At 39.7% G+C, this 127,692-nt stretch overlaps 1 protein-coding gene across 3 annotated transcripts; it reads left to right on the plus strand.

Annotated features, from left to right (window-relative positions):
* The first annotated feature begins 15,835 nt into the window (after positions 1-15,835).
* SLC25A12 (solute carrier family 25 member 12) lies at positions 15,836-111,540 on the plus strand. Of its 3 annotated transcripts, XM_079782674.1 has the most exons (18): positions 15,836-15,931; positions 16,895-16,948; positions 38,618-38,760; positions 51,926-52,041; positions 60,154-60,293; positions 71,378-71,524; positions 73,491-73,629; positions 75,055-75,148; positions 77,182-77,266; positions 82,728-82,809; positions 84,498-84,656; positions 87,731-87,783; positions 88,035-88,115; positions 99,441-99,581; positions 102,065-102,203; positions 105,533-105,691; positions 106,347-106,437; positions 107,728-111,539. In XM_079782674.1, exons 1-18 carry the CDS (start codon positions 15,920-15,922, stop codon positions 107,924-107,926), a joined length of 2,034 nt encoding a protein of 677 aa, XP_079638800.1. In that variant the 5' UTR covers positions 15,836-15,919; the 3' UTR covers positions 107,927-111,539. The 3 variants fall into 3 exon arrangements, with proteins under 3 accessions (XP_079638800.1, XP_079638802.1, XP_079638801.1); XM_079782676.1 differs by lacking the exons at positions 15,836-15,931; positions 16,895-16,948; positions 38,618-38,760 and adding an exon at positions 56,463-56,566 and having other exon boundaries at positions 52,009-52,041; positions 107,728-111,540; XM_079782675.1 differs by lacking the exons at positions 15,836-15,931; positions 16,895-16,948; positions 38,618-38,760; positions 51,926-52,041 and adding an exon at positions 52,057-56,566 and having other exon boundaries at positions 107,728-111,540.
* Positions 111,541-127,692: the final 16,152 nt, after the last annotated feature.

Genomic DNA, 127,692 nt, shown 5'->3' on the forward strand with positions numbered 1-127,692 from the left:
ATACTGGCAAATTGGAAATAACTAAACATTCATTGAAAGTGGCTGGCTTTTTTTATTTTACATGATTATAAGAAAGGAAACATTTACAATTTGACTGATTATAACAGTGCTCTATAGTCCTCTTTGAAACATCCCTGTGGTTTGTTGAATATACCTTACTAGAGGCCCGGTGCATGAAAATTAATGCACTGGATGGGGGGTCCCTCAGCCCGGCCTGCCCGCTCTCACAGTCCAGGAGCCCTCAGGGGCGGCAGGCAGCCCATCGATCAGAGGAAGGGGACGCCCCATCACACCTCTGCTGCTGCCACTGCTGGTAGCGCAAGCCTCGGCCGGCCCTGGTTACCTGAGCCTCGGGCGGCCCTGGGCGGCTGGGCAGCCGCCATCCAAGGCTTGCCTGCGCCTCGGACAGCTCTGGGTGGCTGTGGGGCTGAGGAGACTGGAAGCCGCCATCTTGTGGCCGTGGGTGCCGCCATCTTTGAGGGCATGGCAGTCAATTAGCATATTCCCTCCTTATTGGCTGTGGGTGCCGCCATCTTTGAGGGTAGGGCAGTCAAGTAGCAAATTCTCTCCTTATTGGCTGTGGGCACTGCCATCTTTGTGATGGTGTGAGGGTCAATTAGCATATTCCCTCTTTATTAGATAGTACTAAAGGCCCAGTGCATGATTGAAATCGCGTGAAGAGGCACCCCGCAGGGGGCCGGGACCCATGCCTGACTTGCGCAGCGCCGGCCGCAGTGGGAGTCAGGCTGGACTGGCGCCGCGGAGGGCCGGGACCCACGCCTGACTCACAGTGTCCTCCGGCCCCCCTGCCTGTGTCCGCTCCGGTGCTGCCCAAGCTGCCACGCCAACTCAGGCAGGCCCCCCTGCCTCTCTCTCCGTCTCTGCTCCCAGCCTCACCTGCGCACGCAACCTCCTCCTGTCTAGTCATGACCCGTTATGGAGTCCCGGCCTAATTTGCATATTACCTCTTTTTATACACACACACACACACATCTATATCTATATCTATATCTATATCTATATCTATATTTTGTTTACAAAATGATCATCCAGTGGTGCCTTTTTTTACTCTTTGAAACTCTAATTCATAAGAATGGCATTAGTTATGTATGTCTACTTAGGGTGGGTTATACAATAATGCTATGATATTTCAAATTTCACAGTTAAAATGCTATTTCAAATATTCTTTATTCAGTTTTAGTCAACAAAAAAATGACGATTATGTCTATTTTTAAACTTTTTTTGCTGTTGTTTTACATTGTTTCTTAATATGAAAGTTTCCAGGTAGGGGAGGGTGAAGAAAACTTTATTAATGTTACTTAGATATTAAGGAAAAAAGACTAAAAAGTGGTGAAAATTATGACCAGAAATATTCATTTTAAACTGATGATACTGTTTCAGTCATTTTACCCATTTTACGTTTTGATTGTGGTGAAAAACACATCACATAAAATTGACCATCTTAATCATTTTTAAGCATACAGTTCAGTAGTGTTAAGTATATTCACAATGTTGTGAAAGCTGTCATTTTAATGAATTGGTTTTCATTTAACGACTTTGTAACTCATTTACTCATGTCACTATGCACAGCAAGACTCTTAACTTCAGGTGATCTGGACACACAAAGTGAAGAGCTTCTATACCAGTTATACACTGAGTGGCCAGATTATTATGATCTCTGAAGTGGCATAATAATCTGGCCACTCAGTGTATATCCTATATAATAAAAGGCTAATATGCAAATTGTCCCCTCCACCAGGAGTTTGACCAGCAGGCAGGCCGGCCAACCGCCCACATCCCCTCCCCCTGACCCTGACCAGACTGGCCAGACCCCACCCATGCACAAATTCATGCACTGGGCCTCTAATATATATATACACACACACACACACACACACACATATATACATATATATACACATACATATATACATACATATACATATATATACATACATACATATGTACATATATATACATATATATGTGTATATATGTGTGTGTGTGTATATATATATATATATATACACACACATACACACACACACACACACACACACACACACACACACTGAGTGGCCAGATTATTATGCGTTCAGAGATCATAATAATCTGGCCACTCAGTGTATAATGCTGTCAATTAAGTGTTTAGTTCAAGAATTATAAAAGAATTATAGAATTATAAGGTATTAAAAGAACTATAAAATAAAATTTAGCTTTATTGTAGTGTTTCTTATAATTTATTATTACAACTCAATTTTAAGGCATATATATATATATATATATATATAAATATATATATATATATATATATAAATATATATATATATATATATATATATATATATATATATATATATATATAGTTTTCAACAAGCAAAACCAACTAATTACTGTGCAAATTTGTAAAATTAAAAGAATTCTTTCTGAAAAATTTGCTAGAGGGATTCTAGACTTTAAGTTTGTCATTAATCTCATCAACACAGGGCTGTCAGAGAATCCCTTTGCCTGTCTCTTGAATGAGCTAAGAGGAAGAAAGGGTCATGCCAACTGGCACCATATAATAACAAAGAGAACCTGCTTCATCAGGTAAGATGGGTGTATTGGTAGGGTTAGGATGCATTTAAAGAATAAAAAAATAAAAAAATAACATTTTTTATATCTTTGTAAAATTACATTTTGTTGTATGTGAAGAAGTTTATTTTACTTCAGATATGGTGTTATTTATTTTTATACAGTTTTTAAGAATATATATTTCTTTATTGATTTCAGAGAGGAAGGGAGAGGGAGAGAGAGATAGAAACATCAATGATGAGAGAGAATCATTGATAGGCTGTCTCCTGCAAGCCCCCTACTGGGATTCAAGCCCGCAACCCAGGCATGTGCCTTTGGCTGGAATCGGACCTGGGACCCTTCAGTCCGCAGGCCGATGCTCTATCCACTAAGCCAAACCAGCTAGGGCTATTTTTACACAGTTTTAAGGGAAACTAAGGTATATTAAATAAATATAGAATCTGGAATTTTAGAACAGTGATTTTAGAAACCAAGTAATCTAGTCCTTGTCATATTTATTTATTTGGTGTACAAAATGCATAAAACTTTTGTTTACATCTCTTATAAATGTGTCTAATGCATTTTTAAAATATATATATTTTATTGATTTTTTACAGAGAGGAAGGGAGAGGGATAGAGAGCTAGAAACATCGATGAGAGAGAAACATCGATCAGCTGCCTCCTGCACACTCCCCCCGGGTATGTGCCCACAATCAAGGTACATGCCCTTGACCGGAACTGAACCTGCAACCCTTGAGTCCACAGGCCGACGCTCTATCCACTGAGCCAAACCAGTTAGGGCTCTAATGCATTTTTAATACTGCTAATTCCTATGTTAAATATTAATATTGTTAACTTTTAATTTTTTTAGACACCTGTGCAACCCTGAAGATCCCTGATTTAATCCCACACTCTTGCTTGAGGTTTCTCATTAAGTTACTGATAGAACCAGTACTATGGCCCAAGTTTCTCAATTTGGTCCTATGTTTTTCCACTTTTTTCTTCCCTTTCTTGCTGTAGAAAGGACTAATTTCCTTCATGAAATAGTTTACTTTAGAGAGAAAGTAACTGTATCTGGCACATTGATTCAATGTTTGTTGAATGACTTTGTAGTAATATCATCAAAAATACAAAGCACCCTTACCCCTCTCCCTCCCCCACCCCCAAACAACTTTTGTTCAAGCACTGAGTGGTTCTTGGGTCTAGAAACTGCTAAGTTTCTTTGCTTTAAAACATCCTTGAGCATGTGATTGAATCAAACAGCCTATAAAACACCCCATTTACATTTAACCCATTACTACCAACATGTGTGTGACACAGGCCTTATTAACTTGTTCTTTGGATGTCACCAGGAAGTAGCTTTGGCCTAGAGTGAATCATCAACATAATTGACAGGAGATGCTCTTTTGCCAGAGTAAATTTATCCCTGAACAGTGGCTCCATAAATAAGATTCTTTGGGACACAGGGGTATTCTTGTAGACAGGCTCAGATCATCAGTAGCCCTGTCTTTCCCCAGAGACTTTTAACTCAGATTAAATTTTAGCTTTCTTATAGCGCTCTAAGAAAGCCTAGCTAGTCCTCATCAGGAGCTTACCCTCCTCCTCTATACTTCCTTCTCTATCCTTTAATGAGTTAAACACCCAAACATTCAGACACTAAATGTTAGCTGCTATCTCCCCAAACACAGGTCCTATTTGGAATATACTTAGAGTTCAACACAGGTAAGTGGTACAGTCTATATAACATCTTTCCTCCAGATGTTATATCCACTGTAATATCAACAAACAGAGCAAGCCCATGATGTACCCTGCAGCAGCCCACATTTCATCCAGAGTGAGGCTTTTTTACTCTTCTCTCACTTCTCTCTAGTAGGCTTCATTGAGGCCTGCTGCATCTGGGGCCTGCTGTGTTCACTCATCAAGGTAGGCTTGCTTATCACAGAAGGATTACCTTACTTTTCTATCTGTCCTAGGGAATAATCAGGAATCATCACCTTCTCCACTCTTACTAGTAAGCTTATTTACCTGTGTTAACTTCTCCAAACCTGGAACTATGTTATCTTCATCCTCGAGTTCTTACTTGAAGTGAGAATAAATTCTTTTACTAATATTTACTAAAGATTTTTATTCAGATTAGCTTTTGTTTAAATACATTTACATTTGAGACTGCACATATCCTCTCTTAGGCCCACTCTGAGGTTTGATAATCTCCCTCCCCTCTCTGCTTGGCCCTTAAAATCAGTTCCTCTAAAAATGGAATTTTTTGTTTACTACAATACTGGGTTATTTTCTCATTTTTTTTTAAGTCTTACTAAAAATTTGAATGTTAATGTTAAGAATACATGTAGCAGTCTCATTTAAGGACAAATACTTGGAGAAATGAAAACTTCCACTTAAAAAAGGTTGTAAGGCCCGGCCAATGTGGCTCAGTGGTTGAGCATCGACCTATGAACCAGGAGGTCACAGTTTGATTCTCTGTTCAAGGCACATGCCTGGGTTGTGGGCTCAATCCCCAGTGGGAGACGTGTAGGAGGCAGCCAATCAATGATTTTTTTCTCATCATTGATGTTTTTATCTCTCTCTCCCTCTCCCTTCCTGTCTAATATTAAAAAACAAACAAAAAAATATAAGAATAATTTTAAGGGCTTTCTAAAATTTTAAAATATTAACAAATAATTATAACATCTTGTTTTATATAAGTTTTGTTAAGCTAGAATCACAAGAACGTCCTGGAAGAAATTTGATTTTTCAAAAAATTATGGTTGCACATCTACATTGTCTGTGGGTATGTAGAAGCCCTGCTGAGGTAAATTGTATGTTTGCTATTTTTTTCCTTTTCAAGTGCACTTTCAAGTTCTTTTATTCTTAGATTTTGAACTTCACATGGTTCTTTTGAGTAAAATGCACAGGGAGACAACAAATGTCCAGTTTATTCAAATAGTATCTGTATGATTTAATCATCTAGGTTTTGCTTTGCTTCCTGTTAAAAAAAATAAATTAGATAATATATTTAAATGCCAAATGACAATTTTATTTACTATTAGGAGATTTAATTGTATATGAGCCCATATGTACGCACAAATGAAAAGAGCATAGTTATATGTGTAGTACATTATGACACCTTATTAGTTTATTAAAGGTAGATAAATACATATGTAAATCATTATTGGGACTGATAAGAACAATAGCTGTAATTTGAAATGTCATTTTTTGGTGAGCCTTATTTTATTTTATTTTTTTGTTAATCCTCACCCAAGGATTTTTTTTTTTTTCCATTGATTTTTAAAGAGAGTGGAAGGGAGAGAGGAAGGGGGAGAAAGACAGAAGAGAGAAATATCAATGTGAGAGAGACACATCTATTGGTTACCTTCCTCATGAATTTGCCACCAGGTACGTGCCCTTGACTGGGAATTGCCTTTGGTTTGTGGTTGATGCTCTAACCATTGAACACACTTGCCGGGGCAAGCCTTACATTATTTTTATGCTTTCTAGTTCATGTATTTTTTTCCATTGGAGTTATACAGAGTAGCGATTAAAAAAAAACAAACACAAAAAGAGTAGCCATAAACTTTTAATCTCTTACCAAGCTTGAGTTAAGAAACAGGGTATTCCTAGGTATGAGAACAATACACTACAAATAATAGCAGGACATTCTTAACTTGCTCCAGTATCCTAAAATATTCCAATGTGGGAAGAATACTTTATAAATTAGAGTCCTCGTACAAATATTACCAATGATGCTATAGAAATTGCAGTTAGAGATAAAATAGGTTAGAGTAGATGATTTCACATCAGGTGGGCCTAAAGGAATCTTCACTAGGTTCAAAGACATGTTCTCTGAAATATCTGTGCTCTTAACCATGGTAAGTATGGACTCCCTGCAAACTGGAATGATTGAAGATAATGGGAAAAGTCAAGCATATACTCAGTTTTTAGGGAGGAACCAATGGATCACATTCTCTTTAGTCTTCATCTTTCAAATGGCCTGCGGGGATCTGGCTGAAACCAGCAGTCTGACATCCCCTAAGGGATGTAGTAGTGTGTGAAGTGGCAGGCAGCTGGGGAGGAGCCCATGCCCCAGCTGGGTGCAGCTCCAGCTCATCCCGGCCTGCTGTGCCTGCCGCCGCCCCCTCCCCCCACAACGTAGTGCTGCCACAGAGGTGAGAGAGGCTTGCGCTGCAGCTGTGCTCACCAGCCATGAGCCTGGCATTTGGAGCTCGTTGGTCAGCTGAGCAGTGTTCCCACTGCGGGAGCGCACTGACCACCAGGGGGCAGCTCCTGAATTGAGCGCCTGCCCCCTGGTGGTCAGTGCGCGTCATAGCAACCAATCAAACGGTCGTCTGGTCATTCAGTCGATGGGTCACTTAAGGTTTTATATATATAGATGGTGTTAATATTTGAAAAACAATAACAATCAAGAAAACACTCCAAAAACAAAAAATATATATAATTTACAAATCTACAGAGGGTGGCCAAGTATTCATTGTACAACATGGATTCATGAAAAGCAATCTTACTAAATAAACTTCTTTTCTTAAAACAAAAAATGGCAAAAAGAAGTGTAATAGTAGATTTAGTTAGGTATACCATATTGCTGACCCTATGTAAAATTGTAATTTAGAGAAAATTCAGTTGTTTGCTCCAGGCTTGTTTAATATACTCAGGTTACTTATACAATTATACTTGCTATGTGTGTACAATGTCAAGTTCTGACTTATTCACTTAACCCTTTGCACTTGCTTGCTTTTTTCTCGATTCCTGCTACCGATGCTAACCGTGTCGAGTCACACTCGACATCCGAGTGCAAACGGTTAATATTATATCACAAACTGCACACTACTCTTACTTTTCTGTGACCAAGTTACTGAGGAATTGGAATTTGGTGGGGGTATAAACATAAAATGTCAAAATTTTTCTCTAGTCACATCTCCTACTGTACTGTTGACTACCCTCTCCTCCTGGGCAGATTTCCGTTTTCTTGTTGTGTTTTTTTCTTTTTTCAACTTACTCAAAGTCTAGTCTGGCCTACTTTAAAAGTTTGGTGTTCTAAAACTTCCTTCATTGCTGGATAGACTTGTAGCCACAGGGATCTGAAATGAGGGAGTATAGTCATGTTTTCACTCATTCTCCCTCTTGAAGCTCCTAAAGATTGGGCCAGCTGGGTTACAGGCTTGATCCCCAGTAGGGGGCATAAAGGAGGTAGCCAATAGATGTTCCACTCTCACAAGGATGTTTCTCATTCCCCTTCTCCCTTCTCTCTCTGAAAATCAATTAAAAAAATATAAATTTTTAAAAAAGATTGGGCCAGGGAGAGTGTTTCATTCTAGGATACTTTTTCCTCTTTTTCAAGGCTCACTCTTCTGGTGTTTTGGGCTAGAAGTAGGAATAGAAGAGAAATGAATGTTGATATTTAACTACTCTGTTTTGTCATCTCTGCTTCTTCAGCTGACATTGACTGACGGATGCTCTTACTGCCTCTCACATAGCATGCATTCTTAATTTCTTAGCTGAAAGGGTCCTCTACATTGTACTAATTCCCTGACAGGGAAATTATGGATCCTTGCTACTGTTGTCTCCTTTGTCAGTAGGCCTCCCTTCTGGGTAGGACATTGCAAAGCAAGTTCAAGCCCCAATATCTTCCTGTTGTTACTTGACCTATCAAAAATTCACGTGTGTGTACTGGGGTTGTTATAAAAATATACTTTTTACTATAAGGATCTGGATCAATAAAGTTTGAAAGCCACCAGTGGAAGAGAAAATAAACAAAGAGATAATTACAATACAGTGTGATAAATCCTATGCACCGAGTTGGGAGGCTACCCCAGATGGGGTAAGGGGATTAAGGATGAGATTCTTTTTAAAAAATATATATATTTTATTGATTTTTACAGAGAGGAAAGAAGAGGGATAGAGAGTTAGAAACATTGATGAGAAACATTGATCAGCTGCCTCCTGCACAACCCCCACTGGGGATTGAGCCTGCAACCAAGGTACATGCCCTTGACCAGAATCAAACCCAGGACCCTTCAGTCCGAAGGCCGACACTCTATCCCCTGAGCCAAACCAGCTAGGGCAGGATGAGATTCTTGAGCTGTATCTTAAAGAGTAGGCAAATTGATATAAATGTGGAGTAAAATATTCCCAGCAAAGGAAATAGTGTAAAGGTTCAAATATTCTTGTGACTCAAGGGATAAGTATAGTAGTAGTAAGAGGAAGGGGCCCGATGAGGAAGCTTCCTCTCTTCACCATACTGAGGAGTTTGGATTTTATATTGAAGTCAGTAGAGAGCCATTGAAGGATGAGGAAGTGACAAAATTTAATTCCTATTTCAGATAGAACACTTGACAGCGCTGTGGAGAACGGATTTGAGGCCAGTGATAGGAGGCAGAAAGTGGAGAACTGGAGGCTTGGAGAGCAATTAAGAGGCATAATGAAGGCTATTATAATAAAGAGAAGAGATTTTAAAAAGCACTGAAGGGGACGGGAAACACAAGTCTGAGTGGCTATTTAGATGTGAGGGGTAAGGAAGAGTCTGTCTGATACCTACCTTTCTGGTTTAAGCAACAAAGACAATGGTATTGGTCATCACTTAGGAAATTCTAGTAAGAGGACTAATGGTGGTAGAGTGAGCAGCTAGGAATAATTATTAAACATTTCATTAGCACCTACATAGCTAATGTCAGACATTGAGATAAATGTTAGGACTGAGAGTGTGGATGAAGGAGAAAGGATAGGGTAAAAAGACATACTCTGGGGAAAAAACACAGAGAAGGTGATGAATTATGGTTTCTGTAAAACCTGCTGTATGTTGTCCAGCTTGAATGGATGTTTTATCTTTCTAAACCTGTATTGCATAAATTTATCACACAGTTGAGCATATGCATTGTTAATTAATGGTTTTGTTTATGTTTTGTCTTTCCAATACATTGTAATACATCTATAGAGAGGGATAATAATGTTCTCTTCATATTACCTGCTTATAGATATCAATATAAGGTAGTACTATGTCTAAGAGATGGATTGGAACTTTATAACCATGTAGAGTTCTATATAATGAAATGCCCTACCATCCCTTCAAGTTTCTCTGTATGTTTAAGGGGAATTTGTCTCATCTGCTACTGAGTTGTTTCTCTGTGATCCATGCCCCTCCTTACCACTCAGTTATGCCTTGGGTTACACTCAGTTGCTGTTGCCACCTAAAATTCTGAGTTTACTGTCTTTGATAAAGTGATGTTGCTGCTGCTGCCAGGTGGATCTCAGAGAAGAGGTGACATGAGGAAGGCTACACTTCCCCTTACTGCACTTTAATTTTCTTCCACATCATCAACACAAAACTTATTCATATATAGTGCTTTACTAAAGGGTGGGGAGTGATTAAAGGAAGTATAATTGCTGACTCCCTGTTTTATTCCCCATCCCTATCCTGAACTATCCAGGTAAACCCATCCATTTAGGGTGATGGAAGAGCAGTGTGAGTAAACAATGACTGTTTCTGAGCTTCTTTCCAAGCAGTGATAGTGAAGGACAATATAGGCAAGATCATGTATATCTATTATTACATAATTTCTTTTCCCATGCTGGCTTGACCAAAACCAGGGAAGAAGCAGCAGGTAAGCATTATCCAGAAGCTTCCTTAAAAGTGCAAACTACAGCCCAGCTGGTGAGCTCAGTGGTTGAGCGTTGACCTATGAACCAGGTCACGGTTCGATTCTTGGTCAGGGCATATGCCCAGGCTTCATAAATCAATTTTTATTTATTTCAGAGAAGAAGGGAGATGGAGAGAGAGAGATAGAAACATAAATGGCGAGAGAGAATCAATGATTGGCTGCCTCCTGCACACCTCACACTGGGGATCAAGCCTGCAACCCAGGCATGTGTTCTAACAGGAATCAAATTGAACTGTGACCTCCTGGATAAACAAAAGTTTATTCTTATCCTTGTGGCATCTTTTGCAGTACAAAGTCCTTATCCTATAGAGGGCACTTCTTATAACTCAACTTAATTTCTGTTCATTTCATTTTTATATAATTTCCCTTTAAAGTAGTATCCTATTGTCATTGGGAATGGAATATGCAGAATACAACATTGACTGAGACCTTTCAGGTTCTTGGTCAAGATGTGCAAAATAATGTTATTTGAGGACATGCCGTATTGATTTATTTAGCTTTATAGTAAATCTTGAAGCCAGGTAGTGTAAATTATCCAACTTTATTTTCTTTCAGAAAAGTAAAGAAATTTTTTCCCTTACTTTGGATTAAATTCAAAGTGTCCTTTCTTATTGACCTCTAAGTAGAAAAGAGGCAAAACCCAAATTCAAATAAATCATCATGGGTTGGATATTTATGGGCATCTGAGGGACTCAGCAGGGTATTTGTTCTTCTAGTTATATACTTTTGATGGGACTGGGAATATGTGACAAACAACAAAGTTATTTTATCCCATTATTACCTAATGATACTTTGGCCTTTGGCATATGCAAAAGATTTTGGTATCACCCTTTCAACTTTATTCATTTAAAAAAATGAATTGTAGCAGTTGCTGCAGTAAAATATTTTCCATACTCTGGGACTCATGCTACTTATTTTCTTATATTTTCTATAGCTAAACAGTGAGTTTAGTACACATATAACTCAATAAATATTAATTAAATAAAATTTGGCTCATTCCAAATCATGAAATTAGAATGTTAAAAGAAGCATTAAAGCTCATATAGCTCAATCCTCCATTTGATCATAAGGTTTCCCACTAAACACTTGACTAGTATAGTGATAGGGCACTCACAGCCTCAAACATTTAGAGCAGCTCATTCCATGCATTTCCCCCCAAATCCATTGAAAAGTAAACTGGCTGGTATTGCACAAGGAATAATGAAGACTGTGGTCCAAAAATAAGATCACTGTCATCCTCTGTTTGTTTGTGTGGTTTTTTTTTTAATCTTCACCCAAGAATATTTTCCATTGATTTTTAGAGAGAGTGGGAGGGAGAGGAAAAGACAGAGAGAGAGAAACATCGATGTGAGAGAGACACATTGATTGGTTGCCTCTCGCATGCACCCTCACCAGGGCCATCGGCCAATGCTCTATTCACGGAGCCAAACCAGCCAGGGCCTCATTTTATAATTTATATGACTTAGAGTCAGATGGTGAGGAAGAGCAGGTTAGGAAAATATAATTGCAGGAGTACAACTATTTCACCAGATTTTTGATACCTCACCCTCTCTCTCCACCAAAATGAGAATTTATTTCAATGACAGCAAATGTCATACAGGCAGTATAATACTTTTACAGCATAGAGAAGCTTTAAAAATGTGTTGTTTTTCTATTATCTAACTATAAGTTGCCTGTGTTAAAATAATACTTTCTCATTTATTAATTTCCAGGTGAGTCTACCACCTAGAACATAATTTGCTCAAACTTGGACACTTAGCCCTTCATATTTTCCCCAGCCTAATGCCTTCCATTTCCTCATATAGACTCTTAGCAAGGGAGGTTTTCAAAGCACAACTTATATCCCTAGCTGGTTTGACTCAGTAGATATAGGGTCAGCCTGCAGACCAAAGAGTCTCAGGTCCTATTCCGGTCAAGGTCCTGTACCTTGGTTGCAGGCTCTCCCCAGCCCGGGTCCTAGTCGGGGCGTGTGCAGGAGGCAAACCATCGATTTGTTTCTCTCACATTGATGTTTCTCTCTTTCCCTCTCTCTTCCACTCTCCCTAAGAATCAATCCTATCTAATAAAGAGGGAATATGCTAATTGACCATCACGCCATAACGGTCAAAATGGCTGCACCCACAGTGGAGGCAGGGATTCTGTAACACAAGATGGCTGCGCTCACAGCGGGGGCTGAGTTCCCATAACGAGCCTTAACGAGCAATCAGCAAGGACCTCAGGCTGCTCCCCCCGCCCTGGCACCAGGCCAGAGGACTGGAGGCCGAGCCCCCTGCCATGCGGGGCTTGATAGGGGACCTCAAGGCGTGCCTCCTGCCCTGGCCCGGGCCAGGGGACCTCAGGCCGTGCCCCCCGCCCCGGCCTTGGACTGGGGACCTGAGGCTGCACCCTCCGCCTGGTGGGGCTTCACGGGGGACCTCAGGCCGCGCCTCCTGCCTTGGCGGGGCTTGACGGGGGTGGGGCCAGCTGGGTCTGGATCTAGCCCAATGGGGGTGGGACTGGCTGGGTCTGGGTCTCGAGAGATTTCCAGGTGCACATGTCTAGGCAGGGACTTGACTCTGGTTCCTGTGGCACGCTCCAGACTCTGACAGGAGGAAGATTTTCATACACATTTTACTAATTTTCTTTCATCTCTGACACTTCTATTATAGAGAAAGGGCAAATAGCAATATTAAAATATTTCCTCTAATTCCCTTTTAATGTGCACAAATTTTGTGCACCGGGTCACTAGTAGAAAAATATCCTCAGGTGAAGATTAACAAATAAAATAAAAATAAAGGCACAACTTATAAAATTTGTAAGTTTTGCAATATTTTAGTAAAAGTACCATTTTATAATTCTAGGTATAGGTCAAAACCAATATACACTTGAAAGGTACAGATGTTCAAATATGCAGTGTGTGTGTGTGTGTGTGTGTGTGTACCAAAGTCAGATCATGCTATTTATTTCAAATATTTTGTGAGCTCTATCTTGATGGGGGCATAATATCTGGCTTCTCATCATAGTGATGACGTGTATCTTTAACCTAGGAAGAGCTCCATTCCTAGTTTAATTAGTGATAGCCTAAAGCTCTATTAAATGTTGGTACACCACCTTGATTTACTTCTTGCAAGATGACATCCATAGTAGCTGTGCAGGATATAGAAATAGGTATAAAAATGTACTCATGTTTGTAAAATAATCAAAGGAAGCTAGAAGATAAACAGAAATAGTATGTTATTAAGGATGGAAGGAGGTCCAGGAGTTGTGGCAGAACATGCTCGTTGGAATTTGCCTCTTGTTTTAATAATTACATTTCAGTTTATTAGGGCTCTAGGCATTAGTATAATTCTAACTTTCACCCACAAAGTGCCTGGCTGGTTTCAAATTAATATAATGTAAGCTGCCTGGGAGCTGGAGACATGTTTCTATGGGCTTGTCTAGTAGGCTCACATTTCAGTTTTGCATCTGGGGGTAATATATTATTTTCATGGGCAACAACTTCATGAACAGATTTAAATCTCCAGTTCAGTGAAGCTATGTATTGAGTCTTTTATGAAACCAATTATAAAAAGTGACTATTTATGACAATATATTTGCAATTAGTCTCTCAGCCTTTAATTTCCACTTTTGCTTTCTAAAATGTCATTCTTTATAGATTGTATTAATTATCAAGTTTTCAACTTGTTCCAAGTTTTAAAATTATTTCTTGTTTACAGATATCATTTGAAACTTAAAGAGTTATAAAATACTATATATTGGTATGTAACTTGAAAAAAAATAACAGTGTGTTCCGATAGAAAATAATCCATTCACTATAAATAAATGCTTTTTTTTTTCTTTTTCCTTTTAGAGAGAGAGGGATGGAGAGGGAGAGAGAGAGAAACAAACATCATACCCAAACTGGGGACTAAGCCCCAACGGGGAATCAGACTGGTGACCACCCCCCCCCCCCACTCCTGCTTCCCCGAGCAAACATGAGTTAATGCTCAATCAACAGAACCCCACTAAACACTTGAGGGCTCACTTAAGTACTTTTATTCAAACTGAGGGATTCTGGGCTATTAGACATCTGTCCCTTGTAAAGTAACAAAATAAACATCTCAAGATTCTTACTAAGAGAAATTTCATAAAATAAGAGAGTATCAGGGTCATAAGATGCTAGCAGAACAAAATGTGAATTTGTACATCCTATGCCCAATTACATTGTTAAAGATCTTTGAACAGACTGAAGAAAGATGTAATGGTGTAGGCAATTAAATAAACTACAGCAGAAAAGCTCATTTTAGGAGTACTAGTAATGTAGCATTCCTTATCAACAATCGCCATTTGTTACCCTTTTCTCATTTCTATTAACTTGGATACTTAACACAATTATGATTAGTGAGACTGGAGAAAAAAGAGATGCCTCCTATGAGGATAAATCTTGGAGTTGTTAGACCTTTTTTTTTAAACAGGCAGCATGCTTGGTTTAAAGACACAAACAAAAAAATACACTTAGGGTTGGGATTGTGTGGAAGCATTTACCATCAATAAACTCCTAGAGCAGTGGTCGGCAAACTGCGGCTCGAGAGCCACATGCGGCTCTTTGGCTTCTTGAGTGTGGCTCTTCCACATAATACCACGTTCGGGCGGGCACGTACAGTGTGATTGAAACTTCGTGGCCCATGCGCAGAAGTCGGTTTTCGGCTCTCAAAAGAAATTTCAATCGTTGTACTGTTGATATTTGGCTCTGTTGACTAATGAGTTTGCCGACCACTATCCTAGAGGGTAGGGACTATATGTTGTCCTTACAAGCAAAACTGGGTCTAGCATATAATAGCTGCCCAGTAAATGTTTGTTGAATGAATCAGTATTTGGCTCAATATAGTCATAATAGCAGGACTCCGTTTTAGAGACATTATTTTGGTTCAAGGGCTAGCTACTACTTATAGAGAGGGCTGGACATGTTTATGTAGGGGCAAATTGGGCCAGGATTCAGTGCCAGCCCAGTTCAAGACAAATGGATTTCCCCCCCCATTCGCATTTGTGCGGTACCGCATTGCACAAAAGATTTGGGTGATTGGGAATGTGAAGTGAGCCTAATAAGGCTTTATAATAGTACATGAAGCACAAATATGTTAAGCCTATTCATCCCATGCCAGTTTAGGGGCATATTTCTCAAGTTATGTTTACTTAGGTTTCCCCCAGAGTGAGTCGTTCCCAATCTTTTTTATTGTTAGTATTTGCCATTAGTTGTCATTAATTCATTTATTATTATTATTAATGGAACATGTTCTTTGGTCCTTCGAAATCTTGCTCAATCTAGGCCCCAAGTATTCCTTTGAGTCTCAGGATAAAACGACTTTGGCAGAAGTCATTGCCCAAAGCCACACCCACTAGGCCCCTTAGGAAACCCGGGGCTTTCTGGCGGCGACTCAGCTGTCAGCAACCACGCGGCGCGTCGGAATCCCGCGGCTGGCACTCCAGTCTTCCCCAAAGGAGGCGCGTCCCCTGCCTCCGCGTAGCGGTTGGGCTGACCCCCTCAGGCCCCCAGGTCGGCTCCCTTTTCGGAACCCGGCGTGGGGCCCTCTCCCGGCCCCGCCCGCCCCGACTCATTTGCATAGGGACGCGCGCGGCGCCGGCGAGCGGGAGGGCGGGCGCGGCCGGGGAGGCGGCGCGCGCGCGCCCTGACAGCTGGGCCCTGCTCGCTCCCCCGCTCGTCCCCGGCTTCCGAGCACAGCATGGCGGTCAAGGTGACTCCAACTCTCTACTGCTGCCTTTATTGCATAAGAGACATTCTGGGGACCCTGCCTGTAGCCCTTCACCTCTTCCCATTTCCTTCTTCGCCTGGTTCTTAGATAGCGTGTCCTGGGGCTCCAGCCCGCGGGTGGTAGAGCTGTGTGGGGCTTGGACCGGAGGGAGAGGATGCCTGGTTGGGGGAGGGGAAGGAGGAGGGATTGTGTGTTAGAGGGGCTTGTGAGGACCCCGGGTCGGTGAAGGAAGAGTAGTGTGCTGCTCTAAGTGCATGGGTTTGTGAGTCCGGAGTTGGAGGCCATCGAAAAGGGAGTGGGAGGAAGTGGCATGTAAAGTCGGGGTACCTAAGGCATCTGTATATTGCGTGGGGGGATGGCGTAATTGAGTAATTTGGGGCTTCAATGTGACTGGAGGCATTGGTTGGCATTTGCGCTGCAGGTGGCAGAATGTCGGAAGTATTTGGAAACGTAGCAGCTTTCATATTTTAAGTTGGGTGGAGAAAGAGGGAAGCGGAGAATAATTGTATTCTGGATTGCTTTCCATGGGTAAGAAAAGCTGCTAGGCCACGCGATTAATTTGGGTGTTTCAACTTTCCTGTTGATCTACTTTTGCTGGCCTCTTGAATTGAAGGTGGGTGGTTGCTAACCGTGTTGTTAGTGGATGTGGAGTAAAGTAATGGATTGATTCTCACTGCCTCCCCTTTGCAATCCAGATGAAATCTACCTGGTAGATTTTCTCTATTTTAGGCTCTTCACACTTGTCTTTCCACCCTGTAGTCACAGATCTCCAATTTGACAGTTCTTATCGGTATTAGTGCTTTTGGTTTGTTTTAAACTAAATGCCCTTATAAAAGATAAGAGCATTGATTGTCAGCACGTGTGAACTCTAATCTGAAGAGATTATGTGGCCTCTAGTGAAGCATTAACCGGCTTTTTTTTTTTTTTTTCTTTCTCCCCTTACAGGTGCAGACAACCAAGCGAGGTGATGCTCATGAGTTAAGAAACATATTCCTACAGGTAAATTGGCTTATGTAGTCTGCTTTTTTTACTGGAGGAAAAAGGTGTAAATCTAGTACTTGTCAGGCCTTAACTTTTAGGAATGGTCTATCGTCATATATTCTTTTTTTTTTTTTTTTTTAAAGCTTGGAGTCCTATGAGAAGGTGATGTTCTTTTTTTTAAAAAAATATATTTTATTGATTTTTTTACAGAGAGGAAGGGAGAGGGATAGTTAGAAACATTGATGAAAGAGAAACATCAATCAGCTGCCTCCTGCACACTCCCCACTGGGTGTGTGCCCGCAACTAAGGTACATGCTCTTGACCGGAATCGAACCCGGGACCCTTGAGTCCGCAGGCTGACGCTCTATCCACTGAGCCAAACCGGTTAGAGCCGTCATATATTCTTAACATGGCTAGATAATATAGCTTATAATTCTTATTTTATTAAGGTTTGGACAAAGGTTTTTATTCTTTTAAAATTTGATAAAAGATTTTCCTCAATTATTGTTTTTGTAACATGACTCAAGACACGTAAAAGAACGCTAAAAGAATTTCCAGCTTCTCTTAAGCACTGACCAAAATAAAATTTATGAATGTACTGACATTAAAATTCATTCATGAAAGTTGCATGTTTTTAAAGTTTTCATACTTACAAACAATTCTCTATGTAATTTTTTACAGAGATAAACAATTATAGCTAGTTAATTTATGTGTGTCTTTTCTCCCTTTACTTTTAAACTATTATATCTGTACACTTTTGGGGTTTTATTACAAAATATTACTGTCTGAGATTTTGCCAGGATCTACCTTAACTTGTGATAAGTTTTTAGGATCAGTGACTTGGCTATAAACTTAAAAAAAAGTTGGCTTAGTTTTTTGTTTTGCTTTCTTTTCTTAAATTCCAAAAGTTCATCATGTAGGAAGTTGTACTTAAGTAGATGTAAAGAGAGATAAACTAAGGTGTTCCACTAAATATTGTGCTTTTTCTCTGAAACCTTTTGAGAACTTTCTATTCAGGACTTGGGTCCTTGTACAGAAATTCTGACCTTAGGCAGGTCCCTGTTGGGTATTAGTTTTCTCTGTAAAATGAGAGGTGATCTTCAAGGTTCCTTCCAACTCCAAAAGTTTATGATTCTATATTAGGAACAGATCCTAACATATGCTGATGAGCCTGGAATAGATGACATTTTTATCTGAGACATGGATTGCTTAACCTATTTTGGGGGATGAGGCTGCATAGATGATTTTAGGGGAAGCATAATTTCCAGAATAAATGTAATTGTAATAGAAATGCTCTGTTTATGGTTTGAAATCCTTATTCCTTACACAAGTTCTTGAAAATAGCCAACAATATGTTAATATTCACATTATATGATTATATCCAATTGTCTTGTGAGTTCATGTGATATAGTTAATTTTGTTTTCTAGATTAAGTAGGCATGGAAGAAGTCAGTTGAAATGATGCATGATGTAGCGAAAAGAGCATTGACCGAAGTGTCAGGAGCACTGGGTTCAATTTCCAGTCCTGACACTACCTGGTTGTACCGGTGGGCTACTTATCTGGCCTTCCTGGGTTTCATCTTCTCATGTGGGACTCAGTAGGACTTAAGGGAATGGGCATTGTAGACGGTGGGAAGGCACCAGGTGTTAGACTGGCAGGGTCGTACTGGATCTGGGTTCAGCAACCTCAGTACTTGAGTTCTGGCTAGGAAAGAATTCAGAGCCAAAACTCAAACTATAAGAGAACATTTATTTGGAAAATCACAGAGGTAGAAGAGGTAATTTGTAGAAGAAATGGGCTTAGGAAATAAGGTGTAGAGGTAAAAGAAGGGCCCTGGGAGTGAGGAAGGTAAATGGTAATGTTCCTGGGGGGAGGGGAAGGAAGAGGAGGAGCCCCCGCTTAAGGGTTTAAGGGTGGAGATTTTAGGGGAGGTTTCAAGGGAATATCTCTGTAGAATATTCAGCAGCTTTCTAGGTGTGTCCTTTCAGGGTCAGGGTTTTCACTGATTGGTTGATTGGTGTCTGGGCAGGGGGTCATTATTCAGTGCAGCTCGTTCTGAGTTTCGATAGGGTGTTACTTGTTTGGTTTTGCTGTTTTTCTGGGCCTGGAGCTGAAATACAACTGAGGCCTAGGTGTTAATCTAGGGAGAAAAGATCAGGGGGTCCAAACCTTACGACCCCTGATATGCTAGGGGAGGAAAGGTCACCCTGGGGATGAGGTCCCACCCTACAATTTTCTTTTGCTAGGCACCAGGGCTTTGTGCCCTGGTGACCTTCTGTATCTGGTCCATTGTCCTTGCTCTGCTCACGTCTCTCCACCTACCTACCACGTTCGAACTGAGGCCCTTCCAATTTTAAAAATCCCATGGGAAAAATCTACAGTTCTATATGGATTTGTTTTTGGGAGGAGGAGAGATGGAAGTACAAAGAAAGAGCTAGGACTATGCCTAGTTTTTTGACAACTTTAAAATCTTACTATATTTTTACACATTTTTTTGATGGTGCTCTTATTATTTTGAAAATTTGTGGAATTCATAACTGCACATTTAGCACTAACTTTTAAGCATTGACCCAAGAATTACTAATAGATAAGAGAGAGAACATAGATACATACCTTCAGGAAGGCTTAAAGTACCTAGACAGATACAGTCTAGTTAGTTGAATCAATTTGAGGACAACTAACAAGTAACATGGTCGATTTTTTTTTATTCCTGTCTTGAGTACTTCAAACTGTACTTAGTTGAAGCTGTAGGGCTTTGTTTAAGAAGCAGTTTTATTTTAGATGCATATGATTTGTTAATATTTTAGAGATAATAGGAGACAAAAGTACGGTACATATTAACTACACATTTCTTTAGGATTTAACACATTTACCCAACAAGTATTTACTAAGGACTATTTTCTGTGTGCCCTGTGTGCACTTGTTTTAATTTAGTACTAGACACCAAATTGAATAATCAAAGGGGAGGATTGTGTCAAGGCTTGAATCCTCTCTGCGACCTATTCCATTTCTAATTGTTTGTGGTTGAAGGAGTCAAGAATAGTGAAGGCATGCCTGGCCAGTGTGGCTCAGTAGTTGAGCATCAACCTATGAACCAGGTCACGGTTCGATTCCTGGTCAGGGCACATTCCTGGGGGTTGTGTATTTGTGGGCTCGATCCTCTTTGGGGGGTGTGCAGGAGGTAACACCTCTCATCATTGATATTTCTATCTCTCCCTCTCCCTTCCTCTCTGAAATCAATGAAAATATCCTATCTAATAAAAGAGTAATATACAGATTGATCATCACTGCAACACACAATATAGCTGCCCCCGTGTGGTCAAAGATCCTGCCCCCATGTGGACACAAGATGGCCACCACAAGATGGCCAGCAGGAGAGGGCAGTTGGGAGGCACCCAGCCTGCAAGGGAGGGCAGTTGAGAGGGACCAGGCTTGCAAGGGAGGGCAGTTGGAGGTGATCAACCCTGCAGGAGAGGGCAGTTAGGGGTGACCAGGCTGGGAGAGGAGCGAAGTTGGGGGCAAACAGGCTGGCAGGGGAGCAGTTAAGCATCAATCAGGCTGGCAGCGGAGTGGTTAGGGGGTGATCAGGCTGGCAGGCAGAAGCAGTTAGGGGCAATCAGGAAGGCAGGCAGGCAAGCAGTTGGGAGCCAGCAGTCCTGGATTGTGAGAGGGATGTCCGACTGCCCGTTTAGGCCCGATCCCGGGATCGGGCCTAAACGGGCAGTCGGACATCCCTCCTGGAGTCCCAGATTGGAGAGGGTACAGGCTGGGCTGAGGGACAACCACCCACCGTGCACGAATTTTGTGCACCGGGCTTCTAGTATTTAAAATAAAATAAAAAAGAATAGTGAAAGCAAATGTATAGCCTCTGGTAGAGCAATCAAATTGGCTTGCCTAGATCAGAGTGGCCATGTAAAAATAATGACAATGGCTAACATGTATTGATCATTCTACAATTCTACAGTGTACTGTGCATTGGCCTGGTGCTTTAAAGGGTATTTTTAAATTTTCAGAACCCCTTGGGAGGTACGATTAGTGTCCCCGTGAAATAGATTACGTTAAAGGACTTTATTTATGTGACTTAGTTCGTAAGTGGTCGAGGCTGGATTCAAATGAAACTACAGAACCCATACTCTTAACCCTTACATTATACCATTTGTGGGATCTTAAAACAGGATGATTTTTGAAATCTAGAAGTATGTGAGGGCTAATGGCAGCTATGTTTGTTAAGTTAAAGAAAAAAAAATCTGTAGGTGATTTTTAAAAAGGGCCTCTATACTGTAACTACCTAGAACATTTGGCCAAAGAGTTTGGAATTGAAACAGTGGGGAGGCACTGTGGGTTTCTGAGTGGGCAAATTGAAGTGGTGAATTCTGGCAGCTCTTTGTATTTGTTGGACAAAGTGTGGAGAGGTTGGAAGTAGGTAGGACGATCAGCTAAGAGGCTATTGAAATAATATATGTGAATGATAATGACCTGGAGAGGCTGGTGGCTGGGAAAGGGAAAGGACAATACCAGGGACTTTGAAAAGGAAGGAGTAGTGAATCTGGCATTTTTAGAATAAATGCTAATTGATGAAGCATCTATTTGGGGAATTTTGGGGGAGAGGAGTTTAAGTATGATTGATAAGTAAATGTGCCCCAATAAGTTAAAGTCAGATTTAAACAGATACAAATTCATATAGGTGGTGCATGAATCCTTGTGTTTAGGGGAATTAAATATAAAATAAGACAAGGAATAAGGGGCTGATTTATAAGTGATATCCACAATTGAAATGAGAAGGAGGAGGAAGAGAACTAGGGAGAATGGTTCTATGGGAGTTTAAAGTAGAGTTTTACAAAAAGGATACAGTAAAAAACTAAAATATAGCCCGGCCCATGTGGCTCAGTGGTTGAGCGTGGACCTATGAACCAGGAGGTCACAGTTTGATTGCCGGTCAGAGCACATACCAGGGTTGCAGGCTCAATCCCCAGTAGGGGGTGTGCAGGAGGCAGCTGATCAATGCTCTCATGATTGATGTTTCTATCTCTCCCTATCCCTCTCTGAAATCACTAAAAATACATGTTTAAAAAAATTAAAAAAACACACACTAAAATATAGATTACGCTGTTATTAGTTGAATTTGGTTTTGGTAGGATTTGAGGGTCACTGGAGTTCAGGATCATTTGAACTTTTATTTATTTATTTATTTTAAAATATGGAATGCTTCACGAATTTGCATGTCATCCTTGTGCAGGGGCCTTGCTAATCTTCTCTGTAGTGTTCCAATTTTAGTATATGTGCTGCTGAAGCGAGCACTCATTTGAACTTTTAAAGAGAAGATTTAATTTTGAATTTTAGAACACAGTTAAAAGCTCTTTTTAAAAAAATAAAATTTAGAATTGTGTCATTAACTGTCTAAATTCACAAATAGCCAGTATGGCTCAAAAGTCTTTGTTTTGAAAACAGCAAAATATTCCTATTTGAAAGTGCTGTTATTTATGTTTAGTGAAATTATGTGTGCAAGTTCATGAGAAGGGCTTTATAAGAATAAAGAATTATTATTTTGAGTATAGGAAAATAGGTGCTTTTTTTCGGTATTCATTGCTTCTCAAATTTTGATGAGCTGTATTTCCTATTAATTAAAAAAGAACAGATAATATTCAGTGGGAATCTGTTTTTTTCCTTCTCCTCACATTCATAAAATTGGAGCACAACAAATGAATTCAATGTGTTAGTCTGTGCTATAATTTTTCAACCAGTTGCCAAGCTAAGGTTTTACTATTACTACCCTTTCAACTGTCATTTCTTGATTTATCTTTCTTCTTTTACCTCTCTCACCCACTCACTATCATCGACCCAATTTTGCTATATCAGAAGTATACAGTACAAAAAGGAGAAAATAGAAGCAATGAAGAAGGTGAGGTGAAGACAAAAATGTCACAGGCTATTTGCTATAAGGCTGATAACTTTCAAAATAAAAACTTTATCTGGTCTGTGCTTTGTGGCAAAGTAGGTTTAAAAAAACTGTTTTAAGTGTATGATTTTTCAAGAACTCTTTTTTTTTTTAGTTGGTAGCCCTTCTGTTCATTTATCAAAGTATTGTATGGTAAAAGCAACACTTGTTGAGACTGCACCTTTCATTACATATGCTAGACCAAAAATTATTTTGAGTCTATTCTTTTTCTCATTATCACCAATGTAACAATGAAGATAATATCCCATATAAAATTATGAAAATGCTTTCTTTTTCTATCTTGTTTATTTATAATTAAAGAAAAAGTGGACAAAGATGCTGCTAATGTAAAGCAAAGAGTGATTCTTTCTTAGTTTTATGGTAACACATTTTTATTTGAAAGAAATGTCCTTTTATTTAATAAAATTTGTTTACATATTTTGTACTTACTTACTTTTGGCAGTAACCTGGGGCTGAGAATGAAATTAAGCAGAGATTTTAGCAGGAGACCCTTCTACTTTGTTGGGATATGCATTAGGGCTATGTTTTCAAAAGTGTGGGATACTTACCATAATATTATAGTTATAATATAAGTAGTAGTAACAAATGTTAGCATCAACTCAGGCCAAATGTGGAGGGGAAAAATTGCTCTCTTACAGTGTTTGTGGTAACAGAGTCTTTGGAAAGCAATATGGCAGTGGTTTCAAATAAAAAGAAGATACCATTTGAACAAACAGTCCTACTTTTGGGATATTTATTCCAGAGAAATAAAAATACTCATAAGAATATATGTGTTCAAGATTGTTAGTTGCAGCACTCAGTTCTTCCTCAAAAAGGGGAGAGAGAGAACAAAATAAATGCTATCAAAAGGGGAGTGATAGCAATTTACAATAGCTAAGATCTGGAAACAGCCTAGGTCAGTGATGGCGAACCTATGACACGCGTGTCAGCACTGACACGCGTAGCCATTTCTGATGACACGCGGCCGCTGAGGTGGCCGCATGCTGAGGATGAAACATTTGCTGCTCCTGAGGATGAAACATTTGCGAAATAATGTCTTTTCCTCAAAGTGACACACTACCCGAGTTATGCTCAGTTTTTTGGCGAAGTTTGACACACCAAGCTCAAAAGGTTGCCCATCACTGGCCTAGGTGCCCATCAGCTGATGACTGGATCAGAAAACTATGGTACATCTACACAATGGAATACTATGCTGCCATAAAAAAGAAGGAATTCTTACCATTTGCAGCAACCTGGATGGAATTGGAGAACATTATGCTGAGTGAAATAAGCCAGTCAATGAAAGAAAAATACCACATGATCTCACTCATTTATGGATAATAAAGAACATTATAAACTGATGAACAAAAAGATAGATACAGAGCCAGTAAAGCATCAAAGAAATCTGTCAAATTACAGCAGGAAGGTTAGGGAGAGGTGGGGAAGATAAGAGATCAACCGAAGGACTTGTATGCATGCATATAAGCATAACCAATGGACGCAAAACTCTGGGGGGTGAGGGCATATATGGGAGTGGGGTGGGGGGGGCAATGGTAAGATATGTACACACATAATACCTTAATAAAAATAATAATTAAAAGAAAGGGGAGTGATAGAAAAATTAAGCTATGCAGATACTAAAAATAATGTATTAGACCTATTGCAGCTGATTTAGAGGGATTTCCAATGTACTATTAAGTGAGAAAAGAAAAATATAAAGAAGTGTATATAGCATAATATTAATTTTCTATAAGTCACTTCTTATATGTTATATGCATATTTACACATATTTTTGTGTGATTTAATGGGCATTGAGAAAAATATGGAAGGATAGAAACTAAGTTGTTAACTTGGTTGGGGAAGAATTAGGGGGAAATAAAAGAAAGTATCAATGTGTATATCAAATTTTGAGCAAGTGAATAATTTAAAAAGTAAGAATTTATCAATTCAAAACCTGAAGTTAAAAGAGGACTTCCCAACATAAATTGGATTGTATAAACCCAGTCAGTGTCAGATGCACAGAAGGGTTCTGTAGTTTCTTAACCACACTGATTGTTTTCCCAAGTTCTTTAGAATATAGGAATTGAAGATAATAAATAACCTTTATCTTAAGTTTATAAAGTATTTGCCATTAACTATATAGAGTTCTCATTTTTTTAAAAAGTGTTAGGCATTAAGGGCAAACTGGCACCATAGTGAGACTTTATCCTTGAATCAACTAAAATGATTGAAAAATAACTGAAAAGGTGAGAAAATTAGTGTTATTAGATGCCATGTTATGTTCTATTTTCAATACATTTTTCATTGCCTACTACGTGGCAGGCTAGGCATTGTGCTAGGTTATAACCTTATAGAGCTAAGATAGAGGAGTTTAGTAAAGGTAGGACCTCACAGTCTAGGTAGGGGTGAGACAGACAATAACAAGCGCGCGCGCACACACACACACACACACACACACACACACACAAACTACAGATTGTGACAAGTCTAATAAGGAAATAAATAGAATGATGAAAAAGGCTATCATTTTTCAAGAGGGTGGTCAGTGAAGGTCCCTGAGGAGGTGATACTAGAGCTAAGAACTGAAAGGTGGGTCAAGAGAATTCCAAAAAGAGGACTCACATGTACAAAGGCCTAGATATAGATAAGGGTTTTATATGTTCAAAAAACAGAAAGGAGGCCAGTGTGCCTGAAGCATCAGTGCGTGAGGGGGGTGAATGGCTAGTAAGAGATCAGGCTGAAGGAGTCATATAGGTCACGGAGAAGAATTTGGATTTTTTTTTAAGGGCATCGTGGAAACCAAGGAAGGTCTAGCACTTTGGAAGTACTTATAGGATGATTCAATTTGTATTTAAATAGATCATGTTTAAAAAGGTAAAGTTGAAATGTAAATTCTCTTACACATTTCTGTGCTTTGTCATGAATGACTGCTTTGAGTAGACTGGTTCTTCCAATTTAATTACCTCTTGTCCGTAGGGTTCTTAGAATATCTTGAGTTGTGCCTCAGGTAACTTGTCTTCCAAGGAGGCAACAGATTATAGCTGGAGCCTACATGGGCTTTGTAGTTTAACTTGGATTTGAACCCTTATTTGATCCCTTTTTGCTATGTGACCTTAGGTGTTCACATTACTTTTGGAGCCTGTTTCATCTGTCTTTCTGAGAAGGATAATTACACCTAGCATCCCTATGTGAGGTAATGAGGTAATAATGTGTAAATGGTGCCTGATACACGGAGAACTGAAAAAAGTTTGGTTCTTTGTTCTCTTTCTTTACTTCTAAGATGAGATGAGAACTTTTCTTTCCTGAATAGGATTTGAGTCTCTTATTTTCCCCCAGGAAACTGCTGGGCCTATAAAGTGACTTAAGATATTAATTTGTGTTTATGACTGTGTACATGTAATCAGTTAGTTACTTATATTCTTGAGACCTACATCCGAAGATGTTTACAAATTCCTACATTCTGAAATACAATTGTAAGAGGTAATGGCTTCTCTTAAGTCTCTAGGCTCTGAGATGGGGTATAGCATGGTCTTAGTTCTAGAGCTAAGAACTGAAAGGTGGGTCAAGAGAATTCCAAAAAGAGGACTCACATGTACAAAGGCCTAGATATAGATAAGGGTTTTGTATGTTGAGACCTGTGAGGCTGTGGAAGATATGCAGTTTTCTCTTGAACTTTCAGTTGCCTGGTCTAGATCAGAGAAGGAATAATAGTTTAATAATAGACTCTGAAATATCAAAACAAATCTGAAAGAGCAACTTTTAATTCACTTTTTAGGTGTAACTTAAAAAAATAAATCAGCATCTCCTGGTCCTGTCCAGCTCTTTTTTACTTTGTACCGCAGGTCCTCGAATAATGTCATTGTGCTCAACTGTTTCATTATAATGTTGGTGATCTGCTATAAGACCTTAAGACTTTTTACATCAAGTAGGCCGTGGTTTCTTTATACATCATTTTGCTGCAGTTCCAAGAACCTATTGATGCTAAGTGAGGACTTACTGTACTGCTGAAATTTCTGAAGCATCATTCACTGAAGCCAGTGCCATGGCCATTTTTGGATTTTTAAAACTGTGTAATTGATTATTTACTGAGTCACTGTTTTGTCTCAGGTACTAGTCTAAGTGTTTTATACAAATTATATTTAATCCTCAGAACAAATCTATAAGGTAGGTCTCATTAGTATTCCCATTTTATAGATGAGGAAACTGAGACCCAGAAAGGTTAAGTAACTTGCTCAAGGTTGTACAGTAAATGGTTTATGTATTTTAAATAAATTTTTTACATAATGTTGTTAGTACATATAAAATCATCTCATTGTTTTATAGCCTTTTAAAAACGTTATTATTGAAATTTTAAACATATACACATTTAGAGAAAAATAGCATAATGAATTGCCATATACCCATTACTCAGCTTCACCATCTATCATGGCTAATCTTGCTTATCTATATTGCAGCTGCATTGGATTATTTTGAAGCAATTCCCAGACAACATAACACTGTACCCATAAATACTAAAGAATGTATCTCTAAAAGGTGATGACTGAAAAACCAGCCAAACAAACCACAATATGATGATCACACCTAAAAATATTCCTTAATAACCTGGATTTCCATTCAGTGTTGAAATTTTCCTGATTCTTTCATCTTTTTTTTTTTTTAAGTTGCTTTATTCCACGTCTCACTTCCCTTTTCCTCTCACTCTTGCTTCTCTGGGATTCTATCTTCCAATAATACGTTAGCCCAGTGGTTGGCAAACCGCGGCTCGCGAGTCACATGCGGCTCTTAGGCCCCTTGAGTGTTCTAACGCCACTTCTTCAAAATAGACTCCCCCAGGCCGAAAACCAGCTTCTGCGCATGGGCCACGAAGTTTCAATCGCACTGTACGTGCGTGCCCGCACGTGGTATTTTGTGGAAGAGCCACACTCAAGGGGCCAAAGAGCCGCATGTGGCTCGCAAGCCGCGGTTTGCCCACTACTGCGTTAGCCCATAAGCCTTGCTCAGCTGTAAGTGTTCAAGGGAACCTGAGCTAAGTACCTGTCAACTACATTGACCAGGCTCTCTAGCCAACTGCTTTCTGGATAGGGTTGGCAAAATGGAAGGAACTAATGGGACACTGAAGAGGAGGAAGGAGAAGCTGAGGTATCCTCTCCCTCCCCACTTCAGAGACATCTCAGTTAGTAGCCCAGTCTTCTCCCTGTGTCCCTCTGGCCCTGAGGCAGGAATGATTCTTGCTGTTACTCATCTCTGAGTTGCCTAAGTATCCCCTCTTATTTTTATGACCAATTTTTATATTAAATTCCCTCTAACAAGCAAACAAAAAAAATTAGGGTCTAAGTCAGGTTCATACATTGTATTGGTTAATTTGTCTCTGAAATCTCTTAATATTTTCTGCTTCCTACAAGGATAAAGGTCCTTCTTTCTCAGTGGTAAAAATCTTGGTATTTAATCAAGGCTTATCAACATTAAAGCATTCTGTCTCCCTAGGAGTTGTACCTTGATTGTCAAAGGCATGATTTGCCCAGGCTTATAAATATATATGTTCCTTGTATGTTCCCATGGTTACTTCCACCAAGATATTGAAATATTTATTTTAAGAACAATGCAAATTAATTATTCAACTTAATCTGCCCCGAGAAACCTTCTAGTTCCAGTTACTGGGTTCTCTGGGGTCGTTATTTTATTTCCAAGGCTTTTGGCTATTTTAAGGAGAAAAAATGTTTTGGTCAACCTAGTTTATTATGGTAGCTTCAGTTGATTTCAGTGACTAACAAGGGTTTTGTACCTCCCTACTGTGTTAGGAATTGCATTGTTTAGTAGTTAACAGTATGACTTGCAGTAATGGATAGTAAAAATACATATGTTAAAACAAAAAGAAAAATAAGCCCATAGTATTTCACGGAAGCAATCTGAGTTAGAAAGGCAGACATCTGAGGGATTTTTTTTTTTTTTTTTTTTTGCAAAATCAAATCAAATATTTTGTTTGTGAAATATGCAACTGAAAGTGCTAATTAAATTTAGATGAATAAAACTACCTTTTCCCAAAGCATGTGTACTTGATTTTGATAAATATCAGAAAAACTTTGCATCACTAAAATCTGTTTTTAAAAAATTAATGTGGCTCAATAAAGTTGTTAAAATTAATGTGGCCAAATGTGTTTAAACTTATTTTTACTCATTAAAATATTATTTAGGAAAGAAGGTGAATTCCACATTGTACTATTGTAACAGGGTTTGTGCGTCAGATCCGTTGTGGTCTTTGCTCATTATGCAGAGTGCTTTTGTAGTGAAAGGGCATGCATTCCTTACTAAATTGGGCTCCTATTAGGAGTAGGAGCAGTAATAGGGAAGAACAGCAAAAGGGTTAGCTTCATATGCTCAGCTCTTACCTTGGTACATGTCTTTTTCTCCCATTGTTCATGTAATTCATTTTTCTATATGGGAAGTGCTCTATTTAATATTTGAAATTACTGAACTTTGTGACATTGTCATTTGATTTACTGAAATTGAAAGTATATTAAGATCTGAAAATGTCATTTCATCTCCGTTGGAACAAAGTCATAGAGGAACAGTTTGTTTTGACTCATATTACAGCCACATGATGGATAAGCAGAGATGAAGCTGCCTAGACTAGTCAGGACTGATCTCCTGATAAACCCAAGAATTGTGGAAAGAAACCTTGGTTTGGAGAAAAATTAAGAATTAGAACAATAACTCTTTCAGGTTTGAACAAAAGCAGAAAAATTCAGTAAAGCAAGGAGGGAAACTTTTCTGTGTTTCTAAGCATTTTAGAATAATTTCATTAGGCATATATGCTTTATAATTAACAAGAACTTTGGTGTTCAAGATTTCATTTTTCCCCCTCACAACAACACAGCTGTTTCTGTTAAAGAGGTTCAGAGTATTTTGCTCAAGAAATCTCAACTAGTGAACAGTATATGGGATTAGAACCTGTTTTCTGACCCTGGTTTAGGTGTCCATCATGCCACTGTCTCTGAGCTATTTGAGGACAGGAACAATGTTTTATTGATCTCTGCATCTAGTATCAGGCATAGTGCCTAGCATAGTTGGTGCTTCATAAATGCTTTTAATTGCACAATAGCCCGAAAGATTTGATTTTAGCAGATTTTTAGTTTAAAAAGTAGTGCTTCTATATACACTACCTTGATTTTGGTATACATAAAAAGGAAATCCTTGATCTTCATACACTGTATAATTTTTAAAAATAACCAGCTTTATAGTCACAGCAGATCAGAATTTTCCTTTATAATCTCTGAAAAATCTTTTAGACAGAAAACATCAAAGGATCTTTTAAAAAATTTACACCATTTAAGCAGGTAATTTGTATCATTTAGATTATTTGGTTTTTTTGTACTTATTCATGTCATTGAATTTTAAGTTAACCTCTTTTTCCCCCTTACTCAATGGAAATTTAGGGTAATGTGTAAATTCTTTGTGAAGTTTGTTTTATAGTTAACCTGTGATGTAGGTAGCACACTCTAAAGGTCACTTAAGGTTAAATTTGATAAATGGCAAATGAGTTACTACTATTTCGTTTACTCCAGGCAAATGTGGTTTTGACATGTTGATCTGTTGGCTTGATAGGCAGAACATTTCTAGATAACATGATCTTTTCATTTACAGCTAGAGGTAGTTCAGTGTGAGTATGAAACCCTGCCATCTCTTATAGGCAATAATTTGGATTAAATGTGTAAAGATTGTAATCTACAAGATCCATCTTATTTCTCAGGCTTCAGAATGTCTAGGCTTTTTCAAGCACATGTGAACTATATTCAATGTAAATTTAAATATTTCTGAAAATGTCAAGCTATATGCACTTTTACATTCAAATACTTGAGTTGGGTTTGGATAAAGTTTAAGAAAATAGACCACCTGTGGTGTTTTTTGTTTTTGTTTTGTTTTGTTGTTTTTTAGATCCTCTCAGCCACTTCTTGTCTTTGTCTTTCATGTGTCCTTGATTTCTTGCCCAAGAGGGATTTACTAGTGCTTAAGAGACATCTTTGAAATGGCAGATGATTAACTCTAAAGTTATTTGGAGTACAGATATATTTTTTGGTTAATTTAAAGTCATTTTAGTTCACCCTTTAAAATAACATGAACAAAATGGAGATGATATTATGAAACTAGTAAGTTGTTTGATATATTAAATTTTTAACATTGCGAGTCTCAAATTTTGTTTTAAGTTGCTTTTTACTGTTTTAGTATAAACGCTCAAGTCATTTTGAGTAGCAGAAAGAGGTCTTGATAAGGCCACTTAATGTTTTCTTATTTCTAGCCTTATTTGTTACTCTAGGGCATGTTTGCTTTTCTTTTTTTTTTTTATAAACACTATTTAAAAAAAAGTTTTTATTGATTTTAGAATGAGAGGAAGAGAGAGATAGAAACATCTATGAGAGAAAAAAAAATCATGATCAGCAGCTCCTGCACACCTCCCACTGGGGATCAAGCCTGCAATCCAGGCACAAGCCTGCATTCCAATCAAATTAGAATGGAACTGGTGATCTGTTGGTGCATGGGTCGATACTCAACCACTAAGCCACACCAGCTGGATGGCCATGTTTACTTTTTAAAAATCTGTTTAAAACATTATTACCCTGTCAGTTAAAATAAGAAGCATTAAAACTAATGAAGTCGTTTAAAATAAATGGGTCATTTTTATTTTAAAAGCATTAAAAATACGTTTGGTTTAAATATATTACCCATTTTATAGTACCTGCTTTTTTTTTTTTTTTTTTTTTAACATAATACCTGAAATGTTTTAGCATCTTGACTGACTGTGGGTAGATTCTAGTTTCAGTTCTAAACTCCCTCTTCTGTCTGTTCAGGCAACAGGCTCACTGACATTGCCAAGTAATTGTCTCTAATGTAATGAGTTAATTAACTATCTCCTGCAGCAGTCAAGTAGTGAGTGACTCCTTGTGGATGAGAAGACTTTTTTTCCTCTGAGCTGTTCACTTTATCTTTTAGTCAAAATCAAGTTAAAATAGACTGGGAGAGTTGGGGAAAACACTAGCAAAATACCTCAGGGTAAGTGATTCTCTGGCATCATTTATAATCCCAGATACTGGCTGAGCCTGTTCCAGTACATGTCAACAAAAGCATTTGTTTTCCTTGTTGGCTGCTGTGTCCTTGGTAGCGTGTGCTAAGGCTGCTCTATTTCCTGGTAGTTTTAAAGTCAAGAATATTGTGAAATTCTGGTGATTCAGTAAGTACAATATACTTCCAATGTATGCAAGTATGTGTACATGTATGTGTTCTGTGTGTGTAGTGGTGATAGTCCTGGCAATCAAACTCAGGTATTACTAAAAGACATCTCTGTGCCCCCCAAAAGGACAATTGGATGCCAAATTTTGTTAATACTAACACAAATATTTTCATATATCCTCTCTTTTGAAAATTTATATCTGCTAATTAAAGAAAGAAAGCAACACTCAAACAATTGTGAAGAGAGAGAACAAAGATCACTATAACCCATCTATTGTATTTTTCTTATTTTGAGTTTAGTTCTTCCTTTTTTAATTTTTTTCATAGGAGTCATGCCCAGGATTCTTTGTTAAAGGATGTGAGCATTTTTATAGCTCTTTATACATGATGTATAGGTATATTTGTATGTATGTACATATAGTGCTAAATCACTTTTTAAAAGGACTGAGCTTGAAAAAAGATGTACAGAACAGTGTAAATAGTTATTATTTGTGTAAAAAAAGAGAACTGGATAAGAATATTCATACACACATATTTGCATGTATATATATACTAACATGTATATATAATATATATACTAACATGGATATATAATATATACATATATATCATGTATATGTAATTTACTTGTTCATGTGTAAAAGAAATCTGGAAGGATATACAAGAAATTGACTGCCTCTGGAGTGGGGAATTGAGTGACTAGAGACAGAGGTGGGAGGAAGACTTTTCACTGTATAATATCCTTTTGTACCATTTTAATTTTGAATGGTATGAATGTAACACTATTAAAATCATATCCATTAGCAATGGGTGAATGTACCCATTGGTTTCTCCCCCCCGCCTTGTTTTATTAATTTGCACTTCCCACTGCCTTGGTTAAGCCTCAGCTTCTTTCACCTGGATCTTTGTGATAGTCACTGCTTAAGTCCGTGCCCTTAATCAGTTTATTTATTCTCCAATCCATCTTTCACATTGCTACCTGGGAGAGCAAAGATCAGACAATACCTCTCCTCCCTTAAAATTTTTAGTGCTATCCCATGGCCCACAGAATAAAACTCAGAGTTATTCAGTTTAGTATTCAATCTTCCACCATCTGGTCTCAAACTATCTTTTCATTTTCATCTTCTACATATCTTTATATGTATACCTCCTCTTTGTTACCATTTCTCTCTCCAGATAACTTCTCCCCAAAGAAGAAAAAATTATTTCTATATTTGTTCACATTGATTTTTATATTTTAGTCTAAAATATCCTTTCTCTCCATTTGCAGTTGAAATTAAATTTTACTTTTAAGGCCTGTTTTTGAACAGGCCTTCTCTTTCCTCCTCCCAACCCCATCCTATCAATCCTTAGAATGAACCACTCCTTTTTGGTTCCCATAGTTCATTTTTCATATTGTGGTTTGGCACTCATATTCTTAGTGGTTGACTTGTCAGTCTCTCTAAATTCTACTTTTAGACTTCCTTGTGTTGTTCCCTCTTTCCAACTGCAGTAGTCTCCCTGACATTGTGCCTTTCCCCACTCCTGCTGGTTCTAAATGCTTGTAGTTTTGTGATCTTGGTAAACGTATCAGATTATGTCATACATTAAAGAAGGAGAGGAGGAAGCAATTGATAGGAACTGGTAGAATCCATTCACTATTAGTAGCAATATTATGTAGTTTATTTTTTAATCCTATGTTTGCATACCTATTGTTTTAAAACATCAAATATTGTTTAGTCTTCATTTTATAGTTGTGTGATTTATCTAGGGGGCCTGAAGAATGGAGTTGTTGAAGACTCACAGTGAGTTAGTGGTAGGGCCAGGATTTAAACCCAGAACCGTTTTAGGAATGACTTTTAATAGCATGTAGAGAGAACATGATTTTATTTTGGGGTGATATTTGCTAGGTGCTATTGTTAGCACTAGCTAGTAAAAATATGTCCACTTTGGGTTACTTCTTAGGTAGGTTGATTCAGAATTTGCTGTCATAGCCTCTGTGGTGGTGTGTTTCAGAATACATCAAAGGAAACATTTTTTATTTAATGCTGTCCTTGTTGAAAGTTAGATCACAAATAAGGATATTTGAAATGCTTAACCAAAAGTTCTTTGCTCTGGTCCTTTTCATTCTGTCTTTTTTGTCAGAAGCAACCACTTATAATTCTTTTAGCTATTTATTTTGGTATTTTCTTTTATATTTCTACTAGAGGCCCAGTGCATGAAATTCATGCACAGGTAGGGTCCCTAGGCCTGGCCGGTGATCAGGGCCTATCTGTGGGGCGACTGGCAGGGAAATCGCCCCCCCTCTCCCCCGCTGGCACCCACCTTGGCTGGCCTGGGGCCTGCAGGCTGGGGGCAGCTCCTGTGTTGAGCATCTGCTCCCTGGTGGTCAGTGCGCATTATAGCGAACGGTCGTGCCACCAGTTGTTCTACTGGTCATTCCGCCATTCGGTCGATTTGCATATTAGGCTTTTATTATATAGGATACTTCTATTTCTAGTCATTATTAACTTTTTTATTACAGTAGTTGAGGAATACCTTACACTACATTCTCACACATTCTTTTTCCTCCATTCCTCACTGCATATTTGTAATCATAATTTTATTTTTATTAATCCTCACCCTAGGGTAATTTTACATTGAGTCTTAGAATGGAAAGGAGCAGGAGAGACAGAGAGAGAGACACATTGATTGGTTGCCTTTCCCCATGTGCTTCCTGACTGGAGTCAGGGATTGAGCCTGCAACTGGGGTACATGCCCTTGACTAGAATTGAACCCGAGAACCTTCAGTCTGCAGGCTGACGCTCTGTCCACTGAACCAACTGGCTAGGGCTATAATCATTATTAAGTTAATATTTGGTATCTACATTATTACTATTAATTTTTAGTTAAGTCATGTATTATGATATTTTCTATTTTTGTACAACAAAAATACTTTTTCATAAAATACAAAATTACCTAACTTTAAACTTACTTAGTCATCTTTTTTAAAAAAAAACATATTTTTATTGATTTCAGAGAGAGGAAGGGAGAGGGAGAGAGAAATAGAAACACCAATGATGAGAGACTCTTTGATTGGCTGCCTCCTGCACCCCCCCACTGGGGATCGATCCCGCAACCCGGGCATGTGCCCTTGACCAGAATTGAACCCGGGACCCTTCAGTCCACAGGCCGACGCTCTATCCACTGAGCCAAACTGGCTAGGGCTTACTTAGTAATCTTTGTACCTATTGCCAATTCATTATTTTAATAAATATTCACACAGTGCCTACTATGTGTGAAGCATTATTTTTGGTGCTTGGGATACATCTGTGAACAAACTAGACAATTTTTTTTTTCTTTGTGACACATTCTAATTGGGAGTTAGACAATCCTATCTAATAATAGACAAATATGCAAATTGACCATACCTCCAACACACCATCCAATCAGAGCGAGTATGCAAATTAACCCAACCCAAGATGGCTACAGGCACAGAGAGCAAGATTTCCTAGGTAACAGAGGAAGCCAAGCTTTCCGCCTGCCCTTGCCAGGCCTAAGCCTCCATTCAAGCTACAAAGTTTCAATTATAGAAGGTAAACAAATTCAAACAAATGGCGGCAGAATGGAGCTTGAGAGAGCAGGCCAGGGTTGCCGCTGGCAACAGGGGAAGCAAAGCTTTCCGCACACCCTGGCGGGGACCACCCGCTTAAGGCAACAAAGTTTCAATTATAACCTCAACACAAATGGCTGCGGGCCTCGGAGGGAGCCCCAGGCTTGGCTCCGCTCCAGGCTACAAAGTTTCAATTGTAGAAGGAAAATAAATTCCAGATACCAGGGCCTCCGCTTGGGTTGCCAGAGGGCGTGGCCAGCCTGCAAACCACCACAGGCCCCTCGCTCAGGCCGCCCCACACCCCAAGGGAACCCCCACCTGATCCGGGACACCCTTCAGGGCAAACCAGCTGGCCCCCACCCCTGTACCAGGCCTCTATCCTATCTAATAAAAGAGTAATATGTAGATTGATCATCACTGCAACACACAATATAGCTGCCCCCATGTGGTCAAAGATCCTGCCCCCATGTGGACACAAGATGGCCAGCAGGAGAGGGCAGTTGGGAGGCACCCGGCCTGCAAGGGAGGGCAGTTGAGAAGGATCAGGCCTGCAAGGGAGGGCAGTTGAGAGGTGATCAACCCTGAAGGAGAGGGCAGTTAGGAATGACCAGGCTGGCAGAGGAGGGAAGTTGGGGGCAAACAGGCTGGCAGCAGAGTGGTTAGGGGGTGATCAGGTTGGCAGGCAGAAGCAATTAGGGGCAATCAGGAAGGCAGGCAGGCAGGCAAGCAGTTGGGAGCCAGCAGTCCTGGATTGTGATCGGGCCTAAACGGGCAGTCCGACATCCCTCGAGCGGTTCCAGATTGGAGAGGGTACAGGCTGGGCTGAGGGACAACCCCCCTCCGTGCACGAATTTTGTGCACTGGGCCTCTAGTAAACATAATAAAAAGTAAAATATATAGTATGTTAGAAGGTGATAGGTACCAAGTGGAAAACAGAGCAACATATGGGGAAGTGGAAATACAGATACAGGCATGGGTTGTAAGACTAAATAGGGTGATAAGCGTGGTTGTCATTGAGAAGGTGACATTTGAGCAAAGATTTAAATTTCTCCCAATGTTATTTTTGACATAGCCAAATAAATGCCCTGGATAAGCTGACATTTCATTTTCCCTAGTGGCTTCCTTCTTGGAACCCTCTGTCTGCCCCAGCCAGGATTAGGTACTCTTGAGGCCTGCAGTGCAATTCTGGGATTTCCCTTGGCCATTTTCCTGAGTTGGATTGTCTGTTTCCTAATTCCCACATCTTCCTCTTATTTGGTTCATGTTCTCTTTTTGATGGAGCTAATTATCCTATAGCTTCCTGAGAAAGGATACATGAAGGGAGAAAAAAATTTTGAGAACGTGGCTATCTCAAAGTGCTTTCACCCTACCTTTACAATTGATTGAAAGTTTGGCTCAGTTTAGAATTCTAGGTTGGAAATAATTTCTCTTAGAATTTTCAGGGCAGGGCAGATGTGGGGGACCCAGGCCTGCAGTGGAGAGCAGGTGGGGGGGACCAGGCCTGCAGGGGAGGGCAGTTAGGGGTCACCAGGCCAGCAGAGGAGGGAAGTTGGGGGTGGCTGGGCCTGCAGAGAAGGGCAGTTGGGGGAGACCCAGGCCTGCAGGGGAGAGCAGTTGGGGCGGGGGGACCAGGCCTGCAGGGGACGGCAGTTAGGGGCAAACAGGCTGGCAGGGGAGCAGTTAGGCATCAATCAGGCTGGCAGGGGAGTGGTTAAGGGGTGATCAGGCTGGCAGGCAGAAGCGGTTAGGGGCAATCAGGAAGGCAGGCAGGCGAGCAGTTGGGAGCCAGCAGTTCTGGATTGTGAGAGGGATCCCAGATTGGAGAGGGTGCAGGCTGGGCTGAGGGACACCCCCTCGCCCCGTGCACGAATTTCGTGCACCAGGCCTCTAGTGTCTCTTAGAATTTTCAGGGCCTTACTACATTGTCTTCAAGCTTCCAATGTTTCTGTTGAGAGGAAAATGATGTCTGTGATTCATAATTCTTTATATGTGACCTGCATTTTTTTTCCCCCCTCTGTAAACTTTTAGGATTTTCTCTTTATTCTGATGTTCTGTAATTTTATGATGGTGGGCCAAGTCCTGTTGTTTTGTTTGTTTTTTTAAATTTATTATGTGTTTCTTCAATTCTGGGAAATTTTCTGATATTACTACTTTGATAGTTGAGTAAAGTAGCTAAATTGATCAGCTGCAACTTCATTTTTCTAGATCAGTGATTTTCAATTGATGTGCCACAAGAATTTTTAAAACATGCAATACCTGCGCTAGCCAGTTTGGCTGGCTGGTGGGAGGATTGGCCTGCAGACTGAAAGATCTTGGGTTGATTCCAGTCAAGGTCACATACCTGGATTACAGGCTTGATCTCCGCCCCTGGTTGGGGCACATGCGATAGGCAACCAATCAATATGTCTCTCTTGCATCAATATTTCTCTCTCTCTGTCTCTCCTTCCCCCCTTCCACTTTCTCTAAAAATCAATGGGGAAAAAATATCCTCAGATGAGGATTAACAGAAAATAGACAAACAGAACCATGCAATACCTGACTATTTACTCAAAAGCAAGACCTCTTTCCCCTTAGATTGTCAAAAAAAAAAAAAAATGACAACAGCCCACACAACAATAGCCAACCAGTGTGAATGAATCAAAATTATACCTATTTTATTTAGTCAGATTGGCAAAAAGTATATTTTTTTGGTGTGTAGCAGAATTTTAGTAATTAGTTCATGTGTACCATGAGATGAAAAAGGTTGAAAATCGCTGACATAGTATATATCAGTACTTTACCAATGTTCTTAAGTCATGCTCTTGGTATTTGTTTTTTCACTATCCAGACAAAAAGTCTGCATTATCCATATTTTGATTTTGATACTTGTCTTTAATTTACATTTTCATAAGATATTTGTTGGCTATAAAAGGATATTGAATAATTTTAATATTTAAGTATACATTATTTACTTTTTAGTATGCCAGTACTGAAGTCGATGGAGAACATTACATGACCCCGGAAGACTTTGTCCAGCGCTATCTTGGACTGTATAATGACCCAGATAGCAATCCGAAGATTGTTCAGCTCTTGGCAGGAGTAGCTGATCAAACCAAGGATGGGTAAGACCTTTATGCATTTTTAAAATGTTTTCAAAACATTTTTAGAGATAGAGGAAGGGAGGATAGAGAGAGAGAAAATCATCAGTGAGAGAAAAACATCTATTGGCTACCTCCTGCAGGTCCCCTACCTGGGGATCGAGCCTGCAAGTGGGTCATGTGCCCTGATGGGGTTCTGACCTCCTGGTTCATAGGTCAGCGTTCAACCATTGAGCCACACTGACCGGGCTCTATGCATTTTTTGAAGGTTAATGCCCTGAAGTGTCTGATTAAAAAATGGAAAAACCATAAGTTTACCTATGACAATCGGGAATTTTAATATCAATAAATCATATTTTTTCTGAGGTGATCATAAAAACTGTTATTTGCTACCATTATCAAGGATACTGGCATTTCTTTTTCTTTTGAAAAACTTACATGTGAAAAGTCATCTTACCTTATAATAGACAAATATGCAAATTGACCGCACCTTCACTACGACCAAGCCACGCCCACCAACCACGCCCACCAGGAAACCGTTGCAGGGACGTTGGGGTGTGGCGGAGCCCAAGGCCGGGAAAGCCTCGGGCGGAGGCTTTCCCGGCCTTGGGCACCAGCGGGGAGCCTGCAAGAATCGCAGGAAACCACTGGGGGTCGGCTCCTGCGATCCCTAGCAGGGACGCTGGGTGCCACCGAGCCCAAGGCCACCGCCCGGGGCCAAGCCCCAACCCTGAAAGAAGGCAGAAGGCGGTGGCCACAGCCAAGGCCTGGGTCCCCGGTGCCGGCAGAAAACTGGTGCAGGCAGCCAGGTGAATGAAGGTCTATTGCATGAATCTTCGTGCAAACGGGTTACTAGTATTTTATATATAATCTGAGCAGAATGGTTTTCAGATAACTATATTCCTTTCATTCATTCATTCATTCATTCATTCAATAAATATTGAATACTACTATTTACTATGCTTTAGGCACTGTATTACGTTCTAAAATTACATCAGTGAATAAACTATGCAAAAATGAACAAAATCAAAAGTAAATTAGAATGTGTTAGATTATATGTGCTATAAAGAAAAATTAGGGAAGAATTTAGAGAGTTTTATTTATTAATTTCTCTGTCTACTCTTTATTTGACAAACATTTATTGAACAAACACCATTTTCCAGGCTCTGTTGGGCCTTAGAAATCTGAACATAAAATAGAATTCCTGTTCTTAAGAAGAAACTCATGGCCTAGTGAGATAAAGAATGGGTAAACAGCCGAAACCGGTTTGGCTCAGTGGATGGAGCGTCAGCCTGCGGACTCAAGGGTCCCAGGTTCGATTCCGGTCAAGGGCATGTACCTTGGTTGCGGGCACATCCCCAGTAGTGGGTGTGCAAGAGGCAGTTGATCGATGTTTCTCTCTCATCGATGTTTCTGACTCTCTATCCCTCTCTCTTCCTCTCTGTGAAAAATCAATAAAATATATTAAAAAAAAAAAAAAGAATGGGTAAACAACACAGAAAAGTAATACTTTGGGAATAAGATGCTACAGTAGAAGTATGTAAAAGGTACAAAGGACACTCAAGAAAGCATAATTAAGTCTGTTTTGGGTCGCAGGACAGCATCACAGAAGAGGTGAAACCTGACAAGATGAAAGGAGCTTGCTTGCTGGTGGTTGGACAAGTAGGAAGGAGAATTCCACAAAAGGGGGAGCAGTAGTGATTTGAAGCACCAAGGGGCATTTGTGTGTGTGTGTGTGTGTGTGTGTGTGTTTTGGGGAGTGAAAGTGGGGAGATTGTGTTACAAGTACTTTGGTGTGGTTGTGGTACTGCTTTGTCACTGGCTTTGTGTGCTAGGCTTTGACTGTATAGTGTCAAAGAGAGGCTCATGACTCTCAGTCGTGGAGATATTTTTAGCCTGGCAGTATATTGTGCAGTCACAGAAATCACAAGGTTCATCTTACTAGAGTCTCAGTTTATTCAATTCAAGGGGGAAAAACACTGTTTTCATATTAAAATCACATATGACTGTATTATGGAGCAAATGGAATATTTGTATGAATTATAAAGAAAGTTTGCCTTGTTTTGTGAGTTCCCAGTTACATCCCCAGACCTCCAGGGACCCAGGTGTTTTTCTCTTCCCTGTAGAGGTGCTTGTGTGAAAAACTAAAAATAACAAAAACTGGGCAGTAAGGAATCTTTAAACATTATTTCCATTACCATCCTATCTAATAAAAGAGTAATATGCAAATTAACTATCACTCCGCTACACCCACAAGCCACACCCACCAGCCAATCAGGAGCGAGTATGCAAATTAACCCAACCAAGATGGCTGCAGCTACGGAGCTAGCAGAAGGCTTGGGTTTCCCTGACAATGGAGGAAGCCAAGCTTTCCGCACACCCTGGCAGGCCCAGGCCTCCACTCAAGACTACAAAGTTTCAATTATAGAAGATAAATAAATCCCAACAAAAATGGTGGCAGCCACAGAGCTGGAGAGAGCAGGAGGCTTGAGTTGCCCCCAGCGATGGAGGAAGCCAAGCTCCTGCAGCCCTTGCCTGCCTTGGCCTCCGCTCCAGGCTACAAAGTTTCAATTGTAGAAGATAAATAAATCCCAGATATCAGGGCCTCCACGTGGGTCACCGGGGGGCATGGCCAGCCTGCAAACCACCACAGGCCCCTCGCCCAGGCCACCCCACGCCCCAAGGGAACCCCCACCCTGATACGGGACACCCTTCAGGGCAAACCAGCTGGCCCCCACCCATGCAGCAGGCCTCTATCCTATCTAATAAGAGTAATATACAAATTGACCATCACTCCAACACACAAGATGGCTACTCCCATGTGGTCAAAGATGGCTGCCCCCATGTGGACATAATATGGCCGCCACAAGATGGCCAGTACGGGAGGGCAGTTGGGAGGGACCAGGCCTGCAAGGGAGGGCAGTTGGGAGCAATCAAGCCTGCAGAGAAGGGCAGTTGGGGGGAACTCAGGCCTGCAGGGGAGAGCAGTTGGGGGGGACCAGGCCTGCAGGGGAAGGCAGTTTGGGGGGACCAGGCCTGCAGGGGAGGGCAGTTAGGGGCAATCAGGCTGGCTGGGGAGCAGTTAGGCATCAATCAGGCTGGCAGGGGAGTGGTTAGGGGGTGATCAGGCTGGCAGGCAGAAGCGGTTAGGGGCAATCAGGAAGGCAGGTAGGCAAGCAGTTGGGAGCCAGCAGTCCTGGATTGTGAGAGGGATGTCCGACTGCCCATTTAGGCCCGATCCCAGTAGGATCAACCCCTACTGGGATTGGGCCCAAATGGGCAGTCAGACATCCCTCGAGGGGTCCCAGATTGGAGAGGGTGCAGGCTGGGCTGAGGGACACCCCCCGCCCCCGTGCACGAATTTCGTGCACCAGGCCTCTAGTCCTATATAATAAAAGGCTAATATGCAAATTGTTCCTTGAATGGGAGTTTGGGAGTTGGACCGGGGTTGGGTTGGGCTGGCCAACCTCCTGCATCTCCTCGCCCCTGCTGGCCCGGCCTGATCAGCCCCAATTGGGATGGGCTGGCTGTACCTAACCTGTGCATGAATTCATGCATCAGGCCTCTAGTAAATGATCCAATTTTAGAAAAATCGTAGGTTGGAGTAGGATAAGATTTGAATGCAGTGATATCTATCTAGGAGACTATTGTAATTGTTTAAGTAGAAATGTTGGTATCTATCTTCTTTGAGTCCAGGTTTAATATTGTATTCATTTGTATTTTTCTGAAATGAAATTTACTATAAGTATTATGTCTTAGAAAGATTTTATATAATTTATCAATGGCAGATATTGGGAAACTTGTATATACTTTGTGTCTAACTTTAAAAAAGTCAAATCAGCTGAAACCGGTTTGGCTCAGTGGATAGAGCGTCGGCCTGCGAACTCAAGGGTCCCAGGTTCGATTCCGGTCAAGGGCATGTACCTTGGTTGCGGGCACATCCCCTGTAGGGGGTGTGCAAGAGGCAGCTGATCGATGTTTCTCTCTCATCGATGTTTCTAACTCTCTATCCCTCTCTCTTTATGTGATTCTCCCAGACTCAGTTGGGTTGTTAAAAGTGTGGTCAAGGGTTTAAGTTGCCAGAGAAGAATAGGTCAAAAATGGGTTTTGGCTTGTAAAGAATCTAATAATGTTGAATGGTGTTTACTTAAAACAACAATACCACCTGCTTCTCTTTTCAAAAGGTAAATATGTTCTATTTCAAATGGTAAAAACTTTTTGAACTTCATTTTTTTTCTCTGTCTTTGGAATGAGTCAAATTGGGATTGGTAAGGAAATCTGATTCATAGTTATGTCATAAAAATTATAAGTAAGTTTATGAAACAGATACTTTCTAAAAGCAGAGAAAGGTGGAATTTTCTAGAAATATAGGGATTCTTAACCTTCTCTTGTTCATGAATAATCTTCAGAGGTTCCTGAACTTGCTGAAATCCATAATAATAAAAGCGTAATATGCTAATTAGACTGGACAGCCGAACGACCTTCTGGACATCCTTCTGGGCGAAGCCACAGTGGCAGAGGCAGTTAGGGGCAATCAGGCAGGTAGGCAAGTGGTTAGGGGCGATCAGGCAGGCAGAATGGTTAGGGGTGATCAGGCAGGCAGGGGAGTGGTTGGGGCGATCAGGCAGGCAGGCGAATGGTTAGGGGCGATCAGGCAGGCAGGCGAATGGTTAGGGGCGATCAGGCAGGCAGGCGAGCGATTAGGAGTCAGCAGTCCCAGATTGCGAGAGGGATGTCCGACTGATGGTTTAGGCCCAATTCCACAGGGATTTTTGTGGGATCGGGCCTAAACCGGCAGTCGGACACCCTCCAAGGGTCCTGGATTGCGAGAGGGTGCAGGCTTGGCTAAGGGACCCCCCACCCCATGCACAAATTTCGTGCACTGGGCCTCTAGTATAATATAAAATGAGTGCATTTGTATGTGCATTTCTCTGTGTAGAAATCACAGGTTTTCAAAAGGTCCTATGACTTCAGAAAGGTAAAGAGTCATTGTTAGAATTTCTATAATACTTTTGTTTTATTATTTTATTATTTTAATCCTCACCCAAGTATATATACATTTACTAGAGGTCTGATGCATGAAATTTGTGCAAGGGCCTTGGCCCCAGCCCCTGTCCACTGCTGTCATGGCCCCTGCCCGCCGTGGCCGGGGGTCTCTGCCGCCTCTGCCTCAGCCCTCGCCTACTGTGGCTTTGTCTGGAAGGAAGGACGTCTGGAAGGATGTCCAGTCTAATTAGCATATTACTGGGGCCGGGGATCATATTATAGATATCCTATATAATAAAAGCCTAATATGCTAAGTGTCCAACCATTGTTTGACCGTTTGACCAGTCGCTATGACACACACCACCAGGAGACAGACGCTCCAACCGGTAGGTTAGCTTGCTGCTGGGGTCCGACCGATCAGACTGGGCGAGACGGGCCAGGCACTCCCTGGAGCCCTCCTGTGGTACCCTCCCCAGCCCCAATCCTGTACCGGTGGGGTCCCTCGGCCTGGCCTGTGCCCTCTCGCAATCAGGGACCCCTCAAGGGATGTCTGAGAGCCGGTTTTGGCCCAATCCTCGCATGCCAGGCCAAGGGACCCCACCGGTGCATGAATCTGTGCACTGGGTCTCTAGTATATATAGATAATTTTAAATTGATGAGAGAGAGAGAGAGAGAGAGAGAGAGAGAGAGAGAATATATATATATAAAATTTTAAATTGATGCTAGAGAGAAAGAGAACTGATTGGTTACCTCCTGTACCAGGGATCAAACCCACAACCTAAATCTGTGCCCTGACTGAGAATCAAATCTGCAACCTTTTGGTGTATGGGACAACACTCCAACTAACTGAGCCATCCAGCCAGGACTATTATTTTTTTAAATTAATTACATTTTATTGCATGTATATAGAAGAACCTTTTATGCAGAAATCTTGGTTGTTTTAAAAAATTAGAAATTAATACATTAATATTTTGAAATTTTATAATTTCCATTCAGTACATTAAAAGGAGCTCTGTAGAAAAATTTAGAAACACATCAAATTTATAAAATATATTGTTTCAAAGTAATAAAATGCTAAGTGTTCTTTATAGTATATCAAGCAGCAAATAAATATGTTATCCTTATTAAAAGAAAACCAACTATTATGGTATGAGCTAAGTAATGATTTTTTTCAACTCTATAGTTAGTGGCTTGCACTTTTCCTGCCAAAGTCTCAATCAGGTCCTTCTATCGATAGGGGACTCCATGGCAGACAGGATAAAGGAAAAAGAGCTTTAAAAATTATTCTGGAACATGTTTGCTTTATGTTAGCAGATAAGCAGATTATTTCTTGCTTTTTGAAGAGTATTGTTACATTATTATGTACTAGAGGCCCGGTGCATGAAAATTCATGCACTGGAGTGGGAGTCCCTCATCCTGGCCTGCCCCCTCTCCATTCCGGGAGCCCTCAGGGGCGTGAGGCGACCTGGCAATCAGGGGAAGGCAATGCCCCCATCACTCCTCTGCTGCTGCCACTGCCAGAAGCACAAGCCTTGGCTGGCCCTGGTTACCTGAGCCTCGGGCGGCCCTGGGCAGCTGGGCAGCCGCCATCCGAGTCTTGCTGGGGGGCTGAAGGGAGTGGGGGACTCCAGAGGCAGGCATGGGGCAGCAGGCTAGGGGCGGGCCCAGCCATGCCACACGCCTGCTGCCCCAGCAGGGCTGAGGGGACTGCGTGCCACCATCTTGTAGCTATGGGTGCCACTATCTTTGAGGGCATGGCAGTCAATTAGCATATTCCCTCCTTATTGGCTGTGGGCACCACCATATTTGTGAGGGTGTGACAGTCAATTAGCATATTCCCTCTTTATTAGATAGGATTTTTAGCTAAAAACAAGTAAGGAGCATATCAGAGACTAAGTGGCCTATCTACCCCGTTTCCTCCCAATATTTTATTATGAAAAATTTCAAACATTCTAGAAAGTTGAAAGAATTTTACAGTAAATACCCATATACCCACCACATACAGTATATTCTACCATTAACATCTTTCTAAACATCGGTTTCCATGTATCTATCCCCCTATCTTTCCATTAACCCACTTCATTTTTTTACTCATTTCAAAGTAAATTGCAGACATTGATGCACTTCTTCTTAAATACTTCAGCATGGATATTATCAACTGGATTTTAGCATTTGTTTTTTCCAGTTTGGTCCTGGGAATATGTCAGTGTGTATCCACTTACTCTGCTGCCATTTTGGAATCTCCCATAAATCTTTTTTTTTTTTTAACTGAATTTATTGGGATGACATTGGTTAATAACACCACAGGTGTCAAGTATATAACTCAGTAACACATCATCTGCCAACCACATTGTATGCTCACTACCTAAAGTCAAATCTCTTTCCGCCACCACTTATCCCCTCATTTGCCCTCTTCTACCTCCCCCACCTTCCTTTCCTCCTGGCAATCACCATACTGTTGTCTGAGTCTTTTTTTTTTAATCCTTCACTTTTTTACCCAGCCCCAAAACCCCATTTCCTCTGACAGCTGTCAGTCTGTTTTCTGTATCAATGAGTCTATTTCTATTTTGTTTGTTAGTTTAAAACATTTGCTGAGTTTTGACAAATGCATACACCTGAATAACTTCAGGTAACTTATTTTTTTATTATTTATTGTATTAAAAATATATAACATAATATTACCATTTTAATCATTTTTAGGTGCACATTTCAATGGCATTACACACGTTCACATTGTATTGCCATCGCCACCATCCATCTCCAGCACTTTTTAACCTTCTTATACAAAACTCCATACCCATTAAGCAATGAGTCCCTTTTCTCTCCCAACACCCAGTCCCTGGTAACCACTTTTCTACATTTTTTTTTGTTTGTTTGTTAATCCTTAACCGAGGATATTTTTCTCATTTGTTATTATTTTTCTTTTTCATTTAAAAAAATATATTTTATTGATTTTTTTACAGAGAGGGAGAGGAATAGAGAGTTAGAAACATCGATGAGAGAGAAACATCGATCAGCTGCCTCCTGCACACCCCCTAACTGGGGATGTGCCCGCAACCAAGGTACATGCCCTTGACTGGAATCGAACCTGGGACCCTTCAGTCCGCAGGCTGACGCTCTATCCACTAATAAACCAGTCAGGGCTTATTTTTCTTTTTTATATATTTTTATTTCAGAGAGGAAAAGAAAGAGGGAGAGAGACAGAAACGTCAAAGATGAGAGAGAATCATTATTAGGCTGCCTCTTGCATGCCCCCCACTGGGGATCAAGGCCGCAATCTGGGCCTGTGCCCTGACTGGGAATTGAACTGTGACCTCCTGGTTCATAGGTCAATGCTCAATCTATAAGCATCTGAGCCACACCGCGCTGGGCTCCATTGATTTTTAGAGAGAGTGAAAGGAAGGGAGGGAGGGAGAGAGAAACATTGACATGAGAGAGACACATCCATTGGTTGCCTCCCGCATACTCCTTGACTGGGGCCAGGGATCAGTTCAGTGCCCTTGACTGGGAATCAAACCTCAGCTCTTTGGTGTGCAGGTTGGCACTCTAACCACTGATCAGCACTATCCAGGGCTACTGTTCTACTTTCTGTCTCAATAATTTGACTATTCTAGGTATGTCATATAAATAGAGTAATACAATATTTGTCCTTTTGTGTATGACTTATTTCACTTAGCATAATTTTGAAGATTCATTCATGTAGCATGCACCAGAACTTCATTTCTTTTTAAGGCTGAATAATATGAAGTGACTTATTTTTAAACCAGTGGCCCAGTGCACAGATTTGTGCACATTATAAGGAAATTAATTAGAAGAAGTATTTTAATATCGCTATTCGCCCTTTCTCTATAATAGAAGTGTCAGAGATGAAAGAAAATTAGTAAAATGTATATGAAAATAACAAATTGATTAATAAATAAACAACAACATGATATAACAACAAAGACATATAAAAACATGAAAACAATAAAAACATGATATAAAGATAACATTGATAAAAACAGTGACTGATAAATTGATTAAACTTATTCTGATATCTCCCTGTATACCACATTAAGAGTAAAAACACTTTCAGAGTGCTTGGCTAATTTCCCTTGTGATAAAGTATTTACAACTTGAATGCCACATGCTCTTCAAACTCGAGAGAAAGCAACATATAACTGACCATGTCTGAAAACGGGTTCAGGTAGGAATATTCCTACTCTGTCTAGAGTTTGTCCTTGTGACTTATTAATAGTCATTGCAAATGCTGGCATTACTGGAAACTGTCTTTGAATTAATTTAAATGGGAGGCCAGTGTCAGATGGGGACAAATCAACTCTTGAAATCAGAACAACATCTCCTTCTGCAGATCCTGTTAATACTTCAGCTTTGATTATGTTAGGTCGCAATCTTGTGATAATAAATCTGGTACCATTACAAAGACCCCATTTACTGTTAAGATTTCTCAGTAGCATGATGATTGCACCTACTTTCAATTTTAATTTATGACATGGCATTCCTGAAGGAATAATACTATTAAGAAATTTGATGGGAGCTTTATATGTATCACTCATGCATGAGTCAATGTTTATTTTTAAATGCCAGTGCACGTCATATGTACCGGCCTGTCAGTCAGACAGACAGATGGACGGACAGTCAGTCACTTAACCTTTTATAAATATACTAGAGGCCCGGTGCATGAAATTCATGCATGGAGGGGGGGTCCCCTCAGCCCAGCCTGCACCCCTCTAATCTGGGACCCCTCAGGGGATGTCCGACTGCCGGTTTAGGCCCGATCCCTGGGATCGGGCCTAAACCGGCAGTCGGACATCCCTCTCACAATCGGGACCACTGGCTCCTAACTGCTCACCTGCCTGCCTGCCTGATTGCCCCTAACTGCCCCACCCCCCCTGCCAGCCTGATCATCCCTAACCGCCTCTGCCTGCCGGCCTGATCATTCCTAACTGCTCCCCCCCTGCTGGCCTGGTCACCCCCAACGGCCTGGTTGCTCCCAACTGCCCCCCTTGGTCGCCCCATGCAGCCTGTTGCTCAGTCATTTGGTCGTTCCTCACTAACCCCTCTGCCAACCTGGTCACCCCAGGCAGCCTGCTGTCAGTCGTTTGATCGTCCCTCACTAACCCCCTGCCAGGCTGGTCGCCCCAGGCAGCCTGCTGTTCAGTTGTTTGGTTGTCCCTCATTAACCCCCCTGCTGGCCTGGTTGCCCCACGCAGCCTGCTGTTCAGTCATTGGTCATCCCTAATTGTCCCCCCCTGCCAGCCTGATCACCCCTAACCACCTCTGCCTGCCAACCTGATCGCCCCTAACTGCCTTTCCCCCCGTCGGCCTGGTCACCCTTTACTGCCCCCTCTGCTGGCCTCATCGTCCCCAACTGCCCTCCTCTGCTGGCCTGGTTGCCCCTAACTGCTCCCCCCCCTGCCGGCCTGGTCGCCCCTCACTGCTCTCCCTGCCAGCCTGGTCACCCCCAACTGCCCTGCTGCCGGCCTTGTTGCCCCCAACTGCCCGCCCCCTGCTGGCCTGGTCGCCCCATGCAGCCTGTGTTCAGTTGTCCAGTTGTTTCAGTCGTGATGGCCCCTGGCTTTTTATATATTAGGACTAAAGACCTAGTGCACAAATTTGTGCATGGCTGGGGTCTGGCCAGCCTGCCCCGATCCGAGCGGGCAGGGCCAGCCAGGGGGAGGGGACGCAGGAGGTTGGCCACCGGCCCCGCCCCCTGGTTGAACTTCAAGTCGAACTCCCCATGGAGGGGGACAATTTGCACATTAGCCTTTTATTATATAGGATAGATTGTTGATGGCTTTTGTGTTTCTTAATTGACTTTTCTTTCTTTAAATAAATCACTATATAACAAAGGTAACTGAGTATTTCTTCAGTACTTTCTTGTAATGGTTTATTATTTTACCTTTCTGTTTCTCAACTGTAACTTTAAATTTGGGGACTGGGGTACGGAGGTGTACACTGAATTGAAGGCAGGAGTTCAGAATCTCACTGGGCCTACTGAGTTGCCGAATGTTTTAGAGCAGATTGTTTGACTTCTTTAGACTTTCTAAGAGTCTCTCTAGCTCTAAAGTTGCATGAATATATGATTTGTCTTTATGAATATACTGGTAGACAAAATGTAGGCGTTCAATACAGTTCATAGATTTTATATTTTAAACAAAGGGCTACTTAGTTAGAAACCTGCCCAACTAGTCTCAAATCTGCAGGAGCAGGACGTAGATAACTGCTGAGCCCTGGTCTCTCAGAAAGAGGCAGTTATTGCTTGATTCCAGGGGCTGGTGCTATTTGGCACCAGAAACCTATTGCCCAAGCTTGCAATTTATCAAGAGAAACCAGAAAACTGGATATTAATATGAAATCTTACGATTTCCAAATTTTGGCAACTAATGCAACTAAAAAAATAATACTTTGCATGCCAAAGAAAATACATGTATGAGCCAAATTCACTCTGCCAGCTGACTGTTTATGACCGTTAAGGAAAAGTTCTTGGCCCTCTTATAAATGTAGAAAGTTCTACTACTGACCAGGAAATGTGTTTTAAAGCTACATAGTCTGCATTTCATGGTAATTTTATTTTTAGTATTTAATTCCTAAGACTTATTTTAGAAAAACCAAGATGATACGTATATTTTTAAATTTATAATCAGCCTAGTTACTTTTTTTTTAACTTTTTAAAAAATATATAGTTTATTGATTTTTTTTTACATAGAGGAAAGGGAGAGGAATAGAGTTAGAAACATCGATGAGAGGGAAACATCGATCAGCTGCCTCCTGCACACTTCCTACTGGGGATGTGCCCGCAACCAAGGTACATGCCCTTGACTGGAATTGAACCCGGGACCCTTCAGTCTGCAGGCCGACGCTCTATCCACTGAGCCAAACCGGTCAGGGCATCCTAGTTACTTTTTATTTTTATTTTAAAAATTTACTCTTACAATCAGAAGACATAATTCTAATTCTTCATTATAAAAATTGCAAACACTTCAGAAAAATACAATGTAGAAAATGAAGGTCTTCTCTAACTCCTCCCCTAGATCACTACTGGTTTTGTGTTACACATTCTTGTACTGTCCAACCATATCATACCATACCATTGCTCTTTAGTTTTTTTCAGAGCTTAAAAACCACATATTATTCATTGCTTTTAGGAGTGTGTGGATTGTCATGATGTTACCTGATATGTTATAACTTCATTTGTTTTTGTTACCCTAAAATTTGTGTAATGATAACCACACTTTCGAGTTTTACTATATGTTTTAGTAGTACACCAATGCATAAGGTGTTTTATGACATGTGGCCTGATAAAACAGTTTTGATTATTAGGTCATTCCCTCCAGGATTTATTAGGCACCCAAGCTCCTAATGTCACCAAGGATGCTTTAGCACGATAGTGAGGGCATAATTCCTGAATAACATCACCACAAAGCCTTTCCCTCAATAGAGGGCAAAGGCATGTATACATCATTGCTTTGGATATAATATAATTTATGTAATTTAAACATATTTCAAAGTGTTTTAAGAAATACAAAATGTAACATTGAATGTAAAATGTGTTTTAGATGAATGGGAGCATAAAATGGAATGTAAAATGTAGGCATGTTCTTAATCGGGAAAATAGGAAGCATGTTTCTCTAAAAGGTCATGTTCACTCTGTAGTTCCCTACAGTCTGCACTTTTGCTGATTGTGTTCCCGTGATAATGTTCAACATGTTCCTTTGTCCTTTGTATTTTTCATAAATTGTTGATTACATCTAGAATAGTGATTCTTAACATGGGGGCTGCTATTGGCATTTAGTGGGTAGAGGCCAGGTATGCTGCCAAACCAGATACAGTGCACAGGAGGCCTCCACAACAAGCATTATCCAGCCTAGAATGGTACTGTTGAGTGCCAAGGTTGAGGAACTCTGATCTACAGACTTGTTCAGATTCAAGTTTAATTATTTTTGGTCTAGTTCTCTCTCTTTTTGTGATGTTAGTGGCTAATGATTATTGCCCAGGTCCATTAATTTGTTAGAGCTTTTCAAAAGGCTGATATTTTAATTTTATTCCTTTTTTTTTATTATCTGGAATACCTCTATGACAAGAAACTTTTTTCATCAATTATTTGGTTACCCTCAGTTATAGTTCATACAGTAAAGGCAGTTTAAATGCTTGATGTTTTTTCTTTTTGTACCAACCAGTAACATTTTATACTTTATTCTAGGTTGATCTCCTATCAAGAGTTTTTGGCATTTGAATCTGTTTTATGTGCTCCAGATTCCATGTTCATAGTGGCTTTCCAATTGTTTGACAAGAGTGGAAATGGAGAGGTGACATTTGGTAAGGAAAAGAAAAGATTGTAAGTGATAAGTGAAGTTAGTGAGGCTGGTCCAGTCTTAATTTCTAAATCTAGTAACTGCATATAGATTGCTGGTTATTTAGGAGTTAGTCAATAATTTTTACTTTCCTAAAAGGATTTACACAGGTAAATGGTTTTATTTTCTTGTAAGCATTAGACTATTGCAAAAAATTAAGGAACCTAGGAATGTCATTACTTCAGCTCATTGAGTCATGGACACTTTCACACTCCTAAAATAGGTGGTGTAAAATTTTCTTGTTCTCATCCAGCCTGGGCAAAAGTCTTTATGAAACAGACTGTGAACAACAACATTCTTTAAAGGACTTCTGGGCAGAGCGTTCAGAGCTTCTCTGTAGTGTCTTTGGAAAATTGCTGCTAGTCATTTTAACACCAAGAATGGCACTAAAGGAGGAGGTTAAGGCAAGAATAGTTAGCCTTCTCTGAACCCCCTTTTAGAATTCTGGTTTTAGGAAACAAGGCGAAGGTATTAAAATTGCCATCTGAGTTGGGAGTAGATTCTTTGATAGGCAAATAAATTAGCACATTGTTGATGTCTCACAAACTATAAACTTGGATTTCTGTTTGTCGTTATGTATTAATTTTTAATGACACTTATTTGCAGAAATTAGTTCTTGTTTAGGAAAAGTATCAGCTAGTTTTTCCTGCAATAGTCTTTTTAATAAAAGTAATGTAGTGTTTTTAAGGACTTTGAGTGCTCCATCCGTTCTTTTTTTTAAATTTGGAGTTTTTAAATTTGATAACACAACACATAACACTTGCCATCTTAACCATTTTTAAGTGTATAGTTCAGTAATGTTGAGTATATTCACATTGTTGTTAAATAGATCTCCAGAGCTTTTTCATCTTGTAAAACTGAGCTAGATCCCCATTTATGGTGTGAATTGGCATCAGTATGTAGTAACTCTTGAAAGTTGGGCTTTTCCTGAGCCACAGCACTAAATCTTTATTCACTGTAGAGTTTGTTCTAAAACAAATACTTTTAATTAAACCCAAAGGAAGGAGTATCACTGCATGGTAAGACTGGTGAGAATGCACAGGTGTTCAGAAGGACCAGTGGTGCCATTGCTGTGATCTTAGTGGACACATTTTCTAGCTTGGCATTGATTGTTTCCTTCTGCCCATTAGCCCAGTTGTCTTCTTAATACGATTTTCCCAAATAAAAACCTGTGCAGAACGTTTTAGGTTCCTGTGCATATCTTGGCATTCTCCCTGCTTTGGAGCAATCTCTGGCCATTATGCCTCCTAAGGAATGTTGACTTTCCTCAAAAATACCTAGATTCTGTAGTTTAAAGCATAAAACCTTTGTATCTCATCCTTCAGCATTAACCCAGTACTACTGATAATGCTGCATTTTCTATTTTCAGTAGGTATCACACACGCTCATCTGTCTCACTTCCAAATGTGCAGAAATGCTTGGGAAATACCTTGATACAAATATCTGCATTAATGACAGTATATCTGTGCTTCTATCACGTGTCCATTATGTAAGATTTATATTTCCCAAAAACAAATTGTGATTTATCTTGTACCTCCTATCTTGATATCATGGTTTTTTGTGTAGCCTCCATTTGATTGATTTTCCCAATTTCTATTTTGAAAAATTAGTCACTCAAGTCAGTACATCTAACAGACTAACAATAGAGACTCATGCCATTGTTGATTAGTATGTTAAAATGAGTGTAGGAAGTAGCTGGTTTATACCACCTTAAAATTTCATTTTATAGAGCGTTAGCATTTTATAGATCTTTTGTTTTTCCCTCAGACTATGATTTATGATTTTAAGAACATATAATTAGGATTAAAAGCAAAACAAATCAGTTTTAGTTTTTATAGCACCTAGTATGAACTGAAGAACATATAAACCCTCCAAAATCCTGCTTTCATTCTTCTCCATAATCTAGAGATCGAAAGATTCTTATGGAATAAGGTAAAGCTGACCTACAACATTGTAACGGGGGTCCCTGGCCAGCTGGATGATTCTTTTGATAGTGCTCACCTATTTCCTGGGTACTTTGACCATTTCCCCTTTCTGCCTTGCCTCCCTAGTTTTGAGGATCCATTTTTAGATGATCTTCTTATCTAAAATGAAAGGAATCATAATGAAAAAGAGAAAGTTTAATTTCATATTCTTAAATGAGGAAGAACATCGAAACTGTTAGAAATGCCATTTAACAAGATTTCTAAGGCTATATTTCGAGACTGTATAATTTCAGCATAAGAAAATAATCTTTATAGGGTTTTTGGATCTGTGATAAAGGTCAGTTTTCATGTTTGTATCCACTTAATAAAATGAATAATGCTTATGTATTTACAAATATAGTTTAAGTAAAAGCAAATTTTAGATCCATTCTAACTTGAAATTCTTTTCACCAAATGGCCTTGTGTTTTCTAGTTTGAAGCTTATTTAAAGAATAGTTTTGTGTTGTGCGCATCTGGAGAGAAAGGTGGGAGAGAATATTGGATGCAAGGTGTAATGGAGTGGGGAAAGACTGGTATGCCATGGGTAGCTCTCATAGACTATAATGATGATGTTATCTGTGTACTTGTATATATTGTTCTCATCTATGCTTTTGGTTTTATTTTTTCACATCAAGTTATATATTGTGTGCATCTTTCAAGTATTTATATAAGTAGCAATATTGAATAACATTTTCTTGAGTTTGGGCAAGTTTTTTTTCCCATTATTAGAGATGCCTTTACTCTGGAGGAGAGGACTTATATTGAGACCTTGGTAATCCATTTCAGAATATGCAAGCTCACGAGAGGATTCTGGAGTTTTTACAAGAGGGAATAAAATCATTAGATAATTGTTTCCTTTTTGATGTCCCTTTAATATAACTTTTAGTGCATGCTGTGGATAATTACTTAATGGCTTGTATATCTGTTACTGCCTGGTGGCATGAGCCTTTAGAGGCCATTGCATGACTGGTGTGTGCTAGATACAGTACAAATTTGCCTTGGTCTTACTGTTATCCACTAGTGTACTGGATATTCTGCTTGACAGAATTAGCTTGAGGTAACCTAAATAACCAGTTACACTACATTGTATTGTCAATAGCTGATATATTTTTTGTCATAAATTAAGAAAATAACAGCCTTTTGCTTTAACAAAGATATAATCATTAAAATAAAATGACCACCCAAACTCTTCATCGATTAACTAATAAATGAATATAAAACATGTTATACATTCTAAGTTTTCTATTAAAATCTCAACATTGTGTTCCAAAGTGTTTGCCTAGGAATAGGAACTCTCCGAAGTGAACTTTTCCAAGGGCACATCTTCACCCCCTGATTGTAGGATCCTCCAAAAGCAGAGATTCCTTTTGATTTTGTATTGTCTTTGACCATCAATATGTATAGCAAATAAAAATGTGCTCCATTTGTGTCTCTAAAATAGACTCTTTCCCCCTAAAGGGAAGAATAAATTAGGCATAACCACTGCTATTATAGAAAGGCTCAGGAGGTGGTAGGCTACATATGAAAAATGTTGTACCTTCTCAGAGGAAACAAACTGTAGACATGGAATAATATGAAATACTAATGCTAATCAATACCCAGCTTAACTGGTAAGAATTAGAGTTTCACCTGGTGTTCAAATTAAATCAGGAAGAATTTTTGAGGCTTGTTTCAGTTATTGCAGAGAAGGTCATATTAATACTCAAGGCTATTAGAATGGCTATAGAGTAAAAGACATGCTGTTATTAGTTTTTATACCATTTGGTGATAGACTGTGAAAGCATCTAGTTTCTATAGAAATAGATGCCTTTTAAATTAATCTTTCCTGAGAAATGGACCTTTGCATATATTTGACAGCATGAGTACTCTGTTGACTGACTGTACAGTAGTCCCTCCTGGAGGTAGGTAAAGTGTTAACAGAAACACTTCCCCTCCTAAAAACAGAGGAGGTCACCCAGAAACCAATGATCCACCTGGGAGTAGAACCTAGAAGGCTGGGACTGAGTCTACATGCTATATTGATTGGGACTTCCTCTACAAGTTCCTGTTGTTGATCTTTATTTTGCTGTTGTTTGTTTTCTTTTTTGGTCTCTTAGTTGTTTCTCTTCTTTCCCCCAAGTTTTCCTTCACTGAAAAACTCTTTACCTCCTCAAGTCTTGCCATTGTTTTTGTTCAGTGACACACAAGGATATTCATTGTTCATGGTGGAAGTCCTAAAGGCCTCTCTGACTTCACTTTAAGAACTGTGCAGGTGAAACTCAGCTGTTGAGGACTTTTCCCCCCTGACAATAAAAATGTTTGGTCTCAAGCCTGTAAGTTGGAAGCAGTGGTTCCTGCTGGGCTGAAATCCTTGGAATCAGGATGTCGTTGGGCTGATGGTAGGTGGGCTGTGTCACAGGGCTGATGGCTTGTATACCTACAGGAGGAGTTCTCTGGCCACACCGTTGGTACAGCAGCTCCTTCCAGGCTCATTCATGGAACAGGCATGGCGGCAGTCTTGGAGAAGAGTGCCAGCCCCGGTCAGAGGTAATTTTGTACTGCAGAAAGGTGAACAAGACCAGTAGGAAGCTCCCATAAGGACCAGGGGAGGGATGAGGGTGGATGAGATGGGGAGACACAGTGGGGAAAATTAAGACCTCTGTTAAGACATATTTACATAATATATATGCTTCAATGTATATTTCACCTAGTCCAATCATAAGTGACTGATTCAGCTAAACTGACTAATGTTATACGTCTGTGAACATTTTTACTTAATCACAGTTATCATCATTACCTGCCCTCCTGACAAATCATTGTGCTAGTCTCCTTTGAGCAAAGGGAACATAATGACAGGCTACTTTTGTATCTGGCCCCAATTCCCTTTTCAAAGGAATTAGAAACCATCTCTTTCCATAAGCCCATGCTCTGCAGGAAGTGAAAAGGTGGTCTATTGTTTCCTATATGTCAGAAAATGAATGGATTCCTATTTCTCTTAGCAATGCCAACCTAGTATAAAACACTAGATCATGATCTTGCTGCCAGTAAGATGTGACTGTCGTATCCCTTTCATCCAGGCCAGAACTGTGGCTACTGAATTAGCACTCCAAGAAGTGCTATTTAGAGCTCAAGACCCTTGTTTGCCACTGGAAAGACGGGATTCTCTCTGGGGGGACAACTTGTTATGCAGTGTCAGTTAGATGTACTGGGTACATTTGAGATTATTGGTGTTCTCTTTCATGTCATGCAGAACCTGACAAAAGCTGGTAAGATAAGAACATCAGCTATACAAGTATACATTCTCCAGTTCTGGAGCTTTGTCTAACTTTTTTGATAAGCACATCCTGGTAAAAGTAAAGTGGTAATTAAGTATTGGACTGCAAAATAATAGTGGTACTAATTATTTCTGTGAGCTGCCTGAATTAGCCTTAGACAGTTGGCAGTGTAAATAATAACAGAAGGAAAGTGGGATACCTCAAGAGGTGCCAAAGTAGGTTTGAAATTTTGTTCATCCTAGTAACTATAGTTGTAGACTGTGACATAGCTAAAATAATTAATAGCATCTAAGGGTAGCTAATAAACTACAGCACATTATAATGGTCATAATGAAACCATATAAAAGCTGTCAAGTGTCCACTTTAGGAGAAATAGGAAAAGTTCAAACAAATACTTATGGAAAACGACAGTTCAATATTTGGGAGATTACATCATTTTAATTGTTTTGAAGATGTTCTAATATCTTAATTAGAGGTTGCTAGGAAGTTTATAAAATAGGATTTTAAAGTTTTTATTATAGAGTTCTTTTTCTAAATGTAGATTATACATTGTAATTTTGGCTTACACATTGTAATGATTTTGTGATAGTAGAAAATAATTTTCATAGTTAATTAATTTTTTGTAGTTTGAAAGCTTCTGAATTTTTTACTTTATTTGATATCATTTCACACTTGAGATTCTGCTGTCTTCTGATCACATAAAGGGAAGTCAGTGTTATTCCACCATTATATAAAATCTAGGTAGTAATATGTACATTTCTTATCAAATAGTTGAGTTTTGGGACTTGTGACCTTTAAAATAAAGATTATCATAAAATAACTTTTTACCTTTAATAAATAATATTACTCAAATATAGGTAGTTATTTAACTTATTCTGTTCTGCTTTCCATTTATTTCTTATACTATTTTTTAAAAATATATTTTTATAGATTTCAGAGAGGAAGGGAGAGGGGGAGAGAGAGATAGAAACATCAATGATGAGAGAGAATCACTGAATGGCTGCCTCTTGCACCGCTCCTTACTGGGATCGAGCTCGCAATCTGGGCATGTGCCTTTGACCGGAATCAAACCCGGGACCCTTCGGTTCACAGGTGGACACTCCATCCGCTGAGCCAAACCAGTTAGGGCTGCTTTCCATTTATTCATGTTTCCTTAGTTTCATACATTGTTAGACTTAAAAATAAGGATAATTAATTTGGGAATAGAAACTGCCAAATAAATTGGAGAATTCTAAATTTTTTTCTGATCTATCATAATATTTTTAGCTCTAAATATTTTATTGCAACTCTTGTTATTTTAATTATCTTGTAAACTTGAACATATTTTATAATGTGAAGTTTCATGTAAATTTAAGGGTAATCCTTTGTGTTGGTTAGAAGTCAGGATCCCATGAATTGCTATTGAGTTAATTTTTTGTTTTTAGAAACAAAACCCCATAAATTTAATTTGTGTTTATGGAAAGTAAAAATTATTTGAAAATTCTTCAATACTGTTGCTACTTAGGCAAGAAATAAATGCTCATTCCATTTGAAGCAAAGATGAGAATCCCATCTCCCCAGTGACATCCAATGCCTTCTTCCAAGTTACTGATTGGTGTGACCTATTCAGAGCTGTTATATATGTTGAGTCCAGACTGGCAGGATTTCTAGTTCAGGATGCTTACACTGCATGCCCTCCCACCCCCACCATAGCAATGCTTTTGTCAAGGAAAAGAGCTATAAAAACTAAAGGGAATCCATTAAACCATTTACAACATTGAGATCTGTATCTTATTTAAAGAATTTGAAGAAATTGGAGAAAATAGCATAGTTGGAGATTATAAAATATTAAACTTGCATTTACTAATTCTTTAGTATAATTAATTGATAGCTCTTGATGGCAAAACCCTTTCACTAATATAATTGGCTTAAATTTGAAAATAATTTTGTTCTTTGTCAGTAAGGCTTCCTGCTTTCTTAACTTTTTAATGATTTTTTTTTTTTGCATGAGCTTTTAAATTAGTCTTTCCAGTCTATGCTTATTAAAGTACCAGTCATTTGTGAACTGACTTTTATAGTAAGGGTCGAACTGTGTAAGAAAGTGAATGACATGGTTAGTGCATGAAGACAAGCTATTATACGGTTTTGGTTGTATATTACACAGTGTGACTGGTTCTTATCTAAAAGTTAGTATACTGTGTTTAGTCCTTCTTTATGTAAAAGTGAATCACTAATTTCACTTATCTTAAAATATTTTAATAGCTGAGACTAATAATCATGGTTTTTATGAGGATTTTGAAGCTTTGTGTCAAGACCATATTTTTGACAATATCAGAAGCTTTTAATAAGGTGCTTGCTGCTGAGCTAATGATATGCTTTTGGTAGTATTTCTTATACCTATCTTCAATAGACATATTCAGGGTAGTGTGAATGTAATAATCAAGCCTCAATCAAACCATACTTAGTATGACAAATATTGCATTATACTGTAATTTAGGTATTCATGCTTCTGATAAAGGGCTTAATTCGACTCCTTGAGGAACCGGGAAAACACTGTTGATTTTATACTGGAATGCAAAGTAGCAGCCATTTATAGTGCAAGATATAAATCACTTCCTAATTAAAATTATATCAAGAGAAATTAAGAATCTCATGGCCTTATATGTAATGGTACACAATCTTAAGTGTAAAATTATATTTTGTATCAATTCTGTTCCTGTGCATGGGTTTCTGGGCACAAAAATCTTTGCAGCTAATCTTAATAGAATCAGATAATATTGACTTTTAAAATTTCTCTTAATTTCTTTCTGTAGGAACATTGCAGTGGACTAAACTACTTATTCTGGATATAATTTATTTATTTTTGTTTTCCCTTTTAAGAAAATGTCAAAGAAATTTTTGGACAGACTATTATTCATCATCATATCCCTTTTAACTGGGACTGTGAATTTATCCGACTGCATTTTGGGCATAATCGGAAGAAGCATCTTAACTACACAGAATTCACACAGTTTCTCCAGGTGAGCTGAGTTTTCATAACTGGTGTAAATATATATCATTCCTCCTCCACCTCATTTCCTTTAAGTTTTACTAAGTTTATTATAAAAACTAGCAATCCCCTGGGGTATTTTATCTCCATTTTTCATTTCCTACTCCCAGAAGCAACTTTTTAAGACTTTTATAATTGTTTCTTTCTGTACTTACTTCCATAGCTTTAAATAATAAACTTGTGCTGACATTTCTACTTCAAAATTTTTCACTTATAGGTATTTTTTATTGAATTTGAACTATGGGAGATTAGTAGTTACTTCTTTCATCTCTCCCTCTCTACCACAGACTTGAAATTTTCTGTGTCTCACTCTCCCCCATCTTATGAGTCTACTTAGATCAATATCATATTTGAATTACTATAATTTTGTAAACACTCTGCATCACTAAAATGATTACTTAGAGTTTCTAGTTTCTCTTATTTGCTTCGTTTTCTATGTATTAATGTAATTTATCCTCACACTTTGCCTCAGTTATTAAAATCTCATTTTAATATGTTTAAAACACATTAGGAATTCTTTCAATTTCATCTTCTTAGAGCTCTCCAGGAGCTTTCTTTCTTTTTAAAAAAATTGGGGTAAAATTCACTTAACATAAAATTAACCACGTAAAAGTGCACAATTTAGCGGCATTTAGTGCATTCACAGTGTTGTAGAACCACCACCTCTAATTCTAAAACCTTTTCATCACCCCAGACGAACACCCTGTACCCATTAAGCTGTCACTCCCCATTCCTGTCTCTCCCCAGCCCCTGGCAACCATCAATCTACTTTCTGTCTCTATGGATTTACCTACTCTGAATATTTCATATACAGTTGACCCTTGGACAACACGGGTTTGAACTGCACAGGTCCACTTATACACGAATCTTTTTTTTAGTAAATATGTACTACTATAAATGCATCTTCTCTTCCTTATGATTTTCTTAATGACATTCTTTTTCTCTAGCTTACTTTATTATAAGAATACAGTATATAACACATAACATACAAAATATGTGTTAATTGACTGGTTATGTTATTGGTAAGGCTTCTCATCAACTGTAGTCTATTTGTAGTTAAATTTTGGGAATTTTTGACTGTGGGGGGTTGGTACCCCTAATCCTATGTTATTCAAGGGTCAACTGTAAATAGAATTAATTACATAACATGACTTTTTGTGTATGGCTTTTTTTCTATTTAACAAATATTTCCAAGGATTATCCATGTTGTAGAGCATGTATTAATACTTTTCTTTTTATGTCTGAATATTATTCCATTGTATGGATATACCATATTTTTTTTAATCCATTCATTAGTTAATGAGCCCTCTGTTGTTTTCATCTTCTGGCTATTGTGAATAGTGCTGCTATGAATATTGGTATACAAATTTTTGTTTAAATACCTATTTTCAAATCTTTTGCGTATATCCCTAGGAGTGCAATTGCTGGGTCATATGGTAATTTTCTGTTTAACTTTTTGCTTCATGGTTGGAAGCTGGACTTTGTTCTTCATGCATAGCTGTCAGCCTGTGATCTCCCTTCAGCTTCATACTGGGGAATCCATTTGCCTTTCTGTTATATTGAATCTCCATGTGCTGGATTTCATCTCTCCTTTTATTATGGTTTATTTCTTCTTTTTGGTGGAACACTTCCTGCAAGGGCTTCCTGAGGAAAGTAAGTAATTTTTCATGAGACTTTTCATATGAAAACCTCTGCTCAATTATTAAACTTAGATTGGCTGGGTGTAGAGCTCAAGTAGGAATTTATTTTCCTCCTAATTTTGAAAACATTCCTCACTTGTTTTCTGGCTTCCAGTGTTGCCACTGAAAAGTCCAGTGCCATTCTTATTCTTGATTCTGTTTTGAAATATTTTTCCCCCCACTCTGGGAAGTTTTAAATTTTTTTCCCCCTTCCTAAAGTGTTTTGAAATTTCAGTGATATTCCTTGATGTGAGTTTATTTTTATTCATTGTGCTGAGCATTCAATGGGCTTTTTAAATTTGAAAATTTATGTCCTTCAGTTATGGAAAATATTCTTATTTTCTTATTTATTCCCTCCTATTTTCTTCCTTTCTAAAACTAGTAAATATGTTAAATGTATGATCCTTTAGTTTTCTTTCATATTTTCCTTCTGAACCTTCTATTCAGTTCTCAATTTTTATTATATTTCTAACATTCAGGAACTCTTTTTGGTTTTCTGAATATTTCTTTTTAAAAACAGCATACTATGCTTCTTTTGTAGATGTACTATTGTTTTATTTCTTCAAAGATATTAAAGATAGGGTTTTTTTGTTTGTGTTTTTAAGTTTTTCTTTTCCCTGCGAGTGCGTTTCCTCTAAATTTCTCTTAGTCTGGGTCTGTTTTTTATGTTAGTGGCTTTTCTCATATGTCTGATGTTCCTTGATCCTTATCTCATATTTAAGACTGAATCTTATTCAAAGCTTTTGGTTCATGGTAGGACTTAGTTAACTCTGGGCCTTACTGTGAAGTTCTCTGGCTGGGCTGTTGTATTGGGGAACCTCTAATGTCTGCATGTTTAGGTCTTTTCTTTTGAATTGCGTAATCAGAGAGTAATCATCTGGCCTCCCATCTGTATTATTAGATCTGGATTTTAACGTGGCTGCGAAGACATTTGGTATGAAGATGGACTTTCATTTACTTACCTCTTTTCAACCTGGTCTTCCCTGTCCTGGATCCTCTGTTAAACTTTCCAGGCAGTGAACCTCTGGTCTTTTTGCCAAGGTTGGGAAAGGACAGAGGTGTAGCTCTGATGCAGTAAGGCAGGCAATTAACTGCTTTTTAAACAGACTTCCATCTAAGCCTCCTGTTTTCATCTTCACCTCCACTGTCACATCCAAGAGTACTAGTCAGCCAATTTATGAGTCTCTTGGGGGTCTATCCTGTACTTTGGATTGCTTTTTGGCTTTCTCTGTTTCTAGTTTTCTTGGTTCTGTCAAGTCATTTGTCACTTGCCCTTCTTCTCTCTAATCTTAAAAACATAGTTGCTGTCTTCTTTTTTTCCATTCTCTTTATTCTTGAGTTTTTGTTTGTTTGCTTTTTTGTTCTTTTACTGTGATTTTGTGAAGCGTGGAGTTTTGGAAGACAGCCATATATTTCTGAAGTTCTGCTACTTTCATTTCATAGCTATGTGAAATGCATTTCCAAGTGCACAAGACCTTTAGCTTTAGCAAAATTTCCTTTCTTTATCATTTTCCTCAGTTCCCCTATTCAACTTTTCAATCCAGAAGCAGATTTATTTTTATCTTATCATTTATTTAATGGAATATTTATCTTTTTAGATAAAGTGTCTTTTTAGAGTATCCTTATTTTATCTTTCATAAGCTCAGGGTATTGTTATTTTTTTCATTAGGATGATCACAGTTTGAAAACTGTTATCTTTTAGGTGTGGTTATTTGTACAACCCAGTGCTTGTTCTAATACTTTCAATGTTAGTCCCTACCTGACTGACCTTGCAAAGTGTTCAAACTTGAAATGTTGAAAATATTATATATTTCTCTCATTGTTGGTTCCTTTGCATTTACTGAAGATATTTTATAATATCTATTTTACCCTGATGTTTTAATTATACTATATAAACTGAGAGCTTTATATATGGGGCTTCTTCTTTCTTTGTGTTGCTTCTCATTTTGAAGTTCTTAATTTCAATTTTTAAAACTTTATTTTGAAAGACTTTAAATATATTTCAAAATAGAGTAGGATAATCAACTCCATGCACCCATCAACCAACTTCAACAATTATCAACTGTTGGCCAATCTTGTTTAATTTGTACTCCCCACTCTGCCCCACTACTGGCTCATTTGGAAGCCAGTCCCATACACTCCATAATTTTATCTGTGATACTTCAGAAATATATCTTTAAAAGATATATGAAATTCAACTGTTGATCTAATAAAAAATGGAAAATCTATTACTATGAAGGTTCTGCTTTGTTTTTACTATAAAGGTCCACATTTTCTTTAGTATTGAGTATCATTAATAAGCCTTAATCATGCCCATGGTTGGCACTGGATATTTCTGAGAGCCTAAGACATATGCATGGAGAAAACAGAAACATAAAGGATATAAAGAAGGAGACAAAAAAGAATGAACGAGGAAGGGAAATATATATAAGATAGAGAGTGGGACCTGTGTTTGCTTCTGATGCTGCTCAGGAATATCCTTTCCGTGGGGAACACTTTCTTTCAAGCATATTTTAAGGATGAAATAGAGACGGAAAATTCCTACTTCATTTGAAAGGTGATGTGTGGTTGGAGCTAAGGTGATAGGAAGATGGAGTGAGAAGGGGTGAAAATTCACAAATATGTGGCGATTAAACAACATACTTCTGAATAATAAATGGGTGGTAGAGGAAGTCAAAAGGAAAAGAAAAAATATTTTGAGACAGATGAAAATGGAAAAAGAAGAACATACCAAAACATATAGGATGCAGCAAAAGCAGTTCTAAGAGGAAAGTTTATTGTTATAAGCACCCACATTAAGAAAAATGAAAGATCTCAACCAACCTACCTTTACACTTCAAGGAACTAGAAAAAGAGAATAAACTAAGCCCAAAGTCAGAGAAGGAAGGAAGTAACAAAGATTAAAGCAGAAATAAGTGAAATGCTAGTAGAGACAGAAAGATAGCAGAGCCCTGATCGGTTTGGCTCAGTGGATAGAGCTTCAGACTGTGGGCTGAAGGGTCCCAGGTTCGATTCCGGTCAAGGGCATGTACCTTGGTTGCGGGCACATCCCCAGTAGGGGGTGTGCAGGAGGCAGCTGATCAATGTTTCTCTCTCATCAATGTTTCTAGCTCTCTATCCCCCTTCCTTCCTCTCTGTAAAAAAAATATATATATATATATATATTAAAAAAAAAAAAAGAAAGATAGCAGAAAAGATCAGTAAAGCTATAAGCTGGCTTTTCAAAAAGATAAGCCCTGGCTGGTGTGGCTCAGTTGGTTGGAGTGTCATCCTGTGCACTGAAGGCTCACGGGTTCGACTCCTGGTCAGGGCGATTCCCAGTCAGTCAGAACCTATCGATGTTTCTCTCTCTCTCCTTCCCCCTTCCTCTCTCTCTAAAGTCAGTAGAAAGCATATCCTTGGATGAGGATCAAATATTTTTTATTTTAACTTCAGGACCAGGTAGCTTCACTGGTGAATACTACCATTTAAAAAAGAATTAGTACAGATTATTCTCCAACTTTTCTCAAAAATAGAAGAGGAGGGTACACTTCTTCCACATTCATTTTGCAAGACCAGTATTACCCTGATACCAAAGTCAGAGAAGGACACTACAAGAAAAGAATATTATAGGCCAATATTCCCGATGAAGAAAGATTCTGATATCTTCAACAAAATAGTAGCAAGCCGGATTTAATAGTATTAAAAGGATCATACACCATGATTAAGTGGGATTTATTCCTGGGATACAAAGATGGTTCAACATATGCAGATCATTAAATGTGATAAACCATATTAACAAAATGAAGGGAAAAATCATATAATCATCTCAATAGATATAGATGCAGAAAAAGCATTTGAACAACATCCAACATCCATTTATGGTAAAAACTCTCAGCAAAGTGGGGATAGAGGAAACATACTGTAACATAATAAAAACCATATATAGCAACCCCACATCTGACATACATGAAAAGCTGAAAGCTTTTACTCTAAGATCAGGAACAAGACAAGGATGCCTACTCTTGCCACTTTTATTCAAAAAGTACTGTAAATCCTAGCCAGAATAATTAGGCAAGAAAAAGAAATTAGAGGCATCCAAATTGGAAAGGAAGAAGTAAGATTATTTTTTTTTGCAGATGACATGATATTATACATAGAAAATCCTAAAGACTTTGCAACACACACACCTGTTAAAACTAATCCATGACTTTAGGAAAGTTGCAGGATACAAAATCAATATATAAAACTCAGTTGTATTTCTATACACTAACAACAAAGTATTGGAAAGAAAATTTAAGAAAATCCCATTTATAAAAACACAAAGAAGGATAAGATATTTAGGAATAAACTTTACCATGCAAGTGAAAGATCTGTACATTGAAAACTGTAAGGCATTGATGGAAGAAATTGAAGAAGACACAGATAAATGGAAAGATATTCTGTGCTCATGGATTGAAACAATATTAAAATGTTCATACCACCCAAAGCAATCTCTAGATTCAACACAATCCCTATCAATATTCCAGTGGCATTTTTCACAGAAATAGAACATTTATGGAGCCACAGAAGTCCCCAAATAGCCAATCTTGAGAAAGGACAAAACTAGAGGCATTACACTTCCTGAATTCAAACTATATTACAATGTGATAGTATTCAAAACAGCATGGTATTGTCATGAAAATAGACACATCTTACCTAATAAAAGAGAAACATGCAAATTAACCATCACTCTGCTACGCCCACAGCCAATCGGAGTGAGCATGCAAATTAACCCAACAAAAATGGAGGTTAATTTGCATATGCAGGCGTGGAGTGGAGTGAAGCCTGCTATGAGGGGAAGGGGGGCGGCGGAGGGAGTTATTGGAGTGGTGCTCCAGACAGAAGCAAGGACTTGCCGGCTCCAGGCGAGCTGAGAGCAGGGACTTGCCGGCTCCCGGGCGGCTGGGAATGAAGCCAGGGGAAGGAATGCCTATTCTTGCACGAATATCGTGCAACGGGCCTCTAGTAAGTCAATATAACAGAATAGAGAGCCCAGAAATAAGCCTCTGTATATATGGTCAATTTTTGACAAAGGAGCTAAGACTATACAGTGAGGAAAGGATAGTCTCTTCAATAAGAGATGTTGGGAAGAATGGATATTCACATGTGAAAGAATGAAACAACTATCTTACACTATATACAAAAATTAGCTCAAAATGGATTAAAAACTTGAACATAAAGACCTTAAACTAAACTCCTAAAAGAAAACAGTGGGTAAGCTCTTGGCATTGATGTTTTGAGTTTGACACCAAAAGCAGAGGCAACAAAATCAAAATAAACAAGTGAGACTACAGTAAACTGAAAAGCTTCACAGCAAAGGAAGCCATCAGCAAAACAAAAAAGCAATAATGGGAGAAAATATTTGCAAACCACATATCTGATAAGGGGTTAATATCCAAAATATACAAGAAGCTCATATAACTCAGTAGCAAAACAAATAAAAAAACCAGATAACCCAGTTAAAAAATGGGCAAGGGACCTGAATCAACATTTTTCCAAAGACATACAAATGACCAACAGGTACATGAAAAGTTGTTCAACATCACTAATACTCAGGGAAATACAATCAAAACCACAATGAGATACCACCTCACACTCATTAGGATGGCTATTAAAAACAAAACAAACCAAAAATACCACACCAGAAACCAAGTGTTGGGAAGATATGGAGAAAAGGTGATATTTGTACACTGTTGGTGGGAATGTAAACTGGTAGAGCCACTATGGAAAACAATATGGAGGTTCCTCAAGAAATTAAAAATAGAACCACCATATGATCCAAAAATTCCACTTCTTTGTAAATATCCAAAAGAAACAAATCCTTGTCTCAAAGTCATATCTGTACTATGATGTTTGTTGCAGCCAAGGTACAGACACTTAAGTGTGTATCAACAGATGAATAGATAAGGAAATTTTTTACACACAGAGGAATATTATACACTAGAAAAATAAGAAAATCATGCTATTTTCAACAACATGGATGAACTTCGAGGGCATTATGCTAAGTGAAATAAGCTGGACAGACAAATATTGCATGGTATCACTTATATGTAGAATCTAAAAAAAAAGTTGAACACAAACAGAGAGTAGAAAAGTGGTTGCCAGGGACTTTGGGGGTGGGGGGACAGGGTGGATAGGGAGAGGATGGAAAAGGGTGCAAACTTTCAAGTATAAGATAGGGATAGGTCTGAAGATCTAGTGTATAACATTGTGACTGTGGTTGATAATATAGGGTGTCCCAAAAAAATGTATATGCATACATTTTTTGACAGCTCAATTGATGTTTCTTTTTTTCATATTTAACCCATTGGAATTAATAATTATTTAAAGTATGCATACATTTTTTGGAACACCCTGTATACTATATTGCATAATTGAAATTTGATAAGAGAGTAGAACTTGTGTTCTCATAAAAAATAAATATATGAGGTGATGGATGTGTTAGTTAACTTGGGAATCCTTTCACATTGTGTAAATATATATGAAATCACCAAATTGTACAGTTTAAATACAATTTTATTTGTCAATTATACCTTAATAAAGTTGGAATTTTTTTAAAAAGTAAAGGAGGGGGGAGAAAACTTTGTCAAATCATGCTGGTTGTTTATTATCATGTACTGTTTCTCTTTCATATGTGTTTACCAGTTGAATTTTAGTTTCCCCACTTTTATTGCTATTTTCTTTCTTTCTTTCTTTCTTTCTTTATTTTCTTTTTTAAAAAAATTTCTTTATTGATTAAGGTATCACATATTTGTCCTCATCCCCCCATCCCCATCCCACACCCCTCCCCACACATGCCCCCGCACCCCTGTTGTCCTTAACCGCTGGTTAGGCTCATATGCTTGCACACAAGTCCTTTGGTTGATCTCTCCCCTTTACCCCCACCCTCCCCTACCCTCCCTCTGAGGCCCGACAGTCTGATCCATGCCTCCTTGTTTCTGGGTCTGTTCTTGTTCATCAGTCTATGTTGTTCATTATTTCCCCTAGATGAGTGAGATCATGTGCTATTAGAAATACACTTATAAGATCAATCAAAGGACTTGTATGCATGCATATAAGCATAACCAATGGATGCAAAACTCTGGGGGGTGGGGGCATATATGGGAGTGGGATGTGGGGAGGGCAATGGTAAGATATGTACACATATAATACCTTAATAAAAAAATTGAAAAAAAAAAAAAAGAAATACACTTATAAGAACCGAAAATAAGACAAGCAATAATGCTTATGGTGACAGGCAAATGAATCAGTCTGTAGTGAGTTTCTTTCTGGGCCAACAGTTCTTTTGAGACCCAATTTCAATGTCCAACAGTTCCTTATGTGTACATGTCAGCACTGACATTACAGTTCTGGATGGTGGACAAATGGTGGTAATGCAGGTCCGACTCTCTCTGGTTTGGTCCTGGGCAACCTGCAGTGATGCACAGCTGCTACCTGCTAGTATGGGAAGGCCATGTCAGCGTCTTCCATCTCTGGACTGCTTCTCTTCTGTCTTCATGGCTGGAGTAGTCCTGTAGACTCCTCTCTGTTGCTGGAATCCACATGGTCTCGGAGTTGTTTTCTGAAAATATACAAACATATTCTCGACCAAAAGTTAATAAAGGAATATTTTCTATAAATTTGACTTGGGATCCTATTGCATTTTTTGCCCAAATAATTTTCCTCTGGCTTGTTTTGACAACTTGTGTGTTTTTCATGGGTGTCTATTGCTATTTTCAAGAAACTAAAATAGATAGATGTTAAAATATTTGGATGTTTTTCTCAATGGTATTTAATTTTTTAAAGTTAAGACTATTGAAAGATTTAGTAGGTTTTATATACTTGTCGCTAGCCTTTCAACCTAAGAAAAACTATTTTTGAAATTTGTTTTATTGTTAAATTCATTTACATAAAGATGTCTAAAACAAATGTGTAAGACAAACACCTGCTAAGGTAACTTTAATGACTTTGAATTATTGAGATACTGCAAGTGCGTATGAAAATATTTAAATAAATTAGTAAAATGGTGCAACTTCAACCAAAAACTATTTTAAATGTCAGAAAAAGGTAAAGCAACATTTGTAGGCTTTCATAAATAAATGAAAATGGCAATATTTAATTTTATCTAAAAATAATATTTTAGTACTTAGATATGAATATTATTTCCATAGTTGCAAATTGTGTGAAAATGGCATTCAACAGCACCATTATTATGTTGTGGTAACAGATTTATTTGAATTATGTAGCAGGTCCTTAGGGCAGAAATGTTGAGTTTTTGATTTTTGTATAATACTAAAGGTATTGCTGCCACATTTTATTGTTTCTATGGATATCACTTATCACAAAATTTGGCTATTCAATAGTTCAAAAGTTCAGAGATCTTCTGGATTGTTTTATAGTTTATGAGTAACTGCCCAAAGCTGGATGGAGTGATAGCTGAACATAGGTCATGTACTTTGTTATTCATAACTTTCATGTTAGAACTCCAGTGGATCCCTGGACAATGTGGAACTAAGGGCACCAATCTCCATGCAGTTGAAAATCCACATACAGCTTTTTACTTCCCCAAAACTTCAGTCTTCCCTCAGTATTCAAGGAGGATTAGTTCCAAGGCCCCTGCCAATGTAAAATTCCAAGAATGCTCAAGTCCCTTATATAAAATGGTGTAGAACAATGCGTACAGTTGGCCCTCCACATCCATGGATTCCCAAACACAGATCTGTGGTTGGTTGAATTTGCCAATGTAAAACCTGGGAGGATACAAAGGACTGACAGTATATTTATTTTAAAAATTTGCATATAAATGGACCGACGCAGTTCAAACCCACATTGTTCAATGGTCAACTGTACTTACCAGAGTTTCTCACTAAATTGATTTTTTAAATTGTTTGAAAAATGGTCTCTAATTTATTGAGAATGGGGGGTGGGCTGACTTTGATTGCAACATTTAGAAATTGAAAAACTTAAAATGAATCTAAACTTATAATTCAGAAAGTACTGTTGGATGACAGGAATGCCTTCAAGCAGGAGAGAATAGATTATTACTTATTTTAAAGACTTAAATAAAACACTGGAAATATACTCAACTTGTTTTTAGTGATGAAAACTTTTCAAATAAATGAAGATTTTTTTCCCTATTCCGTTTTCTTTATTGCCATGCTGTGATCCCTTTTTCCTGAGTAGTAATATGTAGTACATTTTCAGGAAAATTGGCTTTTCAAAAGAAAGTAAAAGTGCTGTAAATTCAGAGCTGGACATTGTTCATTTCTGTAGTAAGCGCATGTAGCAAACGGATGTCTGCGCTTCCTTTCCAAAACATACACTCGGGTTGTACTTGAAACCACTCTAATGCCCTATTTCTAACTTTTCGCTCCAGGAGCTACAATTGGAACATGCAAGACAAGCCTTTGCACTGAAAGACAAAAGCAAAAGCGGCATGATTTCTGGTCTGGATTTCAGTGACATCATGGTTACCATTCGGTCTCACATGCTTACTCCCTTTGTGGAGGAGAACTTAGTTTCAGTAAGTAAAAGCAAGTACTTCAACTTTCTATATCCTTAAACCTTTTGAATCACTGGGTCCTGGATTGCCTCCCTGGACCCACCTGACTCAACCATTCTAATTTTATTTGGTTGGTAGAAGGTAAACAGGTAGGGGTGATGGTGAATAGTCTTTCCCAGATCATAGCAGAGCCACCATCTTGTTCTCAGATATTCCAAATTGTTTATTTCCGTTTACTTAGTCCAACTACAGAATACAAGGAAGTTCGTAGACAAGGATGTGCAATTACTTTTTCCAGTGGGCAGTACCTCTCCTTTTTCCATCCCCCAGACTCCCAAAGCCTTGCTGTAAGGATGGCTCCTTCCTTTGTTGCCTGCAGGGTGCTGTTTGCTAGAGGGATCATCATTGGCCTCTACTCTGTTTTAACAACCATGGCCATGGCAGAAGGTATGGGGGAAATATGTGGGTGTCAGCCTCTGTGGCTCACTCCTCTCTGCCCCTTCACCTGTGCGTCAGTCTGCATGGACCAGACAGTTTTTTGTTCCATAAAAACTGCTAATCTCCATAAAGTAATCATCGGGGCCAATAGCACACTGATGTCATCCACTTCCTCACAGAGAATGGTGAAACTTTCCTCACTTCCCAGTTGTCTTGTTCATGCGTTGTTCTTATGTATAGGTTTTTGATTGCTGCTTGTTTTTAATGGAGGGAAGCCAATGAATGCTTTTGTTGTTTCAGCTGAAGATCATTATCCCTGATTTAGACTGGGGTAGAAAGATCAACTTCTGTTCTTTTTCTTCAGTGAATTTGAACATGGAGCATGTCACTTTCTCCTACACATTTCACCTCCTTGACACCCATCTCCCACTCCCTTACCCTCACCTCAAACCCTGGTCAAAAAATGAAAGGAAGGAAGGAAAAAAGTGAGAGAGGGAGGAAAGAAGGGGAGAAGGAGAGAAAATCCTAGAGAGAACTTATTGAGTGCCTTACAGTGAAGGAACCCACTTAATCTTGTCCATTTAGGTTAATGTGTTAAATAATTTGCTTTTGGATCACTGGTATCCAAATTCAGATGAATACAAATATCTATATTTGGGTTAAGGCATGTATGTGTATGAGGGGTGGTAAGGTTGCCACTCTGTTATTTCCATATATATTTATTTGAGTTTTTAATAGATAATGTTTTTAATCATATGGGTTCCTGTGACTCCTGGCTTGGAAATTAGGCTTTACAAACTATAAAAATATTCATTTTTTAGTTTATGGCCAAATAGTAGGGCAGAAGGAGAAATTGCCTCCTCACCCTGCAGAGGTAATGAAGGCCACATTGCCTCCATCCCTCTCCAGCACGAGAACCTTTTTAAAGCTCTTCCATTAAAGATATAATTTATGGTGAATAAATCCTGTCTAGATCTTATCTGCATTTTTTGGAGTTTTGGGTAGTTGTATCTTTCATGATATAGATTCAGAGCCCAGCACACACTGTTAAGTATCTTAACTATAACAATGGCCTTAAAAAAAAAAAAAAAGACTAGGAAAGTCGATACAGTTTTAAAATTTAAAGTTACTACTGTTTTTTCTGTATGTGTGTGAAAAAAAAAATCAAGTTTTAAAAATGCTCCTTATAGTGTAGTATTGATGTTTGGATTACCCAGAACTAGCAGGAGTTTCATAGTTGAGGGTCTTGAAAATCCTGTTTAAATAACTATTGTTTTTGATCTGCGATAATTATATTTGTTGTTTCTGACCTTATAGGTAGATGAACCATGAAGTCCAACTTCCAGATGTTGCTTTCTTCCTTAAAACCTAAATTACATAGACCTCCCTGAGGGCATGAAAGGCAATGAGTGTTTCAGTACGATACTTTCCTTGTATTTATGGACTGGTTGATAATCATTTTAATAAGGAAGACTCCTTTGGATATTCTTTGAGAAAAGTGCAGTGTCCATAAACATGTTTTTTAACTTTTTGTGTTATGATTTCCTAGGCAGCTGGAGGAAGTATCTCACATCAAGTTAGCTTCTCCTACTTCAATGCATTTAACTCCTTGCTGAATAACATGGAGCTTGTTCGTAAGATATATAGCATTCTAGCTGGCACAAGGAAAGATGTGGAAGTCACAAAGGGTAAGACTTCAAATGTACATATTGATTTGAATCTCAGCATTTTCACTTTTTTTTATTTAGGGCATGAGGTTGATCTAAGTTACCATTCTGAAGTCAGATCTAGAAAGTATCTTGCCATGTGTGTATGCTTCAGTTGGGCCATAATGGTCTCCAAAAATCCAGGTGGATTTAATGGGATGCTGAGGTCAGGAATGGAAAAGTGGCTTTGACAGTTTTGAAAAGAACCTTGGCCCAGTCTGTCAAACAGGTCAGTGGCACTGTGGCAGCAGCTTGTTTGTACTAGGAAGGAGTTGCCACGGAGAGAAGGGCAAGCCTACGCCTTTTGCTGAGTGGTAGTAGGATGTTTTAGGTGACTGGAGAACAGCCAGTTCTTTTATTTTATAACTCTGAAGACCAAGGTGAATAAACAAGATAAAAAGATTTTAAATAGATTGTTTTACCTTTGAAGTTAATTTATCTTTGTTTGTTTTTGCTGTTTCATAATCATATCATTTTCTTTTGCTAGCTTTCAGAATTTTGTAGTTGTTCTTATACTAGAGGCCTGGTGCTCGAGATTCGTGCACTCAGGGGGTTCCTTAGCCTGGCCTGCACCCTCTCATAGTCCAGGAGCCCTCAGGGGATGTACATCCTTAGTGCTGCTGCAGAGGCGGGAGAGGCTCCTGCCACCACCGCTGCGCTCGCCAGCCATGAGCCCGGCTTCTGGCTGAGCAGCACTCCCCCTGTGGGAGCACACTGACACCCAGGGGCAGCTCCTGCATTGACCATCTGGCCCCTGGTGGTCAGTGCGCATCATAGCAACTGGTCGTTCCGTCGTTCGGTCAATTTGCATATTAGCCTTTTATTATATAGGACTAGAGGCCCAGTGCATGAACTTCATGCACTGGGGGGGTGAGGGGGGGGAGAGTGTCCCTCAGCCCAACCTGCACCCTCTCCAATCTGGGACCCCCTCAGGATCAGGCCTAAACCGGCAGTCGGACATCCTTCTCACAATCTGGGACTGCTGGCTCCTAACTGCTCACCTGCCTGCCTGATTGCCCCTAACCACTTCTGCCTGCCAGCCTGATCAACCCCTGACTGCTCCCCTGTCGGCCTGATTGACGCCTAACTGCTCCCCTGCAGGCCTGATTGCCCCCAACTGCCCTCCCTTGCAGGCCTGGTCGCCCCCAACTGCTCTCCCTTGCAGGCCTGGTCGCCCCCAACTTCCCTCCCCTTGTGGTGGCCATCTTTTGACGACATGGGGGCAGCCATCTTGTGATGATGCGAGGGTGAGACGTCACCTAGGCTTTATTAGTATAGATAGTTGAATTTGGGAATTTAAAAAATAATAATAAAATGCCTTTAGTTACAGATTATAATTGGTTAAGGTAGAAGTTTATTGCATTTTAAGAATCTTTTAAGGTTTGAAAATATTTTTTTTTCTTCTAGAGGAGTTTTCCCAGAATGCAATACGCTATGGACAAGTCACCCCACTAGAAATTGATATCCTATACCAACTTGCAGACTTATATAATGCTACAGGGTAACTATTCCCATAATTCTTCATGATATTTATTAACAGGACAGTTCTTTTAACATGTGAAGCAGTGTTGTGCTTTCAGTTTATTTAAACAATAGTTTATTCAGTATATAAATTCCAAGAAAGAGAGACAGTCAGATATTAGAAATGGAATGAGGGAGAGACAGAGGAAGACAAGCTAAAGGTAAGGACAGATGGAGGGAGGGGAAGGGAGAGAGAATAAGAGAGGAAGAGAAGGGAGAAGAGAGGGAAAAAAAGGGAGAGCAGAGATGGGAAAAAGTGAGGTAAGAGAAGGGAGTAAGGGGTTGTTGACAGGCATGACAGAGAGAAATAGGGGAAGGAAGAAAAATGAGAGAGAAGGGGATGGAAGTGAGAAGAAGTAAGAGAGGAATGGAAAAAATTGATTTAATCTTGACTCTCTGGAGGTGTTAGGAATTTTAAGAGATTTGTGCAAATTTGCCTGAATTAATAAACTTAGATACATGTTTAGGAATCTTATAATATTTTGGATTCATTGTGAATGGCCATTTTGATAAACAGTATATACCATTTTGTGTTGGAGAGTATTATTTTCTTAAATATGCCTGTGACATTATTATCATATTTACCATCACAGACAATCTCAGACGCTTTATGTCTCTATTTTATAGACTAAAAATCCCAAAAGTACAAAGAGAATATTTAATTTGCAGTCTTATGCAAATCCAAAAGAAAAACTCTTATCTATGAGTAACCAGCAGGACCTGTGGGGAAGGGGTCTTATTATCTATTAAGTGATCAGATCTTTTTTTAGTTGCCTCTAGTAGTTAAGTGTAGGAGCATCTGAAAAGTGGCCTTTAATTCTACAACTGAGGATTAATAGAAGTTGAGTGTACATGGCTAATTCATTGCCTTCATGCTACATAATGAATTGCTGAGCTAGAGATGATGCTAAATATATTAACCAGTCTTTGGGATTGACATAAAATATCAGACCATGTCTCATTCATTTAGAATTCGCATTATTAGCGAAGGTTTGAGTCTCCTACATGATAAAAAATGATTTTAAGAAATGCTTCTCAAAACTGTAAGTGAAGTGACTTTCTAGTGTACTTATTTTTAAGTAAATTTTTTTGGAATCAGTAGTGCATTCACATGGTTCAAAATTCAAAGAGTTTAGCTGAAACCTGTTTGGCTCAGTGGATAGAGCGTTGGCCTGCGGACTCAAGGGTCCCAGGTTCGATTCCAGTCAAGGGCATGTACCTTGGTTGCGGGCACATCCCCAGTGGGGGGTGTGTAAGAGGCAGCTGATCGATGTTTCTCTCTCATCGATGTTTCTAACTCTCTATCCCTCTCTCTTCCTCTCTGTAAAAAATCAATAAAATATATATTAAAAAAAAATTCAAAGAGTTTAAAAGAGCATTCCAAAAAAAGACTCCCTTCTACCCTTTGCCTTTCCTTAAAGGCAACCATTAGTTTTGTGTTGTTCTTTCTCAAGATACCTATGTATTAAGTATGTATACTAAGAGAATACATGTAGTATGTACGAACTGTCAACATCTATACTTTGCTTCTGCCAGAAATTATTTCTTTACTTTTAATATCTACATTGAAGTCTTATTAAATTTGTATACTCCACAATATTTATCTTCAATCTTTTGCTTTATGTTGTGCCAAGCAAATTCTTTTTTTCTCACTATGATCTATTTTTTTAAAAATATATTTTTTTTTATTGATTTCAGAGAGGAAGGGATAGGGAGTGATAGACACATCAGTGATGAGAGAGAATCATTGATTGGCCACCTCCTGCATGCCTCACATTGGGATCGAGTCTGGGCATATGCCCCGACCAGGAATCAAACTGTGATCTCCTGGTTCATAGGTCAATGCTCAACCACTGAGCTATGCTGGCTGGGCAAGAAATGCTGTTTTTAAGTCATAGTTCTCGCCTCCCCTTCTTCTTCTTCTTCTTTTTTTTTTTTTAAAGAAAGATTATCTTAGTTTGAGGAGTTTGTTGGTGTCTAACAGTTCTTTCTTTTTCATATTTTTGCCTGAAGGCGCTTGACTTTGGCAGATATTGAGAGAATAGCCCCGTTGGCTGAGGGGGCCTTACCTTACAACCTGGCAGAACTTCAAAGACAGGTAGGTGTCTCATAAATAGAATCACCTTAAAAAGTGCTGGAGTTGTATGTACATGACAGCCTAGAGCTTCTGAATGGTGAAATTTAAAAACAACTTACCAGAAAGAGATTTTACTTAGTTCAAAGATTATCTTTACAGAACTGTGACCCTCTCCTATTTTTATGGAGTAACTGATTTATGTTTGTGGCTTGTCTTTTAGCTTATTAACATAAGGAAAATAAGAGTGCAAACATATATGGGCTTGCCTTTCTTCTCTATAGAATTAGCAGTCTGAATTTGTCTAGTCACATTTAAAGATTAGTGTTAAGTTCATTTTGTATCATTAAATTGATATTTATAGGGTTTTCAAAATACAAAAATTCCTCTAATAAATCTTTCACTGATATTATACCTTACAGATTACAACAGTAGCACAGGAAAACTAACTAATGAACTAGAGAGAAAACCTTGATTGTTAAATTTTTGATAAAATATTAGTTATTTAAAATATTAAGGATGATTAAATTAATAGCTCTGAGTCCTATAAAGTTAAAATAGCCCCATTTCTGATTTCAAAAATACTATCTTGTAGGAACATAAACCCCATGATATTGCATTGAAGAATGAAATAGAACATTTTTTAAATAAGTCTTGTTTTAAATGGAAACTCCCACTTCTGTCGCAGTTGGAGGAAGCCTCGTGGCTTTGTGTGGGGAGTGAGGTTAGGAGGGCTATTGCTTATCCTCCTGGTATTTCCCTGCTCTCACAGACATGAGACCTGTGTCCCTGATACCTTAGGAGATTGTGATGCCCTATGAGGCTAGGAGACATAGGGACATCATGGGGAGAGGGGCAAAGAAGACAGAAGACAAGGAAGGAGGAAATAAAGAAGCTGAATGGGCATGCCACAAAAAGAGCCCGAGTCCACCTATTTTTAGTGCTGCCACTCTGGTGAACTAGCCCGACGTGCTAGTGAAAGATCAAGGCTTATAAGTGTGGTACACTGGGGAGTTTTGGTAGGAAATCTTACTTCTACTTGAGCTCCATGAAATGATGATTCTGCCTTTGAAATGAATTAGAATTTCCAGATCTACTTTGCATAATAAATAAGAACTTTTATATTCTGCTAAGTAAATTGAAAATGGAAAGTAATACTTTTATATCTACATTTTATGTTAATACTTTGTTTGCTTGGTGTGTAATAGAGCTTCCTGCAGATTAAAATATATCTGTAACCCATTGCAATTTAGCTTTTTTAGTAGCAAAAACCCCTTATCTGCTGCTGCCAAAGTTTATTTCTATTATAAGTTCTCAGATCCTTTAAAAAATAGATGAATTTATTTCAATTCATTGATTTATAATGAAATTTAACAAAATTATTAAAAAGTTGAGACATTGAAATATTTAAATTAAAGAGCTCTTATTGAATTTAATTTTATAGTGTACATTTATAAAAATTTTCCTTGAAGTTTGAAAAATTGCATTGCAAAAGGAGCTATTTTTCAGTGTTACATGTCTATTAATATAGCTTTCTCTGAGGGTGTCCTTATATTTATAATTATGGAATATTTCATTTAGCTTATTAAAGACAGTGTAATGAATTTAAAAATCTCAACTCATTCCTCCTTTCTCAGCCTTTCTGCTGCTCTTACTTTTCATTTTACCTGACTCTCTTGCCTCTAGCAATTTTCCTACAAGTCATATCTGAAAGCTGTTTTTGTTATCTCTGGCACCCTAATTTAATCTTCATATTTCTTCGTCTTTAGGAAGGTAATACAATTCTGCTATTGGTGTAATTTTTCTTGTAGATAGATTGGATGGTGATTTGCCTGCCTTCAGTGGGCAGCGCTGATGCTTTTATGCTGGCGTGATGGCCTCAAAGGTCTTGTTAGATGCTAGCTAATGGGTAGTGATAAAAATCGCCACCTTCTCCTCTCTTCCTGATTTCTGATTGACATCCAGAGTGGTGCTGGAGTGTCTGCTTTGCCTTTTCTCTAACCAGTAGGATGGCACAAGGATCTGGAATCTCCTGAGAACAGGCAGAGCTCCTGGCTATTCTTGCATTGTCCCCAAAGGAAGAGCCCCAGAGTCTGTTTGTTTTCCATCTCCCACATCAGTTAGGTTGGGTAGTCTTATTGCTGAGGTTTAGAAATAGAGAAATAAAAAATGAAGATTTCAAGTCTATTTTCCCTGTAAATTATTGTTAAAACACCGCTTTAAAAAAACTCAATAGAAGTAAAAGACTTCAGTTTTTTCTTCCTTTTCTCCTACCCATTAATAGTGTGCCACGTGGAAGAGGCAGTTCTCTTTATTGGACTGGCACACTACATGAAGCAGCTTGGTTAGGACAGGTTGCTTGACTTGTTAACTGACATGATCTTGTCTTATCCAATTCTCATTTAAAGGATGAGAATACATGTAGCAACAAAAGCAAAAAGAACTCTCTCTTCTCCAAATGAGATCTCTATCACTTTTTATCATATGCATATACTTAGGGAGCAGGTTAAAAATCATTTAAGATGCTGTCTCTCTTTTTTAAAGATGTCCCACTTTTATTTTCTTTATTTTTTATATATTTTATTGATTTTTTACAGAGAGGAAGGGAGAGGGATAGAGAGTTAGAAAAATCGATGCGAGAGAAACATCGATCAGCTGCCTCCAACCAAGGTACATGCCCTTGACCGGAATCGAACCTGGGACCCTTGAGTCCTCAGGCTGACGCTCTGTCCACCGAGCCAAACCGGTTAGGGCGTCCCACTTTTATTTTGCTTTGAAAAACAATCTTGTTAAATATCACCTTCAAGATCATAATCATAACCTTAAGGGAAAGAGCACCTTTTCCTTTGGCCCATTTGCTCACGGTAGGCAATCTTCTTAGTGCTAAGTATTTTCTTTCAACCTAAATGCTAAAAATTCTGTACACAGCCATTAATAGGGATGACAGCTACAGTAGCATTCTACTTATGAATATTCATGATGTGAAATCCATAGCATTAATTACATTAATTTACATAACTGAATAAAAGTGAACCGTAAGTTATAGTGATAGCTGAGCCCAAAAAAACCCTTAGTAACCATATAGTGCTTGCTTTTTTTTTTTTTTTTAAGTGCTATTTAATAAAGGCGGAGGCAACATTTCTTTCAAAAGGCATTTGGGCATTTATAGTTAGAGTTGTTTTTAGCTAAGAATTAAAGCATAGTATAATCCTTCAGTTTTCATAGGACTTTGTAGGGCTTATAAACATTTTTTAAAGGAAGAGAGTATAAAGAAAACATTTGTGGTTGAATACAGGACAAACCTTTTATATGAAAAAGGGAATTAGTGGTTTCTTGTCTCTTATTTGCGATTATAGCCCTTTTATTCTATGAGTTTTAGTTCAACATATTCTGTTGAGAGGAGACATGATTGAAAATAATTCATAATATGTAAGAATGAGGTTTATTTTCACCCAGTTTTGTTATTGAGAAATTCTAATTTGGGGAAAAGTCTTATGTGCATGTTTTTAGAAGTTAAAAACATATGCTATATGTTTAATAAGTAGCATAACAACCACATTGATTTTAAAATATTATAAAATTTAAGTCAAAATGTTATTACTTAAATTTCTTCAAGCAATGTGATATTAAACATAATCTTTACCTTGAAGATACAGACTGCATTTGTTTTCAACTATATTTTGTCTTTGAAACAGAGGATTAGAAATAACTGGTTAGCCTGGCCCATATGGCTAAGTGGTTGAGTGTTGACCTATGAACCAGGAGGTCACAGTTCAGTTCCCAGTCAGTGCACATGCCTTAGTTGTGAGCTCGATCCCCAGTAGGGGGTGCACAGGAGGCAGCTTATCAATGATCCTCTCTCATCATTGATGTTTTTTTTTTTTTTTAATTTTTATTGACTTTTTACAGAGAGGAAGGAAGAGGGATAGATAGCCAGAAACATCGATGAGAGAGAAACATCGACCAGCTGCCTCCCGCACATCCCCCACTGGGGACGTGCCCACAACCAAGGCACATGCCCTTGACCGGAATCGAACCCGGGACCCTTCAGTCCGCGGGCCGACGCTCTATCCACTGAGCCAAACCGGTTTCGGCTATCATTGATGTTTTTATCTCTCTCTCCCTTTCCTTTCTTTCTGAAATCAATAAAAATATATATTTAAAAAAAAACACACAACAAGAAATAACAGGTTAGCCTCACTGTGTTTAGTTAACATATAAAAAAACTAACTGAAGCATATTCAGAGATTGTACAGATGAAAGCAAATCAGAGTAGACTAGTTTACTTTTTTCCTTCTAGATTTTAGGCATGGATTCCCTCTCCATTAAATTATTCTAATAAGAGTGTCTAAACTTTTTTTTATTATGCTGTTTTAAAAACCTCATTTCAAGTTAATATTTTTCATTTTCTTTGTAATAAAGCAAGTATTTTATAGCTTCATTTCAGACTTTTCAATACCTGCTATTTCATAATGAAAACATTAAAGAACAAGACAGATATACTAATATAGGCAAATTATTTCAAATTCTTTATGCTGGAGGACATCAATGAAATAGCATTCTGAATCACAACAGGGTTTCCCCCTTTTGCTTTATTATCATCATAGATTTTATGTTAGAACCATAAATGTGGCTAGGACAGTGGTTCTCAACCTGACTACATAGCAGAATAATTTGAAACCTTTTAAAAATATATAAACCCCGGGCCCCAGGGATTTATTTTTTTAAAGCCCCTTAGGTATTTTCTTTATGCAGTTGGGGAATACATAGGTCTAGGAGAGCAAATGCTCAATAGCTGAAGTCAGAAATACTACACTTATCGAGCGGTAGCCTCAGTGATTGAGCTGCAAAGCCAGAAATAAGACTCTGATTCTAGAAATAGTAGTTATTAAAGGTTTTCACTTTATCCCAAAAGAGAAGTCCTTGACATTGCTTTGCATAAAATCATAACAATCCTAATTATGTGATTTCTCCAGCCCTCACAGATGAGAGGTGGCAAAATCAAACTAGGAGGCTGTTGGTAGAAGAGGTAATAGCTATCAGGCATGGGCAGATAGCACAGACAGCTGTGTCAGATCTTAATGCAGTAAGTGATGGACATATGAATATGATGACCTCCAGTCATTAGAGATGGTAGATTATGATCAATAGTCTCTGATCTACGAGTCAAGATAGTGTTTGTACATTTTAGAAAGGTTTAAAGTTTTAACTTGGTTAATGTAAAAAATGGGAGAAAGATGTCATACTTGAAATATTTACTCACTTCAGTAAAATGATAGTGTATTTCCCAATAGCAGATAAATGAGGTATTAATAGGTTTGTAAAAAAAAAGGGGGGGGAGTAACGGTGTCTCTTTGGCTGGATATGGTTTTTCAATGCCAATAATACAGGTATACATTTTCAAATCTTAAAATAGCTATTGTAGCTTTTTTGGTTTGCTGTATGCTTTTCCTTTTTTTTTTACATGTTTTCTTTTACCCCACAGCAATCTCATGGTGTAGGCAGGTCTGTCTGGCTCCAGATTGCCGAGTCTGCTTACAGATTCACTCTGGGCTCAGTTGCTGGAGGTGAGTGATGTGTCTGTGTGCTGTTTCAAGCTTGTGATCATGTAATATTATCTCACTAGACCGGGAAAGATCAGCAAAAGTGCAGTTCATTGTTCCCGTGGGTCACGGCTGCAGGGCCTTCTGAAGCATTTTTTATTTTTTTACCTCTGATCAGAGGACTTGTCATAGCATGGCCACAGCCCCTCTGGCTCCAGTCGGTCTTCAGGACAAAACCTCTGTCATAATGTGAAAGTCTTAGATGCAGTGCTGCACTCACCTTGATTATACTGGTTAAAGCCAGTACAAAGCCATGGAGAATAAGACTGTGTTTCTGGTGTTGGGAGTGAGGGCAGGTAGGAAATCAAGATTTGGGGTACAAATCCCAGAACCTTAGGAAATAAAACAGCCTCTCAAAGTGATTCACTTTTGTTTCTCTACTTGTTTCTTTTCCTCTTCCCTTTTACTAGTTGAAGACTATCTGGACTAGTAGCTTATTTGCTAAAATAAACCTCCCCTGCCTGCTCCTGGGCAAAATTCAAGACTATTTTGTGTTTGTTTGTTTTTTCTTTCTTTCTGCTTAAATCTCTGCATAGAAATAGTGTATAATCTAAAATTGCTTTGATGATAAAAACATATCAGGTGTGATTAAAATACGATTTTTCAAAACAAGCCTGAACTGATGAAACTATTATTTTTTCTTTTCAATCTCAGTTTTAGAAGTTGCAAAGCATGTTTTGGTTTTCAACATTTGAAAAATATAATGTTCTAGTTCAGGGGTCCTCAAACTTTTTAAACAGGGGGCCAGTTCACTGTCCCTCAGACCGTTGGAGGGCCGGACTATAGTTTAAAAAAAACTATGAACAAATTCCTATGCACACTGCACATATCTTATTTTGAAGTAAAAAAACAAAACGGCAAAAACACCCGCATGTGGCCCGCGGGCCGTAGTTTGAGGACGCCTGTTCTAGTTCATGTTACAAATTTTTTAGTCCCTGAGAAACCTAAAGCCTGGTCTTTTTTATATTTTTTTATTAATTTTATTTTATTGTTTAAAGTACTACATATAGTAGTACATATATCTTCTTTTTTTTCCCCATTGACCTTCCCCCAGCCTCCCCTACCCCCTGTCACATGCCCTCATCCCACCCCAAAGGACTTGTATGCATGCATATAAGCACAACCAATGGACACAAGACACTGGTCTTTTTTTTAAAAAACAAATTCTGTATGTAGGGGTAGGATTATATTGAGATTTGGTTTCAGTATTATGGTTGTAACTAAACTTAATATACCAAAATGCTTTAGTAAGCTAAAATTTTAAATTATAGTCACTTACGTGTACATATATTGTCATTTTAAGGAGTAACTGGTATATTTAAGCATTTAATGGGAAATATCAAGAAATATTTTGTTTTTAAAAAATATGTTACGTATAATAGTTTAATGTTATAGAAAATTGAGTGTTGATTGTCTAATGTTGGTGATGACTTGAAAACCCACTGCAGTTGTTCCCTGAAGCAGCTGTATTTATGGATCCAGTGGTTGCTAGCCTGTGTGGTTCAGCTGTGTATGGGAGGAAAAATAACAAAGTCTCTTGTGAGGAAAGATATTGTTTTATTTTCTAGTCCTTTGAGATGAGATTTGTTGTCCTTATAGAGTCTCCATTTAATTGTGCTCTCTTTTATGCCTCAAAATTCTTTTATTTGTAGCTGTGGGAGCCACTGCAGTATATCCTATAGATCTGGTGAAGACCCGCATGCAAAACCAGCGTGGCACTGGCTCTGTGGTGGGAGAGCTGATGTACAAAAACAGCTTTGACTGTTTTAAGAAAGTCTTGCGTTATGAGGGCTTCTTTGGACTCTACCGGGGTGAGTAAGCAAATCTCAGCTGCATAAGTTAGTGATTTTTATCTCACCAGAAGCAGGTTTTAACTCACTTGTTATGAAAACCAAAATGTAGCCTGCCCAGACTAGAGTTGTTTTTCTCCTTTTGTATTCCCATTGTTCATTTCTCTTTTTACATTTTTATTGATAACTAGCAATAGTAGTCTGCAAACAAGGTCTTCATTTCTTCTTCCTGCTATTTCTATTTCTCGGAATCCAAATCCTGTTTGTCCCATCATGTGTCTGTGGTCACTGTGCTTTACAAACTAAGGCACATGTCTGCAGGTGGAATACAGTGGTGATGGCTAAGAAATAGAGAGCTTTTTTTCTCAAAGAGTGAGAGAGGAGAAATACGCCTCTTCTCTGAAGTAGAAGCCAGGCTGCCACCTGGAGGTAAGTTTACCATCTATCCACTTGTTTCAACTGAAAGAAATATCCAATGTTTTTGTCTCCTCCACAGAGACCATTCATAAGGCTTTTTCACTGAGTCATCTGAAGTTTAACAAAGAAAAGAAAACCTTGTGGCTCCAAGTCTCATTTTTGTTCCTTTCCTCCCCATAGTTCAGAGGCATTGAGTGAAAGCAGAGAGATTTTCTTTTGCAGGAAACGTTACCACCACCTCTAGGCTGAGCACGGTGCTGTTGGCCTAGAGGCAGCAGCCCCATGCAGAATTCTCTTCACTCCGTCGGCTTTGTAAGAACTTGTTCTCTTTGGAGAGGGAATGACTTTCATGTACATGTTTTCACATTAGAATTTAGGGTTTCCTTTGGGAAGGAGATTAATTTTTTAATCCCTTTGGGCGCCACTTGGAATACTTTGAAAATACACTCTACATGCCTAAGTCCAGGGCATTTATGTAATTTACTGTACTTGTTTGTTTGCACACACAGTCTCATTAATCCCTAGCTCATTCTGAGCTCTGTTCAACTGTTTGGCTTAGAACCTCTTCCTTGGAAAGAAAGGCCAGGCTGAACAAAGCTTTATGTTCATGGACAGGAGAAAAACACCTCTGGTTAGCATCATGTGCAGACTTTCAGTGAAAAATCTAGCTCTGATACACTTATGTGTGAAAGAGAGGGTCAGGAAGATGTTCATTTTTTGCATTATAAGAGAGTGTTGTGAATAAGAGCGTGTTCTGAAAACTAGGCTCAAATACCCTGCTCCTGAGAATGAGTGTAATTAATTTTGCTCAAATACTCAAACCTGTAGCCTCTCTAAATTCTCGATGTATAGCAAATATTCTGTGGAAGACTTATGCATTGTCTGGAATCCAGATCTGTGCATACGAATGCTTGTTTTAAACGGTATTAAACCCTGCACACCTACATATTATTTAACAGGGAATCTGAGGATTGAATGGTACTTATTTCTTTGACATTTTAAATCGTTTTTTGTTGAATAATGACCTTTCTTCCTCCTTGGTATACTTATAAAGAGAATGTCCTGTATTAAAAGGAACCTAGATATATACTAACAGTTTAGCCTTCTCAATGGATGCTTACCGAAGATTTCATTTGTGAGAGATGTCATGTTAATTAAATGAGTCAGATATAGCAAGTTGTATGGGGGAGGAAGTAGTGTGGTGGTTAGTTTTATTCAGAATACGAGCTGATAAAATCAGTCCTTTAAATGAGAGACTCTTGTATTAGGGAGAAGATTGTAGGAATCCTGTATGTGAACACTATGATTATTGAGATTGTCATATATTGCTTAGAACTGGTCCATTATTCTGTCAGATGATTGACAAAATTGTTGACAGATAAGCCTACATTTCATTGCAGGCAACAATGATAAAATGACATAAATCAGTACTTTATTAAAATTCCATGAGCCTTATTGAGGCTAGTTGTAAAACAAATACACATGCTGACATAGTTGTATGGGAGTCAGACTAAAAGTAATAGGGCCTGGTAATCATGAGGGTTAGAAAGTTAAGACTGCCATCTGCTGATTTATTCTTTTAAATCAGTCTGCAATCCATTAAAGGTGTGTGCAGATTTGTGTTTGTCATTGATAATTCAGTTTGACTGACAGTAGCCATATGTATGATTACTTGCTGGCTCTCAACTCATAGAAAATCACTCAGCAGTGTCCTCAAAGTAGGCTTAAGATCAGCAGTGAGCATGCAAACACATACATAACTACCCCTTGGCTGGGTGATTTAAAGGATATAAAATGTTTATTGTTAGCATCTTTAAAAATGTATGCAAAAAATGTATGCTAACAATTTGGGTAATCTGTGTGCTTTAGAAAGCTGAGCCCTATGAATATCTACAGATGTTGAATTGTTTATGTATATTTTTCTTTTCCTGTTTGCAGCCAGCCTGGGAAATTTAACTTTCTAAGAATAATAATTTCCTTTGTTTTAAGAGGATTCTTTTGAAATGTCTTTAGTTTGACATATATTAGTAAATAAGAATACAGTAGGCATGTTTTTTTTGTTTGTAGAAGATACTGATTAAATGATACATAAAACTGTTTTTCTGTGCAGTTTTGGCTTCCCTTTAAATAAATGAGTACTGAATTCTAGGTTTCTCTAAAGAGAAAATTATGGGAGTTGGTATTCTATAATGACCAAGCCACTGTATGCTATTCCATAGGTAGCATCATTTGTGGCAAAATCTGGGTCTACTTAACAGCTTTGCAGAGCTTTTCCAAGCATACAACATTGGCTTCTCTAAAATGTCTGTGTTTGTATGCTATTGGTTGTAAAGGGAGGGGATTTTGTTACATTGTTGTTGGCAGTGTTCCAGTATAGAGAAGATCCAGAGGCTCCATTCCTTCCTCATGCGCTTTTTGGGAGGTGTTAGATAACTAGGCTTTAAAGGAAGCATGCTTAAGAGAAGGATTTACAGCTTCAAGAAAGCATAACATTACATTTGACATAAATAATTATTATATACATATACAGAGTTTTTAGGATAATCCATTTTCCCCATTTTATTAAAAACCCTGAAGTGTTCTATGGGTAAGAAACATGGAGAAAACCATTTCTTTTTGGGCTTGTTTATTCATGTCTAGTACATCTATATTGCTAACAATTCTTTCCATTTACCCAGGCCTGATACCACAACTTATAGGGGTTGCTCCAGAAAAGGCTATTAAACTGACCGTAAGTTTTTTTCCATTAAATTTATGTTGTCTGTTTAGATTATCATTGAGCCAAAATGAAAACTGTTACTGCTGAGACTGACACACTATCAAGGCATTTGTAAAATTTTAAATTTATATGTAGACATTTGATAATTTTTCATCTTATGAGACAAATATTTTGCTGATTTGTAAAACCAATAACATATTAGTAGAGGAAATTATGGTTAACTGATGTTAATTCTGGTTAACTGATGTTCTCTTTCTAATTAGGTTAATGATTTTGTTCGGGACAAATTCACCACAAGAGATGGTTCCATTCCACTTTTTGCAGAAATCCTTGCTGGAGGTTGTGTACGTATTAATACTAGACATTTTTCATGGCAAATATGTTCCTTTAACTTTCTTGCACATTAGATATGATATCTGAGTGACATTCTCTCTGAACTCAAGGGATACTAAGCAGATTTTCTCAGTGATCATATGGGATGACTTTTAAATTTCATTGCATAGTCTAACTGGTTTTACGTGCAGAAAACAGGTAGTGTTTTGTCAGCTCAGTCTCTTAAAAGCTCCTGAAACATTACCTTCCACACTTTTTGAAGTTCTAATTCTGATTCTTCTTAAATATCACAGTAAATAGTAGTAGTGGAGAGAGTTACCATACATTTATATTGACTGTTACTGTAAGTATGAGATGATGAATTAATTGGGCCATTATATTTTAGGTATAGGACTGAATAATCCACTGTGGTATACTTATAATTGTTCTTCTTTAGGGGTCAGAGGATACAGCAAACAACCATAACTTCGTTGAGGCTGTGAACAGTTCTGAACGCAGAGGTTCAGATTATATTTACTTAGAGAGCGCACAAAGGTTTCTATCTAAAGTGGGAATGTGACATTGGATTTAGACCAATTCTCAAATCTAAGTATGCAGCTAAACTAATATTGTGGTGTTCATTTCACATTTGGTAATACATTATGTGATTTGTTTAAGACACACTTAGTCCATTTTGTCCCTGAAACCCTTAATAACTTTCAGTTGAATTAGCTGAAAATCTTGGCTAAACCCTCCTCAGCTGCATGTGGAACCTGAGGTGATGAGGTCACTGACCTTTGTAGTTTTTAATTCAGAGAAGATGCCCTGAGGGTCAGAGAGAGGCTGCTCTGGATTCTCCTTGATGAGTTTTATCAGCCTGGCACATACGTGGGTCCTCACCTCTCTACAACCAAAGTTCTTGTGGAAGAGGTGGCTTAGTGTGTGTGCACACGCACCTGCATGCATGCCCATGTTGAACATCTTTTCATGCATATGGCATTTATCTATCTGCTTTTGTCTATTTTCTTTGGAAAAATGTATGTAGAATTTTTTTCCACTTTTTGTTGTTGTTGTTAATCCTCATCTGAGGATTTTTCCCCCCATTGATTTTTAGAGAGAGTGGAAGGGAAGGGGAGAAACAAAGAGAGAAATATTTATATGAGAGAGACATATCGATTGTTTGCCTCCCGCATCTGCCCCAATCTGGACCAGGGATCGAGCCTGCAACTGAGGTACATGCCCTTGATCAGAATTAAACCCGAGACCCTTCAGTCCTCGGGCCAATGCTCTAACCACTTTGCCAAACCAGATAGGGCTCTTTGTCCATTTTTAACTGGGTTGTCTTTTATTATTGAGTTATAAGATTTCTTTATATATCTAGAGTCTCAGATCAGATGTTTTTTCCCCCAAATATTTTTGTACTTTCTTGACTGTGTCCTTTGAAGAATTGGACTTTGATTTTAATGAAGAACAATTTATATTTTCTTTTGTTATTTGAGCTTTTGGTGTTATATTTAAGAAGTCATTGCCTAATCTAAGGTCATAACGATTTATACCTCTGTTTTCTTCTAAGAGTTATAGTTTTAGCTCTTACATTTAGGTCTTTGAGCCTATATACCACTAGAAGCCTGGTGCACAAATTCGTGCACAGGTGGCGTCCCTAGGCCTAGCCAGCAATCAAGGCTGATCAGGGCTGGGCCAATCGGGGCCTACTGGCGGGGGGGCGGGGGAGGAGATGGGGAAGGGGACCCTGGGCTGATCAGGGCCTGCCGGCCAGTGGACAGGAACAGGGCGCAGCAGGTTGGCCTCCGACCCAAAGGAGGGAGCTGGCCTTTGGCCCCCTGGGAAAGGGGTTGCATCCGCCGCCACCCACCCCCACTTCCCCATCCCAGCTTGGGGCCCAAAGGCCCCAGTGGAGTCAGGAGAGAAGGCGACAGTTGCTGGACTGGGTGTGGAAGGAACGGACGCCAACACCGCTGGTCGGCCACGGAAGGTTGGCTGTGGGAGCGCACTGACAACCGGGGGCAGCTCCTGTGTTGAGCGTCTGCCCCCTGGTGGTCATTGCGTGTCATAGCGACTGGTCGACCGGTCGTTCTGGTCATTCGGTAGTGACAGTTGCTTAGGCTTTTACAGACAGTCCTTGGGCTACGTCGGTCTTGATGTACGTTGTTTCGTGGTTACGTCGCCATCTCCCATTATAAAAAAAAAAAGTTCCGTCATTTCGATGTATGTACATATGTGCTTTATGTTTTTTATTATTTATTTACCACAAGTAAAGGTCAGGAATTGTTACCTTTCTTTTAAATGTTTTTTACTGTTTCACTTCATTACTGCTGTGTATGTGCTCCATGTGAGTGACATAGGTGCTTATGTAGGTGGGTTTCGACTTACGGCGAAAATCGCGTTACATCACACTGTAGGAATGGATCTCTGATGTAACCCGAGGACCTACTGTATATATATAGTTTTTTAACCTTAATTTTTTAGGGTCTTTGGCCTTGACCAGTGATATTACCAAATGACAGTTCTTTATTGTCAACATTTTGGTATATTTCCTTCTAATATTTTTATATACATGCTTGTGTGCATGTGTATGTGTGTACACACGCACATGCGCGTGCGAACCTGCGCGTGCGCGCGCGCACACACACACACACACACACACACGCACACACGCACACATACACATTCCTTTTTAAGCCAGATGGAAGTTTTGTTCACTCTAACTTTCTGATTGCAAATGAAAGCTGCTCTCTGTTTCTGAGGTCAGCAGGGAGTCACAGTGGAACTTCTCACTCTAGAAATACAATATAACCTTTGGGAACAGGAGTATAAACAGTGCGCATTTTCAAATTTTGAATCTTCATTGTGAAAATTAAACTCTTGTTTTATGTCTGTATCAAAACCAGGCGTCCTCAAACTACGGCCCGCGGGCCACATGCGGGTGTTTTTGCCGTTTTGTTTTTTTACTTCAAAATAAGATATGTGCAGTGTGCATAGGAATTTGTTCATAGTTTTTTTAAAACTATAGTCCGGCCCTCCAACGGTCTGAGGGACAGTGAACTGGCCCCCTGTTTAAAAAGTTTGAGGACCCCTGATCAAAACCTTCCCAAGAGACCGTCAAACACAGAGGGAAGGTAGGAGAGGGTGGGGGGAACGTGGAGAGATCAACCAAAGGACTTGTATGCATGCCGTGTAAACATAACCAATGGACACAGACACTAGGGGGTTGAAGGCATGAGTGGGGGGTGGGAGGGTATGGGGGGATAAGGACACATGTAATACTTTAATCAATAAAGAAAATAAAAACGAACAAAAACCTTGTCACTGATATGAAATAGGTAGATGGAGAACAGTGGCTCAGAAAGGCTAATTCTCTCACCCCATCACACAGTTAATATATGCTGCAGGTTTCATGTGAGCCCAAATATTTTTATTTTAAGACCAACTCTTTTTATTCTATAATGCTCTCTTGGGGAATTAAATCAGGGCCTTGTCCATGTATCAAAATAAACCTAGATGAACCTATTCAACTTTGTACCAGCTTTTCTTTCTTCCCTTTTTATTATATGGGTATCCTATATAATAAATGGCTAATATGCAAATTGTCCCCTCAACCGGGAGTTCAAACGGGAGTTCGACCAGGGGATGGGGCCTGCCTGCCAACTGCCCGCGGCCCCTCCCCCTGGCTGGCCCGGCCCGATCGGCCCCAATTGGTGAGCACCGGCCAGACCCCATCCATGCACAAATTTGTGCACTGGGCCTCTAGTATATATAATAAAAATTTAACATACCTGAATATACATATATATTAATTTAGGTATAATTAATGTACCAAAATGAACAGATCTTAGATGTCAGTCTTCTCAATGAGTTTTAACAATTGTATATACCCATGAAGTCACCACCCAAGACAAGATAAAGAACATTTTACACCAGAAGATTCATTCATGCCTTTTTCCAGTCAATCACTCCTCTCCTCCCCCAGGTACCACTGTTCTGATTTCTGCCACCAGTTTTGTTTCTTCTCAGATATCATATACATGGAATCGTACAAAATGTGTTCTTTCATTGTTGACAGAATTTTGCTTAACAGTATTTTCAAGACATATGCTTTCATTTTTCATGGATGAATATCTAAGAGTATAATAAAGTAGATGTATTTTCAATTTGAAAGAAACTGCTGGTTGGTTTTTTGAAGTGGGTGGACCATTTTATAGTCTTACTAGAGGCCCAGTGCATGAACTTTGTGCACGGTTGGGGTCCCTAGGCCTGGATGGCGATCAGGCCCTATTGGGGCCATCTCGCCCAGTCCTGATCAGGGCTGGACTGGGCTGGGCTGGCTGCCGGATGGGGCATGCTGGATAAGGAGAGAGACCGTGGGAGGTTTGCTGGCCAGGGGGAGGGACCAGGGGATGTTGGCTGGCCATGGGAGATTGGGTATGAGAGCGCACTGACCACCAGGGGACAGCTCCTGCATTAAGCGTCTGCCCCCTAGTGGTCAGTGTGCATCATAGCAACTGGTCGACTGGTCGTTCAGTCATGAAGGTCGCTTAGGCTTTTATATATAGAGATCAGTAGTGTAGAGTATTCAATTACTCCATATCCTCACTGAAGTCACCAATGTTTCATGTTCTTAGGGTTTTTTTTTTTTAATTTTATTCATTCTAATTGGTGGAAAATGATATCTTATTGTGGTTTTAATTTGCATTTCCCTAAAGCCTAAAGATACTAAGCATCCTTTCATGTGCTTATTGGCTATTCATGTATCTTTTTTTTGTGAAATATCTATTCAGGTCTTCTGTCTATTTTTCATTGTTATTCATATTTTTTATTGTTGATTTGTAGTTCTTTAATACATCATAGAGACAGTACTTTGCAAATATATGTGCTATCAATATTCTTTCCAGTCTATGACTTGTCTCTTAATTATCTCAATGGTGTCTATAGTGGTTAGATATATCTGTGCACTTAAGTGGAAAAAATGTATAACTTTTCAAGTCAACAGAGCAGGAAGTTTGAAAGTCTAAATGGACTGACCTATATAATTTTTCTAAACATCTCTCTGGTATCTGTTTTAATGTTAATTCTAACTAGAGCACTTACTGACTGGTCCCATTACCTCTTTAGAGAATGTATACTTCTGAATGGATAGAAGTCATAAAACTCCAAATGTATTTATTGCTCAGCAAAGGGCTAGTATAAATCCATCACATTGCAGGTGTTTCCTTAGCCCTGTGTGAACTTAGCCTCCTGAAGAACTCACCCTTTCCCCTGGTATCTTGCTTTCAATTTGCACGGTGCTCTCAAATTAGCGCATGAGAGCTCTGTTAGGGAGATAGGGCAGTTGTTGGGATCTCTGTTGTCATATTAGGAAACCAAGAAACGGAAAGGTTATGACCTATCCAAGGTTACCAAATTAATGGCAATATAGTTCAACAGTCTGGCAAACTTGGACTCTTTCCACTCTCTACTGCTTCTTCCTTTCATTCCATTTGTCATGCACACACACAGCCCCATGTTGGGTGCAGCAAGAAGTCCACTTGGAGCTTTTACTAACCCTGGGAGCCAAGATTTACAGCTGGCCAGCCTCCTATGCTGCATGCTCCTCAGCAAGCTGAGCTATCACATCTCTGAATAGCTGTTTGGAAATAGTTCCAGCTCCCATCCCAGGAATCCATGTGGTCCCAGCTGTATGCTTGAATACTTATCTGAACACACATACCTATGCACACAAGTTGAAAGTCCATTTATGTCAAAGTGTCTTGTGATAGGTATATAGGAATTTTGATGCTTCCTTTACCCTAGTTAGGAGTAGGTGTAGTTTTATCTATTCATATCCTAATACCCTGGCATATATCATCACTCAGCAGTGAGCAAATTGCAGTTTATTCCCTTTAAACTATCACTGTCCTAAACTATTTTAGAAAGAACCATAGCATTTTCCACTGCTTTATAAAAGTCTGAGAATGTTTATGGTTGATGTTGTGTGATACAGCCACTGTTCGTTCCTATTCCTCTTTGGCAATCCTAGTGACAACTGATTCTATGACTTTTATTCGTTTTCTGGTTATTTTAATTTTACTTTTTAGTTTATCTTTATTGTTGAATCTGGTTATTTTAAGTGCACATATTTTGTACATCTGTTCAAGGAGCTGTTGTGGCTTTACTAATAAATTGAAGTTAAGATTTTCATCAGTCTCTGTAAGGGAAGGCTTTGTAATGAATTGTTCAGACATTTTGTGGTTGGAGGGAAATAGTTGCAGATTATAGGAGACAACAGATCAAAGAAGGAAGTAAACAGGGGGCTTGGCACAGGCAGGGCCAGGTCGCCAGCCTCTTTGTGGACTCTGCCCTGGGGTGGGATTGTGAGGGCAGGAGGGTGAACAGGCCTAATCCTGTGTGCAGCCCCGTGGCCTCAGGCACATCAGAGGTGTGGTGACATCTCAATATTGCATTCTTTTCCTCCTTACTTTTGCTGTCAGCTTTAGTTGGTTTATTTCCTCATTAAAAAAAAAAGTGACACAAGATTAAATGGAAGTTTTTCCATTTCTATTGTGTATGTGTAACTCTCATTCAAAATTAATTTGTTCCTTTTATTGTGTCATTTGTATTTCAGTTCTAAACAAACGACAATACTGAAAAATAAAAACATCTAAGTCAGTTTTAATATTAAGGCTTGCCTCTCCTCAAAATTATAAGCAACAATTCGAAGAGGGAAATTTAGCAGTTAGAGAATTAAAAGCTAATTTGGTGATTTGGTGAGTGAAAAAAACTCAACAAAGGTATTGTGCAGACTGGTTTGTTATCTATATAAGCATCAGTACCAGAAGCGGCAAGATGTCAAATTAGACAGTGTTCATTTAAGACATGTAGCTGTGCTATGATGCTTTAATATGAAATTTTATATATCCTGGTGTCTATTTCAAATCACTAGCTATATTTGACTAGATTTTGTTCATGTTCATATATACAGAGGTAGATAAGCTTTCTAAAAAAAATTATTGGGACCCTCGTTCACTGCTGGTGGAAATGTAAATTGGTACAGCCACTATGGAAAACAGTATGGAGTTTCCTCAAAGAATTAAGAATAGAGTTACCATATGACCCAGCAATCCCTCTTCTGGGTGTATACCTGAAAAATTTAAAAACATTTATTTGCAAAGATATATGCACCCCTCTGTTCATTGCAGCATTATTCACAGTTGCCAAGATGTAGATAAGCTTTTTTAAAGCTTTGGATCCACAGATAACTGGCATTTACTGGTTTTTAAAAAGCGTTTAATGTACATAAATTAATTTACCACAGGGAAGAATGTGTGAGAAAGGACCTAGTCTCTAAAAGAAGCCACTGATTCTAAGACCAGTTCTGTTTCTTATTTTCTGGGAGGTTTTTTAGTTTGGTTTGGTTTTGGGGTAGTTAAAACATTCATTTAATTCAGAATTTAAAAGGTAAGGTGGTGCTTTGAAAATTCTTTCTCCCAGTTATTTCTCTTTTCAGGAGGCAACCAATGTTTTCATCTCTAAGCCATTCTGATTTTTAAAAATTTTGGTAAATTTTGACATATTTGTGATCAATACGTACCTAATATTTTATGTTCTGTTTATGTCATTGGCACAATTATATTACCAAATCCTTTTATTTGATTAAGAGCATTTAATTGTTTCTACTTAACTCTTTTCTTATTGGGTATTTAAATTTTTTTCTGTTTAATTTTGTTGCTGTCAAAATAGCAAACATTAGCATCTTTATATAAAAGTATATAATAGTATATAAAAATATGAAAAGCTACCATATTTTTATTTCACAATTTTACACTTCTGAAATTTTATATATTCACTGTTGATGTTTGCTGTAAGCAGTGTCATGTTTTTTGTGTTTTTTTTCCTTTCTGTGAAAAGCTGTTATTAAATGAATGATATCACTTATAATCAATAGAGTCTGAAATAGAGGAGAAATGATATTTTCTTGTTTTTGTTTCTCAGAGAGGAAACACTAAGCTAAGGATGTGATAATATTATTATAATCCTAGTTCTGTTACTAGATTGCTTAGCAGAGTGGTTGAATTAATTGAAGATTTTATTTCCCCTCCCCCCTCTTGAATTTAATATGTATGAGATAGTGATCAATCTCAGAGTTTAAAAAAGGAGATGGCATATTTGCCATATAGGTTTCCTTTTAAGTGTTATATTCAGAGTTTAAGACAAATTGCAATCTTTATTTTTTCTAAAATTATTCAGTATTTCTGGGTAATATTTGCCTACATATTCCTAGGCCTACTATAGAATGTTTTTAAAAAATGTATATTAACTTTAAAAACATATACATACTATGCATTGTTAGCAGTTTTTCTCCTTCAATGTAGTAGAGTACATAGGTGTGAAACACTTGTGGATGTGTGCCTTGCTACCTGCTCACTTACAGTTTAGTCTTGTGGTTCTGTCCAATGCACTATTGGCTCTTAGTATGTGTTCTGGGTAACAAGTCTTCAAAGCATACGACAGTTAATGTGTTTGTTTTAAAATGTAGTCATTTCCTTCTCTTAATTGTACTGTTCTTATAAGAAGCCTGTTACACTCAGAAAGAAATTTGAAGAGTTGTTAGAGGAGTACAAATCTCAGTAAACTGGCAATTATTTCCAAAAGGGTCTGTGAGAGAAGAGGAGGAGGAAACGGGTGGGGAATGCTGGTTAGAGTACTACTGCTCTGTGGGATAATTTACTAATGATTAAAACCACAAAAGGGCTTTATATTTATTTAAACATAATATCTACATTTAACAAGTGGCACCAGGCGTCGACATTGTCTGGTGCTGGCAAATTTTGGGGATTATAATAAAAATTTGTGTTTCTATTATTATTTTTTAATCTGCTTTAGAACATAAAGTACATTTTCCCAAAGATAGTCTTTGCAACCATTATTTCAATAAGAGATTTCAAGGAAGTAGCAAACTTTATCAATTGGTTTGGTCTTTAATACTAGCTACAGGAGCAGTTATTTGGATTATCACGTTAACATAATTTTTCACCCATCAATCCTTTTGAAAGTATTGTTTGCTTAGATTGAAACATGGAAATGTTTCCTCCTGCTTGTAGTACAACAGATTAAAAGAAACACAGGCAAATCAACATGTAAAACTGGGTCAGTCAGTCACCCGGGGACCTATGTGCCAGTGGTTGGAAGTTGCACAAAACCCAGAGACAGACAGCAAATTGCTGCACCCTTCCGCTTGGTGGACAAAAAGGGGATTAGGGCCCTGGGGAACCCAGGACAATAAGCTTCCCACGAAGGGGGAAGGAATCTAGTGTCAGTGTTGGCAGTTGTGGATGTTTATGGGAGTAAAGGGTCAGGATTGGAACTGGAGTAGTTGGGGGTTTATAGCCCCAGGCCAGTTAGGAGAATGGGCTGGGACTTATTTGTGCCCCTTGGAAGGAGGTCTGGGAGGGTTGTGATATTTAGAACAGTGAACATGAATGTGAGTGAAGATAGAATGGAGTTACAGTGTCCCAATGAGGCATACATTTCCTGTTTCACATGTGATATACTATTGCAGTGAAGTTATGATTATATAATACTAGAGGCCTGGTGCATGAAATTTGTGCACGGGGGGGGGGGGTGTCCCTCAGCGCCTTCTTACAAGGGGTCCCCTGGTAGGGTCCCTAGGCCTGGCTGGCGATCAGGGCCTATCGGGGCTTTCCTTCCCCTGGCTGCCGGCAGCTGGCCCCGCCCCTGCCGCTGCTACTGCTTGCCATCTGTGTGGCACTGTCCCCCCTTTCCCGCCACCGGTTGCCTCCCTCTGCGGGGCAATCACTGGCTGGCTCTGCACACCGCCACAGCATTGCTGGCCAGTGGCCCAGGTCTCCTTCTGTGGGGCCATCTATTGCAGGGCTCCCAGATCAATCGTCCTGCAGAGGGAAGCCCCACCCACCTGCCGCAGCGCCACCAGCCAGGTGTCCTGGGCCTCCCTCTGTAGGTTGATCAATCGTGGGGCTCTGTGATCGATGGCTACGTAGAGGGAGGCCCTGCCCACTTGCTGCAGCGCCACTGGCCGGGTAGCCTGGGCCTCCCTCTTTGGGCCTGCAATCAATTGCATCACACCCGCCTTGACTGGCCTGGCGCTAGTGCGTGTCATAGCGTGGTGTCGTCCGTAAGGTCGTCCAGACAGTGTTCTGCTGTTCGGTCATTCGGTTGATTTGCATATTACTCCTTTATAATAATAAAAGCATAATATGCTAATTAGACCGGACAGCCTAATGACCTTCCGGACTACCTTCTGGACGAAGCTGGGGCTGCGAAGGCTGAGGCAACTCCCGCGGCTGTGAGGGCCAAGCCCCTTGAATGAATTTTGTGCATCGGGCCTCTAGTTATTATAGATAATTATGTAAATATGGTTGTGAGTATATAATGTAAATAGCTACAGGTGAAATGAAGCTGTGCAAATGAGACTTTTTTCACTTCATGAATAGAGATATGTATTTAAGTTTTTATAAGTGTATTCATTTTTATATATCCATGTACATATACATTCTTTCTTACAAAAACCAGAAAAGGAGTTGGTAACAGTTTTGTTAAACATTCCTTTTTCCCCCTCTACTAGCTAACGGATTTCAGATGCAAATACCCTCTCATTATCCAAGTTCAGATCTCTAACAGGCACTAGAGATGTGGACATGGCTTTGATTTGCCTGTGTTGTACTCATGGGAATTAGGTATTCCATTTCTCAGCTCTGCCTTGAAGAATTTTTCTGGTTTTGTGTTGAAATAATACTGAAATTGTCTTACTGAATTCTCTCCTTTTGTGTGGGCATTGCTGTGTAGAGATTTGCTCAGGATAATACATTTTAGAATTTGAACCAGAAGAGACTTCCCCTCTCACTTAAGGCACCTCCGTGGGGCAACTTTGTTTTACTTGTTCTACAACCCAAGGAAGTGGAAACAGGTGGCTGAGCTAAAGAAAGCGAATGGTTGCTGAGACGAGGAAAGAAACTACTGTAGATCCAAATTTTTGCTCCAGTTCCTAAGAGACACCAAGCATCTCTTTCCCTCTCATCGGAGCTCCCCACTGCCACATCTGGCTTCACTTTTGGGTTCAAATGAGTTTATTAGTTTTGCCATTTTGTATATAGCTGGGCTGACCCTGGAAAGACTGGTCTGAGAAACACTTGACATTTCAAGTACAGACAAGCCATAGATTGGGACCATCCCTGTGAACTGGCCAAAGCGCCGTGCTCTCGTTTCCCGTTGAGGAGGGAGACGTCAAGTGGTACAACTTGGAGGCTTTTCTGGATTTTTTCTTGTTACACTGCCAGTCAGGCTCTGATTTGGAAATCTGCTTCTCTCTCCTCCCTTGCCTGCAGGCTGGCGGCTCCCAAGTCATCTTTACCAACCCACTGGAGATAGTAAAGATTCGGCTGCAGGTGGCTGGGGAGATCACCACAGGACCCAGGGTCAGTGCCCTCAACGTGCTCCGCGACCTGGGACTTTTTGGTTTGTATAAGGTGGGTAGATTCCCTCCGGTTATCTCAACAGAAAGGTGGTGATGGACTCCACAGAAATGTGAAAGAAAGTGGAAACCAGACTGTCCCCCCCAAAATGCAAAAGCTGTCTTGTCCAGCAGGGTAGCTCCTGGAGCAGAAAATCAAACAAAAGGAAAAATCAGGACACGTGCATCAGAGGCAGAGGCTATGTGAGCACGGCTCCTGGTGTCACCCGCAGGCTCTTGTGAAGCTGCTGGCAGGGCCGGGCTGCAGACCTGCTGGCTGAGGCTCAGCCTTTATTGGATGACGGGTTTGGGAAAAGTTTCTTTGGTGGTGTCTTTGGCTGGTTTAGGACTTCAAGATGGTCTTATGTTTATTTTGAGTCTGAGTTATCTCTATTGTTATCTTCCCAGTAGGAGCTTCTCTTTGTCCTAATAATTTGACCACAGTGAAACAGTAGTCGACTTTGGTAGGATTCGGGCCTTTAAGAAGTTAAGTGGTGGGATTTGTCAATAATGAATTCCACTAAAAAAATAGAGTGTATTGTATTTTAGCAAAATGCCAGTCAACAGATTCCTTCCCTGCAGGTATACTTATTCCCATTATTACAGATCAGATGTAATGGAGCAGAAGCTGTTATTTTTCTTAAACAAGGAAGAGTATTTCTTTTCATTCTTTTGCTTGGTATAAGGGGGGATACGTAAACTTAGCTGCTATAGACAACTGAGTTTCCACAGCATCTGATTTATTTATAGATCCATCACTGCAGAAATGTGTCAGTTGGCTTCTGGAGCAGTAAATGAGAAATGAGAAATTCTGTGGATTAGACTCATACAGCTCAGGGCTCTTAGGAGACCAGTAAAGCAGTGATGCCTATCTTGAGTTTTGTACACATTCTGTCCCTTCCACCCCCAATTCCCATCCTTTTTGGAATTCCCTTTGAGACTGAATTCATGAATTTTAAAAAAAATTTTAAACATTTTAGGTGGTGTCTTTTTCTGTTGTTGCTATTAATTTTCACCTGAGGATATTTTTTCCATTGATTTTTAGAGAGAGTGGAAGAGAGGGGAGAGAGAGAGAGAGAGGGAAGGAGGAAGAAAAAAAGAGAGAGAGAGAGGAAGAAAGAAAGATACATCAATTGGTTGCCTCCGCACGTGCCCTGGGGTCGAACCTGCTACCTAAGTATGTGCCCTTGACCGGGAATCAAACCTACACCCTTCAGTGGGTGGGTGGACACTCTAACCATTAAGCAACACTGGCCGGGGCCAATTCAGGTGTCTTTTAAAAATAGCCATTAAGGTCTGGCCAGTGGCTCAGTGGTTGAGTGTCAACCAATGAACCAGGAGGTCTTTTATTTATTTATTTATTTATTTATTTATTTTTATTAAGGTATTATATGTGTACATATTGAACCAGGAGGTCTTTTTATATATATATTTTATTGATTTTTTGCAGAGAGGAAGAGAGAGAGATAGAGAGTTAGAAACATTGATCAGCTGCCTCTTGCACCCCCCCCACTGAGGATGTGCCCGCAACCAAGGTACATGCCCTTGACCGGAATCGAACCTGGGACCCTTGAGTCCGCAGGCCGACGCTCTATCCACTGAGCGAAACCAGCTTCGGCGAACCAGGAGGTCTTGATTCAATTTCCTGGTCAGGGAACATGCCCAGGTTGTGGGCTCAACCCCCTTCTAGGGTGTGTGCAGGAGGCAGCCAATCAATGGTTCTCTTTCATCATTGATGTTTCTATCTCTCTCCCCCTCTCCTTTCCTCTCTGAAATCAATAAAATTATATTTTAAAAAATAGCCATTAGGGAAATAAGTACCAAAGCTGGACTATTCGCCTGGCTCTGTAAAGCCCTGGGCAGTAGAACATGTGTGACCTCAGTCACTGAGACAGACTGTCCCTGGTGGCTTTCTACTCCCATGGAAACCTCCTGCTAAAATATTCCGTCTGGGTCACCCCGGTCCTGTGCTATTTAGGACATGGGGAAAAGGAACATTGGTGTTTTTCCCCCCTTCCTTTCCCACTGCCACTGCCTATAGCTTCTTACCTGGCTTTCAGGGGCTCTAACTGGTGTGGATTGAATTGGTAATTTGTTAGTTTTGGCGCTGCCTTTGCTGGTTGCTTTGGCGTCAAGCTATTAATATTGGGTCTCCAAGTCTATTCCCCTGCCACCTCTACCTCCAACCCCATCAAAGCCAAACAGAATAAGCCTGGAGGTTTGAGAATTGAATTTTTCTATACTGGAAATGCCAGAAAATTCTTAGTTGTCAAAATGATGTTATTGTCCAGTTAACTAACTCTAGGACTCCGGAATCCACCAGCCTTTCTCAAGCTTTGAGTCATGTATGCTTCTCTGTGTCCCACCAGTTCAGTTCTCCCCACCTCCCTTCCACATCAGCCCCAGTGCTGTCTGAGGGACACCTCAGGCTGGTCGCCTTGTGGACATTCACACCCTGTTTATACAGCTGTTTTGCTCTGTTTCCTCACTGTGTGACAGGGTGCCAAAGCGTGTTTCCTCCGAGACATTCCCTTCTCTGCCATCTATTTTCCTGTTTATGCTCATTGCAAACTACTTCTGGCTGATGAAAACGGACGCGTGGGAGGTGCAAATCTCCTTGCAGCTGGAGCCATGGCAGGTAACACAGTTGTTGTTTTTTAAGCCAAAAGAACCCTCCCCCATTCTCCTTAGGAAGCACAGAATCTCTGTGTACTTTCCCTCTTTATTTCTGGAAGGGTCATTGTTCGTATCTGACTTAGTTTAAATGTGACCGCTTTTACTCCTTTGTGGGATGTGCTGTAATTCTGATGAGAGTTAATTACATTTGCATAATGTGGATAAACAGCTTAATGCCGCTTAGCAACTTGGAGCCAAATTAGATCTGCCCATCTAAATTGGGCTTTCGTCATCAACGTGTTTCTTAGCCTTCTGTGCCCCTCAAACTTTGGGTGCAGCCAAGATAAGTGTTAAGGTGGAAAAGTTCTTTATCAAACCATTGCTTTGTTGTATCTCATGCTGACACACAGGTCTGTAATGCCCTCACTTTCTAGCATATTGGAATCTATAAGATTTGCCTCAAAATTGAGCTTTTATCATAAAGATGTTCCTTTTTCTTCTGCCATTGTCCTTAGACCAGAGTAAGCAATGCTTCCCCAGCAAACCACCTTGTCCTTGATTGGCATCTCTTCTCTGCCTCTCAATGCTTTCTGTCTTTTATTAATGGTGGTTTGTATAGTTTTGCCTTCTGTACTAGACTTGGAGCTCCTTGAGGGGAGAGGTTTCGTTCTGTTCATCCTTGCCTTCCCTATGTGGCCAGCATAGTAATCTATATATATAAAAGGCTAAGTGACCAACCAACTGTCCATCTGACTGACCGACCGTCCAACTGGCCAGTACATATGACACACACTGGCAATTTAAAAATAAACTTTGACTTGTGCATGTGCGATACATATAAAGCTCTTGTTGGCACCAATTGCACATGTGTTTTAATTTTATAATACCATATTATATACTAGAGGCCCGGTGCATGAAATTCGTGCACCAAGGGGGGGGTCCCCTCAGCCCAGCCTGCACCCACTCCAATCCGGGACCCCTCAGGGGATGTCCAACTGCTGGTTGGGATCGGGCCTAAACCGGCATTTGGACATCCCTCTCACAATCCTGGACCGCTGGCTCCTAATCACTCACCTGCCTGCCTGCCTGGTCACCCCTAACTGCCCTGTCTGCCGGCCTGGTTGCCCCTAACTGCCTCCCCCCGCCGGCCTAGTCGCCCCTCACTGCCCCCCCTGCCAGCCTAATCGCCCCCAACTTCCCCCCTGCTGACCTGGTTGCCCCTAACTGGCCCCCCCCGCCCGCCGTCCTGGTCACCCCATGCAGCCTGCTGTTGAGGCGTTTGGTTGTCCCTCACCCCCCTGCCGGCCTGGTTGCCCCACGCAGCCTGCTTATTCAGTTGTTTGGTCGTCCCTCACTAACCCCCCTGCTGGCCTGGTCATAGGCAGCCATCTTGTGAGGGTGTGATGGTCAATTTGCATATTATCTTTTTATTATATAAGATACTATTTTGACATGTAATTTTTTGCAGTAATGGAATTACCACAGGAATTTTTCTTCTAATGAATTCCCTTTCAATGTGCACGAATCCGTGCATGGGGCCACTAGTAATATGATAAATGTCAATGGAAAAAATGAAAACCTTCATCTTGTCTAAGATACCAAATTGGACACAGAAGAGATTCATCTGAAAGAGGAGCCTAAAAAACGCAGAAGGTGCTAAGATGCTTCCTTCTGATCTCATGGATCTAGGCTTCCTCTTGCTGTGAGGGAACTGACTGTGAGAGAAGGGGAGTACCCGGCGTCCCCACTGCATCAGCACCTTGGGGTGCACCATGTTGTCCTTTTCACCCTTGATGACAGGGAATGACGTGATGATTAAGAAACGCTCCCACGGCCCTAGCTGGCTTGGCTCCGTGGACAGAGCATCACCCCACGGACTGAAGGGTTGTGAGTTCAATTCTGATCAAGGGCACGTACCTCCATTGCAGGCTCCGTCCCTGGCCCTGGTTGGGGCATGTGTAGGAGGCAACCAATCGATGTGTCTATCTCCCTCCTTTCCACTCTCTCTCAAAATAAATGGAAAAATACCCTCAGGTAAAGATTAATAACAAAAAAGAAACTCTCCCAGGGAGCTTTGAGCCCTTATTTGGGGTTCAGGAAGTCCCCTATCTTCTGGCACTTGGAACTTCAGTCAATTGCATGCACATTTGAGAGGCAGTAAAGCTACCAGCTCAGCCTCGGCACTGAGTGCTCACCCAGCCCCATGGTGCTCACCAAAGTCTCCCAGTTTTAATTGGGGCCAGCAGATTTCCCCTTAAGTCTTCTCTCCAGTCAGCAGCAAAACCAGCCCACGAGCAGTGTAATTGTGGCCAGGCCTGTGGCCAGTGCCTGATGGAGCCCAGTAAACACTCCACAGAACTGTCAGCACCAACTTCTCGCCCACAGACAATTAATGTCAGTTTTCAGAATGAGAGATGAATTTGTCTAATTTTTACCCATGAAGCTTTGCTGGCAGGCACTGAGAATATTCAGAATTCAGAACATTCGAAAGACAGGTAGTTACCCAGTTTCAGCTGTGTAAGGAGCAGAGCCCTGTGGAGGGAAGCTGTGAGCCGCTCCCCCTGAGGAAGGTCGCCTGGCTCCTTTGTTTCCTGTTTTGTTTTATAAGGAAAAGTGTGGTTCTGAAGGCCATCTTGTGTGTCCTGCTGCTGGTCAATCTCATCATGATGCTGGGAGCTCGGCATAGGGGATGGATGATGAGGCCTTGCATGGTCAGGTCCCCTAATGTTCCTTAACCAGTTGCCAGGCCTCCTCTGCTCCCGTTGTAATGACTTCTGTCATATAAGCATGTCTGAGCAAGTCACAGTCAGCTCTCAAATTAGCCCCTCAAACGGGAGGGATCTGAGTATTGCTATTCACCTCACACGATAAGGTGACAAGAATTGGCAAAAAACAACACCACCACCACCATCCTAGTTTAATGTCAGATACATTTAGGAGCTCATTAAATTGACATTATCCTCATTTCTTATTATACATAAAAACACTTGATCTTATTTAAGAAAAAAGGAGGTAAAGTAATTGAAACCTAAGGGGGAACATTTGGGAATTATCCCAGTAATATTGCTGCCTTCCCCTCCCTTCCTCCCCCCCATCCCCCCAGCTCAGTTCTTTGAGATCATATAGTACAGAGTATTTTCCTAATTTAGAAAGAAAAGAGAATTCACCCTGAGCACACTGACACAGCTACTGGGTGTTTATATCCCTTTTACGTTATTGCCCAGGCATGTATTTAGGAGGCTTGAGTTAGAGCAGTTGAAGGGTCTAATTGCATTGTTCGATGTTAGCAGTAGTATTTCTGTCCCTTGTAAGGTGCTTTGGATTAATTAAATGTTGTCTTTCTCCTGAAAGGTGTGCCTGCCGCTTCTCTGGTAACCCCGGCTGATGTCATCAAGACAAGACTGCAAGTGGCTGCCCGCGCTGGCCAGACGACATACAGTGGTGTCATCGACTGTTTTAGGAAGATACTCCGGGAAGAAGGGCCCTCAGCTTTTTGGAAAGGAACAGCAGGTAGGGGCAGGGCCATGTGGAGAGGCTGGGCCGTGTGGAGAGGCTGGGCCGGGTGGAGTGGCTGGGCCGGGTGGAGTGGCTGGGCCGGGTGGAGAGGCAGGGCCGGGTGGAGAGGCAGGGCCGGGTGGAGAGGCTGGGCCGGGTGGAGAGGCAGGGCCGGGTGGAGAGGCTGGGCCGTGTGGAGAGGCTGGGCCGGGTGGAGAGGCAGGGCCGGGTGGAGAGGCAGGGCCGGGTGGAGAGGCTGGGCCGGGTGGAGAGGCAGGGCCGGGTGGAGAGGCAGGGCCGGGTGGAGAGGCAGGGCCGTGTGGAGTGGCTGGGCCGGGTGGAGTGGCTGGGCCGGGTGGAGAGGCAGGGCCGGGTGGAGAGGCTGGGCCGTGTGGAGTGGCTGGGCCGGGTGGAGTGGCAGGGCCAGGTGGAGTGGCAGGGCCGTGTGGAGTGGCTGGGCCGGGTGGAGAGGCTGGGCCGGGTGGAGTGGCTGGGCCGTGTGGAGTGGCTGGGCCGGGTGGAGTGGCTGGGCCGGGTGGAGAGGCTGGGCCGGGTGGAGTGGCTGGGCCGGGTGGAGAGGCTGGCTGGCATTAGGGGCCTCCCCCATTACCACAGGTCATTTTTGCCAGTCAGTCTGGTGTTAAGTGCCCCGCTCCCATCTCTCTTTCAGCCCGAGTGTTTCGGTCCTCCCCCCAGTTTGGTGTTACCTTGGTCACCTATGAACTTCTCCAGCGGTGGTTTTACGTTGACTTTGGAGGCCTGTAAGTGCAGCTGTTCAACACCTTTGTAAAGAAAGCACCCAAACCAAATAGGTCTTTGCCTACAGAGACAGTTTTGGAACTGAAAGGACAGAGAAGCCTAGAGGACCAGTGCATGTAAATCAAACAGTGGGCTTAAGTCAAAAAGCCTCCGCGTTAGGGAGTTGAGATTCGACAGGGCGACATCACACACAGTATTCAGCAGCTACTTGGGGAAAGTTTAGGGAGGCAGCAACTTAAAATGTTGTGTGAATAGGTACCTTTTTTTAGTGTAAGCAATATGAGCTTCATGGATTTAGGTTTTTATTATTTAGATTTAGTAATGTCCTTTTCACCAGAAGTAATGTAAATTTGTATTAGTAACACTTTTGTGACCGTTCTTTCAAAGACTTAGTTAAGCCCTCACACCTCTGAGATTTCATTATTCACTATAATTTATTATTGGAATAGGTTTGGATGTTCTTAGAGCTAATTTATGGCAAACTAAACGGAAGAGGCTCAAAGAGAGGTTATGCCTGTGGACATAATCACTGGTGAGATCCGGGCCAGAAATTGGGCCTCTTGAGGCTTAGTACTTGAAGCTTGTGCTGGAGAAAAGAGCAGCAACTTGTTGAATTTGCTGGGTGGGAAAGATTATACCCAAAGCAAGCAATTATCAGCTTTTCAGCATAAGATAAATCCTGCATCTGAGTCTTCGCCTCATAAACCAAGTAGAGGGACTTGTACAAAGAAGATCAACCTTACACTCCAGGCTTTTCTATGCTTTCACATTCTGTAAAACTAAGAATTACATTTATGTCTCTTTGAACAATTTTAGCAATAACCTTCACGAGTTTACTGTTTTAAAAGTTAGTGTTTTAAATTCTCAAGATAAAGGAAAAATGTAAACTTTTTATGATTAATTTATGCATTGTGTAGAAAATTTGGAAAATAGGAAAGTATAAAAGAAAATCACTCATAGTCCCACTTCTCAGAAAGTTTTAATATTTGAGTGTATTTTCTTCTGATCTATTTTCTATGGCTCTATTTATATAAGTTTATAAGCATTGAAATTGACGCCATTGTCTCCTAAATCAAATATGTGAATGTGTTGTTTTCAAAGCCCCTATAAATTAGTGTTCTAGACGGCTTTGCACAGCTTGCACTTATAGTGAGTGACTGCAGCACAGATGACAAGGAAATAGTTGGACAAATAATACTCTTCTTCGTGGCATGTGAGTCAGACTGAAATGTTCAGCTGTGTGCCATCCTCAGTCCTGAGCATGCTAACCATTAGCTTTGTCCTCTCAACAGCAAACCCTCTGGCTCAGAACCCACACCTAAGTCACGCATCGCAGACCTTCCTCCTGCCAATCCCGATCACATCGGTGGATACAGACTCGCCACAGCCACTTTCGCTGGCATTGAAAACAAGTTTGGCCTTTATCTCCCCAAATTTAAATCTCCTAGTGGCCCTGTGGTTCAGTCAAAGCCAGTGGCAGCAGCTCAGTGATGAGACGACCGCTGAGTGTGGCCAAGTAGCTCCCTGAAGAGGGAGGCCTAGAGAGCAGCCCTGTGATGTAGCCAGGCAGCCGCACGCTGCGGACTGAGCTGGGTCTGTATGTCATATACATGTACTTGTTTATAGTCATTTGCCCAGGAAAAAAATACAATGCAGTTTCAAGCTTTAGTCATGTGTTGAAATGTTTTTAAGCTTTGGCATGAGTTAGTGTTCTAGACGGCTTTGCACAGCTTGCACTTATAGTGAGTGACTGTACATATTGTACATCTTTGTACAGAGACATCTTGGCACCTCATCCCAACAAATCACATTTATAGAATGTATGCATTTCCTAGTGGCTTGAAATGTACAGAATGTTTTGAAAGTGTTTTATTAAGAATCACACGAAAATAAATGTATTACAATTAAATTCATTCTCTCATTGGTGACTGATGGAACTGAAGCATCAGTATTGGATGTATTTAATTTCTAGTTTGTTTTCCATTCTGGAAGAAAAAGGTATTTGCTGATAAAGAGGTATAACAAGACCAAGTGCCAACACCATTGGATAAGAGATCCTTTGGAAAAGATGCATGTCAGTGGGTGCCAGCGGACAGGCTAAGGCTCGTGGTGCTGCTGCGTTTCCATTGTGTTAAATGTGTGCATACACCCTCCGCTGTTCATCAATCCAAAGGCATTTCCTAGACAGCTCCTCTGCATTGTGTTCATGGAGACAGGGCATCTCCAGCTCTACTGGCTTAGCTTTGCCTTCCTCTGACACACAAGGGCCTAGCTGTCAAAACAGTAAAGGATACTTTGGCAATTTTCCTCATATGGATATGATTCCAGTCAAAAATAAAATACCAAAATGTGTATGCATGTAGTTGAATTTTCCTTCATAAATATACTGATAGTGCCTTTTATTTTGATTTGCTACTAATTCCAAATAACTCATGATCAGGTTTCCCTCTCTTACATTTTTATAGGAAATAGTTCCTTTTAGAAAGGACTATGGTGGAATGAGGGGAGAGAAGACGAAAGACAAAAGCTCTGTCTTATGATTCACTGGGACCAGGTTCTTCCTTATGAATCCAAATACAAACTGCTTATTCCAGAAGTCACTCACCGAGGGTGTGATTACTAATTTCGATCTCAACATGCATCTTGACAGCCACATCTACACTTCAGTATGGTTGTGACTTGATGTGTAGTGTCAGAATTTACTTACTTTAGCAAAGTGCTTTGGGAAAACATTATTGCTATTGCCAGTGAGCCGGGATATGAGAATGTATGCAAATATTTTCAAGGGGCAAGCCTGGAGATGGACCAAGTCACTTAGTATCCTCCACAGCACTCATCAGGGATGGCTGACAGCCGTGTAACACAGCCATGGGCTCTCCAGGCCCTGCAGGAACGAAACAACTAGCTTTGAAAGCAAAGTTTTCAGTTCTCATTGGAATAGAATGAATAACAATCCAGTTGTTCTGCTATTGCCACCTGTTAAAAATGTGCAAGGAGCCCATGGATATGTTCTTATAGAAGATTCCTATGATACAATATATGTACGATTATTTAGAGTAAGATGTGAAAGTGCCCTCTGAACCCTGCTTCTCCCATTTTCACTCCCTGCCCCAGAAGTTATCACTGCTAACAAGTTAGAGGATAATTTTGTAGCTGTTTTTCATATAGTGTATATATAAATATATACACATGTATACACACACACACATATTTATACTTTCAAACAGGATTATGTTTTTAAATCTATGCATTGTTTGATGGCTCGATTTAGTTTACTTCATGACTTTTCATGTTGGGTCACAAAAGTTCATCTTAATTTTTAGTAGTTGCATAGTATTGCATTGTATAGGTTATGATATTTTTCATAAATTATCCCTTGTTCACATTTATTTATTTTTTTCACAATTGCAAGCAATGCTGACATGAATGGTAAACATCTTTGTATACATATTTTGAGTACATGTGCTAGTATTTCATTAGGATAGATATTTAAAATTGGAATTGGTAATTCACAAGATGTATGGATTTACATTTTATATATATATTGCCACATTGTTCTTTTTAAAAAATATGTTTTTATTGATTTCAGAGAGGAAGAGAGTGAGAGAGAGATAGAAATACCAATGATGAGAGAGAATCATTGATCGGCTGCCTCCTGCATACCCCACACTGGGGATCGAGCCTGCAACTCAGGCACGTGCCCTGACCAAGAATCGAACCATGACCTCCTGGGTGATGATCAATAACTGAGCCATGCCAGCCGAGAGCCACATTGTTCTTTCAAAAAGGCTTTACTAATTTACTTTCCTACTGACAACATATGAGGATGCCCGTTTCTTTACCACATTGGCAAAAATGGGTACTAACAGTTTTTTACATTTTAGTCAAATCAGGATAAGTGATCATTGTTTCACTTTTCATTTAATTACTAGTGAGGTTGAACATCTTTTCATAGTTACTGTCATTTAAAATATTTTCTTATTGTGGAATGTATACAGTATGTATACACAAACATACACATATGCTCACATGTATTTTAAACAAATAGTCGTAAAGTGAAAACCCATGTAACCACCCAGGTCAATAGAATATTGCTAGCGTCTCCTAAGTTCCCCCTTATAATCCTCCCCATCATAATCCCCTCCTCTTTAACAGCATCTCCATCCTTCATTTCTTTGCTTTTCATTATAATTTTACCACCCATACATATATCCCTAAATATAATATTTAGTTCCTGTTTTTGAAATTTATATGAATTCTATTATATTGTTTACTTTTGAGACTTGTTTCTTTTGCTAAACATAAGATTCGTTCATATAACTGTATGTAGCTAGAGTTTGCTTATTTTGTTGTATGAATATATTACAATTTATTTTTCCATTTAACTCTCGACATCTGGGTTGTTTCCAATTTGGGGATATTACAGTGTTGCTCTGGATATTTTGTATGTGTATTTTAGAGTTTTCATTTTTAAAAGGATCTATACCTAAGGGCAGAACCACAGAGTCACTGGGTTTGTTAGATTTTACTTTGCGAGATCATGTCAAACTACTTCCTAGAAATTCTTACACTGATTTACATTCCCCCAAGGGTGTATTTTTCTTCTTAATTTTTACCAATCTGTTGGCTGTATAATGTTATCTCATGGCTTTAAAGCATTTTCCATCAAATGAGGCTGAACATCTTTTATATGTTAACATACACATTGTTCTTCAAAAAGACTTGACTAACTTTCATACTGACAGCATATGAAAACCCAGTGTGTTTATGGCTACTTGGAGTTCATCTTTGATGAGTGAAGTAATTGTTAAAGTGTCTTATCCATTTTTCTCAGTAATTTGCAGAGGGTTCTTTATATATTCTGGATACTACTCCTTTATGAGTCGTGCTGCAAAATCTTTTCCCAATGTGTGGCTTGTCTTTTCACATTGTTCTTGATATATTAACATTTTAGTATGTTCAAACATATCAATTTTTTTCTTATGGTTAGCATGTCTTATATTTCATTTTTTTAAAAATTTTACTCTCTAGGTATGAATATGGTTGATATTCTCTTCTTAAAGGCTTTATAATTTTGCCTCTCCATCCTATACAGCAGGGGTCCTCAAACTTTTTAAACAGGGGGCCAGTTCACTGTCCCTCAGACCGTTGGAGGGCCGGACTATAGTTTAAAAAAAACACTATGAACAAATTCCTATGCACACTGCTAAGTCGGCTGCTAAGCAGGACAGGCAGCGGCGGCAAAAACACCCGGCGGGCCGGATAAATGTCCTGGGCGGGCCGCATGTGGCCCGCGGGCCGTAGTTTGAGGACCCTTGCTATACAGAAATGTCATACGAGGTAATATTTTTGCCCCTTTATATGGTTGGTCTGTTGTCCCAGCACTGTTTATTGAAAAGACCTTCCTTTCCCAATGGCGTTACAGTACCTTCTCTGTTATGTATTAAGGGTGATCAGTGCAAAGATGTATTTTGTGTGTGTGTGTGTGTGTGTGTGTGTGTGTGTGTGTGTGTGTGTTGTTTTTTTGTAATTGGTCTCTTCCTGTGCCACTATACACTCTTTTCCATTACTCTATCTTTTTAAAAAGTTTTATACATAGAATAGCAAATCCTTTTACCTTCTTGTTCTTCAAGAGCTTGTGGCACTTCTTGGTTCTTTGCTCTTCCATATCAATTTTAGAAACAGCTTATCAATTTCCTATTAAAAACTAAGCAAACCAAACAGATTGAGATTTTGATTGGGGTTGCGATGCCTCTGTAAGCCATTGGAGAGAATTTACATCATTATATTGGGCCTTCTAATCCATGAACATGATATATCTCTTATTTAAGTCTTTTTAATGTCTTAATCAAATTTTATAATCATCAAAGGGGTCTTGTACATTGTGTATATATGTATTCATTCCTAGGTATGTCATGTATTTAGATGCTATTAATAAATCATTTTTTTAAATGTCATTCCTGGTTTACAGGAATATAATTGAGTTTCCCTTCCACTTTTTAAAAATTTCAAACCTACAGAAAAGTTTGAAGAGGCAAAATGAACTTTTAAATACATCTTTTCTTCTGAACCATTAGAAAGTGTGTTACAGATTCCCTGGTACTTCAATCCTAAATATTTCAGCATACATCTCCTAAGAATGAGGACATTCTGTAAGCAAGTAATACCATTACCACACGTAACAGTATTCATATTATCACCTGATATTCAGTCTATCTTCAAACTTCCCCAACTATTCCCGAAATGTCTTTGGTTTTTTTGATGCAGAATGTAATCGGAATTGATGTTTGGTTGTGCATCTTTAGTCTTTATTTCTGGAATAGTCCCCTGCTTTCTTATTTGTTTGTCCTTATCATTGTAAGTCATTTATCTTACAGAATGCCCCAAATTATTTATATGTTTCCTTCTGGTATTGTCTAATTTGTTTCAATACTATAAAGTGGAAGTTAGTCTAGTGGTACAGCTATATTTTCTTTTTAACAGCTTTACTGAGGTATTCTTTATAGAACTGTAACCATTACCACAATCCAGTTTTAGTATATTTCCCATCACCTCACCAAATGTTACCATATCTCCACATCCTCAACACTGTGGATTATTTTATTATAGTTATTTAATGCATGTGAAGTGACACTAAATTGTTTTGCACTTCCCCAGTGAATAATGTTGCACATCTTTTCATATACTTAGACATTTGTGTTGTCTTTTACCTGTTTTTAAAAGGGGTTTGCCTTTTTATTATTGAATTGTAAGAGTTCTTTATACATTCCATAAATGAGTCCTATATTGGATTTGAAATTATTTTCTCCTAGTCTGTTTTCTTAATGGTATCTTTTGAAACACAAAATTTAAAATTTTAAGTCCTAATTTATCAGTTTTAATATTTTATGGATTGAGCTTTTGGTGTCATCTAAAATTTCTGCCTAAAGCAAGGTAGGTCATCAAGATGTTCTGTTTTCTTTGAAAATTTTTCTATTTTTAGCTCTTACATTTAAATTTATTATCTATTATGAATTAATTTATGTGTACGGTATGAAGGGCTTAAATCCATCTTTTTGCATGTTGCTATCAAATAGTCTCAGAACCATTAGTTGAGAAAATTATTCTTTTTCCAAATGAATTACTTTGATACTTTTGTAAAAAATGAATTGACCATAGATGTAAGGGTTTATTTCTACACTCGGTTCTGTTCCATTTATCTCCATGACCCTACTTATGCCAATACCACACTGTCTTGATTACTGTAGCTTCATATTGTTTTCAAATAGGAAAATGTACATCTTCCACATTTGTTCTTTTTAATATTGTTTTGGCTGGATCTTTTGTACTTCCATATACATTTTAGATTAGTTTGCCACTTTCTTAAAGAAAACCAGTTGGTATTTTGATGGGGATTTTGTTGAATCTATAGATCAGTCTGGGGTGAATTGTCATCTTGACAATCTTGTCTTCCAATCCATGAGCTTGGAATCTATTATTTAGATCACTTAAAATTTCAGCCATGTTTTGTAAAGGTCTAGTATTTTGTTAAATTTATTCCTAGAATTTTATTGTTTATGATGTATTTATGAATGGAATTATTTTCAGATTTTTCAGTTAGTATATAGAAATACAGCTGATTTTTCTGTATTGATCTTGTATCCTATGACCTTGCTGAACTCACTTATTAGTTTTGATGGTTGGGTTTTTGTTTTATGTGTTTTATTCCTTTTTTGTTGTTCCACTCTTCCTCTGTTACTTTCTTTTGTGTAAAATAGATGTGTTGTAGTATATACCATTTCATTCCTTTGTTTTTATTATTTTTTTTAAAAAAATATTTTCAAGTGCAGTTTTAGATTCACAGCAAAATTAAGAGGGGGAATAGAGATTTCCCACACATTCATAGCCTCCCCCTTACATCCCCCACCAGAGGGCTACATTTGTTTCACTTGATGAACCTACAATTGACACTTCAGAATCACTCAGAGTCCATAGTTTACATTAGGGTTTACTCTTGCTGTTTTAATTCCATAGGTTTGGACAACTATATAATGACATGTATCCATCATTATGGTAACAGAGAGAGTATTTTCACTGCCCTAAAATCCTCTGTGTTCATCTATCACTTCCTCTTAACACCTGGCAACCACTGATGTTTTTATTTCCATAGTCTTGTCTTTTCCAGAGTGTCATATATAGTTGGAATCATAAAGCATGTAGCCTTTTTAGATTGGCTTTGTTCACTTAGTAATATGCAATTAAGATTCCTCTTTTCCTGGCTTGAGAGCTCATTCCTTTTAGCACTGAATAATACTCCATTATTTGGATAAATCATTAATTTTTGTATTCATGTACTGAAGGACATCTTGGTTGCTTCCAACTTTTGGCAATTATGAATAAAGCTCCTATAAACATTTATGTGCAGGTTTTTGTATGGACATTGTTTCAGCTCATTTGAGTATCAATGTGCAGAAAAGGCATTTGAAATACCAAGGAGTGTCATTGCTGGATTACATGGTATGTTTGTTCAGTTTTGTAAGAAACCAGCAAACGTAAAAAGCACACACCACCAAACTGTCTTCCACAGTGGTTGTACCATTTTGCATTTCCACATCCTCCTCAGCATTTGGTGTTGTCAGTTGTTCTACAGTTTGGCCATTCTAATAGGTAAGTAGTGATATTTCATTGTTGTTTTAATTTATATTTCCCTGATGACATGATTTGGAGCTTTTCATATGCCTATTTGCCATGTATATATCTTTAGTGGTGCTTATTAAGGCCTTTGGCTCATTTTTTTACTCAACTGTTGTTGAGTTTTAAGAGTTCATTGTATATTTTGATAATAGTCCTTTGTCAAATGTGGCTTTTGCAAATACTTTTTTCCCATTGTGTCACTTATCTTCTCATTCTCTTGACATTGTCTTTCACAGATAAGTGTTTAATTTTAATGAATTCCAGGTTATCAATTATTTCTTTCATGGATTGTGCCTTGGTGTTGTATCTTAAAAGTCACTACCATACCTGTGGTCACCTAGGTGTTCTCCTTTGTTACCTTCTAGGAGTTTTATAGTGGTATTTTTTTACATTTAGTTCTCTGGTCTATTTTTAGTTAATTTTTGTGAAGGGTGTTAGGTCTGTGTCTAGATTCTTTTTTTTTTGCATGTGGATATTCAGTTATTCCAGACCATTTATTGAAAAGATGATCATTGCTCCATTATATTGCCCTGTTCCTTTGTCAAAGATCAGTTAACTATAAATATGTATGTCTATTTCTGGGCTCTCTATTCTGTTTTCATTGATCTGTTTGTCTATTCTTCCAACACCACACTATTTTGATTACTGTAGCTTAATAGTAAGGCTTGAAGTTTGTTATGTCAGTTCTCTTTATTGTCCTTCAATAGTGTGTTAGCTGTTTGTCCTTTGCCTCTCCATAAAAATTTTAGGAGCAGTTTGATATCTACAGAATAACATACTGGTATTTTATTTGGGATTGCATTAAATCATTAGATCAAGATGGGAACAACTGACATCTTGACAGTATTGTCTTACAACCCATCAACATGGAATATCCACTTAGTTTTTTTTAATTCATCAAGACTTTTATAGTTTCCCTCATATAGATCTTGCACACGATTTGTTAAATTTACACCTAAATATTTCTTTTGGGGGTTCTAATATAAATGGTATTGTTTTAATTTTAAATTTTCCTTGCTCATTGCTGGAATATGAGAAAGGAATAGACTTTTGTACATTAGCCTTGTATCCTTCAACCCTGCTATAATCACTTATTAGGTCCAGGGTTTTTGTTTTTGGTTACTTCTTTCAGATTTTCTACATAGACAATCATGTCATCTGTAAACAAACTCGGTTTTATTCTTTCCCAATCTGTATACCTTTTATGTCCTTTTCTTGTCTTATATAAGCTAGTGCTTCTTCTACAGTGTTGAAAAGGGGTGGTGAGAGGGGACATCCTTGTCTTCTTCCTCTTGGAAGGAAAGCTCTTTCTCTTCCATCTTAGTGGCAAAACTTCATGTTTCCCACCATTATGATGTTAGCGATAGGTGTTTATTTTTTTGTAGATATTATTTATCAAGTTAAGGAAGTTCTCCTTTATTCCTAGTTTACTGAATTTTTACTATGAATGTTTGATTTTCAAATGCCTTTTTCTGCATCTATTGATATGATAATGTGGTTTTTCTTTAGCATGTTGATATAATGGATTGCATTGATTTTCAAAATTTGAACCAGTCTTGCATGCGTGGGATAAATGCATGCAAGATATAGACAGGGTGGAGCAAAAGTAGGTTTACAGTTATATATATATATATATATTCTTTTTTTAAAAAAAATAAATAAATCTTTATTGTTCAGATTATTACAGTTGTTCCTCTTTCCCCCCCCCCATTTCCCCCCCCCATAGCTCCCCTCCACCAGGTTCCTACCCCACCCTCTGCCCTTACCCCTTTTGTAAATTATTATAAAGCAATAATTTCTCTTGCTTTGTAATCTGCTCTGTACACTCCATAGGTGTACGCTTTTTGTTCAGTCTCTTCCCGCATCCCCCACTCCCCTTTTTCCCCAAGAATTGTCAGTCCACTCCCTTTCTATGCCCCTGATTCTATTATATTCACCAGTTAGTACTATTCATCAGATTTTTTATTCCCTTGGTTTTTAGATTCACTTTTTGATAGTTACCTACCTATTTGTTGTTCATAATTTTTATTTTTATCTTCTTCTTCCTCTTCTTAAAGAATACCTTTCAGCATTTCATATAATTCTGGTTTGGCGGTGATGAACTCCTTTAGCTTTTTCTTATTTGTAAAGCTCTTTATCTGACCTTCAATTCTGAATGATAGCTTTGCTGGGTAGAGTAATCTTGGTTGTAGGTTCTTGCAATTCATCACTTTGAATATTTCTTGCCATTCCCGTCTGGCCTGCATCATTTCTGTTGAGAAATCAGCTGACAATCGTATGGGTGCTCCCTTAAAGGTAACTAACTGTTTTTCTCTTGCTGCTTTTAATAGTCTCTCTTTGTCTTTTGCTCTTGGAATTTTAATTATGATGTGTCTTGGTGTGGTCCTCTTTGGATTCCTTTTGTTTGGGGTTCTGTGCGCTTCCTGGACTTGTAAGTCTATTTCTTTCATCAGGTGGGGGAAGTTTTCTGTCACTATTTCTTCAAGTAGGTTTTCAGTATCTTGCTCTCTCTCTTCTTCTGGGACCCCCATAATTCTTATGTTGGTACGCTTGAAGTTGTCCCAGAGGCTTCTTACACTGTCTTCAACTTTTTGTATTCTTTTTGCTTTTTCAGAGGAGTGTTTTTTGCTTCTTGGTATTCCAAATATTTGACTTGATTCTTGAGATCCTCTAGTCTGCTTTTAGGTCTCTGAATAATATTTTTTATTTCAGTCAGTGTATGCTTAATTTCTAGTTGATGCCTTTTCATATCCTCAAGGTTCTCGTTTAATTTATTGGCCTTTTCTAGGAAATTCTTGAAAAACCTTATAACCGAGGTTTTGAACTCTATATCCAGTCTTTTGCTTTCCTCCATTTCCTTTGATTGTGGCCTGCCTCTTTGTCTCCGCATTTTAGCTGCTTCCCTGAGTTGATGGAGTTGCTTTGTGTGTTAGATGTCTTAGCAGAGCCCAGTAGCTCAGCCTCCCCAGTTACCTGTGGTGGACCCTCTTGGTGCACCCCTTTGTGGGCTGTATGTGCAGTCTTGTTGTAGTTAAGCCTTGCTTGTTGTTGGTATCACTGCAGGGAGTTGATCTCCAAGCCAATTGGCTGTGAGGATCAGCGGTGTCTCCGATGGGAGGGATTCTGTGTTCAGCTTGGATGGGGCGGAGTCTCAGAGTGGTGCAGACAAGCTTTGGTTTCCCGTCAGCCCCGCCCTAAGAGGGCCTTGTTCTCTGTGTCCCGAAACGATGTCTGGGCGCACCTCTGAGAGAAGGCTGCTCTCGAGTTTCGCCTGTTGCCAGACAGGCCGGCTTCTCCCCGACCAGAGCTGGATATCAGTGCGGTCGGGAGGTTTTTGTTTTTCTCCCGAACGAGAAAGCTAGCCACTGGGAGGGCTTCTGTGCTCGGCGTGGATGGGGCGGGGTCTCAGGTTGGTGCAGACAAGCTTTGGTTTCCCGTCAGCCCCGCCCTAAGAGGACCTTGTTCTCCATATCCCGCAACAATGGCTGTGTCCCTCTGAGAGAAGGCTGCTCTCGAGTTTCGAGTCTCGCCCGTTGCCAGACAGGCCGGCTTCTCCCCGACCGGAGCTGGATATCAGTGCAAGAGGGAGGTTTTGTTTTCCTCCCGAACAAGAAAGCTAGCCACGCATTTGGTGCCCGCCCTCTCCACGCACCGCGAGCAAGCCAGCCATGTATTCAGCCGCCCGCCCTATCCGCACTCACAGATCTCTGCACCTCCACAGCTCCTGAAGCTCAGCGTCCTTTTCTCTTTTATTCTAGTTGCAGAGCATCCACTCAGCCAGCCTTCCGGTGGTTCTGGACGATGTCCGCTCTGTTTTCCAGTTGTAGTTCCAAAATTGTTGTGGTAGGCAACAATTAGGTGTTCACCCTATGCCGCCATCTTGGTTTCTCCCTCTCTCTATATATTCTTATTCTTTCCTAAAAAGAGATTGTAGGTTTTACCAGTAAATCCTTCTGGGCCTGGTGCTTTGTTTTACAGGGTTATTAATTATTAATTCAACTTCTTTGATATACACCTATTTAGATTATATATTTATTCTTTAATGAATTTTGGCAAATACTGGGTGTACCAGTTAATAATGCTGATATTGTAATCAAAGAAAACACGATAATTTCAAGAGAAACATCAAAAGTGCTTTATTCAAAGTAATGTCCATCACTAGCTACACATTTACCCCATCTTTCAGGTAATTTGGGTCGGTACCCAATAGAACTTTCTTGTTTTGAGGCAAACTATTCAGAGACCCAATTTTCCACTTCTTCGTGCATTTTGAAGTGCTGCTCAGAAAGTGCGTGTGCCATCGATCAGAACAAGTGGTATTCTGAAGGAGCAAGGTCTGGTGAATACGGTGGCAGGTAAGTTAATACCTCCCAGGCAAGATCTTTTAAAGGGTCTTTAACTGGCTTTGAAGTGTGTGATGGTGTGTTATCATGAAGCAAAATTACTTTGCCGTGTCTTCTGGCCCATTCTGGTTGTTTTATGGTCAAAGTGTGGTTCAAATTGATTATTTGTTGTTCGTAGCAATCAGTATTAACGGTTTCACCTGGTTTTAGAAGCTCCTAATATACCACATCTTCCTGATCCCATCAAACGCAGAGCATTGTCTTCTTTCCGAAGTGATTTGGCCTTGCAGTCGATGTTGATGGTTGACCTGGATCAACCCATGATTTTGTGCGTTTGGGATTCTCAAAATAAATCCACTTTTCATTGCCAGTCACAATTCGATGCAAAAAAGACTTTTCTTTCCTGCCGTTGAAGCAACATTTTACTGATGACTTTTCGGTTTTCCATTTGTCTTCTGTTTAGTTGATGTAGCACCTATTTTCCTTCCTTTAAAATCTTTCCCATTGCTTGTAAATGATCAGAAATTTTTTGCTGAGCAACGTTTAATATTTCTGCAAGTTGTTTTTGAGTTTGACACACATCTTCATCCAATAATGCTTGTAATTGTTGGTCTTCAAACTTTTTCGGTTGACCTGGATGTTCTTTGTCTTTCACATCAAAATCATCACTTTTAAAGTGTTTAAACCAGTGTTCACAAGTATCTTAAGATGGAGCATGTTCACCGTAAGCTTCCCGAGGTATACGATAACTTTCAGCAGCACTTTTCTTCAAAATAATGAATTAAAAATTCCTGCAAATACTCTTTTTTTTTTTTTTGGGGCACGAAATTCGACATTTTTAAGCGTAAAAGTATGAGAGGGAAAATTAATTCCAGATACCAGGGCCTCTGCTTGGGTCGCCAGGGGGGATGGCTGGCCTGCAAACCACCACAGGCCCCTCGCTCAGGCCACCCCACACCCCAAGGGAACCCCCACCTGATCCAGGACGCCCTTCAGGGCAAACCAGCTGGCCCCCACCCATGCACCAGGCCTCTATCCTATCTAATAAAAGTAATATGCAGATTGAGCATCACTGCAACACACAATATAGCTGCCCCCATGTGGTCAAAGATCCTGCCCCCATGTGGACACAAGATGGCCAGCAGGAGAGGGCAGTTGAGAGGGACCAAGCCTGCAAGGGAGGGCAGTTGAGAGGGACCAAGCCTACAAGGGAGGGCAGTTGGAGGTGATCAACCCTGCAGGAGAGGGCAGTTAGGGGTGACCAGGCCAGCAGAGGAGGGAAGTTGGGGGCAAACAGGCTGGCAGCAGAGTGGTTAGGGGGTGATCAGGCTGGCAGGCAGAAGCGGTTAGGGGCAATCAGGAAGGCAGGCAGGCAGGCAAGCAGTTGGGAGCCAGCAGTCCTGGATTGTGAGAGGGATCCCAGATTGGAGAGGGTACAGGCTGGGCTGAGGGACAACCCCCCTCCGTGCACGAATTTCATGCACCGGGCCTCTAGTATGTATGTGTGTGTGTGTGTGTGTGTGTGTGTGTGTATATATATATATATATATATATATATATATATATATATGATAAGCTTTCTTTGATAGTGTTGAGCCAGTCTATCCCTGTACCTTGGAAACAATTCAATGATGTAAATCATAGGTAAGTTTTATTTCTTCCACCAGTTCAATGCCAGAGAGCCCTTTGTGCCAGATAGGGTCAATGAAACCAGAACCAAATTTCCAAATTCAAATGTTTAGTCCCCAGTTCGACACCCTCTCCATGTTAAAAAACATCCCCCCCCTTTTTTTTTAAATGAATACCAACTGCAATGTTCTTTAATTTGACCACTACTCCAACATGTAATAGCCAAAACCACATTACCATGGCCATCTTTTAAGTTCCTTTCTTTTTCTTTTTTTTTAACTTTTTCTTTTTTAAAAAGTTTATCTTTATTGTTGAAATACAGATGTACCCCCCCCCCCCCATTGACTGCTCCAACTTCTGTGTCCATGGGTTATGTATGTGCATATAAGTTCTATCTTTCTATCTTGATTTCTTGTTTCTACTGATCCTCAGGTAACCTTTCACTTGCTTCTGACATTCACTTTTATGGTGATTTATGCCTTACCCAGCCAGTTTCTCCTCAATATTTCCAATCTATCTAGCTCACAATTCCTACTCATGGAGCAGCATTGACAGTGTTGATGTTCAGTTGGAAGCAGGAGGAGGGCTTGTGGGATGGACAGTGTTTATAGTTTGCAGTAGTGTATAGTAATGTCCTAGGCCTTCATGTTCACTCACTATTCACCGACGCACCCAGAGCAACTTCCAGTCCTGCAAGCTCCATTCATTGTGATGACTTATCTAGGCATACCATTTTTAAATCTTTTACACTATGTTTTACTATACCTTTTCTATGTTTAACCCTTTGCACTCGCTTGCTTTTTTCTCGATTCCTTTATTCTAATGGTAACCGTGTCGAGTCACACTCGACATCCGAGTGCAAAAGGTTAATATATTTAGATATACAAATGCCATCTATAATAAAAGCGTAATATGCTAATTAGACCAGATGACCTTCCAGACAAAGCCCGGACTGTGAGGGAAGCCTGGGTCCCAGGTGCCAGAGGGAAGCTGGTGCCAGCAACTGGGGGAAGAAAGGCCTACTCTTTCATAAATTTTGTGCAACGGGCCTCTAGATGTGTTATAATTGCCTAGAGTATCCTATCTAATAAAAGAGTAATATGCAAATTAACACCACTCTGCTACACCCACAAGCCACGCCCACCGGCCAATCAGGAGTGAGTATGCAAATTAACCCAACCAAGATGGCTGCGGCACGGAGAGAGCAGGATGGAGGCTTAGGTTTCCCCGGCGATGGAGGAAGCCAAGCTTTCCGCACACCCTGGCCGGCCCAGGCCTCTGCTTAAGGGTACAAATTTTCAATTATAGAAGATAAATAAATCCCAACAAAAATGGCGGCAGCCACAGAGCTGGAGAGAGCAGGAGGCTAGGGTTTCCCCCTGCGATGGAGGAAGCCAAGCTTCTGCAGCCCTGGCCAGCCCAGGCCTCTGCTTAAGGCTACAAAGTTTCAATTATAGAAGATAAATAAACCTCAACAGAAATGGCTGCCACCAAGGGGTGAGCAGAAGGCTTGGCTTCGCTTCAGGCTACAAAGTTTCAATTGCAGAAGATAAATAAATCCTAGATACCAGGGCCTCCGCTTGGGTCGCCGGGGGGCGTGGCTGGCCTGCAAACCACCACAGGCCCCTTGCCCAGGCCGCCCCATGCCCTAAGGGAACCCCCATCCTGATCCGGGACACCCTTCAGGGCAAACCAGCTGGCCCCCACCCATGCGCACCAGGCCTCTATCCTATCTAATAAAAGAGTAATATGCAGATTGACCATCACTCCAACATACAAGATGGCTGCCCCCATGTGGTCAAAGATCCTGCCACCATGTGGACACAAGATGGTCAGCACAAGATGGCCAGCAGGGGAGGGCAGTTGGGAGAGACCAGGCCTGCAAAGGAGGGCAGTTGTGGGCGATCAGGCCAGCAGGGGAGGGCAGTTGGGAGGGACCAGGCCTGCAAGAGAGGGCAGTTGTGGGCAATCAGGCCAGCAGGGGAGGGCAGTTGGGAGGGACCAGGCCTGTAAGGGAGGGCAGTTAGGGGCAATCAGGCCTGCAGGGGAGGACAGTTGGGGGGACCCAGGTCTGCAGGGGAGGGCAGGTGGGGGGACCAGCCCTGCAGGGGAGGGCACTTGGGGGGGACCAGGCCTGCAGGGGAGAGCAGTTAGGGGTGACAAGGCCTGCAGAAGAGGGTACTTGGGGGTGACCAGGCCTGCAGGGGAGGGCAGTTAGGGGTGACCAGGATGGCAAGGGAGGGTAATTAGGGGTGACCGGGCCAGCAGGGGAGGGCAGTTGGGGGTGACCAGGCCTGCAGGAGAGCAGTTAGACATTGATCAGGCTGGCAGGGGAGTGGTTAGAGGGTGATCAGGCTGTCAGGCAGCAGCATTTAGGGGCAATCAGGAAGGCAGGCAGGCAAGCAGTTAGGAGCCAGCAGTCCTGTATTGTGAGAAGGATCCCTGATTGGAGAGTTGCAGGCTGGGCTGAGGGAACCCCCCCTCGTGTGCACAAATTTTGTGCACCAGGCCTCTAGTTTATGGATAATAAAGAACATTAAAACCTGATGAACAGAAAGATAGATACAGAGGCAAAGAAGCATCGAACAGACTGTCAAATTACAGCGGGAAGGCTGGGGAGGGTTGAGTGGGGAGGTATGAGATCAACCGAAGGACTTGTATGCATGCATATAAGCATAACCAATGGACACAAGACACTGGGGGGCGGGGGTGGTGGTGAAGGCATGTGTCGGGGGAGGGGGAGGGGTGGCCGGGGGAAGGTCAATGGGGAAAAAAAGGAGACATATGGACTACTATTTGTAATACTTTAAACAATAAAATAAAAATTTAAAAAAAGAATAGAGAGGGATGACTTAGCTGGGGAGGTGTCCCCTGACGAGGAGGGGTCCCAGCCTCAAACCAGGATACCTAGCTTGGGGTGCCAGGAAGAGGAGTCCCCGTAATATCTGGTGGTGAAAAGCAGTAGGAATGGCATCCGAGTGAGATGGAGGGCTGCTGGGGAGCTAGGCACTCCTCTTGAGGGGCCATGCCCAGACTAACTCAAGCACAAACTCACTTACTCAACCCTAGCGCCGGGGCAGCAGCTCATATAGCACCAGGGATATATGAGGAGGAACTAAACTGCCTACCTTCAGGGTGAGGGCTGAGGGACAGAGGTCAGGGCAGCTCTCTCCTGGGAAGGAAGTGCTGGTAGGCATCACTGTTCCTTTGTTGAACTCTTCTCCCATCCAAACCTGTGCCCTTCATTAACCTGGATAACACAGTTCACTCCCACCCTGGCGGTCCCCTGAAACCCAGCCCCACCTAACTCATGCTTCTAGCCTGAGCTACTTCCAGTGGCTTTTCCACAGGAGTGGCCTGCAGCTCACGCTGAAGCCCCCAAATCTCTCAAAGTTCCACACACACTAAACAAGCGAGCAGCGGCTGCCCTCGGAGTACCCTGTACCTCGTGCCAAGCAACCCCAAGCCCATCACAAGTGGCAACTGGTCTCAATTTGCACTATAACTTCCATCAGGTGGCTCTAAGCCTGGTGTAAAGTGGTGGCCAGATTTGGCCTGGAACTTCAACTTAGTAGCTTCAACTAAGCACCCACAAGCCAGGCACAAGTGGCAGCCAGCTTCTGGTTCACAGCGTAACCTCTCTCAAGTGCCTCTAAGCCCAGAACAAGTGGCAACTAACTGCAGATCACTTTGTAGCTCCTTCCAAGCAAGCAGGGCACAAACGGCAGCTGACCTAGGCCTGCACCAGAACCCCTCCCAAAGGCTCTGGACCTAACACACCAGGTGGCATTAGTAAGTCCTTACATATCAATAACTCTTAAGTATAAATGGATTGAATTCACCAATCAAAAGGACAGAGTAGTGGGATTTAAAAAAAAAAAAAAAAAGACCCAACTCTATGCCACCTAAAAGTTATGCTGCCTACAAGAGACTCGCTTCAGCTTTAAGGGTATTAAAGCCTCAAAGGGTATTAAATCAACCAGTTTACTTACACTAATAATGAAACACCTGAAAAAGAAATAAAACTATCCCATCTAAAACAGCATCAAAACAATAAAACAGCCCTAACTGGTTTGGCTCAGTGGATAGAGCGTCAGCCTGCGGACTCAAGGGTCGCAGGTTCGATTCTGGTCAAGGGCATGTACCTTGATTGTGGGCACATCCCCAGTAGGGGGTGTGCAGGAGGCAGCTGATGGATGTTTCTCTATCATCAATGTTTCTAACTCTCTATCACTCTCCCTTCCTCTCTGTAAAAAATCAATAAAATATATATTAAAAAAAAACAATAAAACACTTGGGAATAAATTTAACCAAGAAAGTAAAAGATTTGTACAATGAAAACTTGATGAAAGAAATTGAAGTAACAAATGGAACGATATCCCGTGTTCATGGATGGGAAGAATATTGTTAAAATGTCTATACTACCCAAAGTGATCTATAGATTCAACACAATCTCTATCAAAATTCCAATGGCATATTTCAAAGAAAGAGAATAAAATAATCTTAAAATTCATATGGAACCACAAAAGACCCTGAATAGCCAACGCAATCCTGGGGGCGTGAAGGAGGGAGAAGCCAGCATAGGTATCACACTTCCTGATTTCAAACAATACTGCAAAGCTATAGAATTCAAGCAGTACGGTAGGGGCATGAAAACAGGCACACAGACTAATGGAACAGAATAGAGAGCCCGGAAATAAACCCCTGCATGTATGGTCAACTAGTATTTGACAAGGGAGCTAAAAACCCTCTATAGGCAAAGAACAGTCTCTTCAACAAATGGTGTTGGGAAAACTTGATAACCACATGCAGAAAAATGAAATTGGACCCCTATTTTGCACCACTCACAAAAATTAACTCACCACTCACAAAAATTAACTTGAAACGAATTAAAGTCTTAAACATAAGACCTGGTACCATTTAGAAGAAACATAGGCATTAAACTCCCTTGATATAAGTCTTGATTTTTAAAATTTGATACCAAAAGCAAAGACAACCAAAGCAAAAATAAACCATAAAAAAAAAAAAAAGAAAAGACAACCTATGTAATGAGAGAAAATATTAGCAAACCATACATTGGATAAGGGGTTAATATCCAAAATACATCAAGAACTCATATACCCTAAGAAAACCCCAAATAATCCAATTTAAAAATGGCATAGGATGCCCTGGCTGGGTAGCTCAGTTGGTTAGTGTCATCCGATATACCAAGGTTGTGGGTTTGATCCCTGGTCAGGGCACATACAAGAATCAACCAATGAATGCATAAATAAGTGGAACAATAACAAACTGATGTTTCTGTCTCGCTCACTTCTTTCCTCTCTAAAATAAAAATAAAAAATGGCATAGGAACTAAATAGACATATTTCCAAAGAAGATATCAAGATATCCAATAGGTACACAAAAAGGTGCTCAATCTCATTAATCACCAGGGAAATGCAAATCAAAACCATAATGAGATACTGTCTGACACCTGTTAGAATGGCTATCATTAAGAAGACAAGAGATAAATGTTGACAAGGATGTAAGGATAAGAAAACCCTTGCAAACAGTGGACCCTTTTCCCCCTCCCCATGTGGGAGTCAATTCTGTGGGACCCTTTCCCCCTCCCCACGTGGGAGTCTGTACTTTTCTTTAATAAATTTCCACCTTCGCTATAAAAAAAAAAAAAAAGAAAAAAGAAAACCCTTGCAAACAGTCTGGAAGTTCCTCAAATAATTAAAAATAAAACTACCATAAGATCCAGCAATTCCATCTCTGGGTATATGTACAAAGGAAGTGAAAGCAGTATAATGAAGACATGTATGCACTCCTATGTTTACTGTAGCATTATTCACAATGACCAGATATAGAAACAACCTAAGTGTCCATCAACAGATGAATGAATAAAGAAGTTGCGGTATATATACACATAAATGGAATATTTAATATTCCATTTATGTGTATAATATTTAATATTCCCTCCTTTCAGCCACGAGAAAGGAGGGAATCCTGCCATCTGAGACAAAATGGATGGATCTTAAGGGCATTATGCTGAGAGATGTCAGACAGAGAAAGACAAATACTGTATGATACCACTTATACGTGGAATCTAAAAAAGCCAAACTTGTAAGTACATTGGTGATTACCAGAGGCTGGAGCCTAGGGGGTGAGGGGAGAATTGGGGATATGTTGTTTAAGGGTACTAACTTGGAACTAATAAATAGGTCCTAGAGATATAATGTACAGCATAGTGATTATAGACAACAATACTGTATTACAAACTTCAAAGTTGCTAAGACACTAGATCCTAATTGTTTCTACCACACAAAAAAAATTATACTAAATATGTGGCATGATTGAAGTACCTTATCATGCTACATCTATTTTATACTAAAATATGTAAATGTTCAAATCAACAGGTTGGACACCTTAAACTTACACAATGTTATATATTGTCAGTTATACCTCAATAAAAATAAATTAAAAACTGACTTTAGGAGAAAAGGCCCAGCACTGCCTTTAGCTACCTCAATTTAGAGAGCCCTTAAATCAAGAATTCTATGCCTACCCCCTCTTGTAGCTGTGCCCCTTTCCAAGAGGTACAGAGTCGATAGGGCCGACAGGATATGC

The sequence above is a fragment of the Cnephaeus nilssonii genome (genome assembly GCF_951640355.1).
Source record: "Cnephaeus nilssonii genome assembly, chromosome: 10".
Lineage (NCBI taxonomy): Eukaryota > Metazoa > Chordata > Mammalia > Chiroptera > Vespertilionidae > Cnephaeus > Cnephaeus nilssonii.

Excerpts from the sequence above, each read along its gene's own strand:
- SLC25A12 (XM_079782674.1), top strand. Across the intron at positions 84,657-87,730 it reads CTTCTTTGGACTCTACCGGG|GCCTGATACCACAACTTATA; the intron begins GTGAGTAAGCAA and ends CCATTTACCCAG. Across the intron at positions 102,204-105,532 it reads TGCAGCTGGAGCCATGGCAG|GTGTGCCTGCCGCTTCTCTG; the intron begins GTAACACAGTTG and ends TTCTCCTGAAAG.